The 128,102-nt window shown below is 32.6% G+C and overlaps 2 protein-coding genes across 10 annotated transcripts; both read right to left on the bottom strand.

Moving 5' to 3' along the window:
- Nucleotides 1–34,540: 34,540 nt before the first annotated feature.
- Nucleotides 34,541–83,743, bottom strand: LOC132730345 (zinc finger protein 85-like). 9 transcript variants are annotated; one of them, XM_060716245.1, is made up of 4 exons: nucleotides 68,609–68,731; nucleotides 59,014–59,067; nucleotides 36,671–36,739; nucleotides 34,541–36,437 (listed from the first exon to the last, which is right to left on the bottom strand). In XM_060716245.1, exon 4 carries the CDS (start codon nucleotides 36,410–36,412, stop codon nucleotides 34,901–34,903), a length of 1,512 nt encoding a protein of 503 aa, XP_060572228.1. In that variant the 5' UTR covers nucleotides 36,413–36,437; nucleotides 36,671–36,739; nucleotides 59,014–59,067; nucleotides 68,609–68,731; the 3' UTR covers nucleotides 34,541–34,900. The 9 variants fall into 9 exon arrangements, with proteins under 9 accessions (XP_060572228.1, XP_060572229.1, XP_060572230.1 ...); XM_060716246.1 differs by lacking the exon at nucleotides 68,609–68,731 and adding an exon at nucleotides 83,650–83,743 and having other exon boundaries at nucleotides 34,541–36,739; XM_060716247.1 differs by lacking the exons at nucleotides 59,014–59,067; nucleotides 68,609–68,731 and adding an exon at nucleotides 47,242–47,307 and having other exon boundaries at nucleotides 36,671–36,794.
- Nucleotides 83,744–93,247: 9,504 nt separating this feature from the next.
- Nucleotides 93,248–99,649, bottom strand: LOC132730343 (zinc finger protein 883-like). The gene is made up of 2 exons (XM_060716243.1): nucleotides 99,206–99,649; nucleotides 93,248–97,404 (listed from the first exon to the last, which is right to left on the bottom strand). Exon 2 carries the CDS (start codon nucleotides 97,000–97,002, stop codon nucleotides 95,338–95,340), a length of 1,665 nt encoding a protein of 554 aa, XP_060572226.1. The 5' UTR covers nucleotides 97,003–97,404; nucleotides 99,206–99,649; the 3' UTR covers nucleotides 93,248–95,337.
- Nucleotides 99,650–128,102: the final 28,453 nt, after the last annotated feature.

Raw genomic sequence — 128,102 nt, 5'->3', positions numbered from 1 at the left:
TAAATGTATTGTATGTATGGTATCAGTAATATTGGCATTTTCAAGGTTCAGTCTTGTGTTGTCCCAAGTCCATTCCTACGTTCGCAATAAATATCTCATAAAAAATCAAAATGCAAATTTCCTTATTTGAAATCAATTTTATTGCATTGGGAGGAATCCTCTATGGAGGCATTTTTTTATTTTTTGACATTTTAGGTGCATTAGTCCCTTTTAAAATTTCTAACTAGATATTGGAATTGAGGGACAATCGCTCACACTGAATAATATGAATGATTCTCCATGACAAGGAAACAAGGTTATTATTAATACAAATTGAAAGGCAGATATAAAACAAAATTCTTTAAACTGGATATCACAAAGTCATATTTGGGGATTCTGAAATAGTGCATGGTGGTAACAAGAGGTCATGATGGCCTGAAGTCACTCACCTGTATTACCCCCCCGGGGGTCAATGTAAACCCCAAGGCTTTTTTATTTTATCAAACATGTATAGACATCCATTAGAATATGTTTCATGCTAATATAAGCTCTAGCTCTTTAGTCTTTTTAAGAAGAAGATTTTAAAGTTTTTCACTTCACACATATAGGGAACAAGAGCTGTCACCAGTGGCAATGCTACCGAAAAGCATTATTTTGACTGACAAATCGTCTCTATGTTGTAGACATTTATGACAAGATATTCTTAAATCCTTCAAAGCATGACAAACTTACAGCCGGACACTATTATATGTACCTATTAATTCTAATTGTGATAAATTAAATTTGATACCTTCAAAATGATAGTGTGACCTTTGACCTTTGAGGTAGGGACGTGTTTTCTTGACGCTTCGAAACAATAAATTGATGTGGTAAACAATTGTGGGCCAACTTAATTTACAAATCCCTCAAATGTATTGCACAAAGTTACAGGTCTGAATCAGAATGGGGGACGCAACAGACGGACGGAACGGACGGTCAGACGGATGCGTCGATTTTAATATCGACTGGGGCATAAAACACTGAACGCCCGAGGAGGGTCCAATTTTTTACCAGGAGTTTTTATTTTAACAAATCTTGGTAGACATTCACTCAATTGTGTTGTTCATGCGCAAATACTACTGCAGCTCTTTGGTTTTTTAAAAACAGGGAGATAATTTTTTAATTATTTATTTACAACAAGAGAAATCAATGACTCCCCGCAAAAGACGGGGCCAATTTAAGCCCAAGGGCTTTTTTATTTGGAACGCATTAGAAGATGTTTCATGTTAAATATCTAAGCTGTAGCTGTAGCTCTGCTCGAGAAGAGAGATTTTAAAAGAAGATTGTATTAAGTAATTTACTTATACACATAGAGTTAAAAACAATTGGCACCACTGGGGCAGGCTACTTTGTAGACAACTACAGCTAGTGGAGTACTTAGGGAACTCTAGCTATTTGGGTTTTTAATAAGAAGAATTTTTAAGTTTTTGAACTAAAAATCAATATATGTAAGGATATAGATAGAGGGCTGGGCCCATATTTGAACCCAAGGGCTCTTATTTGAACAAATTTGGTAGATACCCATTAGAAGACACGATTTCATGCTAATATATTGCTCTAGCTCTTTGGTTTCTTTTAAAAGAAGATATTTCAAAGCTTTTACTATATGCCAAGACCCACTGGGCGCTGCCAATTTTGACCCGGCACCGCGCTTGTAATGTGAACAAACTTGGGCAGACACTCTCTAGAAGATTTGTTTTCAATTGCGAAATATTTTCTAAGCTCTAGCTCTTTGAGTTTTTAAAAAGGAAGGTATTTAAAGTTTTTTTTTTTCTTTTGTTGCCATGGCAACAGAGTTCTGCATGGAATTAAATTATATGGTTTGCCAAGAACCAAGTTCGTGCATGGACTTAAATTCTTGAACAAATTTTAGGTGACCACCCAAAGGTCGTCAGGACATTTCATAGTGAAGTTTGGGTAAAATTTGCCTTTAGTGGTGCTAATGAGAACGATGTCATGATTCAAAGGATGGCCGGGGACAGAATCGACAGGCAATAGAATTGTTTGCTTGACGACAACGCTGTCAGCTAAATAACTTGTTTGCTAAGGGCTTCGAGCACAATTCAGATATTAAGACAAGAAGTAGGGCAAAAAGGCCCTAGATCCCTCACTTTGACCCATGCGACGTCATCAAACAATTCGACCTAGACAAGCATTCTGACAAAGTTTTCATGACAGGTAAGTCAAAAATGTGACCACTAAGAGTGTTAACAAAGATTATTCATATTGCCAAGTGTGACTAGTTTTTGACCCGAGGTGCAGCCCAAAATTCGCACACTTGACCTAGAAATATCAAAAATAAACTTTCCAACGCACTATACAAAGGATACTTGGGATAAAATGTTGCCACCGAAGAGTGTTAACATAGATTTTTCTTTTTTATAGACTCCTGTGGGTAGCTCCTTGCATCCCAGATACCCCATATTCGAACTCGTACCGAAGCATTACCATAGACCAAGCATCTGACGCAAGTTTGATGAATGATTGAATCAAAATTACGCACTAGAGTGTTTAACATGTATTTTCTATTTTACTCTAGTTTTTCATGCCGAGATGACCATGTTCAATCATCTCCGCGGCTATTACCATGTGTATAAGCAACCTGAACAAAGTTTGATGAGATTGATGCAAAAAATGTGACCGCTAGAGTGTGTAATAAACAAGCGGTCCTACTAAACACTGCTTAAGGATGCTAAGGACGGCGAAGGGACTGCTAAAGGGACTGCTACGCGCACGCACAAAGAACTACTAGGGAGGCACAAAGGACCTTTAAAATACCTCTAGGGCATTACTATGGAATATATGGGGTAGTGAATGTTTAGTGAAAAAAACATTAGATTTTAAGAAAAAAATATTAATTTTGTGGTGAAATTTAATGAGTTGCCGACGGCTAAGACGACTGCTCAGGATCACAAAAGACGGCTAAGGGAGGCACAAAGGACTTATAATATACATCCCACCTATTGAGAACCAAAAAAATTGTTTTTTCGTTTTAAATATAATGGTAGTAAGTTAATAGACAAAAATGTATTATTGTAAAGAAAAGATATAATTTTTGTGATAGATTTAATGCTTTCGATGAGTTTGCGGACCGTAAGGACTGCTCAGATACACACAAAAGACTGCTAGGGTAGGCACATTTTTTTTTTAAGGACCGTTAAATACCTCTAGGAGCAATTCTTATAAGTACAAGGTAGTATGTTTGTGACAAAAAATGGTTATATTTTATTTTAAGAAAAAATAATAGATTCATTTTAGGTGGTAAATTTATGGTTTTCATAGGGATATACTGAGTTGCCAGACAGAGAGGAAGAGGAGATGCAAAAACAACTGTCTATGGAAGCAGCAAAGAGACTTAAAATCTCGCAGATTCTTTATAAAATATGGTAGTTAAGTTAATGGGACAAAAATGTATTATTGTAAGAAAAAATATAATTTTCGGTGATATAATTAAAAAAAATTTATGCTTTCGCATGAGTTGCATGACTAGACCGCTAAGGACTGGCTCAGGTGTGCAAAGGACTGCTAGGGATGAGCACAAAGACTCTTAAAATATTTTCCTAGGGAGGACAAAGGACTTAAAATACCTGTGAGGGCATTCTAAGTATACATAGGTAGTAGTATATAGATAGACAAAAAAATGTTATAATTTTTAAGGGGAAAATATAATTTGGTGGATAGAATTTATGCTCGAGAGTTGCTGGACCGATAAGGACTGCTCAGGTGCAAGCTAACAACCTGCTAGGGAGGCACAAAGCGACCCTTAAATCCCTCCTAGACATTCTTATAGATATATGGTGTAAGTTAATAGAACAAAAAATGTTTCATTGTAAAGAAAAATTACTCACACTATGTTTGTGATAGAATTTAATTGTCTTTTCGATGAGGTGCAGGTAACCACTAAGGACTGCTTAGGTGCGCAAAGGAACTGCTAAGGGAGGCACACAGACCTTAAAAAAGGTTTCCTAGGGAGGCAAAAATAGGCCTTAAAATAGCTGTGAGGGCATACATGATAATGACATGGTGACGTATGTTTAGTGACAAAAAAATGTATAATTTTAAGAAAAAAAATCTAATTTTGGGGTGATAGAATTTATGCTTTCGGGATGGTTGCTGGACCGCTAAGGACTGCTCAGAGTGCCACTAAACAACTGCTAGGGAGGCACAAGGCCTAAAATCCTCTAGAACATTCTTATATATATTGGTAGTTAAGTTAATAGACAATGTATTATTGTAAGAAAAAATATAATTTTTGGTGATAGCAATTCTTATGCTTTCGATGAGGTGGCAGGACCGCTAAGTGACTGCTCAGGTGCCGCAAAGGACTGGCTAAGGAGGCAACAAAGAACCTTAAAAAATTGTAACCTAGGGAAGGCACAAAGGGCCTTAAAATAGCCTGTGAGGGCATTTTTATAATACATGGTAGTATGTTTAGCTGACAAAAATGGTATAATTTTAAGAAAAATATAATTTTGGGTGACAATAGTTATTGCTTTCGAGAGTTGCCAGCAACGCGCTAAGGTGCTCAGGTGCCACTAACAACTGCTTAGGAGTGGCCGCGCGCACACAAGGACCATTAAAATCCTCCTAGAACATTCTTATTTTAGTGGTAGTAAGTTATAGACCCAAAATGTTATTAATTGGTAAAGAAAAAATTTATAATATTTGTGATAGGAATTATGCTTTTCGATGAGGTGGCAGGACACTAAGGACTGCTCAGAATAGTGCGCAAGGACTGCTAAGAAGAGGCACAAAAGTAACTTAAAAAATTTTCCTAGGGAGGCAAAAAAGGCCTTAAAATATCACTGTGAGGGCATAGCCTATAAATGTGTAATTATGATTATAGTGACAAAAAATTGTATAATTTTAAGAAAAAAATATAATTTTGGTGATAGAATTTATGCTTTCGACTGAGTTGCTGGGAACCGCTAAGCGGATGCTCAAGCGAGTGCACTGTAACGACTGCTAGGGGGACAAAGGACCTTAAAATCACATATAGACTCTTATAATATATGAGGTAGTCCAAGTTAATAGACAAAATGTGAATTAATTGGTAAGAAAAAATATAATTTGTTGTGATAGAATTTATGCTTTCTGGATTAGGTGCACGGACGCTAAGGGACTGCTCAGGATGTGCGCAAAGGACTGGCTAGGGAGCGCACAAAACATTTTAGTTTTCTAGGAGGCACAAAGGGTCTTAAAGATGCATGTAAGGGCTTCTTTATAATACAATGGTAGCTATCGTTTAGGTGACAAAAAATGTATACATTTTAAGAAAAAATATAATTTTTGTGAATAGAATTTTATGCTTTCGAATGAGGTGGCAGGAAACGCCTAAGGACTGCTCAGGATGCGCAAAGTGACTGCTAGGAAGGCAGCAAAAGACCTTAAAATATTTGCCTAGGGAGGCAGCGCTTAAAATACCTCCTAGGGGGCAATTTTTTTATAAATACAATGGTAAAGGGTACTGTTTAGTGACAAAAAAATGTATATGTTAAAGGAAAAAATATAATTTTAAATTGGATACCTTTAGATGTTTTCGAGGAGTTGCCATCACGCTAAGGGAACTGGCTCAGGTGCACTAATGCAACTGCTAGGGAGGAGGCACAAAGGACCTTAAATGCCCTCTAGATACGATTCTTATAATAATATGGTGAGTGAAGTTTAATAGAGCAATGTAGATTAGTGTGAGAAAAAATATCATTTTTTGTGATAGAATTAAAAAACAATTATGCTTTCGATAGTTTGCAAGACCAGCTAAGGACTGCTCAGAGGTGTGCAAAGGACTGCTAGGCGAGGCCACAAAGGCCTTAAAATACTGGGGTGCATTTTATAAATACATGGTAGTTATGTTTAGTGACAAAAATATGTATAATTTTAAGAACAAAATATAATTTTTGTGGGGATAGAAAATTTATGCTTTTCGATGAGGTGCAGGACACTAAGGGAACTGCTCAGGTGCGCAAGGACTGCTAGGCGAGGCAAAGACTTAAAAAATTTCCTAGGGAGGAAAAAAGGGCCTTAAATGACTGTGAGGGCATACCTCATACATACATGGTAGTTATTGTTTAGTGAAAAAATGTATAATTTTAAGAAAAAATATAATTTTGGTGATAGAATTTATGCTTTCGATGAGTTGCTGGACCGCTAAGGACTGCTCAGGTGCACTTTACAACTGCTAGGAGGCAAAAGGGACGCTTAAAATCCCTCCTAGAAACATTCTTATACATATTATGGTAGTTAAGTTTAATAGACAAAAATGTATTATTGTAAGAAAAATATAATTTTTGTGATAGAATTTATGCTTTTCGATGAGGTGGCAGGACCGGCTAAGGACTGCTCAGGTGCGGCAATGGATCTGCTAAGGATGTTTGCACAAAAGACTGCTTAAAAATTTCCTAGGGAGGCACAACGGGCCTTTAAATACCTGTGAGGGATTTTTTAATAATAGCATGGGTAGTATTGTTTAGTTGGACAAAAAAATGTATATTTTAAGAAAAATATAAATTTTGTGGATAGAAATTAAGAAATTTATGCTTTCGATGAGGTTGCAGGACCGCTAAGGACTGCTTCAGGTGCGCAAAGGACTGCTAGGGAGGCACAAAAGACGCTTAAATATTTCCTAGGGAGGTACAAAAGACTTAAAATACGCTCTAGGTGCATTTTATAAATACATGGCTAGTAATGTTTAGTGACAAAAAATTGTATTATGTTAAGGAAAAATATAATTTTAATGAAAATAAATATTTTGTTTTCGAGGAGTTGCCACACCGCTAAGGATGCTTCAGCGTGCACTAACAACTGCATAGGAAGAGGCACAAAGGACCTTTTTAAAATCCCTCAAGAACATTTCTTATAGATATATGGGTAGTAAGTTAATAGACAGAAAATGTATTATTGTAAGAAAAAATATATTTTTTGGATAGAATTAAAAAAAAATTATGCTTTGATGAGTTGCAGGACCGCTAAGGACTGCTCAGGTGTGCAAAGGAACTGCTAGGGAGGACAAAAGGCTTAAAATACCTGTGAGGGCATTTTTTATAATAGCATGTAGTATGTTTTAGTGACAAAAATGTATATTTTAAGACAAAATATAAATTTTTGTTGATAGAATATTAAGAATTCTAATGCCTTTCGATGAGGTGCGGCCACTAAGGAACTGCTAGGTGCGCAAAGGAACTGCTAGGGAGGCACAAAAGACCTTTAAAAAATTTCCTAGGGAGGGCAAAAGGCTTAAAATACCTGTGAGGGCATACCTATATACATTGGTCGTATGTTTATGACAAAAAATGTATAATTTTAAGGTTAAAAATGTAATTTTGGTGATAGAATTTAATGGGGCTTTCGATGAGTTGCTGGACGCTAAGGGACTGCTCAGGTGCACTAAAACTGCTAGGGAGGGCACAAAGGAGCTTAAATCCTTCTAGATACAATTCTTATAATATATGGTAGTAAGTTAATAGACAAAATGTATTATTGTAAGAAAAAATATAATTTTGTGATAGAATTTATGCTTTGATGAGGTGCAGGACCGCTAAGGACTGCTGCAGGTGCGCACAGGACTGCTAGGGAGGCAAAAGACCTAAAAAAATTTCCTAGGGAGGGCACAAGGGCCATTAAATTAACCTGTGAGGGCATTTTTATAATACATGGTAGTATGTTTAGTGAACAAAAAATGTATAATTTTAAGAAAAAATATAATTTTTGTGATAGAATTTATGCTTTCGGATGAGGTGCAGGACCGGCTAAGGACTGTCAGGTGCGCAAAGGACTTGGGCTAGGAGGCACAAAGACACTTTAAAATATTTCCTAGGGAGGCAAAAAGACCTTAAAATACCTCCATAGGGCATTTTTAATTAATACATGTAGTATGTTTTAGTGAAAAAATGTATTTATGTTTAAGCAAATAAATTTTAATGATAAAAATTTTATGTTTTCGAGAGTTGACACCGAGCTAAGGAATGCTCAGGTGCACTAACAATGCTAAGGGAGGCCAAAAGGGACCTTAAATCCGCTCTAGAACATTCTTATAATATATTGTAGTAAGTTAATAGACAAAAATGTATTATTGTAAGAAAAAATATCATTTTTTTGATAGAATTAAAAAAAAATTATGCTTTCGATGAGTTGCAGGACCGCTAAGGACTGCTCAGGTGTGCAAAGGACTGCTTGGGAGGCACAAAAGACATTTATATACCTCCTAGGGCATTCTTATAATATATGTTAGTATGTTTAGTGAGAAAAAATGTATAATTTTAAGAAAAAAATATAATTTTGGTAATAGACTTTATGTTTTTTCGATGAGTTGCCAGACAGCTAAGGACTGCTCAGGTGCGCAGGACTGCTAGGGAGGCACAAAAGACCTTAAATTCCTATGGGAGGCAAAAAGGCCTTAAAATACCTGTGGAAGGGCATACCTATAATCATGTAGTATGTTTAGTGACAAAAATGTATTATGGTTTAAGAAAAAATATAATTTTAAATGATAAAATTTAATGTTTTCGAGGAGTTTTGCGACACCGCTTAAGGACTGCTCAGGTTGGCACTAACAACTGCTAGGAGGACATATTAAAATGCCCTCCTAGAACATTCTTAAAATATATTGTGAGTAAGTTAAATCAGACAAAAATGTATTATTGTAAGAAAAATATCATTTTTTTGATAGAATTAAAAAAAATTAATGCTTTCGATGAGTTGGCAGGAACGGCGCTAAAGGACTGGCTCAGGTTGTGCAAAGGACTGCTTGGGAGGCACAAAAGACATTTATATACCTCCTAGGGCATTCTTATAATATATGTTAGTATGTTTAGTGAGAAAAAATGTATATTTTTAAGAAAAAAATATAATTTTGGTAATAGACTTTATGTTTTTTCGATGAGTTGCCAAGAGCAAGCTAAGGACTGCTCAGGTACCCAAACTACTAGCAGGCACAAAGGACCTTAAATAATTCTAGGGCATTTTTAATATAAAAATGTAGTAAGTTAATAGATAAAAAATGTATTATTGTTAAGAAAAAATATAATTTTCCGTGATAGAATTTATGTTTTTCGATGAAATATAAATTTGGTCAAAAGGACTGCTAGGGAGGCACAAAGGACATTTATATACCTCCTAGGCATTCTATAATATTTGGTAGTATGTTTAGTGAGAAAAATGTAATAATTTTTAAGAAAAAAATAAAAAATTTTTGGGATAGAATTTATGTTTCTTCTATGATAAGGGACTGCCTCAGGGTATTTTTAAATTACTTCCTAGGGCATTTTTTATATTATATTGTAGTAAGTTAATAGATAAAAAGATGTTATTATTTTAAGAAAAAATATAATTTTGGTGAATAGAATTTATGTCTTCGATGAGTTGCAGGACCGCTAAAGATGTTAGGGAGGCTTTACTCGGGGCACCCAAGGACCAACTAAGGAGCACAAGGACCTTAAAATACCTGCCTGATGCTTTCGAAAATTGAGTTGCCCGACCGCTAAGGACTGCTCAGATACACAAAAGACTGCTAGGGAGGCACAAAGGACCTTAAAATACCGCCTAGAACATTCTTATAATATATGGTAGTAAGTTAATGGACAAAAATGTATTATTCTAAGAAAAAATATAATTTTAGTGATAGAATTTATGCTTTCGATGAGTTGCCGCTATGGACCGCTAGGGAGGCACAAAGGGCGTTAAAGAACCTCCAAAGAAATTCTTGTAATATATGGTAGTATGTTTAATGACAAAAAATGTATTACTTTAAGAAAAAATAAAATTTTGGTGATAGAATTTATGTTTTCGATTAGTTGCTGGACCACTTAGGACTGCTAAGGTGCACAAAGAACTGCTAGGGAGGCACAAAAGACCTTAAACTAATAATAATTAGAGTGTAATAATTCTATTTAATTTTGTTTAGTGATCTTTCTTTTTTTTTTATGTATTTGGTGTTGATTATTATGTTTTGGATGAGTAACAGGACTGCATAGGATGTGAAAATTGACTAGGTCTTTAAGTAAATGCTCTTATGTTAAGTGGTAATCAAATGTATAAAGAATATCACTGTAGTGAATGAAATTATATTATGAAGAATTGAAAGACAGAACAATTTTAAGTTCAAAGGAAATCAGATGTAATAAATGATCAAATAAATAAATTTACCATGTTACTGGTGCTTATTGATAGTCTAACTATGAAAATGTTACAAAAATTGCCATTTTCTCCGGCAATTATGTAACAGTTGTCTCTAACATCCGTCCCTATCATCAGTCACGACAAAACCAACATAGTGCGTTTGTGACCAGCATGGATCCAGACCAGTCTGCGTATCCGCGCAGTCTGATCAGGATCCATGCTGTTCGCTATCAATTTCTCTACTTGTAATAGGGTTGGTAAGCGAACAGCATAGATCCTGATCAGACTGCGTGGATGCGCAGGCTGGTCTGCATCCATGCTGGTCGCAAACCCATTATGTTGGTTTTGTCATGACGCGGCTCATATATATTTTTTGTTTTTTGTGTTTTCAAAATAAGGTACTGAAGTGGACAGATGTAACAGAAATGAGCAAATGATTCTTTTTTAATTTTACAATAACACTAAACTTATCTTGTTCTTATGTTGTGTGATATGGAAGTAGTTAGCTTTGCAACTGTATATAGAAATATTTCACACTAAAATCAAAAAGAATAATCTTAACAAAATAATCTCATCAGGATATATATTCACAGAAAACTATTGAAATAGGATATATAGAATGTTGAAGTGACATTGTGGTTAAAATTAGTCAATTGTTAAAACATAGATTCTTTAAGATCATTCTTTTTACTTCATTAATAAACAAATCATCTATCCCAGCCCCTCATAAAACAGTTGGATACAGACCAATTTCAGCCCCTCATAAAACAGTGGGATATGGATCCTAACTATATATATACAGATGGGGCTGGCACATTATTGGAAGTTAACAAGCTGTATATTGGGAGCTGTGTATTGTATATTGGGATGTGTGATATATTACAAACCAGTGGGGGTGCCAATATAGGGTGATATACTTCAAAACAGTGGGAGGGACTTTCTGTTAGAGAATGCCTGTTATTAAGTAAGCTGCAGTAGATCAATTAAGTCTAATTAAGGATCTATTGAACATTATTTTTTTATTGGCCAAATATATAGTCAATGAAAAAAACAACCCAAAAAACAAATATATTTCACCACCCTGAATAAAGTATTTGTCTCCATATTCCAGCACATTGTCATATCACTTGACCAATTTAATTATTATAAGAAATAGAAGAAGATCATAAGAAAAATGATTTTAATATATGGATATGACCTCAGTAATGAAAAAGTGATAATAATCAAAATTTGTTTGTAAACAAAGTCCTAAAAAAATATTTTGAATCTGTAAATTTTAATGAATGATCAGCAGTCCATTTATACTGAAACATTAACATAGAGAACTATCAATACTGAGAAATAATGAACTTATAACACTGAATCATAATAACAGATATTAATACACTTGTTACTATATATAGTAACAAAATTGCCTATGATTTCAACTGATTATATGTGTCACGTGACCAATTATGAGTTTGCGGCCCGGGGCCGAGAACTAGTTATCAGCCCGCAGAACATGTGCACGTGCACAAACTGAAATCATGACGTCATATTTTACGTCATCAAACAGTCAACTGTAAAAGTGAAAGTAGGTTGTCAGCACGAATCGCTAGCTTAAGCGTATTTAGTGCAAACACATTTTTGTTACTAGAAATAATACGACAAATTCATTCCGACAAATGAAAATAAAACTTGCTTCTTTGACCACAAACAGTAAACATCTCTGTACAGAACAGTAGAAGAGTAGGTCTACAAGAATTTCAACAAAAGAACTTCTTGTTTTTTTTTTTTTTTTTTGTTTTTTTTTTTTTTGTTTTTTTTTTACTATTAGATCTACCAAGTGTATTAAAGACATTAATACACGTCAGAGTAGGGCCGGAAGGTGATAATCGGCCCTGAATGAATAATGGCCCTCGGGCTAAAGCCCTCGGGTCCATTATTCATTTTGCGGGCCGAGTATCACCTTCCGGCCCTCTCCTGCCGTGTATTAATCTCTTAATAATGTTACTGACATTTCACATAAATAAACATAAAATTTCATCAATTGGTAGTAATTAATTACAACAATTTAAAAGCAGATCTGTAATTTTTTAAATGAAAATTTTATTTGTTGGTATTTAGTAATTAGAAATTCAAGCTTATGAAAACTTATAATTTACTTCAGTCTGTATAATATCTATTAAAAGAAAAATCTGATTATATCACTATATATTATTTTGTAAATATATATAGAAAGTTACTGTCTGTATGATAATTTTCTTTAACCCAATGGAAATACATTATCTGAAAATAAAGAATCTTCCTTTCATTATCAATGTTCTTATTCAATTCAGAACAGTTCATTCAAATGTCTATGCAACTTTTCATTTTGAAATATAAAAAGAAAGAAACTCCTTGATCAAGGAGCTAAATTCTATATATTTTTCCTGAAATTTGTTCTATTTGTTTACATTAATTGTACATTATGTACTATTTAAAGCATATAAAGCTATTATCATTATATTAAAACAAAAACCCCAGGAACTATGAGATTTGAACATCTAGTGTAACATTCCCCCCAAAAATGTAACAAACGCTGCCCTGCGGCATGTAATATCTGGGTTTTCTAACAAAAAATAATTAGAAAATCATAGAACTTTTGATGTTTTTTTTTTAGGAAATGTGTTTGCATATTTGATTTAAGAATGATTTGGTGTATGTATCTTGTTTTTTTCTTTTCTTCCTATGTTGAAAATTCTGGTTGCTATGGCAACAAATAGCCTGAAATTCAAGATTTCTGATTTAAATTTTTCAGCTTTTTCACTATAAGTTCTTTATTTCTTAAGGTGTTTACTTCAAACTTTAAATATAAGTTTCTGGCCATCAACCACATCATATGTGACAAGGTTTACAACTCTAGCACAAAAATTATCCGTATTACCTCCCTTGAACTTAAAATTTTTATGAAAAAAAAATGTTGTCTTTTTTAAGTAACTTCTTTCTTTCCTAATGCATCTACTTCAAACTTCATATATATGTTTCTTATTATCACTCAACATTTTTGAGAAGGTTAAATACTCTAGCAAGATTATTTCCAGAATTATCTCCTCCTTGAACTTAGATTTTTTTCAAGAAATTGGTATTTTTCACTCCAACTTCTTCATTCCTTATAGGATTTACTTTAAAATTCCACATCATAATAATATGACAAGGTTGTATAAACATAATTTTCTTACTAGGCAGGGAAACTAAACACATTACTGTGATATTGACAAACTTAGAACTCAAAAGATTTAGGCTCATTCATGTCATTCATCCACTGGTAAAATTGAATGGCCAATGGCCCATCAGAATGTTGCTGGGGTTCTAACCGGTAGGGGACTTATGGATTGCTTGCAATACTATGATAATTGCTTGTTAACTTTATTATTTGACATAGATGGTCCATTTACTGTGCAGAAGAGACAATTTGTTCAGCCAATATACACATTTTCAACATACATGTATATCAAAAAATGTGATTCATAATGAGATGTGTTTGTATATATATTCTTTTATATGTGCTTGTACATTTATATGTAAACTTGAATTTGTTTTGTCAGGATCTGTGTTCATGTATATAGATGTTTTGATATGTGTTTAAGACTGGCTTTATTATTGATATGTGCTTTTATATAAATATGTATACTTGCATTTTTGTCAGGGTATGTCTTTGTATATAGATGTTATGATGTGTGTTAGAGACCGGCTTCATAAGTGATATATGCTTAAACATAAATGTGTGTACTTGCATTTATTTTGTAATAATATATGTTTATATATAGATGTTTTGGTATGTGTTTAAAATCATAAAGCATAATTCTATCACCAAAATTATATTTTTTCTTAAAATTATACATTTTTTGTCATTAAACATACTACCATGTATTATGAGAATGACCTAACAGGTATTTTAAGGTCCTTTGTGCCTCCCTAGGAAATATTTTAAGGTCTTTTGTGCCTCCCTAGCAGTCCTTTGCGCACCTGAGCAGTCCTTAGCAGTCCTGCAACTCATCGAAAGCATAAATTCTATCACTAAAATTATATTTTTTCTTACAATAATACATTTTTGTCTATTAACTTACTACCATATATTATGAGAATGTTCTAGGAGGGATTTTAAGGTCCTTTGTGCCTCCCTAGCAGTTGTAAGTGCACCTGAGCAGTCCTTAGCGGTCCGGCAACTCATCGAAAGCATAAATTCTATCACCATAATTATATTTTTTCTTAAAATTATACATTTTTTGCCACTAAACATACTACCATATATTATAGGAATGCCCTAACAGGTATTTTAAGGCCCTTTGTGCATCCCTAGGAAATATTTTAAGTTCTTTTGTGCCTCCCTAGCAGTCCTTTGCGCACCTGAGCAGTCCTTAGCGGTCCTGCAACTCATCGAAAGCATAATTTCTATCACAAAAATTATATTTTTTCTTACAATAATACATTTTTGTCTATTAACTTACTACCATATATTATAAGAATGTTCTAGGAGGGATTTTAAGGTCCTTTGTGCCTCCCTAGCAGTTGTTAGTGCACCTGAGCAGTCCTTAGCAGTCCGGCAACTCATCGAAAGCATAAATTCTATCACCAAAATTATATTTTTTCTTAAAATTATACATTTTTTGCCACTAAACATACTACCATGTATTATAGGAATGCCCTAACAGGTATTTTAAGGCCCTTTGTGCCTCCCTAGGAAATATTTTAAGGTCCTTTGTGCCTCCCTAGCAGTCCTTTGTGCACCTTAGCGGTTTTGCAACTCATCGAAAACATAAATTCTATCACTAAAATTATATTTTTTCTTACAATAATACATTTTTGTCTATTAACTTACTACCATATATTATAAGAATGTTCTAGGAGGGATTTTAAGGTCCTTTGTGCCTCCCTAGCAGTTGTAAGTGCACCTGAGCAGTCCTTAGCGGTCCGGCAACTCATCGAAAGCATAAATTCTATCACCAAAATTATATTTTTTCTTAAAATTATACATTTTTTTTCAACTAAACATACTACCATGTATTATAAGAATGCCCTAACAGGTATTTTAAGGTCCTTTGTGCCTCCCTAGGAAATATTTTAAGGTCTTTTGTGCCTCCTTAGCAGTCCTTTGCGCACCTGAGCAGTCCTTATCATCGAAAGCATAAATTCTATCACTAAAATGATATTTTTTCTTTAAATAATACATTTTTTGTCACTAAACATACTACCTTGTATTATAAGAATGCCCTAGGAGATATTTTAAGATCCTTTGTGCCTCCCTAGCAGTTCTTTGTATATCTGAGCAGTCCTTAGCGGTCCGGCAACTCATAAAATTTGCACCAAAATAATATTTTTTCTTAAAAATATAATTTTTTTTTCACAAAACATACTACCATGTATTATAAGAATGCCCTAGGAGGTATTTTAAGGTCCTTTGTGCCTCCCTAGTAGTCCTTTGTGGCTCCTTAGCAGTCCTTAGCGGTCCTTAGCAGTCCTTAGCAGTGTTTAGTAGGACCCGTTGAACACAGGCCAATTTAGTAATCTTGAGGTTGATTTGTGACTTTCTTATCTTCCAAACATAACCAGCATAGTAACCAGAAAGTAAATGTTAAATCTGATTTAGTCAAACTTAATGGCCTTCCAAACACTTGTAAATCGAAAACTCATCAACTTTCAAGAGGCAGAAAAATTATTCGGTGCTCAGACCGCCATTGTTGTTGTTGTTAATCTTCAACGCATATGGATGTAGGCAAACCTCTGTGTAGTCAACAGAGTGTAACAATAATCCTCTATCGAATATCACTCCACCTATGTACAGCTGCACTTAAATTCACAGTTACTCCTGCACAGTAGCTATATATCATATACAACCTATACTCACCGATTCTGTAAAAATATACTTATGTTTACATTTTTTTATTTACCTCCCCTTTTCCGGACAGACTAATTCCCGTACCTTCCCGGTCTTTGATGCATTTATGCAGTTTAATATGATGAATAAGCAGAGTAGAGTGGGAAAGGGGAGGGGGTGTCAGAGTTTGAATATTGAAAAGGCTTAAGGAAAATGGTAATTCATGTACCAAAATTGGAAACCTGTGTACTGTACAAGAAAGATTTGAAATATAATTTCTTAAACCCTACATCAACAGACCATTAAGCTGGGATTTTTCTTCCTTATTCACTCTACTACATATACCCCTTAGAAATATTCCTTATATCATTTTTATGTAGAACTAATAAAATAAACCCCTAATAGAAAATATTCCTTATATATCTAGATCTATTTTATGTAGAACTAACTAACACATACTGGCAGATATCTTCGTTCAAGTTGTGTAAACAATACCTTCAGTAGTTTTCATTCATCAACTCATTTTTAGTGTTTTACACACATTTTAACAAAACATAGCTTCCAATTTTTATTTAATAAAAAGCGGCATCGCGAAAATAAGTGACAAATAAAAATTTACCTATTCCCTGCGGTAACATTCACAATTCTTGTTGTTTTTTATTTCAATTTTATAAGATTTAATATTTTTTTCTTATTTAAAGATTTTTTTAATCAGTCCTTTCAACAGGCATGATAAAACGAAATGGTTTGGGTACGAGTTGATTTCTGTACATGTACTATGATCAATTGAGGCTGTCTAAACTTTAGGACTAAACAGTATAGAAAAACAAATAGTACAACTGTAAAGCCTATTAAGCTGCAATGAATTATTATAAGTAATATAGCATCAAAAATTAGATTCTTTTACCTTTTTCTGCCTCCGCATTCCTGTACTGTACCACGCAGTAAAAATGTCCGATTCCAAATTTCCTTTTAATGACTTCCGGTAAGTAAGCAGATAACCTTTACAAATTTTACCTGTTTATAAATTCATAGTGGATTTTAAATCTTTCTTAAAGTGTCTACATCTACTTATTAACAGCTTAAATAATATTTCCCATTTTTTTGCATTAATTTCAACCAATAGAAATGCTGTATTCCAGTTTTGTCAAATCTGACCGGCAATTGAGGACGCAATAATTCGCCGAGTGGGAAGTTCAAAAATGGCTACTTTTTTAGGTCGACACACAGCCACGACACACCCATCATATGAGACCTCCAACCGAGGACACAACTTGATTACCATTTTTTTACATGTTTTAGCAAAAAATAAGCATTTTGAGAGTATAAAATATTTTTGTCAATTGAGGATGGGCTCAATTGTCGGTCATGTCCTCACTCGTTGCTGTTATTCCTGACAAATGTCCTCAGTTGCTGGTCCTTACAAGAGCACACACACACGCACCAACACATACACACACACACACACACGCACGCACACACGAAAGCACACACGCAAGCACGCACACACACACACACACACACACACACACACACACAAACAGATGAATCGTTATTTGCCACCGCATCGCAGATGCTGCGGTGGCATATGAATCCCACAAACTAACCATTACCAACTCCACATATAGTAATTTATACATTGTAAACGGCACATACAATCAACGTAAACAATACAAAACTAGGCCAAAGTAGGTGGAAAACCCCATAATGCCTTAGTAAATGCGCAGTCGAAATAATTATGGTGAAAATTACTACAAAAGTAAGTATTATTCGCACATAACATGTAAATCAATTCTTGAATCTTTTTACTTTTCTTAAAATCTTATAGTACCTTTTTCTATCTAATTTGATTTTCTTAAAATTTGGCTCATCTGGATGAATGCAGCTTTCAAGTAAACTAACGTCCTGTCTAGGAAAATAAAAAAACAAAAGCAAGTACATATGTACATGTATAACTTCTATTTTAACAAACGCATTTTATTACACAGAGCATGAGTGTAGGACAAAAGCCCTTCCGGACAAACGCCCTCCAGTGAAGATGATAGAGCGTACAGAAAACCCTCTCATGAAGATGACAGGGCGAACTTGACAAAGAAATCACCAAAACAACCTTCCTGACAAATTTCCAGAATATTTTTCATCAAAACTGCAGCCATTTGAATGTTAACAAGCTTTTTCTATTTTTAGCTCCTGTGACCAAGATTTTGACTCGAGATAACCCATCTTCAAACTCGATCTGTATTTCATTGAGACAAACATTCTGACAAAGTTTGACAATGATCCAATCAAAACTGTGACTGCTAGACTGTTAACAACCAAATTGTTGACGACGAACGACGCACGACGCACGACGGACGCCGGACATAGCCCCATCACTATACCTCACCTTGACCACTTCGTGGTCAGGTGAGCTTAAAACTACAAATATTTATGTAACAATCCTAATATGTTGAGTGCATTGGAAAATAGCAGATATTGAACATACAAATACATGTATATATTTAATTCGGGAGAGCTTTTGTCCATCTTGTTAATTTCAAGGGAGGGCTTTTGTCGTCCCGATCATTTTCACGGGAGGGCTTTTGTCCGCCCTGTCATTTGCATAGGAGGGTTTTTGTCCGTCCTGTCATTATCACGGGAGGGCTTACCTCAGGGACACCTCCAGCTAGAGGAACGCCCACAATACAAGTTGAGGAAGCTGGAGGTTGGTTATATTTCTTAAATTTATACAATGCTAAGATGTGTTGCAATATTATTGTACCTGCTTTATATGATTTTTTTTCAGTTATTTGCTCTATGCTCTTCATTTTTGTTTCCTATGAGAAATCTCTGTTTTTCATAATTATAAGGAACCAGTGATGCTGTCACCTTTTGATATTTTTTTTTTAAATTTGAATCTCTTGTTAAAGTTTTAAACATTGAATTACACTTAAAATATTCACACTTTGCATACTCTAATTTTTTCCGCCTCGTCATATATTTTTGGACGGGAGGGCTATTATCCGTTTCCCCATAGATATAACTATATTTTACGCAACCTCAAAATCTAAAACACAAGACAAACTAAAAATATATTTTGTGTATGTAGGTACATTTCTGTAAGTAATGTACGTTTTTTATGTTTGTGTTTTAATGTGTTTCATAAGGTTACCTTTGTCTACAAATGACCTATCACATGTATCACACTTAAAAGTCTTCTCACCGATGTGAACTGTCATATGTTTTATAAATAACTCATATATGCAAATTACTTATGACATATTTCACAGTTAAAAAATCTTAATATCATATTGCAGTTCTTTCATTTTGATTTATATGATTATTTTTTCTAAAAGTTACATGGTCACATATTTCACATTTTTAAGTCTCATTACCAGAGTGTACTTTTGCCATATGTGCTTTAAGTCTACTAAACATTGCAAATAAAAATCCGTCTTTTCCAAACTCGGTAATTGGCTAGGTTGTCTCCCTTGTGGGTAGGTGTAGTTTACTTCCGGTTTAAGTTTTTACAGCGGTAAAATTAAAAGTGTTGTCATATACTGTCTTAAAACCATACATTGAATTTGTCATCGTGTTTTACTTCCAAGGAGACAACATTGGTAGATATTCTTAACCTGAAAAAGGATGAAATTGTTTCTTATTTACGTAGTCATCAACAAAAAGTCAGTGGAAACAAACATGAAATTGCCGATTTTTTCAAACATAGACTGCAACAACTTTTTTGATGAAAATGTGCATTGTGTCTTGTCAGACACTGGAAATATTCCAATTTTTGAAGATCTTAAGTGTGGTTTGTCAAGTGATAGCTAGTGCATTATTCCCAAAAGTAACTAAATTGTTGACATTGAAAATTATCTCGTTAACAGCAGTCACAGGTCTTCAGATGCTTAAAAATGGAATGTCATAGGCAATATATTTAGGGCTTGAATTTCTACAAGGAAAAGTACATTCATAAAGTCATGATAAACAACATTTCTGAGACATGTAGACATTACTATATTAAATCTAAATGTTTGCCATCAATGAAACAATGTGTATATTTACAATGGATTTTGACTACTAGGGACACTCCATTCAACATTCTACAGGCCAACTGCTCTTGTCCAGCAGGGTATGTCTCATTTTTCTTATATTTACAACTGTTTCCTGTATACTCTGAAAAAAAACCGGAGGGGGGGGGGGGGGGGTTATACAATTGCCAATTGACACTTTTCACGCAAAAAAAAATCCCAACCCTATTGAAGAACTGAAATATATATGATAAATATTACAATACATGTTTATATTATAAAAATTATTATGCAATGATTTAAATTTTTAGCCAGGTTTTTTCCCAGTTACTTTGGGAAGAGGACCCTGGTTAAAATTCTAGCAACTTGTTACGTCATGGGTTTATGAACGACATAAATATATATGTGCTCTAACTACGTTTATTATCTAAACTATATTATATGATACATGTGTTTACATATCAGTGTCCGTGATGGTAGTTTCAATATGATCTAGGGAACTCTCTATTATAAAGGAGCTGTACGCACCTAGAGTATCATGTTACAGTTTACTCATCATGCTTTATCTTCCATCTTTTACAAAATTACTGTTATATTTAAAACATAATTTTATCATAAGTATAACCGCATAGATTATTTGAATAACGCTTAAATAAATTCAAGGAAGAAAAACTTTATATTAGATGATGATTACAGTAACATGTAGTTAATAAATGTTCATTATCATGAGTCGTTTACAACATATACTAATCATGATGTAAATTTCTTCATTACAAACAATCACTGTCTATTTACAAGTCTGTTACAGCACGTGGCTTCACCTTTCTGCCTGCGCGAGTGAAATAATTAGCATTATCCGGAGGATTCAAAACCACAGGCTGTTTATTGCTATCGGTACGCTCTGACCCTACGTTAATCATTCTGTCATTAACTGACATTTCAAGGCCAGAATTCAAAGCACCATGTGTCAATAAAGGCGATTCTTTAGATTTCAACAGATCTTTACGATTTCTGCGATATTGTTGTCCGTTTTCTGTTTCATCAATATAGGACCTATCGCTGTGATTTTCTATTACAACAGCGGGACTCCAGGACTTGTCTAGACGTTGAATTCTAGTGGAATCTCCAACATTTAAGGGAGACAGAGGCTTAGCACTTTTATCATAGTAATGCTTAAATTTGACCTTGGATTCTGCGAATTTTTGTTTGACTACATCAGGGGGGCGGTACTCGTGGTATAAGGTTTTCCCTTACATTGGGAAGGATAGAACGAAGTTGTCGTGATTGGACTAACTGCGCTGGACTGAAATTTCCTATATCAGCGAGAGGAGTAGAACGATATTCTAAAAATTCTATTCTCGGATCAGAATTATCATCTTTTGCCTTTTTAAGTATACGTTTGGCAACTTTAACCATCGCCTCAGCCAAACCATTTGTTTGGTTATGATATGGACTACATTTTACATGTACAAAATCCCATGACTTTGAAAACTCCTCAAATTCTTGACTAGAAAAACATGGACCCCCATCAGTGACTATTTTCTCACATATGCCCCAAGTGACATGATATCGTTCATGTGGGAAATAACAGTTGAACTTTTTATGTTCGAAAGTTCATGAACTATGGGATAGCTAGAATAGTAATCGGACATGACCATGAAATTTTTCTCATTAAGTGAGAATAAGTCACACCCTGCAATTTGAAACGGATAGTCTGGGATTTCAGAGCTGATTAATGGCTCCTTCTGTTGCGATGACCTGTATTCCAGACAAATCTGACATTGATTTACCATTTCAATTATATCATTTGAAATTCCCGGCCAAAACATTATTGACCTTGCTCAATTAAGACATTTTTGCGCACCCAGATGACTGGAATGCAGCACCTTTAACATTTCAGATCTGAGTGACCTGGGCATAACAATTTTTTCTCCTTTCATTATTAAACCATTAACCTCAGATAACTCATCCCTATAGTTCCAAAAGGCAGCAATTAACTGATGACAAGCCTTTTTGTACCTAGGCCAACCAAACTTTATTGTTTGTTGTAATGTACATAATTGTTCATCTTGTTTTGTGTGTAACCTGATTTCCTCAAGTTTTCTATCTGACACGGGTAAAGATGAGATAACCATGCACACGTGTGCCTCAATACCCTCTTTAAGTTCTGGGCCTGTTTCCGGACTGGCGTTTCTGCTAAGTCCATCTGCTAATGGGATTTTCTTACCGGACATTTGATAAAACTGAAACCTATATGGAGTTTATTTCAAAACTAAACGCTGCAACCTAGCAGGTATTGAATGCATAGGCTTTTTCAGCAATCTCGATCTGTATAGGGAGATGGTCATTTTCTACAATGACATCACGGCCATAGCAGTACTGATGAAATTTCGTAAATCCAAAGACAATAGATAATAATTCTTTAGAAATTTGACCCATATTTCTCTGTGATTCAGTTAAGCTACGGGACGCAAATGCTATGGGACGTTTTTCCTGAAGGATTACTGCCCCTAAAGATTTTGAAGAAGAATCAACTTGCAATGTCAAGGATTTGTTTGGGTCATAATAAGCTAAACATGTGTCCTTACAAATGACTTCTTTCATTTTTTCAAAGGAATCACTTTGAGGCTTTTGCCACGTGAATATAGTGTCCCTTATGCCAATAACTCTCTCATAGGAGCGGTAATCTCTTATAAATTGTCAGAGACAATAACGACTGAGATAATAAAACCATGCCTAATTACCACCTGTAGTTCAACTTTTTTGATGTGGGTGGTCTCATATCCTTAATGGCCTCAATTTTGGCGCGGATCGGCCTTTAAGCCCTCTGCAGTTAACACGTGACCAAAATTAACTAAAATCTCGTTGAGACCTACTTCCAACTTTCTTGGAATTGAAACGAATGCCTTTGTTTAAAGCACGTTCAAGGACAGCTACTAAAATTTCGGTCATGACTTTCCCTCGTGGAACCCCATACACAAATATCATCAACAATTGTAGCTACCCCTTCGAGACCTATCAGTGCCTCTTCAAGGGCGCGAACCAAAAAATCACCTGATACGTTTAATCCGTATGGACATCGAAGATACCTGAAGACCCCCAACGGACTGTTAAATGCAGTCAAATATGACGACTCTTCAGATAATTGTATTGACCAGTAAGCACTAGTTAAGTCTAATTTAGTGAAATACTTTGCATTACCAAACTTATGTAATACGTCATCAAGTGTTTTAAGCGGGTAGGGTGTACGCATAATTGCACTATTAAGCGAACGAGGGTCTAAACAAAGACGTATATCGCCATTACTTTTTTCAGTAACAACTAAATTATTACACCATTCAGTGGGTGTTGAAATCTTAGCAATTACTCCAATTTTTTTCCATTCGTGTAAGTTCCTGTTTCACTTTATCTTGTAAAGCAGCTGGAATCCTACGGGGAGGATGAACAACTGGTGTAGCATTTGGGTCAACATGAATGTTACATTCCCCAGGGAGTAACCCTATGTCATCAAAAACCTGGGCATAATCCGTCAAAAGGGACTCTTTAGAAAGAAATGCCTCTTTATTTCTATGATTATAATCATTTTGTACAGAATGAGCAAATTCTATGAGCTTAAAGCCCAAGCACGACTCGCAACCTAATAATGGTGGGGATTTCGTGTCTACGACATGAAACGTGACATTTTTTGCTTGACCTGAAACAGCATGAGAACAAGGGAGAGTGATTTGCCCTTTGCTATGCAAGGAATTACCATTGTAGGCGGTCAATTTAAATGTGGGCTTTTCAAGTGGTGTCTTGATTCCTAAACCTTGAAAGGTATATAATGGCAAAATGTTTACCTGAGAGCCAGTGTCTAACTTCATTTGCACAGCCTTTTTACTATTTCCAATTAATATTTCTGTAAACATCTGTCCATTTTTTACTGTTACACAGTCAAGACTGTCCACATTTTCTACACAGTCAATGTATAATTCAGAACTTAAATTTGAAATTTCATTCACTGTTCTAGATTTACAAACATTGCTCCAGTGGTTCCATTTTTTTACAATTGTTACATTGTGTTCCTTTTGCTGGACAACGCTGCTTGTCAGTATGTTGATTACCACATCTGTTACATTTTGTACTGTGTGAACGTTCCCCAATGCGACCTGGATTGCTTGATGTTTCTGTATATCGACCTGGATTCATCGATGAAGGGTTCCGAAACAAACGACCTTGGATGCCCGATGAACGGCTAGGCATCCGTCCCTTCGGTCTTGATACTGCATTTACCGGAGCACTTTCTTGGACGTTATTGAACATTTTTATTTGAGATGCAGCTTATTCAAATTCCTGGCAAATTTTTGTTGCCTTGTCTAATTTCAGATCTTTCCTTTCTCTTAGTTTCGTGGATGACACACCAAATATATAATTCTATCTCTGATCATGTCTTCTTTCATTGTTCCAAAATCACACTCTGTAGCCTTGTTTTTTACTATTGTGATGAATTGTTCCATTGTTTTTTCGCCTTGTGTGAAATTATTGAATTGATAGCGGCTAAATACTTGGTTAATTATGGGAGCGATGTGTTCTCGGACTTTTTGGAAGATCTTTTTTGTTTCTTTTCTATCAGCATTAGATGAATTGGCGGCTCTATATATTTCTCTTCCCTTCGCACCCATATAAAGCAGTAGCATTGTAACGTGGACACCTTCTTCTTGCTCTTTCAAGGGTCCTTTAAATACTAATTCACAGTGCTCTTGAAATTTTGCGAATTCTTCTACAAGATTGGTTGATGACCAGTCCATTTGAGGTTGCGGGATACCACTTAAATTCATTTTTTTATAATATTCCAGCACTTAAGGAAATGTTAATGTAATAATCCAACAAGAAGGAATTATAGTTAATTTCTGTCCTTTTTTTAAAGAATGTTTATTGCACATTTGTTAATATTCCGTCATTAGGAATGATTTACCTTTTTATATAATATTCTTTCCTTAGAAATTATAATTAAACAATTTAAAATATTCCGTCTTTAAGAATTATTATCTTTCCACTTCTGACACCATGTTACGTCATGGGTTTATGAACGACATAAATATATATGTGCTCTAACTACGTTTATTATCTAAACTATATTATATGATACATGTGTTTACATATCAGTGTCCGTGATTGTAGTATCTATATGATCTAGGGAACTCTCTATTATAAAGGAGCTGTACGCACCTAGAGTATCATGTTACAGTTTACTCATCATGCTACACAACTCACATACTTTCAACACTTTTTTATTTTAGAGAACTGTTTTATAATATTCAAATTTACCGTAACACTATGCCCCCTGAATAGCTCAGTTTCCACAAAATATAATCTCTAAACCGCGGTACAATTGGGAATTGTTTTGGAAATTTTGAAAAACTATGCTTAATTGCATTGGGAGTGAGTATGATATTCGGCCCTGTAACTGTACAGAAAGGCTGAAAAAACCATGTTAGCACATAATAAATAGCGAGGAATTAATAGAATAATTTTTACACTTCCACTATATTATTAGATTACTAGCTCTGTTTAACTTAATAAATTAATTTCAAATGATGTATACATTTCAGGCTGGGAGAAAGATGTAGCCACATTGCCGGAAATTCTGTTTGCCTTAGAGGAAAATCATAGTACCAGTAGTGAGGATCCTGATTCAGAAGTTGCATATACATCCAAACGATGTGTGTGGAATCAACCGAGCAAACGTAGACATAGTCCAAAAAAATTGAAAACATTACATTCAAAAGAATTAAATTACGAGATGAGGAAAAAACCACTTCCAGTAAAACCACAAGTTGTATTGCCCGATGAGCACGACTTAAGTTAATTTAGGGATGAGTTATGCTCCAGGTTAGGTAACCATACAAATGCTGCCAAATTTAGTTTAGTTTATTGCCATCTATTGACTCTACCATACTAACCGAGAGGGACTTAAATGTATCTCTAGAAGAGACAGTTGAAACATCATTATTCATATCTCATCCATAAACATACATGCAAACTGTAAAAGAAAGTATTATGTCTCAGGAAGAAGCTTTATCTTTTCTAAAAGATTGTTAATTATCAAGATGTCATTGATGAAATTGAAGAACGAACAAGAGGACAGAGAGGCAATGATTTATGGTTGACATCCATGAAGGCTCGAATAACAGCATCTGTATTGACATCAGTACACGAAAATCCAATACACTACCTGACAAACTGGTTGAAAGAATTCTTGGAAATTCTGGTAACAATAAATATAATGAGTTTGTGCCATCTTTAAAATGGGGAAAGAAAATGGGTCAAAGACAGAAAAGGCCGGGTTGCATTTGTACACCAAATATCATGAGGCTGTGATGTTACGAAAAAATTTTTCCATTGACCCATTAATGTCGGAAAGGTAAATAGGAATTGGATTAGCAACACACCTAAAATCGAATCCCACAGTATGGGACCATGTGTCAATGCTGTATGCCAAATATCAAGAGGCTGTTATTAGCAGTTTCTGAGAAAAATGTTACGAAAATTTCCTACTATTGACCATTAATGTGAACAGGAAGTGGATGAGCTGCAGACTTGAAATGGAATCCCACAGTATGGGACCATGTGTCAATGCTGCATGCCAAATATCAAGAGGCTGTGATAAGTAGTTGCTGAGAAAACTGTTACGAAAATTTCATACCATTGACCATTAATGTCGAAAAATCTAACTAATATAACTAAGTGGATAAACAGGAAGTGGATGAGCGACAGACCTGAAATCGAATCCCACGGTATGGGACCATGTGTCAATGCTGTATGCCTAATATCAAGAGGCTGTGATAAGTAGTTGCTGAGAAAACTGTTACGAAAAATTCCTACCATTGACCATTAATGTCGAAAAATCTAACTAATATAACTAAGTGGATAAACAGGAAGTGGATGAGCGACAGACCTGAAATCGAATCCCACGGTATGGGACTCTGTGTCAATGCTGTATGCCAAATATCAAGAGGCTGTGATAAGTAGTTGCTGAGAAAACTGTTACGAAAATTTCCTACAATTGACCATTAATGTCGAAAAATCTAACTAATATAACTAAGTGGATAAACAGGCAGTGGATGAGCGACAGACCTGAAATCGAATCCCACGGTATGGGACCATGTGTCAATGTTGTATGCCAAATATCAAGAGGCTGTGATAAGTAGTTGCTGAGAAAACGGTTACGAAAATTTCCTACCATTGACCATTAATGTCGAAAAATCTAAACTAATATAACTAAGTGGATAAACAGGAAGTGGATGAGCGACAGACCTGAAATCGAATCCCACAGTATGGGACCAAGTGTCAAATGCTGTATGCCAAATATCAAGAGGCTGTGATAAGTAGTTTGCTGAGAAAACTGTTACGAAAATTTCCTACCATTGACCATTAATGCCGAAAAAATCTAACTAATATAACTAAGTGGATAAACAGGAAGTGGATGAGCGACCAGACCTGAAATCGAATCCCACGGTATGGGACCATGTGTCAATGCTGTATGCCTAATATCAAGAGGCTGTGATAAGTAGTTGCTGAGAAAACTGTTACGAAAATTTCCTACATTGACCATTAATGTCAAAAAATCTAAACTAATTTAACTAAAGTGGATAAAACAGGAAGTGGATGAGCGACAGACCTGAAATCGAATCCCACAGTATGGGACCATGTGTCAATGCTGTATGCCAAATATCAAGAGGTCGTGATAAGTAGTTGCTGAGAAAACTGTTACGAAAATATTTTCCCCGCCCACCCGCCGCCCGGATGCCCGCCCGCCCGCCGCCCAACCTTCACCATACTATAACCCGGGTTTGCACCAGTGCAACCCGGCCAAAAATGGAAAATGTTGCCAAAGAAGCATTACATCGCAATAAATAAACTTAAATTTAAAAGAAAAATTCAAATCCAAGAAAAAAAGATTGATACTTTATAAGGATTATTCATATTTAGGAGCAAGTCCTGATGGTATTGTTGTTCACAACAGTTCAAAGCAATAATTCTTATCAAGGTTAAATGCCCTTACAAGTAGAGGACAAAATCTAATACTGAAGCCTGTAGAGATTCTGACTGCTTTTGTTTTGTTGATGAGAATAATGACATTCAATTAAAACATTCAAGCAGATATATACTATACCCAAATACAAGGTCAATTGGGAATATGCTGTGCAAAATCTTGTGACTTGTTTTTTTTTATACAACAAAACAAACAAAAATCATATCTGTGTCCTTTGATGAAGTGTTTTGGGAGAATCTTCTTAAGGAATTAATTGCATTTTATAAACTGTTTGTACTTCATAAACTTTCAAATTAAAGTCATGTTTATGACAGATCATACTAAGATGTTATTGGGAATCAGTGTATGGGTTTCAAATTTGTAGAGTTAAAACATTCAATTTAAACATGAATTCTTATTTCAGTATTGCATACTTAATCAGGATTTTTAATGACAATGTTCTGTTAACTGGTTGAAATGATATAAATATGTTTTAAACACTGTTATAAATGTTTGTGTTGTACAATTAATATATAACACAAACATATTCAAGATTATTATGACATAGTATAATGATAAATGATCTTAAGTTTATTTTACATATTTAAACATTCAAGTAACTTATATATTTGGCAATATGTTTTCAGCAAATTTGTTTTGTGTGTCTCTTAACAAGTCTCAAAAATAAAATGCAGTGCTTATTTTTACACATTGGCAATTTAATACTCTGTATCATAATGTATCATGTTAATGTTGAAGATCATTCAGTATTAAATGAAATGCATTGAAAGGTTTAACAGAGACATATTGAAAAAAAATATTTCTTCATATTGAAATTCAATGACATTTTGAGTAAATGGCAACAGATTGTGAAAACAAAAGTGTACATTTGCACTGTTATCAAAGCATGACAAAATATAATATAAGTACTGTTAAAAACAATTTCTAATATTGATTTACATTTTCACAAAGTTGTACAACATTTTCATATTTTTATTCTGGACTATTAGTCATTTGATAATATTATTAAATATAATGTGTAACAATTGTTTTTATATATTTGTAGAAATCAGTATTACTGGAATCTTTAACATGAAAAAGGTCATGTACATATACTAAGTACATTGTTCAAAAATATGCTGAATGTAACCACCAGTACACTCTGTAGTTATAAATGAATTAAATTAAAACAGTTCTTTGTAGTTTTTCAATTCCTTACAACATTTGAACAAGAAAAAAAATTACGACGAAACAAGTGAGTTATAGACTTTGTATGTAGAAAGGCTCATATAATATTTTTCAGTGAATGAAATTTAAATTTAAGATAAGAAAAAGTGGCCGCATTGCTTACATTAATCACTTCAAAAGGTACAAGAAAAGAAAGGTACAAATAAGAAATCTTACTGCTCTAGAAAAAAAGATGAGACAAAAATTATGATGCAGACAAAAATCTGTAAAAGCTGAGATCATTTTGAAAATCAAAGTTAAATATCTTTTCAGGAAAGTACATATGTATTACTCTTGCTCTCAACTCATTTTACTAATTATGGTCAATCACATTACATATTGTTTATTAATTAAAACATTTTTTTTTGCAATAATCTCAGAAATCACCTAGTTGTGAGCTTGTTCACAATAAAAAATGGACATTAAATTTGAATCCCATTAAAGTAGAAATTTCCATAAAACATGAAAGTAAGAATAACAGTTATATATGTGGTGTTGTCCACATCTCAAAAAACTGAATGATATCTATGTATCAATAAAGTTTCAAGTTTATATCTCTAAATTACTCTGCAGGTATACTCCAGACAAAATAATGTACATGTATGAATACAAAATGTATAAGAGCTATGGAATTTTACATCTGAAGAGTTTTTTTACCTACATACTGCCAAAGTATTCTTGCATATCAGACTTGCGTTTCCATTAGTTTTAAAATGAGAATTTTAAACATATGACTGCATGGCAAAATTGTAACAGGATAAATAGAATGATAGGTAAGAGTCACAGAATTGGAGACAATTTATCTGGCTCGGCTGCGGATGTTATCTAGTTTGCCTTCTGCTCACTAGATAAATTCCTACGCCTTAATTGCCTCAAACTTGCTCCATCCACAGCAATAACCCATTATTCTCTATATTATTGCAGACAAAGCTGCAACTATAAGTTTGTCATTCAGGGATCACATTAAAGCAATTAAATTAATTTCAGTAATGGTGGTATTAAATTAGTTAAAGCGCTGCAAACAAAAAATATTTCATTTGAGACCTTAATTGTTGATAGCAAGTAGCAACACGCCCTGGAGAATTCTAAAATTTTTAATTTGCTCCATCTTCCTCTCAACATGAATTCTTGCAGATGCAATATGCGCCTTGTCAAATCAACCTCTAGCTTCCTTTGAAAATTGAGATTTTGTTTTAAAGGATGGACAATACATCTTGACACCAAGTTTTTTAAGGTCTGATTTCAAATGAATGAACCCTTTATCTACCATTACAGCATCTCCCTTCTCCAACATCTGTAGCAAACTGCTTTCTCTTGTGATCTCTACATCAGAGGCAAAGCCTCCCCAAAGTTTAGACACAAAGACAGTAGCTCCAGTCATGCTGACTGACCAACTAACACTTTGAATGTATTATGAGATTTACAATTTGTATAAGTTCCAATGAAGATGGTACGTGTTTGAATAAAACTTTCAGTACATTATCAAGAATTATCCTAGTGTCTCTAAAGTGTGTAAAACAAGATGGAATTGATTTCTGCAATACTTCTAATTTGGGCAAATACACTAATGATTGAAGATACTTGTACATAAAAACTATCCAAGAATTGAATATTTTTGAAACAGAACTACCAGATATTTTAAATCTATATTCTAGGTCTTTCACAAGTAAGCCAAGTCTAAGTCTCATCATCACTGAAAGAAATTCTTCAAGACCTCAACTTCCATTTTTTTCCAGTGTCATTTTTAAAGGTGTTCGGTTTTGCTGAACATAACTTATCTACACCAAATTCAATAAGGGTTAAAAATAGAAAGTTAAAAATGAGAAATGATGGTAAACCGGTGTAAAACATTATTTTTTCATCACTGTCTTGTATATCTTCAATTGTAATATCCGGTCTTTTTGTGTGTGTTGAAATATACTGTGTCCTGCTTTGGCCAGTTGAAGGTCTCCTATTGACATGATCGATATTTTTTTCTAAAGTCTTATTCCTCTTTCTGTATTTTCATAGAAAAAGTGGCAATATTTTTCATTCTCGCAAGGAACGTGTCGCGCTATATGTATAACGTTGAATTTGTCTCATGCTTATACTTTCTCATATTTAAATCCTGGTGCGAAATCAAAATGTAAAAATCTTCGCGATGAATCAAGCAGCACACCTCCAGATTCATGCTAATTTTCACGAAAATTTTGAAAATGTATTTGAATGTTTAATATAAAGGAAGCAAATAACACATTATCAATGGCACTTACAGCTCACGTAAATTACCAAAAAGTGGTCAAAATATGCAAAAATATGCCTTACTGCGTTAGTAACGCAATATAAATATAGTTAAAAATACTGAAAAATCTGTCCTTAACCGCACATAACTTGTAAAACATGTATTACTTGAATCTTGCATCATTTTACTTTTCCTTATATTATAGTACACATTTCTGATGTTTGATTTTATTGAAATATTTTGACTAATCTTTAGACAAGCAGCTTTAACCTTAATTTTCGCATGTTTCTTTCGAGAACTTTAACTTATTACCAGTGTCAATAGTGAAAAGTCTTAATTCGGACGAGAATGTTAAATCTCCCTAACTTATCTATTAACAAGAGCCAGTGCGTTTGACTATAGTCTCAGTGCTTGATAGTAAAACAAAAAGCCCCAGAATAATGAAGAATTTTTTATCTTCAAAAATTGCCGTAGTTCTGTCAAAATTCACAATTACAATAGCTCTTCCTATTTTGTGAGTAGTCGAGCTTAAACAAGAGATTTAATCAATTTTAAATCGTAGCAGGCGATATTTTAACTGCCTCAAACAGGACACCATAGAAACTGACGGAAAATTGTAGCAAACCAGATAGCGCAACCCATGGGTAAATTCAGAATCAAATAAATTGGATGGCCATTTCCAGGAACATTGTAACTGTTGAGTTAAGCATTGACGAAACTAACATATACTGTCCCAGCACCCCCCCCCCCTCACACACACAGACACACACAAATCATCGGCCATATACAGCTGATTATTGCGTTAAGCTAAGCATGTGAATAAGGAAACTTACCGCATTTGGGGTCCAAAACGTTATCTATATATCATTGACGCAAAAGAGACGGTTTCAATGTTGAATGACATAAAAGATCTCTCTGATAATGCAGCCATTTTAACAGTGTTTATCATGAATGAAAGTGAATTATGTGCGATTCAAATAAGCGCACGAAAATTCCGTGCGAATACAATTTGCTTACAAAAGCTAAAAGGCCATGCAAATATTTTCTCTAGTTTTATATTTTCAACCTGAACATACATTTAATTTCAATTAGATTTATTCATAATTAAATGTGTTTATTAATTGATCTGTTCTTTTTACTTAAACGTCGTGTAAGTCGGATACAGTTAGTCGTTTTTTCTTCAAAAGTATCTTCTTACAGAAGAAGACAGTTCGCTAGGACAAACAACAATTTATCCTCGGCTTCGCCTCAGACAATTTGTTGTTTATCCTAGCAAACTGTCTTCTTATGTCTGTAAGAAGACACTTTTGAAGAAAAACTCGTACTGTATCCATTACTTAGCGAAGCATAAGACAAAACAATACAAATTTAAAAGATGAGAAAAGCATGATAATAACAATTTCATATTTTGAATTCTAGTAAAACCACGATAATAACAATTAATTACATATTTAGGACACGAGTAAACCGTGAAAATAAAGATTTATATTTTGGAGACAAGTAAAACCATGATAATAACAATTACATATTTTGGACCCCAGTAAATCCATGATAATGAATGTTACATATTTTGGACACGTGTAAACCATGATAATTATAATATATTACAATTATAAATAGAAAAGATGTGGAAAAACAGGTAATTGTATAGGTACTGTCTTTGGTATACAAATCATAATTGTATAGGAACTGTCTTTGGTTTACAAATTATACTTCCGTGGCCGAGTGGTTAAGGTCGTTGACTTCAAACCTCTTGCCACTCACCGCTGTGGGTTCGAATCCCGACAGGGACTTTGGATTCTTTAATGTGAGGAAGCTATCCAGCTAGCTTACGGAACGTCGGTGGTTCTACCCAGGTGCCCGTTCGTGCCTGAAACAATGCACGGAAGGTCACCTGAGGTCTTCGGCCACCAGTAAAGCTGGAACGTCGTGATATGACCTATACTGTGTCGATGTGACCTAATCAAACAAACAAAATAAGAACTGTCTGAGGACAGTAACGCTCGACTATTCGAAAAGTTATCACAAGGGTGTTTCATTGAGTATAACAATGCTTACCTATATGAATACATAAAATTGTCCGAAAAGGTACAAACCCTTCAGTAGTTATGGAGATGCCAGCTTACAAGCAAAAATTTACCTAGAATTTCTAAGTCGAAAATGGGGCATAATTATGCAAAAAAGCAAATCAAAGTTATGGGACTTGTGCCAATCATCTTAAATAATCACAGAGAACAAGTGTGTGAAGTTTCAGTCCATTCCCTTCAGTAGTTATGGAGATACCAGCTTACATGAAAACACCTAACCAAGAATTTCTAAGTCGAAAAAAGGGCATAATTGTGTAAAAAAGCAAATCAGAGTTATGGGACTTGTGCCAATCACCTGAGATAATCACAGAGATCAAGTGTGTGAAGTTTAAATCCATTCCCTTCAGTAGTTATGGAGATACCAGCTTACACGCAAAAACTTAACCAATAATTTCTAAGTTGGAAAAGGGGCATAAATATGTAAAAAAGCAAATCAGAGTTATGGGACTTGTGCCAATCATCTTAGATAATCATAGAGAACAAATGTGTGAAGTTCAATCCATTCCCTTCGTTAGTTATGGAGATACCAGCTTACACGCAAAAACTTAACCAAGAATTTCTAAGTTGGAAAAGGGGCATAATGATGTAAAAAAGCAAATCAGAGTTATGGGACTTGTGCCAATCATCTAAGATAATCATAGAGAACAAATGTGTGAAGTTTCAATCCATTCCTTTCATTAGTTATGGAGATACCAGCTTACACGCAAAAACTTAACCAAGAATTTGTAAGTCGAAAAAGGGGCATAATTATGTAAAAAAGCAAATCAAAGTTATGGGACTTGTGCCAATCATCTTAGATAATCACAGAGAACAAGTGTGTGAAGTTTCAATCCATTCCCTTCAGTAGTTATGGAGATACCAGCTTACATGCAAAACTTAACCGCAGGGACGCCGACGCCGACAAATGGGTGACTGCATTAGCTCGATTATTCTGTGAATAGTCGAGCTTAAAAAAACATACTAATACAAATGGAAAGACGTGGAAATTTTTGACATAATAACAGAGGTTAAAGAAAAGTATACATAGTATATATGAAGTAATATTTACATTTTTATGCAAGAAATTGCCCCTTATTATCTATATGGTAAATCTTCAAACCTAACACAAAACAGAAGAATGTTAAATTCAAATTCAACAGTTTTTAGTACTGTAAATAATTTGTGTAATCTGTTTTTTTTCTCTTCTTTTTCTTGCCGTGTCATTATGTCTTTCGGTCTCAGCAGTATACCAGAGTTAATAGCATTTCATACGATATGCATGATAGATATAGTGCTAAAATGGTTTGCATGCACTTTTGTCTACTTAAATGTGCATCTCAACGTGCGATTCAAGATTTTTTTTCCCTTAAAAATGATTTATCACATGTATCACATTTATAATTTCTCTTTTTTGTGCCTTCTCGTATGTTTTTTCATCTCACAACTGTTGGAGCACTGGAAAATGCAATATTTGCATTCATATGTAATTTTGTTAGTATGGATATTCATATGCCTATATCGGCTTTGAAGACCCTTAAAAGATCGATTCTTCACGTCAATGTGTATTGTCATATGTCTTTCAAGATGGTGGCTCTGAGAAAATGAACGATGGCATATTTCACATTCATGATTCTTCTCACCAGTGTGTATTGTCATATGTCTTTTAAGACTTCCACTTCGAGAAAATAAATTTTGACATATTTCACATCTATGATTCTTCTCACCAGTGTGTATTGTCATATGTCTTTCAAGATCTCCACTTTGAGAAAATGAACGGTGACATATTTCACATTTATGATTCTTTTCACCAGTGTGTATTGTCATATGTTGTTTAAGATTACTGCTGTGAGAAAATGAACTATGACATATTTCACATTTATGATTCTTCTCACAAGTGTGTATTGTCATATGTTGTTTAAGATTACTGCTCTGAGAAAATAAACGATGGCATATTTCACATCTAAGACTACGATTCTTCTCACCAGTGTGTATTGTCATATGTCTTTTAAGCTCTCCACTTCCAGAAAATGAATTATGACATATTTCACATCTATGATTCTTCTCACCAGTGTGTATTATCATATGCTTTTTAAGATTACTGCTTTGAGAAAATGAACGTAGACATATTTCACATTTATGATTCTTCTTGCCAGTGTGTACTGTCATATGTCTTTCAAGATCTCCACTTCGAGAAAATGAACTATGACATACCTCACATTTATGATTCTTCTTGCCAGTGTGTATTGTCATATGTCTTTTAAGATTACTGCTAGCAGAAAATGAACGATGGCATATTTCACATTCGTAATTCTTCTCACCAGTGTGTATTGTCATATGTCTTTTAAGACTTCCACTTCGAGAAAATAAATTTTGACATATTTCACATTTATGATTTTTTTCACCAGTGTGTATTGTCATGTGTTGTTTAAGATTACTGCTTTGAGAAAATGAACGTAGACATATTTCACATTTATGATTCTTCTTGCCAGTATGTACTGTCATATGTCTTTCAAGATCTCCACTTTGAGAAAATGAACTATGACATACGTCACATTTATGATTCTTCTCGCCAGTGTGTATTGTCATATGTGATTTAAGATGACCACTTAGAGTAAATGAACGGTGACATATTGCACATTGATAATTTCTCTCACCAGTGTGTACTCTTATATGTTGCTTAAGATTACTGATATTAGAAAATGATCTATGACATACTTCGCATATATGATTCTTCTCACCAGTATGCATTATCATGTGCGTTTTAAGATTACTGCTGTGCAAAGTTGAATATTCACAAATTTCACATTCATGATTCTTTTCACCAGTGTCGGTTGTTTTAAGACTACTGCTATTGGCAGGTAAGCAATCATATATTTTGCATCTGAAATTTTCCTCAGCAGTTGACATTGTTATATATACTTGAAGATCACATCTACAAGGAAATGATTTAAAACACACTATATTGACTAGTGTATTTTGAGGTTACTAATTTTCTACAATGACTGATAAAATAATTCCTTCATAATTGTGAGTTCGCATTTTCCAATATAGGAATATTCACAAACTAAAGTTAGTCACTGGTTTGTAAAAATGATGTTTCAGTACAATAAGAAAATCACAAAGGAAAATAAATTATCACATGTTCCAAAGCAATAGTTTTCTTACAAGAGTGGTTTCGCATATGCTTCTACAAATCACAACATATTTCTTCACACACACATATTGTATCTGTACCTCTGCTCAATAGTGTTTTTGTTGTTGCTTTTCTGCTAATGCCACATGGTTGTCACTGTTTAAAAAAGAAAGAAAAGAACAAGCAACTGTTAGTAAAAGTAAACATTTGTAAAAATCCTTTCAATACCTTATATAAGTGCATATAATAAATTTCATAAAAACAGAAATAGCGACATTTTATTATTAATTGGTTTTCATATTAACTCTAGATCTTATTTTGGTGTCAACACAACCAAAGCATAAAAACCTGAAACCTCATTGTGGTTAAATCGGAAGAACAATGTATGTTTGCATGAGAAACTCTGTCTTCTGATCACCCATACATTAATGTTAAAACAACAAACATGGCTATTATTAGGAAGCAATCATAATTAAACAGTATAAATATGCACTGTAACGGATGTTTTAATAGCAATTTAATCTTTTTATGAGATATTTACTAATGCACCGTGAAGCTTAAACAGTTAGTATTTTTGCACAAAAAAAATCTCATACATTTGTATTTGCTGTGTAATAATAAATAGTAACAATCCTTACCAAATAATGGTGATAAGTCAAATAAAGAGTTATCTCTCTTTTATATCATTCATAATAAATATACATATCGAGGGCTTAACGCAATAAGGGCGTAACTACGTTTTTTTCCAAAAATGGTTTTATATCATTTTTGACATTATTTTAGTCTTACCCATGAACTCTGAAAGTTTGAACAAAGTATATTATTTATTTATATCTACTTTTTGATAATACTATAAGGGCCTATCAAAGTGACTTATTTTTTATGCAATAAGGGAGTAACTTGACTTACGTCCTTATTGCATATATATAAAGAATCTAAGAGTTTAAATTCTTTTCTGCAACATAGGCAAAAGTATATTAAATAAATCTCAGTGATGTCATAAAAGTGCAGAAAGATAGCACTGTCTCTTTCTAACAATATCAGACCTACTTTAAATATAAAATAATGTCCATGAAACAAGACTTGCTAATAATTGAAGTCAAATCAATATTAAATGCATTTTCTCTTCTATTTTATTTTTAGAAAATGCACAGTCATGCAAGAACAAACTGCATCATTTAAACCTTTTTTATTTCTTTAACTGATACCATTATCTGTTGCTAAGAATTTTTCAGAATAACTGAATTACCGGTATATTATTACTATTTACAGAAGTCACGGTAACCAATTGACAGGACAAAAGTTATAGAAAACTTTAAAGATTTTTCTATACCAATGTATAAGAATTACATCACATATATTTTACATATTATATACTAAACTTTTGTACAGTGTTTTAAAGACATTGATTTGCACATAAAATAAAATCTGTTTAAGTATTTAAAAACAATCAAGTTTATCAATTAAATGAAGATATTCAATTAAATATCACATTGTCAATTATTCTTTTAATATTTATGTTTTATTGTAGAAGATCATTTACAGAGTACACCACATGTCTGATGTTTCTGAAGTCATTCTCCAAGTGAAACAAGTAACTGATAACGTTCTTATGTACCTGAACCATTTTAAATGAAGGCTTTTAATTAAAGGAACAAACTCCACTGAGGTCCAAAAGACAAAAATATGAATTTCTTAAAACAGGCAAAAGATTTGCAAACAACGATTAAAAATATACCCACACATATATTGAAAATCATATTTTTGTGTTATTCTTAGCCTAATTTAGTTGAATACTTTTCAATATTGGGTCATTTTTCATGATTAGAATTATTATTCTGGAAAAACAGACTTAGGGATTGAAATGAAATTTTTTACACCTGTTTTTGTTCTAGACCTACATCAAATGGAACATAAATGTTGAAAAATAATATCTAGTCCTGTCTAGGCAAAAAACCTCAGTTGAGTCCCTTTAAAGACACATTTTGCCCCAGAAAGGAATAATTATTGCCTTCATTAGAATGAGCAAACAAGAGTTTCATAATGTGTAAATAATGGTTTTAGAGCATGTAAGATACTTTTAACATGAAAAAAGAAGCACTGAATGTGAAATTATTTGTCATAAAAGTAGCAAAATGTAAACAAAGCAGTATTTTAACATTTTAACTGCTATAAAAATCACTGTACTGTACTGTGCTAAATGCCAAAATTGAAAAGAAACAAATGATGGCTCAGATGTATCTCAAATGTGTAACTTTTTGGAAACTAATAGAACACCAAACAAAAATAGCTTTCGAAGCATTTCTGGCGCGTAATGGGCCTTTAAATAAGACCAAAATGTATTTAGCTAATAGCCTAATAACTGCAGTATATTGATTGAGGCAAGCAACTTTCAAATCCTGTATAACACTGCCTACTGTGCTTTAATTCTCTTTTAAAAAATATTCTTGAATAATTTTACAAAAACTTTCTGCAAACTCATTGCCCCTTAAAGTTAATGTAACTTCAGAATTTAAATTACATACATTTTATTGGTGCTACAAGTATAGAAAAATCCCTTGTTATTGTAAGTAAATTTCAAATTTGAGGGAGTTTATCTTCTGACCTCAAACCAATTTTTACAATTTGGTAATTGAAACCCAATAATCTATTATTATTGTGGGTAGGAATAAGAAAACAATCTAGAAAAGGGATGATCTGGTAGAAGTTTACTAGCAGATGGCACTTTTCATTTAAAGTTGTTTAAAAATGGTGAAATCATTATCTACACCATACCAGAGAGACTTTTTAGACATTATTTTCATGGTTTACAAAAAATCTGATTTGAATTATTTAATAATACAAGCCACTATATTATTTGAGAGATTGTCATGTACAATTATTATGATCATAAGGAACAACACAGAAAAACTATTTTGCTTTATGATATTAGCAAGTCTTGCTAGCTTCTTTTGAAAAGTAAACTAACTAAAAAAAAGTGTTTGAGTCTTCTATAATCCTACTAATGTCCACTGTCAAAAGTGTTGTGGGTAATAGCATGGGAATTGGGAGAAGTCTTAACCTGCCAGTTGTCCATATACTACTGAGTCAATTCAATTATTTTATTTTAGCAACAAATATTTGGATATAGCCGCTTACTTACATTATGTAGAAGAATTGTTGTGGATCACACCATTGGATATTTCATTAGGTCTTCAAGTGGTTGTCCACAAATCAAAGTCCCCATTATTTTCCATGTGAGTGGGGCAGATAAAACATAATGACAAGTGCATAAGGAATCAAAGTACTTAAGGGTATTAATGGATGGCAAGTTTTTAATTTTAAAAAATCGTCGTTAATATTTATTTTTCACCAACAAAAAGTGATCTTAATAGTTATGCAATAAAGCTAATTTTTTTATTCGAGCCCAATCCCTTATGCTAACAATGTAAAAAATAAAAAACTATTACTTTATTACCCTTCCAAATTTTTTCCACCTTTTTGATTGGATATTGATCCGCCGAAAGAAATTTATATTACAGAGCCACTAAATTTTCCCTTTGCCAAAGTTTGGGTATCCCACGTTGCAAACTACATGCGTTGTGGCGATGCGCGTACGGTTCGATTTTAAGCAGTGTAAATTCCAGTATACAAGCACTTTTTAAGTGTCAAATAAAAAATATTTACCAAAATAAAGTAATGATAAATATTCTCATCAGTATTGAAAACAAAAATGGCCTCGCGGCCTCGCCAATGCTTACAAAAAGTGTCTTCTACAGACTACTCCTTTTCTCTTGTTTGCGTTCATTAAGAACGAAAGCAAATACGTCATTTATTTATGTGATGTCATATTGTGGTGAAAGCATACTCTAAGTGAATCTTATTTCAACGTTTCAATTGAAACAGCAATAATTTATTTCAAAATCATCTTACTCGGCATGGGAAGGGTAATAAAATTATTATTTTGGTTTTGGAGTGATATATGTGGATATATTACCTGCCAAGATAAAATATCACCCTCGCCTAACGGCTCGGGTGATATAAAATCTTGCCAGGTAATATATCCACATAATATATCACTCCCAAACCAAAATAACATATAATATTAAGAGACGATGGACATAACCCCACATCCGGGATGTCAAAACCCCACACCTCAAAGTTTTTGTCCTACATTCTATATTACATATTAATAAGGGGAATTACTTGCTGCATACAATTTAATTTCTTTATATAAAAAGGATTTGTAAGCATTTGAAATAATTAGTGTATTACAAATATTTAAAATGTGCACACATTTGAATACAAAAATACGTTACACATATTTTTGATAATCAAACCCTACTGTTATGTGAAAGCATAAATATTGTAGTTATTGTGCCTATTCAGCTAGAAATGATGGCATAGAAAGGTACAATCATCTTTCAAAAATGAAAGAAACAGAATGGTAATAATCACAAATACTTCATTTTTCATTTTCATGATAGCTGTTTTACTTGTTTAATGTAATAACAAAAGGACTCCTAATGTTTACACAAAAACTAGTGTCCGCAGCTTGTACAATTTCATTAGTTAAAAATATTTTTGTCAAGTTCTTGAATACATTAAGCACTTAATTAATTTAATGGTATGCTAAACTAATTCCAATAAGAATTTAAATCAATATATTTCAATATATTGAATAAAAATAAGTGAGGCATGGACTATATAATAAAGGTCAATATTAAAGTCAGGAGGTATAAAATTCGCTGTCACATTGTAGAATTGCAAAAAAAATTAGTGTAGACTTTTAAGTATTTCTTGGAAAATCTTTGAGAAAGTTAAATATCCTATTTTAATTGACTTATATGTAGACATGGTACCATATTGCATAACAAAATATAGCCATGTTTAATGTAAATCTTACTGCAATATGGGCGTAAGTATACTTATACCCTTATTGCATATAATATTGTCATCAAATAATATGTAAAAGTTATGCAACAAGGGCATAAGTAATAAAATTGCAAATAAAGTGTTTTTTACATAATTTATTTTGATGTTAGTTTTTTTCCTCTACTGTAAAATTTTCAAAAATGTAGTTACGCCCTTATTGTGTTAAGCCATCGATATATGAGTTTATTTGTCAGATAATACCCTGTTCCAAATAAACTCATCATGATTCAAATACATCTATAGCTCTTTATACATCTCCCATCATAAATATCACAAATGGTATTTCTTATAAGTCAAATAAAGAGTTATCTCTCTTTTATATCATTCATAAGAAATATAAATATATGAGTTTATTTGACATGTTATATCCTGTTCCAGATAAACTCATCATGATTCAAATACTGTATAAGTACTTTTTTCTGTGAGAACTTTATTTCTGGTATTTCTGCGGTTCATAACAACACCGCAGATTTAAAAAACACATAAAATTAAGTCTTTCCCTATGTACATGTTGGAATGTTTCAACTATCGGTATTGTTTACTTACTTTACCCTATCTCCTTACGAATAACGGTTTTGGAATTTTTTCTTTATAAAATCTTTATTTATTATTTGTCGTGAATAAAATTTTCTCTGCACATGCACTTTATACTGTTGTTTATACGACTGTTTTAACTTTCTCATTTTAAAATATATTAAACGATATCATTATCAAAGACTTGATGCATTGATGTCAAATAAAAGTAAAAAATATATGTTTAATCTAGCAAAGTATATAAAAGAAGCATTATGTTTACATCAAAATACCCTTGAAAGTTTACCTGTCTTCTGATCGTACATATGTATATTGTACAGCATTATTTGTCTATGTTTTTTTATGTATATAATAGTCTTTGTTTTTTGTTTGTTTGTAAATGGCCAAAGGCAAATGTATTGCTGACTGCCAATAAATAAATGAATGAAATAAATGACTGAATGATAAACAATGACACATGTTTGTTAGTACCATAAAAACCTGCAATAAACATACTATTTTGTACTTGTACAAATCCTTGTGTCTATGTGCGATTTTGTCATTGTTTATTTTTCACATTTACCTGCATTTGTCGACTTATTAATATGAGAGACATTCTCTTATTCAAATTGTGTTTGAATGTAACTGTTGTTGTCTTTTGTTTATTAACTTGTAGTTGTACATGTTTCTACCCATATACATGAAGATTATGACGAGACACATTATAAGTTGTCAGAAGTAACGAAACATCTATAAATCTTGTAATGTTGTCTGTTTTATTGGTTGATTTTGTATAAATATCTAAATTAAAATGCAGAAATAAATCGCACCAATGCGAAAATGTTAACACCACAGAAATAAGATACGCAACAAGAGGGCCATGATGGCCCTGAGGTCGCTCACCTGTATAAAGCCCCCCCCCCCCCACACACACACCCATAAGAAGATGTTTCATGCTAAACATCTAAGCTCTAGCTCATTGGGCTTTATAAAAGAATATTTTTTAAAGTTTTTACTATACACATATAGTTAAAAACAATGACACCCCTGGGGCAGGGCCAGTTTTGACCCCAGGGCTTTTATTTGAACAAACTTTGGAGACACTTACTAGAAGATGTTTCATGCTTAATATCTAAACTCTAAGTATTTGGTTTTTTTCAAAGATTTTAAGTATTTGCTATACACATATAAGGAAAATCAATGACCCCCGGGGCGGGGCCAATTTTGACCCCAGGGCTTATATTTAAACAAACTTTGTAGACACTCACTAGAAGATGTTTCATGCTTAATATCTAAACTCTAGCTTTTTGGTTTTTTTCAAAGAAGATTTTTTAAGTTTTTGCTATATACATATATAAGGAAAATCAATGACCCCCAGGGCGGGGCCAATTTTGACCCCAGGGCTTTTATTTGAACAAACTTGGTAGACACCCATAAGAAGATGTTTCATGCTAAACATCTAAGCTCTAGCTCATTGGGCTTTTTAAAAGAAGATTTTTTTAAAGTTTTTACTATACACATACATGTATAGTTAAAAACAATGACACCCCTGGGGCGGGGCCAGTTTTGACCCCAGGGCTTTTATTTCAACAAACTTTGTAGACACTTACTAGAAGATGTTTCATGCTTAATAACTAAACTCTAGCTATTTGGGTTTTTTCAAAGAAGATTTAAAGTTTTTGCTATAAACATATAAGGAAAATCAATGACCCCCGGGGCGGGGCCAATTTTGACCCCAGGTCTTTTATTTGAACAAACTTTGTAGACACTCACTAGAAGATGTTTCATGCTTAATATCTAAATTCAAGCTATTTGGGTTTTATCAAAGAAAATTTTTAAGTTTTTGCTATACACATATAAGGAAAATCAATGACCCCTGGGGCGGGGCCAATTTTGACCCCAGGGCTTTTATTTGAACAAACTTGGTAGACACCTATTAGAACATGTTTGATGCTAAATTTCTTAGCTCTAGCTCTTTGGGTTCTTTAAAAGAAGATTTTTTAAGTTTTTACTATATGCATATAGGGAAAATCAATGACCCCTTGGGGCGGGGCCAATTTTGACCCCAGGGCTTTTATTTGAACAAACTTGGTAGACACTCACTAGAAGATGTTTCATGCCAAATATCTAAGCTCTAGCTCTAAGGGTTTTTTAAAAGAAGATATTTAAAGTTTTTCTTTCGGTTGCCATGGCAACCAGAGTTCTGCATGGAATTAAATTCTTTGAACAATTTTTAAAGGTGACCACCAAAGGAACATTCCTGTGAAGTTTGGATGAAATTGGCCTAGTGGTTTATGAGGAGATGTCATTTAAAGTAAAAGTTTCGGACGACGGACGCCGGACGGACGCCGATCGTACGCTGGACGAAAAGCGATCACAAAAGCTCACCCTGTCACTTTGTGACAGGTGAGCTAAAAAATTAAAACCCATTATTTTAACAACAAGAGCGATCAGTAATCACATGTGTCGCCTTATAATGCCAATTTCATGTTGGGACAAATTTTGTGACAGACGCACAGACAGACAGTGCACAACTAGAATTGGTACTGATCATTCCTGAAAAGTTTGGATAAAATTGCACCAGTAGTTAATGAGGAGTAGTCCGGACAAGCTTTTGTGTATCTGGCAACACACAGAAAAAAACACCTTTTTATCAAGGGCCATCACTCGGCCAAAAATCATTCAACCAGAAAACCAATATGCGCAAGGACTTGAGCTACAAGTCCGCAGAAATAAGTACTTATATGGTACATCTATAGCTCACTATTAATATGCCTGGTCTGAAAATGGCCATCATCAATTGTCAAAATGTCAACAACAAGACTAAGAGCAAACTTCAAGTTTTATCTTCTTTTTTTATGTCTATGTCATATATTATGCCCAATAAACAAACTAACTTTAAAAGAAATAGAATAATTATTTTTCTAGAAATATGATTTTTATGTCATAAGCCTGATCGGGCATTTTCACCAGCCTGTTTAAAGAACCGGAAAGATCATACTTAAACATATACATCATGACTCACTGCAGTGATTCAGATTGGATCTTTAGATAATTTATTCTATCTCTAGATAAGAAATGTAAACGATGGACTGGTATTCTGATACCCTTTCAGGGTATCGAGCTTATGGCTGAATGACAAGGATAATACACTGAGAGTTCAATACAGTTCATTTATGTAATTCGATTGCATTGTTTGCATTCATGTGAAAACAAAAAAGATAAAAATTCAGGAATTCGAAAATCTAGCTAAACGCCATTTTCCGGTACTTTCTGTATACGTACAACTCTGGGGAATCCATGGCATCTATAGGGCATGTACATGTAGTAACAATCTGTATGTTTTGGGTATTTTTTTTTATTAAACTAAAGTGTAATAAAACAATTATTTCTGAGTAAGAAAATAATTAAATATCACTGTATGAATAATTCAATACAAACAATAAAATAAATACAAAAGTTTCTGCAGAAAAAATCTCTATCTATTATGGCAGATTTATGCAACAACGAATGTTTTAATTCTACAAAATTTTATCATGGATGTGGCTAGCCGTACGGGCCCGTACGGCTAGCCAAAAGTTCTAGCCGTACGTCAGTCACGTACGACTAGCCAGGACACACTGTATTGTGTAGCCGTACGGAACTTTTCAAATTTATATACATATGTTATTTCATGACTTTAAGCGTGGATTTAAACCAAGAAATAGTAATTGTCTTCGTATATTTACTTTAAATAGAGATTAATCGCCTTGTTGGCTACAGTAAAAAAAGTACGAATATCGATCTTTATCATCTCAAGACATCGAGAAAAAAATAGCGTTAGGTCGCAGTTAAATAACATCAATTAAAATAGTTTACAAAATTTTGATAATAATCCTTTTTTGTTTCATAATGTTTAATTTTTGACACCTTTAAAATGAAAAAAAAAGAAAATAATTATTTTTAGGAACAGAACAGAACATTGTTTTATTTCAACTTGTACATAGTACATAATCATAATCATACATAGTGTGATACATGTAATACATTGCAATACATTACAATACATTTTCAATACTAATTTCCAATGCATTAAAACAAACTTTAAAGACAATGTCACGTTACTTTAGTTATTATTCTAGAATGTTATTTCAAATTAACAAAAATTGGTATTATAGTATTGAGGATAAACTGTTTTAAACATATTTAAATATACATGTTTACATAGCAGACATATCTTCAGAAAAAATCTATACATAAAAATGTTGAATGGAATTTTTTTAATAAGACATATATATTCATAAATCAAATTTATCTGACAGAATTAACAATAGTATTTCTGTAATTTAATGACTCTTTTATACATTTTGCCAGATTAAAAAATATATTCTTTTTATTGCTACATACTTAACCACTTAGGCTCTCATATTTGCGTCAATTACCGACGGTATAGAAGTTTGTACATCATTAAGGAAAGTTTGCATGTTCCGTGAAACGCATTTTAAAATTCTATTATCAGTCCCTGAGTAGGCTTTATATAAGGCTTATTGATTGATTTTGATTTTATGTTCGATATTTATCTACTGTATTTGAAAATTATACAATTATTTTTGCTTTTCACCGTTTTTTTTTCAATGTTCTTTTCATTTATTTATTTATCCCAATCCGATCATTATTTATTCGATCCATGTGCTTAATTAATAAAAAATCATCTTTCAGTCAAATAAAACAACAAATCATAATCATGAGACACAAAATAAGATATGTATGGTCGACTTCTATATAATTTTGAAAAGTGCCGTACGGCTAGACAATACAGCGAGTCCTGGCTAGTCGTACGTGACTCACGTACGGCTAGAACTTTTGGCTAGCTGTACGGGTCCGTACGGCTAGCCACTTCCTTTTATCATACTACTGTCTGAGTGTAGAAAATGTGCGATAGATAGTACAGGAACATCAATAAATTTCAAACTCATCAAGAAAAATGGAAATATCACAGAATAGTGTTATGTACTTCACCACAACTGTAACGTACCGAAAAATGGTGTTTAGCTAGGTTTTCGAAATGTCATTTTGTTCAATCGTATTTTGAGACCTAAATATCAAACAAATTGGTTAAAAAAAGCAGCAATACAATACTTCAAAGACAAATGTTATCAAAAGACAATAAAATAGACAACAATTCTGTATTACAAACCTATTTCGCCAATTCTTAAGACTAATAAACTCTTCTTCCCAACAATCGTTACAAATGGTGCAAAATTTTCAAAGGGAGTCAATCATGTCTAAACTAAATATGATTCATACATAATCGATTCGTACCGAAACCACCACAACGGCATCAACAGAGACTATAAACTGATGGAAGACAGGGGTGAGAGTGGTTTCATCGAACTACCGGGTTATATTTGGTACTTTGTATAGACAATAGTCCATAATATTCTAATGACATCTAAGTCATTGTATAAACAACTAACACAATTGTGTGTCTTGACTGTTTAATTTATTAATACCAAGTGCGCTGGAGCTGCATACATTTAGGCGGGAATGCATGTTACAGAGAAACATTGGAAGTACATGTATAGACTTGCTATAGTGATAAAATAAATGAATTATAAGTACACAATTATACATCTCCTTTGTTTTGAAATTAAAAAATAGTGAATTAATTATTATATGTACGCTTAAAATTTTTCTTAACTTATAAAGTTAGATAAATCATAACAACAAAATGAAATTATTAAGCCAATATTAGCCACAACCTCGATAGCCTGGTCTATCAGCTGGCGGGATCTTCTCACTGGGAAGAAAAGGCGAGGATATCATTTCATATTTAATTCTACATTAAATATTTATTACATGCATGCAGTTCCTTTATACTTGATTGTTAGGCTCCGCCTACTTAGTATACTGACCAATTACTTTCATATTATTTGACAGTCTTAGAAATAAACTCAAAGTATTAACATCTCGTATTCTCTGCATCCACAACAAATAAACAAACATAAAACAGAGATATTCATGTTTGTCCTGATTTTCTTGATATGACATGGCAATACCTTCTGCCTTGAACGTCCGATACAGCTTCTGGTTTTACAGGAAGACACAATTATAACCTTTCACCAGAACTAGGGCGGACCGTATGTCTGGACCATGCATATTTTCAAATTCAACATTTCCTTTTCATTTTTTTTTCAATCTTTTGATATGAGTATAAACATCATAAACATGTCGTATATTTAACTTTTTCCCTCAAAAAGACGTGTTTTGACGGCCTTTTGTCCCACCCCTCATTTAGAGGCCTCAAACATTGAAAAAAGCTCTATTTAAACCTCAAACACTGTTTTTCGTTAGAGAAATGTTGTTTAAAAATGTGATCACGTTTTCGGCGCCCCCATCAAAATAATACACCAATGGGTTGACAGAAGGGGCATGTGCACCCCTTCTGTTTTGGGGGTTTGAAGGAGGGCGGCAGTCCTCCTCATCGCCAAGAAAATTGTGGACATGTGGCAGCTCAGATCGATCTAAAGGTTAAGTGTAACCAACGCTGAAAAGCCTTTTACTCTATCTCAATGCAGAGAAGTTGCAGCACTTTAAATAAACAGTTATGATGGGAAAAAATAGTGAGTGATTTTTCGCAATTTTGAGACGTCCCTCCGTTGCCATGGTAGCAGAAAATTTAAGATTGAACATGCTGTTACAAAGGCTATTGTTCAGCCAAGTTTTATCAGTATTGAAACATTTTTTCATAGTTCCATAGCCGTTTGAACTTGTAACAGGAGGCTTTTCAATGAAAACTGCCATTTTTCACAATATGCTCATGTGGTAAAAGGTTAAGGATTTCCATATCGGACAGATTTATATTTAAAAATTTAAACATCGACCTCGTTGAATATGTATTAATTAAACATGTGCACACGAAATAATATTGATTGTGGATTAATATGCTATATTAATTATTATCTACATTGACTCATTCAATAATAAGTATAATATAGGTAGCGTATACTAGTGGGAATAGATTGAGGAAATCTCATATGTAAAACATATTTTCATTTTGTGCTGATGCTATTATAAACTTGAAACAATTACTTTAATTGTAATATTTTATATATATCATAATATCATATAGATGTATTGAGGAATATTGATAATTTACATTAGTTAATTAGAATATGAAAACAAAGGAATAGCTAATAAACAATTAATGTATACATGTATATTAATTTGCTAAAGAGACACCATCTCAATTGAGACATAGCACAAAACCATTTCTGATATTAACTAACTCGTTAAAGAATCAAAATTGAGGAGCATTTGACAACGCAAGTCAACCAGGAGCGTGCAGTCATAATTGAAGAATTACTCTTAATCTAAACAATCAGAAGGGTTATATTTATATTATTATGTATTAAGGTATTTTATGGTAGAAGGAAATATCTTTATTGACATTTTTTTCTATAATCAATTTAAAACTATCCCAATTAATATAAACTAGAAACAATAACTTTAATTGTGATATATTATATATACCGAACATAACAGAAGGGTTATTTTTGTATTATTATGTATTAAGGTATTCTAAGGTAGAAAGAAATATCCTAATTGACACTTTTTCTATAATCAATTTTACACTATCCGAAATAATATAAGCTTGAAACAATTACTTTAATTGTGATATATTATATAAATATATATACCAAACATAATATGTTAGATACTATATATATATATATAACAAATCTCACATTTATAATTCTTCTCACCGCTGTATAAAGTCCTGTGTGTTTTTAAACTACAACTACGCGTAAGAGAACAACTGGATTATCAGTGGTCTCAATAGTGGGGTTAGATAAAGAATAAAACAATGAATTGAAACTGAAACTATAGTGCTGCAAATTTGTTAAGCTTAGGAACACCTAACTGGTCCCCGATCATAAACAGGGGGTTTTATATACCAAAATGTTCGGTTGAGTCCTTAGATTACGAAATAGAATTTCATTTTCCCCGAAAGTGCTGGCGGACTAAGAAATCCAAGATGGCGTCGAAGATGGCCACCAAAAATATGAAAATTATAATTTACTTTATATTACTTGTATTTTGGCAGTTAAAACTTAGCAATATATTCTTTTTTTCATTCTTGTATCAATTGTGTTCCTAAAATGCAGTTTTAATATGTATTTAAAGGTAATTATATTTTTTGATTATAAAAACAGAAAATAATTACGAAAAATATCCGAAAAAATGTGTTGTTAAAAATACTTGAGACAATTTCTTATTTTTTTCTCTCTTTTTAATAAAAATTTGATTTTAATAACTGATTTTAAAGAAAACAACTTGTTAAGCTGGACTTAAAAAAATAATAATAAAAAAATTAGATAAAATAAAAAAAATAATTAAAAAAACGAGGTATTGTTACATTCATGTTTGTGTTGACGTCGTCGTCAGCAAACTTTAACTGTGATCATTACATGTACTTTAAAACTTCTTTATGTATTGTTTTTGGGGAGGCTATGCCTCCCCAATGTTAATACCATCGGTCAAATCTTACTGCCGCGGTAATCAGGTCAAAAAGTAATACCTTGATTTTTTCTAAGCTGACTGATCACTCATCAAAGACATTTACAATATGAAAATATTTTCATTCTTTTATTTCATATCTGCAATTTGTAAAGATAATAATTCTCTGAAAAATTCTTGATTTTTGTTTGTTATTTTTTCAAAATCACTACTCCGTTATGTCATACTGCCACGGTAATCAGGTTTAGGCATACGTACGTTTGTAATAAATAGTTCTGGTATGAAAACCCTTCTATATAATAACTTTATCAATATTTTTTTAAACAAAAAGCATAAATTAAAATTTATAGGTAAATGCTTTAATTAGGTGGCAAATATTCTTTATTATTTTTGATAACAATTTCCAATTACTACGCAGCGACCAACTGTTTATGACGGGTCATTATAAATAGAACGTTGCAACACCGAAGTTTCAATATCATGCATGTTCTTTTGTTGTTATAAACCATTAATAGTCCTTAATATTTTTTTAAAGACAAATAATGGTAAACTGTCGCTTACATCAGAGACATAGATCATGCTTGCGTGATAAGTAAGGAAAACTAACTTATTAGTACACCTTAGGAGGCTGTACGCGGAAAACGCTCCTAAACCGCTATATCATATAGCTGTTAGTAAATATTTTGCATACATTTAACTAAAAATTCACTAATGGTGATGAACATATAGTTTGAAAACATTATATTCTTAAACCATGTTTCGCCGAAAAAAAACTATTTAACTACAAAATCCGTATGGACCCTCCGACAAAATTTCACCACAAGATTACATTTAATATTAGCAAAATAAAAAAAAGCAATACTTATATTTCCATCTTACATAATTCATTAATCAAACTTTTAAAATAAAAGTATCTTTTAAAAATATGTCTGGCAATTGACAGATCCCTACTCTGATCTTTTATTTGTAAAGGAATAAATTTAAACATGTGCTCTTAATTATTTTGTTTAGGAATATTTTGTAGTGAAATTCTTAATGTATCCACTGATCTCATAATTAGAATAAGACAGGTCAGGGATTTATACAACCAGTTGTTTAGTTATCTACGCTCATTTTAATGCCAATAAAATCATTCAAATATTTGGGGTAAGAAACATGACCAAAGTACCTAGTAGTCGTTTACCCGGTGGTGATCCCATTAAACTGATTATAGATTCGAATAGAAAACACAAATAGAAACATGTGTTTCAGTACAACAAAAATCGGAAGTAAAATGAACAGTTAAATGACAGAAATATGTGGTCAAATATGTTTTAACAAGGAAATAATTATTTCAGAGAAAGACGCAAAGATCAGTCTTCAATCAAATTAATGACCCCGTATTGTGTAATTAGAAAGTTTATTCAATTCTAGGGCAACGAATCAAAATTTGATAGTCCATGTGTAATAAAATTTTCAATACAGATTATGAGATACATAAAAATATTAAAGAATAAGAAGCTTTAAAAAAAACAACAACAAAAACAAACAAACAAAAAACGCATATATATATATACGAATGACTTACAGTCAAGCATCGGAAATTCATCAACATATCTTACGAAATTTTAATTTGAAAACGATATTTGCGCGCGCTGAAGTGATAATTAGCAAAGATCGCATTTTAAAAAAGTGAGGATCCTTTCATAAAGAAAAGGAAAAGTTGATTTAAAGTTTCTTCTTTTGTATATAACTTCAGGCTACGAGAAAGTGTGAGAAAATTTTTATATTCAAATATGACTATGACAAATTGATTCAAAAATGATAAAATAAAAAACTTATAGGCGGAGAAAAGTTGATTTAAGCGAAGTTAATGTACACCAAACGATTTTTATTATTATCTCAATTTGTCTTGATATGTCGATTAGGTTTTTGTTACGTAAGGCAACGCTCCTATTTTTATATTTACAGACTAATGCGCGTGTAGTCTGTGACCTACATCCACGTGACATACCCAGTCTGAACACAAATGAGCCGCGTCACGACAAAACCAACACAATGGGCCCGCGACCAGCATGGATCCAGACCAGCCCGCACACCCGCGCAGTCCGATCAGGATCCACGCTGCTCGCTAACAGTTTCTCTACTTGTAATAGGGTTTGTAAGCGCAGGCCGGTCCGGATCCATGCCGGCCGCAAACCCACCACGTTGGCCCCGTCGCGACACGGCTAAAATGATCTATATTAAGTAACGCGGAATCGGAATCTTTCGCTTGAGTAATTTTAATTGTAAACGTTGTAAAACGGTATGTTTACATAAGGCGAGACGGAATTTTTTTCTCTTTTTTTTTTTGAAATTAAGTTTCAAAAAGCTGTGGCACCAGTATCTCTTTACTTTTTGAAAAGGCGCTAGTAAGGTTTGACTATCGAATAAGATTAAAGTAATTTAAATAAGTTGGTTGAGTAAAGAAGATATAACTTCCAGATCAATTTTCACTTAGTTTGATTCAATTTTGAATAAGCTTTGCAGATATGTATTTTTTCAAGAAATATTTAGCTTTAATATTATCCGAAGCCGTCAAAGTCAGCGACGAGTAATGAAATGGGAATAATTTTCTGAAACGTGATTTTATTCGAGATTGGCTTCGGGAGAAAACAACTTTCTGTCCGTAGAGCATGAATATTAATACTCATCAAAGACAGTATCTTATTGATCTCAATTATGGTACATGTAAATATGTATAATTTTTATTTTCAATTAAAATGTTGCTTAACTTGCAGTTGTTATTATCATTCAATGATATTAAAATGACAAAGTATTTATGATGAACAGTCCTAGAATATTTTGATAAGGAACCGTCAGTTGTAAAATGGTATTATGATCTTATAATGAACAGTCGTCATACCTGCTGGTATGTTATTTATAAATGGTTTTTAGGTTTTTCAAAATTTGCATGATTAACAATCCGAAGGTAGACCTCAATGAAATGTTCTGGAATATTAACAAAATGAATAGTCAACCATATTAACCATATATATGAATGGCTGAACGATAAATGGCGCAATGTGCATATCTTCTTATTTAACAGCACATTTTAAGCAAAAAGAAAAGAAACTATAAGTCTGAAACATTCTGTCATAGCCTCCCCATCAGTACATTCAGTGCTTTGATTATACTTAGCCACAACAACCTAGGGGCAAAACCTTTTAGTAGACAAGACTAACCTTCACCTTCATTTATAAATGACCTTGACCTTCAATGTCAAATGTCTAAATTTTGCTTCGTTTTTTTTGCTGATGTTTGCTATTAGATAACTTTGTTATTTTCTCATGGATTGTCTTCTAGTTTACCAGACAGACCTTGATCTTCACTCATAAATGACATTGACCTTGAAGGTCAAATTATAGAAATTCTCATTTCTTATTCATTTTTTTTTTGGGGGGGGGGGTTGGGGGGGTGGGATGGCTGTGATTTGCTATAACTTTGTTGATAATAAAAGGATTAACTTCATATTATAACACAACATTCTTTAGGATAAGACTTTCATATATATTTATTTAAATAGACCTTTACTTGGCTTTTTATGATATTGACCTTGAAGGTAAAATTATTGAATTTCCACTGATTTTTGCTACAATTGACTGTAACTTAGTAATTAATTTATGGATAATCTTCATACATTGACAAAACAACATTTTGGACAAGATCTTATAAAAGATGGAACTGACTTTGACCTTGAATATTATATAACCTTGACTGTGAAAGTAAAATTATTTAAATTTTTGTTAAATTGTCATAATCTTGTTATCTATGTACGCTTTTGATTTATACACAACTTTTAACCAATATACATATTTAATGATTAAGATGTGACCTTTACCTTCAGTTGACCATGACTGTCAATGTCAAATAAATGAAATTCTCTTGTTTCATTTTCGGTTTTGTAACTGGCTATAACTTTGTTATTTATAAATTGATAACCTTTATTTCAAGACATTTAAGGTCAGGACCTTTATGTATATTAAACTAAAATTGACTTTAACTAATGAATGACATTGACCTTGAAGAAAAATTATTGAATATTTACAGATTATCAAATAATCGGCTGTAACTTGGTAGTTAATCAATGAATTATTTCATACTTGGACAAAACAACCTTTTGGACAAGACCTTCTAAAAGGTTGAACTTACCTTGACCTTTAAATGACCTTAACCAAAGTATAGAATTTTGGCGGTGGCTCTTGTTAAATTCAAAATCTAACATTAAAAAAATTCATTTAATTACATTTTTTGAGATAAAGTGTATTTTAAGTGGGTGGGGGAATGATTAATTTATTCAAATTTCAAAATACTGCAAGTAACTAAATATAACCTTATTTTTGACTACTTAAAAGACTTACATCTATTTATCCTAAATTTCAGAGTCATTGCTGTATAGTCAATGCACTAATTGTGAAATATGAGAATATAAGTATAATTCAATTTTAAAATGCTTAAAATTTAAATAGCAAATCTGTTTACACTTTCTCTATTTCTTTTCTCTTCTTCATGAATTTTTAGACATATCTTTCTAGCATATAAAGCTAGTAAATATTAGACGCAATATTAAGTTTGTTTGTTTGATTGGGTTTTACCTCGCACCGACACAGTATAGGTCATATGGCGATGTCCAACTTTACTGTAAGATGAAGACCTCAGGTGCCCTTCCGTGCATTATTTCAGGCACAAACGGGCACCTGAGTAGAACCACCCACGTTGCGTATGCTTATATATCAGTATTTGTTACTGAATGAGTGGGATAGAAAATACTATATTTTAAGATGTTGCAAATTGATAAGTTTCGAAAATGCAATAAAATCAAAATTTTAATATGTTGAAATGATTATATTTTTTTGCATCTTTTAATCAAATGCAAATGTATTTTTCTTGCATATCAGACGATTGTATGTGTTGGTTTGATCCATGCTAGAGGTTGAGCAAGATTTGTTACTTGCTGAAAAGAACATCATTTAGGCAGGTTTTAGAATAAAAGCAAATCAAAGTTATGGGACTTGTGCCAATCATCTTAGATAATCACAGAGAACAAGTGTGTGAAGTTTCAATCCATTCCCTTCGGTAGTTATGGAGATACCAGCTTACACGCAAAAACTTAACCAAGAATTTTTAAGTCGAAAAAGGGGCATTATTATGTTAAAAAGCAAATCAGAGTTATGGGACTTGTGCCAATCACCTGAGATAATCATAGAGAACAAGTGTGTGAAGTTTAAATCCATTCCCTTCATTAGTTATGGAGATACCAGCTTACACGTAAAAACTTAACCAAGAATTTCTAAGTTGGAAAAGGGGCATAATTATGTAAAAAAGCAAATCAGAGTTAAGGGACTTACACGTAAAAACTTAACCAATAATTTCTAAGTTGGAAAAGGGGCATAATTATGTAAAAAAGCAAATCAGAGTTAAGGGACTTGTGCCAATCACCTGAGATAATCACAGAGATCAAGTGTGTGAAGTTTAAATCCATTCCCTTCAGTAGTTATGGAGATACCAGCTTACACGTAAAAACTTAACCAAGAATTTCTAAGTTGGAAAAGGGGCATAATTATGTAAACTAGAAATGTGTCCATAGGACACGGATGCCCCCACACGCCACTGTTCTGTCAATCTTATGACTCTACGTCAATTATTTTTTGGACTACATGTGCCACAAGTTGAAAACTAAAAATCAAGAAAGGGCCATAATTCTCTGTCAAATTTGGTTGCAGCAAAAATTCCTTCCTTTACTGCCATCTACACATTAAGGTTGTTCATCCCTGGAAGTTTAAGCAAAATCTGCCAACCGGTTTAAGAGGAGTTGCATTCACAAAATTTCTACAAAGTATATTGTGAAAAAATCAATAAAGGGCCATAATTCTGTAAAATTTGGTCGCAGCGAAAATTCCTTCCTTTACTACCATCTACACCTTAAGGTTGTTCATCCCTGGAAGTTTAAGCAAAATCTGCCATCCGGTTTAAGAGGAGTTGTGTTCACAAAATTTCTACATAGTATATAGTGAAAAAATCAACAAAGGGCCATAATTCTGTTAAATTTGGTCGCAGCAAAAATTCCTTCCTTTACTACCATCTACACATTAAGGTTGTTCATCCCTGTAAGTTTAAGCAAAATCTGCCATCCGGTTGCGTTCACAAGATTTCGGGACGTACGGACGGACGGACTTACAGCTTGACGGACGGACAAGTGCAACGCTATATGCTCTCACATTGTGGGGGCATAAAAAGCAAATCAGAGTTATGGGACTTGTGCTAATCATCTTAGATAATCATAGAGAACAAATGTGTGAAGTTTCAATCCATTCCCTTCATTAGTTATGGAGATACCAGCTTACACGCAAAACTTAACCAAGAATTTGTAAGTCGAAAAAGGGGCATAATTATGTAAAAAAGCAAATCAAAGTTATGGGACTTGTGCCAATCATCTTAGATAATCACAGAGAACAAGTGTGTGAAGTTTCAATCCATTCCTTTCAGTAGTTATGGAGATACCAGCTTACAAAAACTTAACCGCAGGGACGCCGACGCCGACAAATGGGTGACTGCATTAGCTCAATTATTCTGTGAATAGTCGAGCTAAAAAACATACTAATACAAATGGAAAGACGTGGAAATTTTTGACATAATAACAGAGGTTAAAGAAAAGTCTACATAGTATATATGAAGTAATATTTACATTTGTATGCAAGAAATTGCCCCTAATTATCTATATGGTAAATCTTCAAACCTAACACAAAACAGAAGAATGTTAAATTCAAATTCAACAGTTTGTAGTACTGTACATAATTTGTGTAATTTGTTTTTTTTTCTTCTTTTTTTTGCCGTGTCATTATGTCTTCCGGTCTCAGCAGTATACCAGAGTTAATAGCATTTCATACGATATGCATGATAGATATAGTGCTTAAACGGTTTGCATGCACTTTTGTCTACTTAAATGTGCATTTCAACGTGCGATTCAAGATTTTTTTTCCTTAAAAATGATTTATCACATGTATCACATTTATAAAGTTTCTCTTTTTTGTGCCTTCTCGTATGTTTTTTCATCTCACAACTGTTGGAGCACTGGAAGATACAATATTTGCATTCATATGTAATTTTGTTAGTATGGATATTCATATGCCTATATCGTTTTTGAAGACCCTTAAAAGATCGATTCTTCACGTCAATGTGTATTGTCATATGTCTTTTAAGATGGTGTCTCTGAGAAAATGAACGATGGCATATTTCACATTTATGATTCTTCTCACCAGTGTGTATTGTCATATGTTTTTTAAGATTACTGCTCTGAGAAAATGAACGATGGCATATTTCACATTCATGATTCTTCTCACCAGTGTATTGTCATATGTTTTGTAAGACTTCCACTTCGAGAAAATAAATTTTGACATATTTCACATTTATGATTCTTCTCACCAGTGTGTATTGTCATATGTTGTTTAAGATTACTTCTCTGAGAAAATAAACGATGGCATATTTCACATTCATGATTCTTCTCACCAGTGTGTATTGTCATATGTTGTTTAAGATTACTGCTCTGAGAAAATGACCTATGACATATTTCACATCTAAGACTATGATTCTTCTCACCAGTGTGTATCGTCATATGTCTTTTAAGCTCTCCACTTCGAGAAAATGAATTATGACATATTTCACATCTATGATTCTTCTCACCAGTGTGTATTATCATATGATTTTTAAGATTACTGCTACGAGAAAATGAACGTCGACATATTTCACATTTATGATTCTTCTCGCCAGTGTGTATTGTCATATGTCTTTCAAGATCTACACTTTGAGAAAATGAACTATGACATACCTCACATTTATGATTCTTCTCACCAGTGTGCATTGTCATATGTCTTTTAAGATCCCCACTTCGAGAAAATGAACTATGACATACTTCGCATATATGATTCTTCTCACCAGTATGCATTATCATGTGCGTTTTAAGATTACTGCTGTGCAAAGTTGAATATTCACAAATTTCACATTCATGATTCTTTTCACCAGTGTCGGTTGTTTTAAGACTACTGCTATTGGCAGGTAAGCAATCATATATTTTGCATCTGAAATTTTCCTCAGCAGTTGACATTGTTATATATACTTGAAGATCACATCTACAAGGAAATGATTTAAAACACACTATATTGACTAGTGTATTTTGAGGTTACTAATTTTCTACAATGACTGATAAAATAATTCCTTCATAATTGTGAGTTCGCACTTTCCAGTATAGGAATATTCACAAACTAAAGTTTATATAGTCACTGGTTTGTAAAAATGATGTTTCAGTACAATAAGAAAATTACGAAGGAAAATAAATGATCACATGTTGCAAAGCAATAGTTTTCTTACAAGAGTGGTTTCGCATATGCTTTTACAAATAAAAACATATTTCTTCACACACATATTGTATCTGTACCTTTGCTTTACATTGTTTTGTTGTTGCTTTTCTGCTAGTGCCACATTGTTGTCACTGTTTAAAAAGAAAGAAAGGAACAAGCAACTGTTAGTAAAAGTAAACATTTGTAAAAATCCTTTCAATACCTTAAAAAAGTGCATTTAATAAATTTCATAAAAACAGAAATACATGTGTAGCGACATTTTATAATTAATTGGTTTGGTGTCAACACAAAGCATAAAAACCTGAAACCTCATTGTGGCTAAATCGGAAGAACAATTTCTGTTTGCATGAGAAACTCCGTCTTCTGATCACCCATACATTAATGTTAAAACAACAAACTTGGCTATTATAAGAAGCAATCATAATTAAACGGTATAAATCTGCATTGTAACTGATGTTTTAATAGAAATTTAATCTTTTTTATGAGATGATTACTAATACACTGTGAAGCTTAAACAGTTAGTGTATTTTCACAAAAAATCTCATACATTTGTAATTCCTGTGTAATAATAAATAGCAACAATCCTTACCAAATAATGGTGATAAGTCAAATAAAGACTCAATAAAGAGTTATCTCTCTTTTATATCATTCATAATAAATATAAATATATGAGTTTATTTGACATGTAATATCCTGTTCCAAATAAGCACATCATGATTCAAATACATCTATAGCTCTTTATATATCTCCCATCATAAATATCACAAATTTTAACAAACTGTTTCTTTTAATTAAACCGTGCCGTAAGATATCGTAAATACTGTATTGTTATGGGCTATGATTACCAGTATTATGCCTGGTCTGAAAATGGCCACCATCAATTGTCAAAATGTCAACAACAAGATCATTTTTCTTTCTGTTAACGTCATATATTATGCCCAATAAACAAACTAACTTTAAAAGAAATAGCATAATTATTTTTCTAGAAATATGATTTTTATGTCATAAGCCTGATCGGGCATTTTCACCAGCCTGTTTAAAGAACGGGAAAGATCATATTAAAACATATACATCATGACTCACTGCAGTGATTCAGATTGGATCTTTAGATAATTTATTTTATCTCTAAATAAGAAATGTAAACGGTGGACTGGTATGCACCGATACCCTTTTAGGGTATCAAGCTTATTGCTGAATGACAAATATAATACACTGAGAGTTCAATACAGTTCATTTATGTAATTCGATTGCATTGTTTGCATTCACGTGAAAACTAAAAAGATAAAAATTCAGGAATTCGAAAAAATCTAGCTAAACGCCATTTTCCGGTAATTTCTGTATACGTACAACTCTGGGGAATCCATCTAAAGGGCATGTACATGTAGTAACAATCTGTATGTTTCTGGTATTTATTTTGGATTTAACTAAAGTGTAATAAAACAATTATTTCTGAGTAAGAAAATAATAAAATATCACTGTATGAATAATTCAATACAAACAAAAAAATAAATACAAAAGTTTCTGCAGAAAATATCTCTATCTAGTATGGCACATCTACATGTATGTAACAACGACTCTTTTAATTCTACAGAATTTTATCATACTACTGTCTGAGTATAGGAAACTTTTTTTGGAAAATGTGCGATAGATAGTACAGGAACATCAATAAATTTCAAACACATCAAGAACAAGAGCCACCGCCGGGCGGGGCAACGCTCGACTTTTTACTTTTTCAAAACGTCAAAACGCAAACATAGAAAGGTTTAAACATATCTTAACGTTTCCTTTTTATAAATTTAGTTGGTCTGTCTTATCACATTAGTTTTGTTTATCTATTATATATATATATGAATAGAAACACGCAATTCTATAAATAGAAAGACGCAATTCAATAAATAGAAAGACGCAATTCTCTAAATAGAAAGACGCATTTCTATAAATAGAAACATGCAATTCTATAAATAGTAACAAGCAATTATATAAATAGTAACACGCAATTCTGTAAATAGTAACACGCAATTCTATAAATAGAAACACGCAATTCTAAAAATAGTAACAGGCAATTCTAAAAATAGAAACACGCAATTATAAAAATGAAACACGCAATTCTTAAAATAGAAACACGCAAATTCTAAAAATAGAAACACGCAATTCTAAAAATAGTAACACGCAATTCTAAAAATAGTAACACGCAACTTCTAAAAATAGTAACACGTAATTCTAAAAATATTAACACGCAATTCTAAAAATAGTAACACGCAATTCTAAAAAAATAGTAACACGCAATTCTAAAAATAGTAACACACAATTTCTAAAAAAAGTAACACGCAATTCTATAAATAGTAAAACGCAATTCTAAAAATAGTAACACGCAATTCTAAAAATAGTAACACGCAATTTCTATAAATAGTAACCCGCAATTCTAAAAATAGTAACACGCAATTCTAAAAATAGAAACACGCAATTCTATAAATAGTAACACGCAATTCTAAAAATAGAAACAAGCAATTCTAAAGATAGAAACAAGCAATTTCTATAAATAGTAACACGCAATTTCTAAAAATAGAAACACGCAATTTCTAAAAATAGAAACACCTTATTTTATAAATAGTAACACGCAATTCTAAAAATAGAAACACGCAATTTTAAAAGTAGAAACACGCAATTCTATAAATAGAAACACGCAATTCTATAAATAGAAACCCGCAATTCTAAAAATAGAAACCCGCAATTCTATAAATAAAAACCCGCAATCCTATAAATAGAAACCCGCAATTCTATAAATAGTAACCCGCAATTCTAAAAATAGAAACACACAATTCTATAAATAGTAACACGCAATTCTAAAAATAGTAAGACGCAATTTCTATAAATAGTAACCCGCAATTCTAAAATTAGTAATACGCAATTCTAAAAATAGTAATACGCAATTCTAAAAATAGAAACAAGCAATACTAAAAATAGAAACAAGCAATTTCTATAAATAGTAACACGCTATTTCTAAAAAAAGAAACACGCAATATACGTTGTCGTTGTCGATGATGATGATGATCATCATAGATATGTGTATATATATATATATATATATATACACACACACACACACACATAATAATATATAATTATGGTCATTTAATGCACAAATCTGAGAAAATTCAGTAATTGAACCTGCAAGGTCAAGGTCATTAAAGAGCCCGAGCAAATTTGGGTTTGAAAAACAAAAAGTTCTGTTATAATATGAAGGTGATCTCTTCAATAATAGCAAAGTTACAAAAAAAACTGCCAAAACAATGAAAATTTCAATAATTTGACCTTCAAAGACAATGTCATTAATGAGTGAAGGTCAACGTCTTTCGGTATATTTTTAACAGTTATCTTTGAAGATTATTATGTTCAAGTTTCAAGACAATCCATTCAAAAATAACAAAGTTACAGCCAATAATAGACAAAAAAATGAAAATTTCAATAATTTGACCTTCAAAGTCAAGGTCATTTATGAGTGAAGGTCAAGGTCTGGCTGGTTATTTTAAAGGGATATCCTTGAAGATTATTATGTTAAAGTTTGAAGACAATCTATTCAAAAATAACAAAGTTACAGCCAATAACAGCATTAACAAGCAAAAATTGGACTTTTAACCTTGAAGGTGAAGGTCATTTATGGATGAAGGTCAAGGTTAGTGTGGTCTACTGAAAGGTCTTGTCCCAAGGGTTGTTGTGGCCAAGTATGAAGACAATACACCAAGAAATAAAAAAGTTATGATCCAGGTACAAGTTTGCGGACGGCAACGGGAACGGCAACGGCAACGCCGACCCGACTATAACAATACCTCTACTTTTTTTTCAAAAAAAAAAAAGTCGAGCTAAAATAAAAATCTGGATAAAGATCACTTTCACGAATAGTGTTAATGTATACTTTACCACAGAAGCTAAATCCGTTACTGTAACGTACACGATAAAAGTGTGTGTTTAGCTAGGTTTTCGAAAGTCATCTTGTAGTTAATTCGAGATTTTGAGACGTTAAAATATCGAAACAATTGTTGAGTTAATCACACAAAAAAGCACGTGCAATACAAACTTCTCAAGAAAATGTTTAATCAAAGACTCTCAACATAAAATAGAACTCAACACGCTCGTCTCTACCAAGCGTATTTCGTCACATTTTTAAAGATTAAATTAACAATACTCCCTTCTTGCCCAGATCAATACGTGTCCAAAAATTGTTCCAAAAATTTCAAAGGGAGTAATATGTCTAAACTAAATTGACTCATACAATAATCACGATTCGTACCGAAACCACCACAACGGCATCAACTAGAGACTATAAAGTTATGGAAGACAGGGGTGAGAGTGGTTTCATCGAACTACCGTATAATATTTGGTACTTTGTATAGACAATAGTCCATAATATTATAATGACATCTAAGTCATTGTATAAACAACTAACACAATTAGAGCTGTGTCTTGACTGTTTAATTTACTAATACCAAGTGCGCTGGAGCTGCATACATTTAGGAAGGAATGCCTGTTACAGAGAATCATGGGAAGTATAGACTTGCTATAGTGATAACATAAATGAATTATAAGTACATAATTTTACATCTCCTTTGTTTTGAAAATAAAAAAATAGTGAATTATTATATGTACCCTTAAAATTTTCTTAATTTATAAAGTTAGATAAATCATAACAACCAGATAATGAAAATTTTAAGCAATATAGATGCGAAAAACTACAGATCTAGCACTAGGTCATATCATATGCTGGGTGGGTATCTTGTCTCAAACTGGTAGAAATAAGTATATTCCAATTTCCTCGAGCGGCTTCATTTCATATTTTAATTCTCACTATACCAATCAAAATTATTAACTTTGAGTTTCATATTTTTGAATTTCTACATTAAAAATTTGTATTTACATAGCAGTGTCCTTTACGGTGTACGTTGGACGTTAGGCTCCGGCGGCCCTACTTTAGGTGTTACTACCTCAATTTTACTTGTCATTTTATTTGACAGTTCTTTTAGAAATAGAACTGAAACTATCAAACTATCCGGATTCTTGTGTCATCCATACAAATATATTAAAACAATTTTAAAACAGAAAGAAGTACTTCACAGTTTTTCGTCCATGCTATTCTATGAGTTCTATGAATGCATTGGGCAATTAACCTTCTTGCCTTTGATCGTCCGATACAGCTTCTGGTTTTAGTGGAAGACACAATTATAACCTTTCACCAGAACTAGGGCGGACCGTATGTCTGGACCATGCATATTTTCAAATTCAACATTGCCTTTTCATTTTTTCCAATCTTTTGATATGAATATCAGCATAAACATGTCGTATATTTAATTTTTTTCCATCATAGAGACGTGTTTTGACGGCCTTTTGTCCCACCCCTCATTTTGAGGCCTCAAACATTGAAAAAAGCTCTATTTAGACCTCAAACACTGTTTTTCGTTTGAGAAATGTTTCAAAATGTGATCACGTTTTTGGCGCCCCATCAAAATAATACACCAATGGGTTGACAGAAGGGGGATGTGCACCCCTTCTGTTTTGGGGGTTTGAAGGAGGGCGGCAGTCATACTCATCGCCAAGAAAATTGTGGACATGTGACAGCTCAGATCGATCTAAAGGTTAAGTATAACCAAGCTGAAAAGCCTTTTACTCTATCTCCATGCATTGCGAAGTTGCAGCACTTTAAAGAAAATAGTTATGATGGGAATAAAACAATGGAAGATAGTGAGTGATTTTTCGCAATTTTGAGACGTCCCTCCGTTGCCATGGTAACAGAAAATTTAAGATTGAACATGCTGTTACAAAGGCTATAGTCCAGCCAAGTTTTATCAGTATTGAAGCATTTTTCATAGTTCCATAGCCGTTTGAACTTGTAACAGGAGGCTTTTCAATGAAAACGGCCATTTTTTCACAATATGCTCATGTGGTGAAAGGTTAAAAATTTCCAAATCAGACAGATTTATATTTAAAAATTCATACATCGACCTCGTTGAATATGTATGAATTAAACATGTGCACACGAAATAATATTGATTGTGGATTAATATGCTATATTTATTATTATCTACATTGACTCATTCAATAATAAGTATAAAATAGGTAGCGTATACTATTGCATGGGAATAGATTGAGGAAATCTCATATGTAAAACATATTTTCATTTTGTGCTGATGCTATTATAAACTTGAAACAATTACTTTAATTGTAATATTTTATATATAACTTAATATCATATAGATGTATTGAGGAATATTGATAATTTACATTAGTTAATTAGAATATGAAAACAAAGGAATACCTAATAAACAATTAATGTATACATGTATATTAATTTGCTAAAGAGACATCATCTCAATTGAGACATAGCACAAAACCATTTCTGATATTAACTAACTCGTTAAAGAATCAAAATTGAGGAGCATTTGACAACGCGCAAGTCAACCAGGAGCGTGCTGTCAAAATTGAAGTATTACTCTTAATCTAAACAATCAGAAGGGTTATATTTATATTATTATGTATTAAGGTATTTTATGGAAGAAGGAAATATCTTTATTGACATTTTTTCTATAATCAATTTTACACTATCCCAATTAATATAAACTAGAAACAATAACTTTAATTGTGATATATTATATATACCGAACATAACAGAAGGGTTATTTTTGTATTATTATGTATTAAGGTATTCTAAGGTAGAAAGAAATATCCTAATTGACACTTTTCTATAATCAATTTTACACTATCCGAAATAATATAAGCTTGAAACAATTACTTTAATTGTGATATATTATATATATATAGTGCTAGGCGCTGTGCAGGGGAAAGTATAACTGTATTGAATTTAATTATCTCCCTTTATATATACTTTATCTGTCTAAATTCATTGTTATATATTATATATATATATATATATATATATATATATATATATATATATATATATATATATAAATATATATATATATATATATATATATATATATATATATATATATATATATATATATATAACACACACACACACACACACACACACACACACACCAATAAATATATAATTATGGTCATTTAATGCACAAATCTGAGAAAATTCAGTAATTTAACCTGCAAGGTCAAGGTCATTAAAGAGCCCGAGCAAATTTGGGTTTGAAAAACAACAAGTTCTGTTATAATATGAAGTTGATCCCTTCAATAATAGCAAAGTTACAAAAAAACCCGCCAAAACAATGAAAATTTCAATAATTTGACCTTCAAAGACAATGTCATTAATGAGTGAAGGTCAAGGTCTTTCGGTATATTTTTAACAGTTATCTTTGAAGATTATTATGTTCAAGTTTCAAGACAGTGTTTTTTTTCAGTTTTGGGGGAAGGGGGTCAGTGCCCATTGGGTGGGGAAAAATAGCGCGTAAATGCCAAAAAAGGGGAATTTTCAGTGTTATTAATATTCAATAAAAAGACTAAAAATACATGATTTTTTAACAATCCTATAAAATAAATTAGTTGAACACTTTCTTCGCTTACTGTGTTTTCAAAATTGAAGTAATGCTATTGATATTTTTTTGTTTCTTATATTTTTCAGATTTTTTTTCAATAACAACAAAATAATGTTAACTCCACCAGCATATCATTAGCCATTATTCACACAGATTTATTTGTTATGAAATTTTGCATATATAATCGCAGTTTCTATAATCATAATTTATCATTTCTTTGCACTGGCAGACAAGTTATTTAGTGAATTGATTGGAAATATTTATATCATGTATTATTACTAAATAAAATACGCTGAGAAAAAAATACCGAGCGTACCTCGGCTGACTTGCATTGGTCTGGTTTTTGATATTTTTCCTTTGAACCTAGCACAGAAAGTGCCTGCTGTTTAAAAAGAACATCAATACGTTTGTTCTTCGAGGAGCATTTTTTATTTATTATCTTTCGATAACATCGACTGTTGTGTGACATTTTTGCAGTAAATGCGATAGTCGTAAAAGCCGTAAAGATACAGCGACAATTCGACACATCGGCAGTTCGGTAACTTGAGGATTTTCATCTTGTTACTGTAGCGTATTTTTCTTTCACTTTATAATATTCTGTTTATTTTATACTTACCAAGTAGGCGAGTGTTTAATTATAAATATTTGCATGTATTATTTCATTAAAGCCAACAGTAAATAACAAACTCAATAACGATTGTCACGCCGGTATGCCTAAAATACGAAAGTGAGACTTTTGACGAAAGAGAGCGAAAGTGGGCGAAAGTGACTTTTAAAATTTGAATTGTACCGTTTTAATAGAATTTCACAGTTTGTAGACGTATATTATTAGCAACTAATAATATTTCTTTTAAAAAAATAATCCCTATGATGATTTAATTACCATTTGTTTGAATAATTTCTGTGCACAAGTTCTGAGATCTTCCTTGCGCTCACATTGAAGAATACGAAAGTGACTTGTAAAATATGAAATAAAGCATTGAATTGAAAGTTATACATAAATTGCATTTTTCAGGCGTATAATATCCAAAATTAATACTGTTTATTTTCAAAAATAATCATTATGATGATTTTTACCCCATTTTTTCTACATAATTTCTATATAAACAAGTTCAACAATCTTCCTTTCGCTCACAAAGAAAATACGAAAGTGACCTCTAAAATATCAAATATAGAGTTTAACTGAAATATAGTGTTGAATATCAAATTATTTATTTCTGAAAATATTGAAAATATACGTTTACGAACGACCTATGTCGCAAAGCAAGCGTAAAGTAAACATCCCTGATAATAATGATTGAGTTCATGAATTTGATATGTGAAAATAAATTGGCATATTTTACTTATGGTTTGTGTGTCTTCTTTTCTGTTTTTGGGTATATTTTTTGACGGTGGGGAATTTTCGTAATTTCATGGGGAAAAATATATATTCCGAGAGGTGGGGAAAGGGGCCGAATATCGCCGAATATTTTGACCAAAAAAACACTGCAAGACAATCCATTCAAAAATAACAAAGTTACAGCCAATAATAGACAAAAAAATGAAAATTTCAATAATTTGACCTTCAAAGTCAAGGTCATTTATGAGTGAAGGTCAAGGTCTGGCTGGTTATTTTTAAGTGATATCCTTGAAGATTATTATGTTAAAGTTTGAAGACAATCCATTCAAAAATAACAAAGTTACAGCCAATAACAGCATTAACTTTTAACCTTGAAGGTGAAGGTCATTTATGGATGAAGGTCAAGGTTAGTGTGGTTTACTGAAAGGTCTTGTCCCAAGGGTTATTGTGGCCAAGTGTGAAGACAATACACCAAGAAATAAAAAAGTTATGATCCAGGTACAAGTTTGCGGACGGCAACGGGAACGGCAACGGCAACGCCGACCCGACTATAACAATACCTCTACTTTTTTTTCAAAAAAAAAAAAAAAAAAGTCGAGCTAAAAAATGAAAATATCACTTAATAGTGTTATGTACTTTACCACAGAGCTAAATCCGTACTGTAACGTACCGAAAAATGGTGTTTAGCTAGGTTTTCGAAAGGTCATTTTGTTCAATCGAATTTTGAGACCTAAAATATCAAACAAATTGGTTAAAAAGCAGCAATACAATACTTCAAAGACAAATGTTATCAAAAGACAATAAAATAGACAACAATTCTGTATTACAAACCTATTTCGCCAATTTTTAAGATTAATAAACTCTTCTTCCAAAACAATCGTTCCAAATGGTGCAAAATTTTCAAAGGGAGTCAATCATGTCTAAACTAAATATGACTCATACATAATCGATTTGTACCGAAACCACCACAACGGCATCAACAGAGACTATAAAGTTATGGAAGACAGGGGTGAGAGTGGTTTCATCGAACTACCGTATAATATTTAGTACTTTGTATAGACAATAGTCCATAATATTCTAATGACATCTAAGTCATTGTATAAACAACTAACACAATTAGAACTGTGTCTTGACTGTTTAATTTACTAATACCAAGTGCGCTGGAGCTGCATACATTTAGGAAGGAATGCCTGTTACAGAGAATCATGGGAAGTATAGACTTGCTATAGTGATAACATAAATGAATTATAAGTATTTCGGTAAGTCGAAGTTGAAGGGACTTGCGTAAAAACTTCGACACATCGGGACTTCGACTCATGAATCGCTCTCAATTCCATAACAAAATTTCGACCTGTAACTAGTCCTAATTATAAGATCTATTACGAAACCTATTTCATGTTTTCCATCATTAATCTGATATTTACATTTTACAATGATATAATACCATGTTAAATAATTATTAGCTAATTATTTGGACTACCCGTTGACGTATACAATAGAGTTATAAAAGGCGTAACAATACGAAAGGGCGATAACTAAACCAGCTTATATAAAATATTTCGCGTGTTATTCTCACGCGACACCGGGTCAAGGATGTTTTCAAATGAAAGTAGTTCCATATACCACTACGGCAATTAAATTAGTAACGATTAAAGCATTTTATCACACATTTTATCGCAAACAAAGACGGTTTGAACACACGGCTGTGTAATTAACACCTGCCACACAAGTTGATATGAAATCGTCTTCGCAGCCAGATAAGGTGTGAAAAATGTCTCGAGATGGAAGGTGTCAAAATAATCGAACGAATTCGACTTATTTGTGGTAAATTGCACTAGATTTACTTTATACGGACCACGAAAAACTTCGACACATCGAAAAATTCGACACATAAAATCTCGACTCATAAACAGGTTTTTATAAGGAATAAATAGGGGAAAAATTCGGGACTTTCATTTTCTTCGACACATCGAGAAAATCGACTAATCGAAGTTCGACTCATAGAAGTTCTACTGCTAGCTTCTGGTTTTATGATGGGAAAAAACAATGGAAAATAGTGAGTGATTTTACGCAATTTTGAGACGTCCCACCGTTGCCATGGTAACAGAAAATTTTAGATTGAACATGCTGTTACAAAAGCTATTGTCCAGCCAAGTTTTATCAGTATTGAAGCATTTTTCATAGTTCCATAGCCGTTTGAACTTGTAACAGGAGGCTTTTCAATGAAAACGGCCATTTTTCACAATATGCTCATGTGGTAAAAGGTTAAGGCTTTCCATATCGGACAGATTTATATTTAAAAATTCAAACATCGACCTCGTTGAATATGTATGAATTACACATGTCCACACGAAATGATATTGATTGTGGATTAATATGCTATATTTATTATTATCTACATTGACTCATTCAATAATAAGTATAAAATAGCTAGCGTATACTAAAGGGAATAGATTGAGAAAATCTCATATGTAAACATATTTTCATTCTGTACTGATGCAATTATAAACTTGAAACAATTACTTTAATTGTAATAGTTTATATATATCATAATATCATATAGATGTATTGAGCATTGAGGAATATTGATAATTTACATAAGTTAATTAGAATATGAAAACAAAGGAATAGCTAATAAACAATTAATGTATACATGTATTCTAATTTGCTAAAGAGACACCATCTCAATGGAGACATAGCACAAAACCATTTCTGATATTAACTAACTCGTTAAAGAATCAAAATTGAGGAGCATTTGACAACGCGCAAGTCAACCAGGAGCGTGCAGTCAAAATTGAAGAATTATTTTTAACTTAAACAATCAGAAGGGTTATATTTATATTATTGTTATGTATTAAGGTATTTTATGTTATAAGGAAATATCTTTATTGACATTTTTTTTCTATAATCAATTTTACACTATCTCAACTCTGTGCTGAGTCCCTGTGATCATGTCCACCAGCAGCTCGAGCTATAGCATATCTCATACCTCATGTACGGTTTTGACGAAACGAAACATCAAATCTTATAAATGAATGTAAATCCAAGTCTTCAAGTCAAGATTAAAGTGACCTTGACCTTTCATGACCAACCTCACAATTTAAATGACTTTGGTCAAAAAGTTATCTACATGTATTAATTGGTTGGACAATTTTTTGTTTAAAGTTTAAAGTTACACTGGCCTTGACCTTTGGCCATCTAATATCAAGTGTATATATATATATATATATATATATATATATATATATATATATATATATATATATATATATATATATATATATATATATATATATATATATATATATTATTATATAGATATCATTCACTAATCATGACTTTCATGTATGGAAGTTATCCAGCAAGGTTTGTTTTACTCGGGTGCTTTTCTTGCATGAAAAAAAGAATAAAGGGGCACCTCAGGTCTTCCTTCTTCACCTTCAAAGCTCAAAGTCACCGAAAGAACTATGGTGCGACGTTTAACCTATCCGAAACAAGATTGCATTTGAGAAAAATGCTATGCCACCGCATTAAAACAACACTAAATAGTAGTGTATGAACAGATTTTTGTTGTTTCTATACAATTTTGAAGATTGTCATAATGCATAGATCCCTGACCTATCTATAATTCTTATTATCAAATTAGTGGTTAAATATGTTGTTAACTCAATAAAAGATCAGAGTAGGAATATATATCAGTGCAATCAAATCTATTGAATTTGGTGGTAAAGGTCATATTTCACACAGCCTAAATTTCATGACTACATCAAGAGACAACACAATAAGACCCTTTGTCAAAATCTAGGTCAGCTGATATCAAAGTTCATTTTACATCTAAATCTGTGCACATGGTTCAAATTTCATAGCTGTACAACAAAGGAAAAGAAAGTAAGTCACATCATCGAAATCTAGGTCACCTGATATCAAAGTTAAATTTAAAACTAAAACTGTGCACATGGTCAAAATTTCATCAAAGGACAAGAAAGTAGGTCACTGTCCCCTTGGGCAAGGCAAAATTTTGGACCCAAGGTGTTAATTAAAAAAATCTTGATACATGCCCACCAAACAACATTTCAAGTCAAATATCTAAGCTGTAACTTTCTTCCATTCAGAAAGCATTTGTTTTATTTTCTGTTTTTACTATGTGTAAATAATGAGAATCACAAATTTTGACACCAGAGGGAAATTTTGAACAACTTTGGTAGAGGACCTATAGATGATATTATATAGCAAAAATCAAAGTTCTATGCCTTGTACCGTCAGACAAAAACAATTTTTATTTTTTGACTATATGTACATAATGAAAATCAATTACCCCGGGGCGGAACAAATTTTGACCCCAGGGCTATAATTTGAACAATCTTGGTAAAGGTTCACTTCGCAAAGTCTCATGCCACATATCTAACCACTAGCCTTTGTAAATTTAGAAAAGAAGATTTTTCAATTCAGAGAAAAAGATATTTCAAGTTTTTACTTTATACAGGTAAGGAAAACTATCGCCTCTGGGGCAGGGCAATTTTAACAATAGGGGCATAATTAAAAGAACGTTAGTAGAGGACCCATAAATGATATTATATACCAAATATCAAAGCTCTAAGCCTTGTACCTTTAGACAAGAAGATTTTTATTTTTTTACTATATGTACACAGTGAAAATCAATGACCCCTGGGGGTGGGGCCAATTTTGACCCCAGGGCTATAATTTGTATAATCTTGCTAGAGGTTCACTACATAATGTTTCATGCAGAATATCTAAACTCTAGCCTTTGTAAATTTAGAGAAGATGATTTTTTAAGTTTTTATTATATATAAGGAAAACCTATGGCCCTCGGGGCGGGGCTAATTTTGACACTAGAGGCAAAATTTGAACAACTTTGGTAGAGTACTTATAGGTGTTATTATTTAACAAATATTAAAGCTCTAAGCCTTGTACCTTCACACAACAAGCAATTATCATAGTATTGCAAGCAATCCATAAGTCCCCTACCGGTTAGAACCCCAGCAACATTCTGAAGGGCCATTGGCAATTCACTTATGTTTTTATTTTAAGTAAATTTGTTGAAAAAGTTCTTTAAAAGTGATCACAGGAAACAGTTTTTATGTACAGACAGACGGACTGAAGCACACTCTACAGTTATTTTTTAAACATCCCTGTTATCAAAATATAACATTTTTAAAGCAAAATTTTAAAAAAGGAGATAACTCTTGAAATAAAGATGCAAGATGTCATACATGATGTGAGTGTAACAAAGAACAATAAGTGAAGTATAAATAATGAATGTTTATTTTGAATTTGAAGTAAATGAAAGTTAAAAGAACGAATAAGAAAAATTAAAAGTTTAAGGAGGAGATAATTCTGGAAATATGGATGCTAGATTTATAAACCTTGTCATATTATTATGATGTGGGAGTTTGAAGAAAATCCTATAAGTAATGATCGAAGCAGTTGGAGTAAAAATAACCAATTTCTCTAGAAAAAGTCTAAGTTCAAAAGGGGCATAATTCTGGAAATAGTCTTGCTAGAGTATTGAACTTTCTCACAAATGTTGAGTGATAATAAGAAAAATATATATGAAGTTTGAAGTAGATACATTCAGAAAAAAAGAAGTTATTAAAAATTTTTTTTTTCATGAAAATTTTAAGTTCAAGGGAGCTAATTCTGATAAATTTTGTGCTAGAGTTGTAAACTTTGTCACATATGATGTGGTTGATGACTAGCAACTTATATTTAAAGTTTGAAGAAAATACCTTAAGAAATAAAGAACTTATAGTGAAAAAAACTTAAAAACTAGAATCAGAAATCTTGAAATTCAGTCTATTTGTTGCCATAGCAACCAGAATTTTCAACATAGGAAGATAAGAGAAGTATGTGCATAATTTCCATACTGCCATCTACCCATATGTCAAGTTTCATAAAAAATATTTTCAGTACTTTTTGCATTATCACTGGATCCAGGTTATGTGTAAAATTTGCCATATTTTCAGTCTATTTGTTGCCATAGCAACCAGAATTTTCAACATAGGAAAAAAAGAAAAAGACGTGCATAATTCCCATACTGCCATCTATCCATATATCAAGTTTCATAAAAATATTTTCAGTACATTTTGCGTTATCGCGGGATCCAGGTTATGTGTAAAATTTGGCATATTTTCAGTCTATTTGTTGCCATAGCAACCAGAAGTTTCAACATAGGAAGAAAAGAAAAAGACGTGCATAATCTCCATACTGCCATCTATCCATATATCAAGTTTCATAAAAATATTTTTAGTACTTTTTGCGTTATCTCGGGATCCAGTTTTGTGGACGGACGGACTGACGGACGGACAGACGGACGGAGTGTAAACCTAAAGTCCCCTCCGGAAATTGGTAGGGGGGGACTAATAAAAATTTTTACTGTATGTATATATTGAAAATCAATGACCCCCGGGGCGGGGGAAATTTTGATCCCAGGGCTATAATTTGAACAATCTTGCTAGAAGTTCACTTCACAATGTTTTATGCAAAATATCTAACATCTAGCATTTGTCAATTGCTAGAAGATTTTTTAAAAGTTTTTACTATAAGTTTATACTATATACATATAAGGAAAACCAATGACCCCGGGGCGGGGTATATATCTCATATTTAAATCCTGGTGCGAAATCAAAATGTAAAAATCTTCGCGATGATTAAAGCAGCACACCTCCAGATTCATGCTAATTTTCATGAAAATTTTGAAAATGTATTTGAATGTTTAACATAAAGGAAGCAAATTACACATTATCAATGGCACTTACAGCTCACGTAAATTACCAAAAAGTGGTCAAAATATGCAAAAATATGCCTTACTGCGTTAGTAACGCAATATAAATATAGTTGTGAATACTGAAAAATCTGTCCTTAACCGCACATAACTTGTATAACATGTACATTGTATTACTTGAATCTTGCATCATTTTACTTTTCCTTATATTATAGTACACATTTCTGATGTTTGATTTTATTGAAATATTTTGACTAATCTTTAGACAAGCAGCTTTAACCTTAATTTTCGCATGTTTCTTTCGAGAACTTTAACTTATTACCAGTGTCAATAGTGAAAAGTCTTCGGACGAGAATGTTAAATCTCCCTAACTTATCTATTAACAAGAGCCAGTGCGTTTGACTATAGTCTCAGTGCTTGATAGTAAAACAAAGAGCCTCAGAATAATGAAGAATTTTTTATCTTCAAAAATTGCCGTAGTTCTGTCAAAATTCACAATTACAATAGCTCTTCCTATTTTGTGAGTAGTCGAGCTTAAACAAGAGATTTAGTCAATTTTAAATCGTAGCAGGCGATATTTTAACTGCCTCAAACAGGACACCATAGAAACTGACGGAAAATTGTAGCAAACCAGATAGCGCAACCCATGGGTAAATTCAGAATCAAATAAATTGGATGGCCATTTCCAGGAACATTGTAACTGTTGAGTTTAGCATTGACGAAACTAACATATACTGTCCCAGCACACCCCCCCCCCTCTCACACACACACACACAAATCATCGGCCATATACAGCTGATTATTGCGTTAAGCTAAGCATGTGAATAAGGAAACTTACCGCATTTGGGGTCCAAAACGTTATCTATATATCATTGACGCAAAAGAGACGGTTTCAATGTTGAATGACATAATAGATCTCTCTGATAATGCAGCCATTTTAACAGTGTTTATCATGAATGAAAGTGAATTCTGTGCGATTCAAATAAGCGCACAAAATTTCGTGCGGATACAATTTGCTTACAAAAGCTAAAAGGCCATGCAAATATTTTCTCTAGTTTTATATTTTCAACCTGAACATACATTTAATTTCAATTAAATTTATTTATAATTAAATGTGTTTATTAATTGATCTGTTCTTTTTACTTTAACGTCGTGTAAGTCGGATACAGTTAGTCGTTTTTTCTTCAAAAGTATCTTCTTACAGAAGAAGACAGTTCGCTAGGACAAACAACAATTTATCCTCGGCTTCGCCTCGGACAATTTGTTGTTTATCCTAGCAAACTGTCCTCATATGTCTGTAAGAAGACACTTTTGAAGAAAAACTCGTACTGTATCCATTACTTAGCGAAGCATAAGACAAAACAATACAAATTTAAAAGATGAGAAAAGCATGATAATAACAATTTCATATTTCGTATTCTAGTAAAACCACGATAATAACAATTAATTACACATTTAGGACACGAGTAAACCGTGAAAATAAAGATTTATATTTTGGAGACAAGTAAAACCATGATAATAACAATTACATATTTTGGACCCCAGTAAATCCATGATAATGAATGTTACATATTTTGGACACGTGTTAACCATGATAATTATAATATATTACAATTATAAATAGAAAAGATGTGGAAAAACAGGTAATTGTATAGGTACTGTCTTTGGTATACAAATCATAATTGTATAGGAACTGTCTTTGGTTTACAAATTATACTTCCGTGGCCGAGTGGTTAAGGTCGTTGACTTCAAACCACTTGCCACTCACCGCTGTGGGTTCGAATCCCGACAGAGACTTTGGATTCTTTAATGTGAGGAAGCTATCCAGCTAGCTTACGGAACGTCGGTGGTTCTACCCAGGTGCCCGTTCGTGCCTGAAATAATGCACGGAAGGTCACCTGAGGTCTTCGGCCACCAGTAAAGCTGGAACGTCGTGATATGACCTATACTGTGTCGATGTGACCTAATCAAACAAACAAAATAAGAACTGTCTGAGGACAGTAACGCTCGACTATTCGAAAAGTTATCACAAGGGTGTTTCATTGAGTATAATAATGCTTACCTATATGAATACATAAAATTGTCCGAAAAGGTACAAACCCTTCAGTAGTTATGGAGATGCCAGCTTACAAGCAAAACTTTACCTAGAATTTCTAAGTCGAAAATGGGGCATAATTATGCAAAAAAGCAAATCAAAGTTATGGGACCTGTGCCAATCATCTTAAATAATCACAGAGAACAAGTGTGTGAAGTTTCAGTCCATTCCCTTCAGTAGTTATGGAGATACCAGCTTACATGAAAAAACTTAACCAAGAATTTCTAAGTCGAAAAAAGGGCATAATTATGTAAAAAAGCAAATCAGAGTTATGGGACTTGTGCCAATCACCTGAGATAATCATAGAGATCAAGTGTATGAAGTTTAAATCCATTCCCTTCAGTAGCAGTAGTTATGGAGATACCAGCTTACACGCAAAAACTTAACCAAGAATTTCTAAGTTGGAAAAGGGCCATAATTATGTAAAAAAGCAAATCAGAGTTATGGGACTTGTGCCAATCATCTTAGATAATCATAGAGAACAAATGTGTGAAGTTTCAATCCATTCCCTTCATTAGTTATGGAGATACCAGCTTACACGCAAAAACTTAACCAAGAATTTGTAAGTCGAAAAAGGGGCATAATTATGTAAAAAGAAAATCAAAGTTATGGGACTTGTGCCAATCATCTTAGATAATCACAGAGAACAAGTGTGTGAAGTTTCAATCCATTCCCTTTGGTAGTTATGGAGATACCAGCTTACACGCAAAAACTTAACCAATAATTTCTAAGTCGAAAAAGGGGCATAATTATGTTAAAAAGCAAATCAGAGTTATGGGACTTGTGCCAATCACCTGAGATAATCACAGAGATCAGGTGTGTGAAGTTTAAATCTATTCCCTTCAGTAGTTATGGAGATACCAGCTTACATGCAAAAACTTAACCAAGAATTTCTAAGTTGGCAAAGGGGCATAATTATGTAAAAAAGCAAATCAGAGTTATGGGACTTGTGCCAATCATCTAAGATAATCATAGAGAACAAATGTGTGAAGTTTCAATCCATTCCTTTCATTAGTTATGGAGATACCAGCTTACACGCAAAAACTTAACCAAGAATTTGTAAGTCGAAAAAGGGGCATAATTATGTAAAAAAGCAAATCAAAGTTATGGGACTTGTGCCAATCATCTTAGATAATCACAGAGAACAAGTGTGTGAAGTTTCAATCCATTCCCTTCAGTAGTTATAGAGATACCAGCTTACATGCAAAAACTTAACCGCAGGGACGCCGACGCCGACAAATGGGTGACTGCATTAGCTCGATTATTCTGTGAATAGTGGAGCTTAAAAAAACATACTAATACAAACGGAAACACGTGGAAATTTTTGACATAATAACAGAGGTTAAGGAAAAGTATACATAGTATATATGAAGTAATATTTACATTTGTATGCAAGAAATTGCCCCTTATTATCTATATGGTAAATCTTCAAACCTAACACAAAACAGAAGAATGTTAAATTCAAATTCAACAGTTTTTAGTACTGTACATAATTTGTGTAATCTGTTTTTTTTCTTCTTTTTCTTGCCGTGTCATTATGTCTTTCGGTCTCAGCAGTATACCAGAGTTAATAGCATTTCATACGATATGCATGATAGATATAGTGCTAAAATGGTTTGCATGCACTTTTGTCTACTTAAATGTGCATCTCAACGTGCGATTCAAGATTTTTTTTCCTTAAAAATGATTTATCACATGTATCACATTTATAAAGTTTCTCTTTTTTGTGCCTTCGCGTATGTTTTTTCATCTCACAACTGTTGGAGCACTGGAAAATGCAATATTTGCATTCATATGTAATTTTGTTAGTATGGATATTCATATGCCTATCTCGGCTTTGAAGACCCTTAAAAGATCGATTCTTCACGTCAATGTGTATTGTCATATGTCTTTCAAGATGGTGGCTCTGAGAAAATGAACGATGGCATATTTCACATTCATGATTCTTCTCACCAGTGTGTATTGTCATATGTCTTTTAAGATTTCCACTTCGAGAAAATAAATTTTGACATATTTCACATCTATGATTCTTCTTGCCAGTGTGTACTGTCATATGTCTTTCAAGATTACTGCTAGCAGAAAATGAACGATGGCATATTTCACATTCATGATTCTTCTCACCAGTGTGTATTGTCATATGTCTTTTAAGACTTCCACTTCGAGAAAATAAATTTTGACATATTTCACATTTATGATTCTTTTCACCAGTGTGTATTGTCATGTGTTGTTTAAGATTACTGCTATGAGAAAATGAACGTAGACATATTTCACATTTATGATTCTTCTTGCCAGTGTGTACTGTCATATGTCTTTCAAGATCTCCACTTTGAGAAAATGAACTATGACATACGTCACATTTATGATTCTTCTCGCCAGTGTGTATTGTCATATGTGATTTAAGATGACCACTTAGAGTAAATGAACGGTGACATATTGCACATTGATAATTTCTCTCACCAGTGTGTACTCTCATATGTTGCTTAAGATTACTGATATTAGAAAATGAACGATGACATACTTCGCATATATTATTCTTCTCACCAGTATGCATTATCATGTGCGTTTTAAGATTACTGCTGTGCAAAGTTGAATACACACAAATTTCACATTCATGATTCTTTTCACCAGTGTCGGTTGTTTTAAGACTACTGCTATTGGCAGGTAATGATTAATCAATCATATATTTTGCATCTGAAATTTTCCTCAGCAGTTGACATTGTTATATATACTTGAAGATCACATCTACAAGGAAATGATTTAAAACACACTATATTGACTAGTGTATTTTGAGGTTACTAATTTTCTACAATGACTGATAAAATAATTCCTTCATAATTGTGAGTTCGCATTTTCCAGTATAGGAATATTCACAAACTAAAGTTTATATAGTCACTGGTTTGTAAAAATGATGTTTCAGTACAATAAGAAAATTACGAAGGAAAATAAATGATCACATGTTGCAAAGCAATAGTTTTCTTACAAGAGTGGTTTCGCATATGCTTCTACAAATCACAACATATTTCTTCACACACACATATTGTATCTGTACCTCTGCTCAATAGTGTTTTTGTTGTTGCTTTTCTGCTAATGCCACATGGTTGTCACTGTTTAAAAAGAAAGAAAGGAACAAGCAACTGTTAGTAAAAGTAAACATTTGTAAAAATCCTTTCAATACCTTATAAAAGTGCATTTAATAAATTTCATAAAAACAGAAATACATGTGTAGCGACATTTTATAATTAATTGGTTTTCATATCAACTTTGGTGTCAACACAAAGCATAAAAACCTGAAACCTCATTGTGGCTAAATCGGAAGAACAATTTCTGTTTGCATGAGAAACTCCGTCTTCTGATCACCCATACATTAATGTTAAAACAACAAACTTGGCTATTATAAGAAGCAATCATAATTAAACGGTATAAATCTGCATTGTAACTGATGTTTTAATAGAAATTTAATCTTTTTTATGAGATGATTACTAATACACTGTGAAGCTTAAACAGTTAGTGTGTTTTCACAAAAAATCTCATACATTTGTAATTCCTGTGTAATAATAAATAGCAACAATCCTTACCAAATAATGGTGATAAGTCAAATAAAGACTCAATAAAGAGTTATCTCTCTTTTATATCATTCATAATAAATATAAATATATGAGTTTATTTGACATGTAATATCCTGTTCCAGATAAGCACATCATGATTCAAATACATCTATAGCTCTTTATACATCTCCCATTATAAATATCACAAATTTTAACAAACTGTTTCTTTTAATTAAACCGTGTCGTAAGATATCGTAAATACTGTATTGTTATGGGCTATGATTACCAGTATTATGCCTGGTCTGAAAATGGCCACCATCAATTGTCAAAATGTCAACAACAAGATCATTTTTCTTTCTGTTTACGTCATATATTATGCCCAATAAACAAACTAACTTTAAAAGAAATAGCATAATTATTTTTCTAGAAATATGATTTTTATGTCATAAGCCTGATCGGGCATTTTCACCAGCCTGTTTAAAGAACGGGAACGATCATATTAAAACATATACATCATGACTCACTGCAGTGATTCAGATTGGATCTTTAGATAATTTATTTTATCTCTAAATAAGAAATGTAAACGGTGGACTGGTATGCACCGGTACCCTTTTAGGGTATCAAGCTTATTGCTGAATGACAAATATAATACACTGAGAGTTCAATACAGTTCATTTATGTAATTCGATTGCATTGTCTCAAGATAAAAATTCAGGAATTCGAAAAAATCTAGCTAAACGCCATTTTCCGGTACTTTCTGTATACGTTCAACTCTGGGGAATCCATCTAAAGGGCATGTACATGTAGTAACAATCTGTATGTTTTTGGTATTTATTTTGGATTAAACTAAAGTGTAATAAAACAATTATTTCTGAGTAAGAAAATAATAAAATATCACTGTATGAATAATTCAATACAAACAAAAAAATAAATACAAAAGTTTCTGCAGAAAATATCTCTATCTATTATGGCACATCTACATGTATGTAGCAACGACTCTTTTAATTCTACAGAATTTTATCATACTACTGTCTGAGTATAGGAAACTTTTTTTTGGAAAATGTGCGATAGATAGTACAGGAACATCAATAAATTTCAAACACATCAAGAACAAGAGCCACCGCCGGGCGGGGGCAACGCTCGACTTTTTACTTTTTCAAAACGTCAAAACGCAAACATAGAAAGGTTTGAACATATCTTAACGTTTCCTTTTTATAAATTTAGTTGGTCTGTCTTGTCACATTAGTTTTGTTTATCTATTTTATATATATATATGAATAGAAACACGCAATTCTATAAATAGAAACACGCAATTCAATAAATAGAAAGACGCAATTCTCTAAATAGAAAGACGCAATTCTATAAATAGAAACATGCAATTCTATAAATAGTAACAAGCAATTATATAAATAGTAACACGCAATTCTGTAAATAGTAACACACAATTCTATAAATAGAAACACGCAATTCTTAAAATAGTAACAGGCAATTCTAAAAATAGAAACACGCAATTATAAAAATAGAAACACGCAATTCTTAAAATAGTAACACGCAATTCTAAAAATAGAAACACGCAATTCTAAAAATAGAAACACGCAATTCTAAAAATAGTAACACGCAATTTCTAAAAATAGTAACACGTAATTCTAAAAATATTAACACGCAATTCTAAAAATAGTAACACGCAATTCTAAAAATAGAAACACGCAATTCTAAAAATAGTAATTCTAAAAATAGTAACACACAATTTCTAAAAAAAGTAACACGCAATTCTAAAAATAGTAACACGCAATTCTAAAAATAGTAACACGCAATTCTAAAAATAGTAACACGCAATTTCTATAAATAGTAACCCGCAATTCTAAAAATAGTAACACGCAATTCTAAAAATAGAAACACGCAATTCTATAAATAGTAACACGCAATTCTAAAAATAGAAACAAGCAATTCTAAAGATAGAAACAAGCAATTTCTAAAAATAGAAACACGCAATTTCTAAAAATAGAAACACCTAATTTTATAAATAGTAACACGCAATTCTAAAAATAGAAACACGCAATTTTACAAATAGAAACACGCAATTCTATAAATAGAAACACGCAATTCTATAAATAGAAACCCGCAATTCTAAAAATAGAAACCCGCAATTCTATAAATAAAAACCCGCAATCCTATAAATAGAAACCCGCAATCCTATAAATAGTAACCGGCAATTCTAAAAATAGAAACACACAATTCTATAAATAGTAACACGCAATTCTAAAAATAGTAAGATGCAATTTCTATAAATAGTAACCCGCAATTCTAAAAATAGTTATACGCAATTCTAAAAATAGAAACAAGCAATTTCTATAAATAGTAATACGCAATTTCTAAAAATAGAAACAAGCAATTTCTAAAAATAGAAACACGCAATATACGTTGTCGTTGTCGATGATGATGATGATGATCATAGATATATATATATATATATACACACACACACACACACACCAATAAATATATAATTATGGTCATTTAATGCACAAATCTGAGAAAATTCAGTAATTTAACCTGCAAGGTCAGGGTCATTAAAGAGCCCGAGCAAATTTGGGTTTGAAAAACAACAAGTTCTGTTATAATATGAAGTTGATCTCTTCAATAATAGCAAAGTTACAAAAAAAAAAACGCCAAAACAATGAAAATTTCAATAATTTGACCTTCAAAGACAATGTCATTAATGAGTGAAGGTCAAGGTCTTTCGGTATATTTTTAACAGTTATCTTTGAAGATTATTATGTTCAAGTTTCAAGACAATCCATTCAAAAATAACAAAGTTACAGCCAATAATAGACAAAAAAATGAAAATTTCAATAATTTGACCTTCAAAGTCAAGGTCATTTATGAGTGAAGGTCAAGGTCTGGCTGGTCATTTTTAAGGGATATCCTTGAAGATTATTATGTTAAAGTTTGAAGACAATCCATTCAAAAATAACAAAGTTACAGCCAATAACAGCATTAACAAGCAAAAATTGGACTTTTAACCTTGAAGGTGAAGGTCATTTATGGATGAAGGTCAAGGTTAGTGTGGTCTACTGAAAGGTCTTGTCCCAAGGGTTGTTGTGGCCAAGTATGAAGACATACACCAAGAAATAAAAAAAGTTATGATCCAGGTACAAATTTGCGGACGGCAACGGGAACGGCAACGGCAACGGCAACGCCGACCCGACTCTAACAATACCTCTACTTTCTTTTCAAAAAAAAAAAAAAAAAGTCGAGCTAAAAAATGAAAACATCACTTAATAGTGTTATGTACTTTACCACAGAGCTAAATTCGTACTGTAACGTACCGAAAAATGGTGTTTAGCTAGGTTTTCGAAAGGTCATTTTGTTCAATCGAATTTTGAGACCTAAAATATCAAACAAATTGGTTAAAAAGCAGCAATACAATACTTCAAAGACAAATGTTATCAAAAGACAATAAAATAGACAACAATTCTGTATTACAAACCTATTTCGCCAATTTTTAAGATTAATAAACTCTTCTTCCCAACAATCGTTCCAAATGGTGCAAAATTTTCAAAGGGAGTCAATCATGTCTAAACTACGAGGTATGTTCAAAAAGTTCGTGGACTTTTGCTGTCATTTTTTACTTGGTTCATAAAAACACCCTAAGTGGATATGAATCGAAAGAATGTCTTTATTTCTACAAGTAAGATTTACTTTTATTGTAAACTTATATTTCCTTAACGAGTTATGTGCACTTTAATAACCATGGCAACGCAACATCGGCGCACGCCAAAATTTTCGTATAATGTTAGAATATAAACAAATGGTGAAACAACCTGAATGATTGTTTTATGAAGTAAAATACTAGTAATCATCTACTAATATTTAAATGACATAAATCTGAAATATGACATCGTTTGGACGTTGAATAGCTGAACAGACAGGTTTTGAGTTGCAGTAGACAGACGGGCTAGTTGGGAAGTATAAAGCCCGTTTAAAAACTAGAAATTCGCTCTTTCTGAAATTTTTACCAATAAATGTGGGATAATCCTTCATATTTTTATGAGGTGATTAAATTAACAAAGAACAATGATTTGGTGAGCAAGTCTATGAGTTTCAGGTCGCGCAAGCGATTCAAATACGGCAAATACATGCTCACAGACAGAAAGGGCGACGGATAATTTTTAGCGGCAAATTGTTGGGACGTTTGTAACGTCAATTGCAAAAGATCTACAGAAGTCCAGAAGTATGAAAGGTTTGCGAGATGTCCGACATTTTTTAATTTCTGCATCGGGTCTATGGATTCAATTCTGACAAAAAATTTAATTTAATTAAAATAATATTTTATTTCATTCATCAGGATATATGCGTATCTACAACCAATGATTTTTATTTGTATTACGTGTGTTTACCCTGGTCTGTTTTATAATTAATGCTAGCCGGTGTTCAGTAGATTTACCGCATTTACCGCATAGAATAATTGTCAGTTGGTAAAATATTTTTCTTTATCTTTGATAATTATATTGTTTAAAGATCGGACGAGGGTGGTTTCAAGTTGATACTTTAAATCAACAATTGAATTGTCCGTTAAGTATCTAAATTACTCAAAAATCCCGATAAAGAGCGGAAAGTATGCGGCACTCGGACCCTTATACGGAGAATGGAGCAAAAAGATTACCACTTTATATCTTGGGTCATCATCACAAACAGAAAAATGGTTTTGATATATGTACCGCAGATATTGAACACTAAAAAGAGTACTTTCAGAAACAATGACGCTGGTAAAATGTTTCATTTATATTGCGACGTCACGAACGTCATTTTGTTTCATCATCAGCGTGCGCCGGATTGTGCACCCCTTGTGATTTGTAACTGTCACAGAATTGTTATCTGTAAACATATTGTATTGATTTTTTCAGTGTTTGTTAAGGACATATTATCATATATGTCTCTTGTAAAATCATATACGCAAATTAAAAGATGTGAACAGTAGAGCCGCAGTCCACGAACTTTTTGAACAGCCCTCGTAAATATGACTCATACATAATCGATTCGTACCGAAACCACCACAACGGCATCAACAGAGACTATAAAGTTATGGAAGACAGGGGTGACAGTGGCTTCATCGAACTACCGTATAATATTTGGTACTTTGTATAGACAATAGTCCATAATATTCTAAAGACATCTAAGTCATTGTATAAACAACTAACACAATTAGAACTGTGTCTTGACTGTTTAATTTACTAATACCAAGTGCGCTGGAGCTGCATACATTTAGGTGGGAATGCCTGTTACAGAGAATCATGGGAAGTATAGACTTGCTATAGTGATAACATAAATGAATTATAAGTACATAATTTTACATCTCCTTTGTTTTGAAAATAAAAAATAGTGAATTATTATATGTACCCTTAAAATTTTCTTAACTTATAAAGTTAGATAAATCATAACAACAAAATGAAATTATTAAGCCAATATTAGTCCATCAACCTCGATAGCCTGGTCTATCAGCTGGGGGGATCTTCTCACTGGGAAGAAAAGGCGAGGGCTTCATTTCATATTTAATTCTATATAAAATAAATATAATTGTGTCATATTTAATTCTACATTAAATATTTATTACATGCAGTTCCTTTATACTTGATTGTTAGGCTCCGCCTACTTAGTGTACTGACCAATTACTTTCATTTTATTTGACAGTCTTAGAAATAAACTCAAAGTATAAACATCTCGTATTCTCTGCATCCACAACAAATAAACAAACATAAAACAGAGATATTCATGTTTGTCCTGCTTATCTTGATATGACATGGCAATACCTTCTGCCTTGATCGTTCGATACAGCTTCTGGTTCTACAGGAAGACACAATTATAACCTTTCACCAGAACTAGGGCGACCGTATGTCTGGACCATGCACATTTTCAAATTCAACATTTCCTTTTCATTTTTTTTCAATCTTTTGATATGAATATCATCATAAACATGTCGTATATTTAACTTTTTCCCTCATAAAGACGTCTTTTGGCGGCCTTTTGTCCCACCCCTCATTTTGAGGCCTCAAACATTAAAAAAAGCTCTATTTAGACCTCATGCAAACACTGTTTTTCGTTTGAGAAATATTGTTTAAAAATGTGATCACGTTTTCAGCGCCCCCATCAAAATAATACACCAAATGGCCCGGGTTGACAGAAAGGGGATGTGCACCCTTTCTGTTTTGGGGGTTTAAATGGAGGGCGGCAGTCCTCCTCATCGCCAAGAAAATTGTGGACATGTGACAGCTCAGATCGATCTTAAGGTTTAAGTGTAACCGACGCTGAAAAGCCTTTTACTCTATCTCAATGCATTGAGAGTTGCAGCACTTTAAAAAACAGTTATGATGGGAAAAAACAATGGAAAATAGTGAGTGATTTTACGCAATTTTGAGACGTCCCACCGTTGCCATGGTAACAGACAATTTTAGATTGATCATGCTGTTACTAAAGCTATTGTCCAGCCAAGTTTTATCAGTATTGAAGCATTTTTCATAGTTCCATAGCCGTTTGAACTTGTAACAGGAGGCTTTTCAATGAAAACGGCCATTTTTCACAATATGCTCATGTGGTAAAAGGTTAAGGATTTCCATATCGGACAGATTTATATTTAAAAATTCAAACATCGACCTCGTTGAATATGTATGAATTACACATGTCCACACGAAATGATATTGATTGAGGATTAATATGCTATATTTATTATTATCTACATTGACTCATTCAATAATAAGTATAAAATAGCTAGCGTATACTAAAGGGAATAGATTGAGAAAATCTCATATGTAAAACATATTTTCATTCTGTGCTGATGCAATTATAAACTTGAAACAATTACTTTAATTGTAATAGTTTATATATAACTTAATATCATATAGATGTATTGAGGAATATTGATAATTTACATTAGTTAATTAGAATATGAAAACAAAGGAATAGCTAATAAACAATTAATGTATACATGTATTTTAATTTGCTAAAGAGACAGCATCTCAATAGAGACATAGCACAAAACCATTTCTGATATAAACTAACTCGTTAAAGAATCAAAATTGAGGAGCATTTGACAACGCAAGTCAACCAGAAGCGTGCAGTCAAAATTGAAGAATTATTTTTAACTTAAACAATCAGAAGGGTTATATTTATATTATTGTTATGTATTAAGGTATTTTATGGTATAAGGAAATATCTTTATTGACATTTTTTTTCTATAATCAATTTTACACTATCTCAACTCTGTGCTGAGTCCCTGTGATCATGTCCACCAGCAGCTCTATACCATATCGTAACGCTGCATGTAAGTCTAAGCATTCTTTAATTATAGGCAAACAAGCATATTTGTGTTATAACCATATTGACCTTGACCTTTTACTATGTCATCACCATATAAAAAAGCCTCATGTACGATTATGACGAAACGCAACATCAAATCTTATAAATGAATGTAGATCCAAGTCTTCAAGTCAAGATTAAAGTGACCTTGACCTTTCATGACCAACCTCACAATTTAAATGAATTTGGTCAAAGAGGTATTTACATGTATTAATTGGTTGGACAATTTTTTGTTTAAAGTCACACTGGCCTCGACCTTTGACCATCTAATATACATGAATATATATATAGATCTAATTAACTAATCATGACTTTCATGTATGGAAGTTATCCAGCCAGGTTTGTTTTACTCGGGTCCTTTTCTTGCATAAAAAAGAATAAAAGGGCACCTTCTTCACCTTCAAAGCTCAAAGTCACCGTAGGAACTATGGTGCGACGTTTAACCTATCCGAAACAAGATTGCATTTGAGAAAAATGCTATGCCACCGCATTAAAACAACACTAAATAGTAGTGTATGAACATATTTTTGTTGTTTCTATACAATTTTGAAGATTGTTATAATGCATAGATCCCTGACCTATCTATAATTCTTATTATCAAATTAGTGCTTAAATATGTTGTTAACTCAATAAAAGATCAGAGTAGGAATATAGGAATATATCAGTGCAATCGAATCTATTGAATTTGGTGGTAAAGGTCATATTTCACACAGCCTAAATTTCATGACTACATCAAAAGACAACACAATAAGACCCTTTGTCAAAAACTAGGTCAGCTGATATCAAAGTTCATTTTACATCTCAATATGTGCACATGGTTCAAATTTCATAGCTGTACAACTAAGGAAAAGAAAGTAAGTCACATCATCAAAATCTAGGTCACCTGATATCAAAGTTCAATTTTACAACTAAAACTGTGCACATGGTCAAAATTTTATCAAAGGACAAGAAAGTAGGTCACTGTCCCCTTGGGCATGGAAAAATTTTGGACCCAAGGTTTTAATTCAAAAAATCTTGATACAGGTCCACCAAACAACATTTCAAGTCAAATATCTAAGCTGTAGCTTTCTTCCATTCAGAAAACATTTGTTTTATTTTCTGTTTTTACTATGTGTAAATAATGAGAATCACAAATTTTGACACCAGGGGGAAATTTTGAACAACTTTGGTAGAGGACCTATAGATGATACCATATAGCAAAAATCAAAGTTCTATGTCTTGTACCGTCAGACAAAAACAATTTTTATTTTTTGACTATATGTACATAATGAAAATGATTTACCCCGGGGCGGAACAAATTTTGACCCCAGGGCTATAATTTGAACAATCTGGGTAAAGGTTCACTTCGCAAAGTCTCATGCCACATATCTAACCACAAGCCTTTGTCAATTCAGAAAAGAAGATTTTTCAATTCAGAGAAAAAGATATTTCAAGTTTTCACTTTATACATGTAAGGAAAACTATCGCCTCTGGGGCAGGGCAATTTTAACAATAGGGGCATAATTAAAACAACTTTAGTAGAGGACTCATAAATGATATTATATACCAAATATCAAAGCTCTAAGCCTTGTACCTTAATTTAGACAAGAATATTTTTTATTTTTTACTATATGTACACAGTGAAAATCAATGACCCCTGGGGGTGGGGCCAATTTTGACCCCAGGGCTATAATTTGTATAATCTTGCTAGAGGTTCACTACATAATGTTTCATACAAAATATCTAAACTCTAGCCTTTGTAAATTTAGAGAAGATGATTGTTTTTAAATTTTACTACATATAAGGAAAACCTATGGCCCTCGGGGCGGGGCTAATTTTGACACTAGAGGCAAAATTTGAACAACTTATAGGTATTATAATTTATCAAATATTAAAGGTCTAATCCTTGTACCTTCAGACAATAAGAACTTCTGATTTTTTACTGTATTTTTATATTGAAAATCAATGACCCCCGGGGCAGGGCTAATTTTGACCACAGGGCTATAATTTGAACAATCTTGCTAGAAGTTCACTTCACAATGTTTTATGCAAAATATCTAACATCTAGCATTTGTCAATTGCTAGAAGATTTTTTAAAGGTTTTTACTATAAGTTTTTACTATAAACATATAAGGAAAACCAATGACCCCGGGACGGGGCCGACTGTGACCAAAGGGCTATAATTTGAACAATCTGGGTAGAGGTTACCAGACAATGACTTATGCAAAATGTCTAAGCTCTAGACCTTTTGAGGTCTTTACAAGAAAGTATTTTAAGTTTTTACTATATGTACATAAAGTGAAATCAATGACCCCCGGGGCAGGGCTGATTTTGACCACATGGCTATAATTTGAAAAAATCTTGGTAAGGGTCTACCAGACAATGCCTATGTAAAATATCTAAGCTTTAGCTAGGCCTTTTGTGTCTTTACAAGAAGGTATTTTAAGTTTTTACTATATGTACATATAGTGAAAATCAATGATCCCCGGGGCGGGGCTGATTTTGACCCCAGGGCTATAATTTAAACAATCTTGGTAGAAATCTACCAGACAATGCCTTATGCAAAATATCTAAGCTCTAGCCCTTTTTTGTCTTTACAAGAAGATTTATTTTTAATTTATTCTAATTATTCCTTGTGGTTGCCATGATTTCTGCATGGAATGGAATTTTTTGAACAACTTTGGAAGCCCTTCACCCAAGGATCAATCCTGCTAAGTTTGGTTGAAATTGGACAAGTGGTTTTTCACAAGAGGATTTTTGAAGTTTACTATACAATCTATATAACACACACACACGCACGCACGCAAGCACGCACACACCCACACAGGTGAATCGCTATTTGCAGCGGTGGCATATAAATCCCACAAACTAACCATTACCAACTCCACATAAAATAATTTACACATTGTAAACGGCACTTACAATCAGCGTAAGCAATACAAAACTAGGCCAAAGTAGGGAGAAAAAACCTTTACTGCCTTAGTAAATACGTAGTCGAAATAATTATGGTGATAAATACTACGAAAGTATAAGTATTATTCGCACAAAACATGTAAATCAATTCTTGAATCTTTTTAACTTTTCTTAAAACCTTAGTACCCTTTTCTATCTAGTTTGATTTTCTTAAATTTTGGCTCATCTGGATGAATGCAGCTTTCAAGTAAACTAACGTCCTGTCTAGGAAAATAAAACCACAAAAGCAAGTACATATGTACATGTATAACTTCTATTTTTACAAACACATTTTATTACACAAAGCAAAAGCCCTTCCGGACAAACGCCCTCCAGTGAAGATGATAGAGCGGACAAAAAAGCCCTCTCATGAAAATTACAGGGCGGACAAAAGCCCTCCCGTGAAAGTCATCGGCGGACAAAAGCTATCTCGTAAAAATAATACGGCGGACAAAAGTCCTCCCGCGGCAATACATAAGTACGTTGAATGAATATCTGGATTAAAACTGCAGCCACTAGAGTGTTAACAAACTTTTTCTATTTTTTAGCTTCTGTGACCTTGTTTTTGACCGGTTCGAACTTGACCTAGAAATCATCAAAACAACCTTCCTGACAAATTTCCAGAATATTTTGATCAACACTGCAGCCACTAGAATGTTAACAAGCTTTTACTATTTTTAGCTCCTGTGACCTAGTTTTAGACTCGGGATAGCCCATCTTCAAACTCGATCTGTATTTCATCAAGACAAACATTCTGACAAAGTTTTACAATGATCCAATCAAAACTGTGACTGCTAGACTGTTAACAACGCAATTGTTGACAACGAACGACGCACTTCGTGGTCAGGTGAGCTAAAAACTACAAATATTTATGTAACAATCCTAATATGTTGAGTGCATTGGAAAATAGGGCTAGCCGAAAATAGCAGATATTGAACATACATATACATGTAAATATTTAATTCGGGGAGCTTTTGTCCATCTTGTTCATTTCAAGGGAGGGCTTTTGTCAGCCCGAACATTTTCACTGGAGGGCTTTTGCCCGCCCTGTCATTTTCATAGGAGGGCTTTTGTTCGTTCGTTCTTTCATTGTCACAGAAGGCTTTTGTCCGCCTTGTCATTTTTGGACGGGAGGGCTTATGTCCGTTTCCCCATAGATATAACTATATTTTATGCAACCTTAAAATCTAAAACACAAGACAAACTATAATTATTCAGATATTGTGTATGTAGGTACATTTCTGTAAGTAATGTTTTTATATGTGTGTGTTTTAATGTGTTTTATAAGGTTATCTTTGTCTACAAATGACCTATCACATGTATCACACTTAAAAGTCTTCTCACCAGTGTGAACTGCCATATGTTTTTTTTAAATAACTCCTATATGCAAATTACTAACGACATATTTCACAGTTAAAAATCTTCTTATCATAGTGCAGTTCTTTCATTTTGCTTTATATGATTATTTTTTCTAAAAATTACATGGTCACATATTTCACATTTGCAAGTTTCATAACCAGAGTGTACTTTTGCGATATGTGCTTTAAGTCTACTAAACAGTGCAAATAAAAAACCACTTATATCACACTTATGATTCCTCTCACCAATGTGTATACTCATATGTCCTTTCAGACTGTTTATCCATGCAAATGCATGATCACAAATCTCACATTTATAATTCTTTTCACCGCTGGGTAAAGCCCTATGTCTTTTTAGACTACAACAACCGGATTATCAGTGGTTTCAAATGTTGGGTTAGATAAAGAATAAAACAATCAATTAGAACAGAAACTGGTAGTCTTAAAAGTAGATAAGAGCCATGTTAACATGGCCATCCCCCGCCGAATGTGTTTGCTCATTGGAAGAATATATATGAAGTAGAGCAGAATAATTCAATTTTAAGAGGTCTTTTGGTAATGAAAACTGATGGCTGAAGTGAAAATAGATTTGAAAACTATGAGAATATTGATGGCTGAAAATAACAAAGGGCAATAACTGAAAAATAATGCAGGGTAGGCAATCATTCTTGTGTGCTGCGATCCTCCTTAATGAGATCTATCCACCTATGAAGTTTCTAGTTGATACCTCTTACACATTTTAAGATAAGCTCGAACAAAAAGTATGAAAAATAACGATACGACATAATAACTATGATGGGTAGGGTTATCACTCTTGTGCACTGCACACCTCCTGCATGAGTGAGAAATATACACCTATGAAGTTTCATGTTGATATCTCAAAGGCTTTTTGAGTTATGCTCTGGACAAAAATTAAGTTTGAAAACATAACAAAGGGCACTAACTGAAAAATTATGCATGGTAGCGTTATCATTCTTGTGCGATGCACTCTTCCTTAATGAGATCTATCCGACTGTGAAGTTTCAAGTTGATACCTCTACCACTTTTTGAGATAAGCTCCGGACAAAAAGTATGAAAACTAACAAAGGGCAATAACTGAAAACATATGCATGGTAGTGTTATCATTCTTGTGCACTGCACTCGTCCTCAATATGATCTTTCCACCTATGAATTTTCAAGTTGATACCTCAAGTACTTCTTGAGATATGCTCCAGACAAAAATCTCGGACGGAAGGACGGAAAGACGGACGGAGACTATTTCTATATCTATTTCTATAAAAGTGGGGTGGTTTTAAATGTAGATCACGTTACCATTAAATTAAAGAACAGAAAATTCAGTTCTTAAAAAAATTGGTCTTAATAGAGGGGTGGTCTTAAAAATCCAGGGATGTCTTAGGTATGAATTCTACAATTATCTAATTTTGAATAGAAGGAATTAATACAATCTTTAAATTATATAAATATTATTATCAGAACATGATAATACATTTATTTTTAAAGTTTACAGTTATAGTGAAAAATTCAAGGGTTATTTCATAGACATGGATACTAATATGTTGTTTATATAATTATCTTTATGTGTAAATAACACACATATACAACTTATATATTCAACTCAATGTTTTTTTGGCTTTAACAAATAACATACATACAATGTTCATCCTCAATACATGTAGTATTAGCGCAGCATAAGACAAAATAATGCATATTTAAAACATGAGAAAAGCATGATAATAACAATTACATATTTTGAATTCTAGTAAAACCATGATAAAAACAATTAATTACATATTTAGGACACGAGTAAACCGTGAGAATAAAGATTTATATTTTGGAGACAAGTAAAACGATGATTATAAAAATTACATATTTTGGACCCCAATAAATCCATGATAATAAATATTACATATTTTGAACATGTGTTAACCATGATAAATACAATTATAGATACAGTTACTGTCCATGGTGTTCATATTGGTGTTGATAATTGAATAGGTACTATCTTTGGTATACAAATCACACTGTATAGGTACTCATCTTTGGTTTACAAATTATACTTCCGTGGTTAAGGTCGTTAACTTCAAACCACTTGCCCCTCACCGCTGTGGGTTCGAATCCCAACAGGGACTTTGGATACTTTAATGTGAGGAAGCTATCAAGCTAGCTTACGGGACGTCGGTGGTTCGACTCGGGTGTCCGTTCGTGCCTGAAATAATGCACGGAAGGGCACCTGAGGTCTTCCTTAATCACATAGGAACTCGAGACCGGGACCGCAGATTGCGGCGCACATTTTCGATCGTGTAACGGTTTTTTAAACGTTTCTGCTACATCTTAATATCTTAAAGTATTATCCGAGTATATGGCCTCAAAAAATATATTATCAATTGAATCCAATTCGTCTCTTTCAAAACTGGTCAATTTTTACGGTATTATAAAAAAGACAAGGAGTGCCATCCGCCATTCGCCGCAACGTTTTCGGCATGAGTTTTTCCCCTTTGGCTACAATTGATTACTATTTTTTTTCAGAATTTTGTTCCCGTTATTTTTGTCAACTATCAGGTATCAGCCGGATATAACGTTCACGGTTTATTGATTACACGTGTTGACATGTATAGGCGGCATTATAACGGGCGTATTCGTGTTTTGATTTGTAAACATGGAGAAAACAGACACTTCAGTAATATGGTCCAACTGATTTTGCCTAACTGAAAAAATGAATATTAAAACATGATCCATAGATAAATATTTTAGGCACTCATCTGGTATTCGTTACTAGAAAATGTGAAAGTTTTCCATGTATTGAGTGACATAAAGAGAGTAATAGAAAAATTAAAACAAAAAATCAAGCATATCAAGGGGGATAACTTACGCCGAACGTTGCGGTAAATGGCGGATGTCACTCCTTTTCTTTTTTCAATATACCGTAAAATTGACTGATTTTTAAATTAGCAGATTATATTAAATTGAGATTAGATAATTAAAGACCACCCGCCTGCATAATATGAAAATATATTCAAAGGTCGGACAAACAATATGTAAAACCGGTAAGGATTCGGATTTATGCACCGCAATATGTGGTCCTGTTCTAGAGTTCCTATGCCTTAATCAGTAAAGCTGGAACATCGCGATATGACCTATGCTGTGTTGGTGTGACGTAAACCCCAATCAAATAAACAAAAAAAACAATTCATACTATTAACTAATACAAATGGAAAAACCAGGAAATTGTGACACAATAAGAGAGGTTAAAAAAGTATACACAGTATATAAAGTAATATTTACATTTGTATGCAAGAAATCGCCACTTAATATCTATATGGTAAATCTTCAAACCAAACACAAAACAGAAGAATGTTAAATTCAAATTCAACAGTTTTTAGTACTGTACATAATTTGTGTAACCTGTTTTTTCCTTCTTTTTTTTGCTGTGTCATTATATGTCTTCCGGTCTCAGCAGTATACCAGAGTTAATAGCATTTCATACGATATGCATGATAAATAAAGTGCTAAAATGGTTTGCATTCATTTTTGTCTACTTAAATGTGCATCTCAACGTGCGATTCAAGATCTTTTTTCTTTAAAAATGATTTATCACATGTATCACAATTATAAAGTTTCTCTTTTTTGTGCCTTCTCGTATGTTGTTTCATCTCACAACTGTTGGAGCACTTGAAGATGCAATATTTGCATTTATATATAATTTTATTAGTATGGATATTCATATGCCTATATCGGCTTTGATGACCCTTAAAAGATCGATCGTTAACGTCAGTGTGTATAGTCATATGTCTTTTAAGATTACTGCTCCGAGAAAATGAACTATGACAGATTTCACATTCATGATTCTTCTCACCAGTGTGAATTGTCATATGTTTTTTAAGATCTCCACTTCGAGAAAATGAATTATGGCATATTTCACATTTATGATTCTTCTCACCAGTGTGTATTGTCATATGATTTTTAAGAGAACTGCTATGAGAAAATGAACGGTGACATATTTCACATTTATGATTCTTCTCACCAGTGTGTATTTTCATATGTTGTTTAAGATTACTGCTATTAGAAAATGAATTATGACATATTTCACATTTATGATTCTTCTCACCAGTGTGAATTGTCATATGTTGTTTAAGAGAAGCCCTCTGAGAAAATAAACGATGGCATATTTCACATTCATGATTCTTCTCACCAGTATGTATTGTCATATGTTTTTTAAGATTACTGCTCTGAGAAAATGAACGGTGACATATTACACATCTAAGACTATGATTCTTCTCACCAGTGTGTATTGTCATATGTCTTTTAAGATCTCCACTTCGAGAAAATGAATTATGACATATTTCACATTTATGATTCTTCTCACCAGTGTGTATTGTCATATGTTTTTTAAGATCTCCACTTCGAGAAAATGAACTATGACAGATTTCACATTCATGATTCTTCTCACCAGTGTGTATTGTCATATGTTGTTTAAGATTACTGCTATTAGAAAATGAATTATGACATAATTCACATTTATGTTTCTTCTCACCAGTGTGAATTGTCATATGTTGTTTAAGAGAAGCCCTCTGAGAAAATAAACGATGGCATATTTCACATTCATGATTCTTCTCACCAGTGTGTATTGTCATATGTTGTTTAAGAGAAGCCCTCTGAGAAAATGAACGCTGGCATATTTTACATTCATGATTCTTCTCACCAGTATGTATTGTCATATGTGTTTTAAGATGACTACTTCGAGTAAATGAACGGTGACATATTGCACATTGATAATTTCTCTCACCAGTGTGTATTGTCATATGTGTTTTAAGATTACAACTTTGTGAAAATGAACGGTGACAAAGTTCACATTTATAATTCTTCTCAACAGTATGTATTTGCATGTGCGTTTTAAGACTTCTTCTGTGCAAAGTGGAATATTCACACATTTCACATTCACAATTCTTTTCACCAGTGTATTTTTTCATGTGATTTTTAAGATGACATTTGTGTACACATATTTCACATTCATGATTCATATCTTCAGTGTGTATTGTTCTTTGTGTTTTAGGATGACTACTTTGCGAAAACGAACGGTGGCATATTGCATTTTCATAATTCCTTTTACCAGTGTGAATTGTCATATGTGTTTTCAGACTACTGCTATCCGCAAGTAAGCAATCACATATTTTGCATCTGAAATTTTCCTCAGTAGTCAACATTGTTATATATACTTAAAGATTGAATCTAAAAGAAAATGATTTAAAACACACTGACACACACTATTGACAAGTGTATTTTGAGGTTACTAATTTTCTACAATGATTGATAAAATAATATCTTCATAACTGTGAGTTCGCATTTTCCAATACAGGAATATTCACAAACCAAACTTAAAGTCACTGGTTTGTAAAAATGATGTTTCAGTACAATAAGAAAATTACGAAGGAAAATAAATGATCACATAATTTGCAAAGCAATAGTTTTCTTTCAAGAGTGGTTTCACACATGCTTCTACAAATCACAACATATTTCTCCACACAAACATATTGTATCTGTACCTCTGTTCAACAGTGTTTTTGTTGTTGTTGTTGTTGCTTTCTCCTGGTACCACTAGCTTGTAACTATTTAGATAAAAAGAAAGGAACAAGCAACTGTTAGTAAACATTTGTAAAAATATATATTTACTTAGTGGAAATTATGTTAATCCTTTAATAATAAAGGTGCATTTATTCAATTTCATTAAAAACAGAAATAGCGACATTTTATAAATAAATAAATTGGTTTTCATATCAACTCTAGATCTTACTTGGTGTCAAGACAACCAAAGCATAAAAATCTGAAACCTTATTGTGGAAGTTCAATTTCCGTTTGCATGAGAAACTCCGCCCTCTGATCATCCATACATCAATATTAAAACAACAAATATGGCTATCTGCATTGTAAGGGATGGTTTAATACAAATTTAATCTTTTTATGAGATTATTACTAGTAAATGCACTGTAAAGTTTAAACAGTCAGTGTGTTAAAAAACTGTTTGCACAAAAAGTCTCATACATTTGTATTTGCTGTGTAATAATAAACAGTAACAATCCTTACCAAATAATGGTGATAAGTCAAATAAAGAGTTATCTCTCTTTTATATCATTCATAATAAATATACATATATGAGTTTATTTGACAGATAATACCCTGTTCCAAATAAACACATCATGATTCAAATACATGCAAAGATTTTTATACATCTCCCATCATAAATATCACAAATTTTAACAAACTGTTTCTTTTTAATAACTTTTGCCGTAATATATCTTGAATACTGTATTGTTATTGGCTCTGATTACCAGTATTCTGCCTGGTCTGAAAATGGCAACCATCAATCGTCAAAATGTCAACAACAATACTAAGAGCAAACTTTTAGTTTTATCATTTTTCTTTCTGTTTATGTCATCTATTATACACAATAAACAAACTAACTTTAAAAGAAATAGCATTATTATTTTTTTAGAAATATGATTTTTATGTCATAAGCCTGGTCAGGCATTTTCACCAGCCTGTTTAAAGAACGGGAAAGATTATATTAAAACATATACATCATGACCTACTGCAGTGATTCAGATTGGATCTTCAGACAATTTCTTTTATCTCTAGATAAGAAATATATACGGTGGACTGGTATTCTGATTCCCTTTCAGGGTATCGAGCTTATGGCTGAATGACAAAGATAATACACTGAGAGTTCAATACAGTTCATTTATGTAATTCGATTGTATTGTTTGCATTGCTCACGTGAAATCTTAAAAGATAAAATTTACGAATTCGAAAATCTAACTAAACACCGTTTTCCGGTACTTTCTGTACACATACAACTCTGGAGAATCCACCTAGAGAGCATGTAGTAACGACTTGAATGTTTTTGGTATTTTTTTGGATAAAATTAAAGTGTAACAAAACAATTATTTCTTTGTAAGAAAATAATTAAATATCACTGTATCAATAATTCAATACAAAATAATAAAGTAAATACAAAATTTTCTGCAGAAAATATCTCAATCTATTATGGCAGATGCAACAAAGACTGTTTTAATTCTACAGATTTTTATTATTTTTTGGAAAATTTGCGATAGATAGTACAGGAACATTAATAAATTTCAAACACATCAAGTTTTTTTCCACCGTAAACGGTAAAATAATGGTAGAAAAATGGAAACATCACATAATAGTGTTATGTACTTAATTGGGTGCAATTCCCCAGAGCTAAATCCGTAACGTACTGGAAAACGGTGTTTAGCTCGATCGAATTATACGATCGAATTCTAAGACCTAAAATATCAAACAAATTGGTTCAAAAAGCAGCAATACAATACTTCACAGACAAATGTCATCAAAAGACAATAAAATAGACAACAATTCTGCATTACAAACCTCTTTGCCAAATTTTGAGACCAAAAAACTCTTCTTTCCAAAAAACGTTGAACAATCGTTACAAATGGTGCAAATTTTCAAAGGGAGTGAATTATGGATAAACTAGATATGATTCATACATAACCGCTTCGTACCGAAACCACCACAACGGCATCAACAGCGACTATAAAGTTCTAGAAGCCATGGTTGAGAGTGATTTCGTCGAACTATCGTTGAATAAGTTGAATTGTAAACAAATATGTTATCTTGTGTTGAGATATATAGATTAATCTTTTATAAATAAGTAATAAGTACATAAAAATTAAATGATTAGATTTAACAACTTATCTGTAGCAATTATTTGATATAACGGGCATATTTTTGTTATTTGTAAAATATCAGGGCAATTCGTACCGAAAATCATTCGTACTCAATGTCATTCATACCAATATTCGACCCATTATCAATATCTCTTGGATGCTTGATTTCTTCAACTTCAGTAAACGACCATTAAATATAACTACGTTATTGGGTATAAATAGAGCTCAAAGCTGCGGACAGTCAGTCTCTGTCCAGCTGCCGAAGTGTCAACACCACAGAATTAATTAATTAATATTTTAGTTTAATTACTTGGGTTCTTGCACTATTTACGAAGTATTTCAATTGCATCAATTTAACATTGCGTTAGGTGTAATTGTTATTACTAAAGTATTGAAAATTTCTATATCCAAGTGTTTTTTCTATATATATTAAATAGCCTAAAAAGTGTCACCCCAATTTTATATCCAGTTCAAGGACCACTTATTATCTTTCAAGCACATTACTGTTATAACATTAGTTAATTAAACTTGATTCCAAAGTTTGAACAAATTATTGTATAATCATTTGTAACCAATCAACTGGCAAAGTAGCCATAAGAAAAATTATATATAACAGCTAGCCCGTGCACGTTACAAAGTCTTGTCAAGGGATTCTGAGAAATGTTGATCAGCATGTGTAGTTGTGCACCTGGGTATTTTCGTCTGGATAGTTTTAGTAGTTTAAGACTTATTGCCCTTGACTTAGTAAAATTTTGCAATTTTGAACTTGTGTCGCATGTAACTCAAAAAGGATTTGACATAGTCATTAAACCTTACTGGAAGGTTGCTCAGCATATTTAGTTTTGCACCTGAGGTTTTGCTTGTGGATTTATCCAGTATTTGTAGTTATTACCCTTGACTTAGTAAAAACCGTTTCATTATGTTGTTATTTGTTCCTAATGTGTGCTTGAGTTAGAATCAACCAACTTTACAGGAATAACGATCAACATCACTAAATTACTGGAATAATGATTCACATCACTGTGAAGCTATATATGCACCTGGGACTTTGCATGTGGATTTTTTTTCAGTTTTGTTGCCCTTAACTTACAGTAGTATAAATTTGCAATTTTCAACTTGTTCATGCATAGCTCAAAAGGTATTTCATTTGTAGGCCTGAAAGTTTACAAGAATGTTGGTCAGCATGTGTACTTATGCACCTTGGGGTTTGCTTGTGGATTTATGTTAAGTTCTTGCCCTTTACTTAGTAAAAGATTTTTATTTTTCAAAATTTTTTTGACCTAGAGTCATAAGATTGACAGAACAGTGGCGCGGTGGGGGCACCCGTGTCCTATGGACACATTTCTTGTTCTATTTCTAAGTCACACTGGCCTTGACCTTTGACCATCTAATATACAAAAAAATATATATAGATCTCATTCACTAATTATGACTTTCATGTATGGAAGTTATCCAGCCAGGTTTGTTTTACTCGGGTGCTTTTCTTGCATAAAAAAGAATAAAGGGGCACCTCTGGTCTTCCTTATTCACTTTCAGAGTCACCGTAAGAACTATGGTGCGACGTTTAACCTATTCGAAACAATATTGCATTTGAGAAAAATGCTATGCCACCGCATTAATACAACACTAAATAGTAGTGTATGAACAGATTTTTTTTGTTTCTATACAATTTTGAAGACTGTCATAATGCATAGATCCCTGACCTATCTATAATTCTTATTATCAAATTGGTGGTTAAATCTGCTGTTAACTCAATAAAAGATCAGAGTAGGAATATATCAGTGCACTCGAGTTTATTGAATTTGGTGGTAAAGGTCATATTTCACACAGCCTAAATTTCATGACTACATCAAGGGACAACACAGTCAGACACTTTGTCAAAAATCTAGGTCAGCTGATATCAAAGTTCACTTTACATCTAAATCTGTGCACATGGTACAAATTTCATAGCTGTACAACAAAGGAAAAGAAAGTAAGTCACATCTTCAAAATCTAGGTCACCTGATATCAAAGTTCAATTTGACAACTAAAACTGTGCACATGGTCAAAATTTCATCAAAGGACAAGAAAGTAGGTCACTGTCCCCTTTGGCAAGACAAAATTTTAAACCCAAGGTTTTTATTCAAAACAAGCTTAATACAGGTCCAAAAAACAACATTTCAATTCAAATATCTAAGCTGTAGCTTTCTCCCATTCAGAAAACACTTGTTTTATTTTCTGTTTTTACTATGTGTACATAATGAGAATCACAAATTTTGACACCAGAGGGAAAATTTGAACAACTTTGGTAGAGGACCTATTGATGATATTATATAGCAAACTATCAGAGTTCTATACCTTGTACCTTCAGACAATTTTTTTTAAAATTTTTTGACTATATGTACATTATGAAAATCAATTACCCCGGGGCGGAACAAATTTTGACCCCAGGGCTATAATTTTAACAATCTTGGTAAAGGTTCACTTCGCAAAGTCTCATGCCATATATCTAACCACTAGCCTTTGTCAATTCAGAAAAGAAGATATTTCAATTCAGAGAAAAAGATTTTTTCAAGTTTTTACTTTATAAATGTAAGGAAAACTATCGCCTCTGGGGCAGGGCAATTTTAACACTAGGGGCATAATTAAAACAACTTTAGTAGAGGATATTATATACCAAATATCAAAGTTCTAAGCCTTGTACCTTCAGACAAGAGGATTTTTAATTTTTTACTATATGTACATAGTGAAAATCAATAACCCCTTGGGGTGGGGCCAATTTTGACCTCAGGGCATTAATTTGTACAATCTTGCTAGAGGTTCACTACATAATGTTTCATGCAAAATATCTTAACTCTAGCCTTTGTAAATTTAGAGAAGATGATTTGTTTAAGTTTTTACTATATACACATGTATAAGGAAAACCTATGGCCTTCGGGGCGGGGCTAATTTTGACACTAGAGGCAAAATTTAAACAATTTTGGTAGAGTACCTATAGATGTTATCATTTAACAAATATTTAAGCTCTAAGCCTTGTACCTTCAGACAATAAGAATTTTTGATTTTTTACTATATGTATACATTGAAAATCAATGACCCCCCGAGGCGGGGGCAATTTTGACCCCAGGGCTATAATTTGAACAATCTTGCTAGAAGTTCACTTCACAATGTTTTATGCAAAATATCTAACATCTAGCATTTGTCAATTGCTAAAAGATTTTTTTTAAAGTTTTTACTATAAGTTTATAATATATACATATAAGGAAAACCAATGACCCCGGGGCGGGCCGATTGTGACCCAAGGGCAATAATTTAATTTGAACAATCTGGGTAGAGGTTTACCAGACAATGACTTATGCAAAATGTCTAAGCTCTAGACCTTTTGGGTCTTTACAAGAAGGTATTTTAAGTTTTTACTATATGTACATATAGTGAAAATCAATGATCCCCGGGGCGCAGGGCTATTTTTGACCTCAGGGCTATAATTTGAACAATCTTGGTAAGGGTCCACCAGACAATGCCTATGCAAAATATCTAAGCTCTAGGCCTTTTGGGTCTTTACAAGAAGATCTTTTAAATTTATTCTTATTATTCCTTTTGGTTGCCATGGCAACCAGATTTCTGCATGAAATGAACAACTTTGAAAGCCCTTCACCAAAGGATCAATCCTGCTAAGTTTGGTTGAAATTGGACGAGTGGTTTTTCACAAGAAGATTTTTAAGTTTACTATATCATCTGTATAAAACAAACACACACGCACGCACACACGCACGCACGCACACACACGCACGCACGCACACACACACACACACACACACACACAAACACACACAGGTGAATCGCTATTTGCCACCTCATCGCATATGCTACGGCGGCATATAAATCCCACAAACTAACCATTACCAACTGCACATAAAATAATTTACACATTGTAAACGGCACTTGCAATCAAAGTAAGCAATACAAAACTAGGCCAAAGTAGGGAGAAAAAAACCTTACTGCCTCAGTTAATACGCAGTCGAAAATAATTATGGTGATAAATACTACTATTTTTAGCCCTTTGTGACCTTGTTTTTGATCTTCGAACTTGACCTAGAAATCATCAAAACAACCTTCCTGACAAATTTCCAGAATATTTTGATCAAACTGCAGCCACTAGAATGTTAACAAGAGCCATGTCAACATGGCCATCCCCCGCCGAATGTGTTTGCTCATTGGAAGAATGTATATGTAGTAGAGCAGAATAATTCCATTTTAAGAGGTCTTTTGATAATGAAAACTGATGGCTATAGTGATTACAGATTTGAAACCTATGTGAATACTCATGGCTGAAAATAACAAAGGGCAATAACTGAAAAATAATGCAGGGTAGGTTATCATTCTTGTGTGCTGCGTACCTCCTCAGTAAAATCTATCCACCTATGAAGTTTAAAGTTGATACCTCAAATACTTTTTGAGAAAAAAATTGAATTGAAAAATTAAGTATGAAAATAACAAAGGGCAATAACTCAAAAATTATGAAAGGTAGAGTTATCATTCTTGTGCACTGCACACCTCCTGAATTAGATCTATGTACCTATGAAGTTTCATAATGATATCTCAATGGCCTTTTGAGTTATGCTCTGGACAAAAATTAATTTTGAAAAATAAAAAAAGGGCAATAACTAAACAATTATGCAGGGTGGAGTTATCGTTCTTATGCACTGCACTCCTCCTTAAAGAGATCCATCCAGCTATGAAGTTTCAAGTTGATACCTCAAATACTTTTTGAGATAAACTCTGGACAAAATAGTATGAAAAAGAACAAAGGGCAATAACTCAAAAATTGTACAGGGAAGAGTAATCATTCTTGTGCACAGCAATCCTCCTCAATAAAATCTATTCACCTATGACATTTCATGTAGACATCTCAAACACTTTTGAGTTATGCTCTACTCGGGTGAAAAATTAGGTATGAAAAATAACAAAGGGCAATAACTCAAAAATTATGAAAGATAGAGTTACCATTCTTGTGCACTGCACACCTCCTGAGTGAGATCTATGCACCTATGAAGTTTCATTTTTATATCTCAAAGGCTTTTTGAGATATGCTCTGGACAAAAATTAATTTTGAAAAATAACAAAGGGCAATAACTCAAAAATTATGCAGGGTAGAGTTATCATTCTTGTGCACTGCACTCCTCCTCAATGAGATCCATCCACCTATGAAGTTTCAAGTTGATACCTCAAATACTTTTTCAGATAAGCTCTGGACAAAATGGCATGAAAAATAACAAAGGGCAATAACTCAAAAATTGTATAGGGAAGAGTTTTCATTCTTGCGCACAACATTCCTCCTCAATAAGATCTGTCCACCTATGACATTTCATGTTGATATCTCAAACACTTTTTGAGTTATGCTTCACTTAGGTGAAAAATTAGGTAAGAAAAATAACAAAGGGCAATAACTTAAAAATCATGAAAGGTAGAGTTATCATTCTTGTGCACTGCACACCTCCTGAGTGAGATCTATGCACCAATGAAGTTTCATGATGATATCTCATAGGCTTTTGGAGTTATGCTTTGGACAAAAATCAATTTTGAAAAATAACAAAGGGCAATAACTCAAAATATATGCAGGGTAGAGTTATCGTTCTTGTGCACTGCACTCCTCCTGAATGAGGTCTATCCACCTATGAAGTTTCAAGTTGATAACTCAAATACTTTTAGAGATATGCTCGGGACAAAAATGTCGGACGGAAGGACGGAAGGTCGGACGGACGAGACTATTTCTATATCCCCCGCCGCCTTTTCGGCGGGGGATAACAAGATTTTACTATTTTACTATTTTTAGCTCCTGTGACCTAGTTTTTGACTCCAGATAACCCATCTTCAAACTCGATCTGTATTTTATTGAAACAAACATTCTGACAAAGTTTGACAATGATCCAATCAAAACTGTGACTGCTAGACTGTTAACAACCCCATTGTTGACAACGAACGACGCAGAACGACGGACGCCGGACATAGTCCCATCACTATACCTTACCTTGACCACTTCGTGGCCAGGTGAGCTAAAAACTACAAATATTTATGTAACAATCCTAATATGTTGAGTGCATTGGAAAATAGCAGATATTGAACATACATATACATGTCTATATTTAATTCAGGAGAGCTTTTGTCCATCTTGTAAATTTCAAGGGAGGGCTTTTGTCGGCCCGAACATTTTCACGGGATGGCTTTTGTCCGCCCTGTCATTTTCATAGGAGGGCTTTTGTCCGTTCTATTATTGTCACGGGAGGGCTTTTGTCCGCCTTGTCATTTTTGGACGGGAGGGCTTATGTCCGTTTCCCCATAGATATAACTATATTTTACACAACCTTAAAATCTAAAACACAAGACAAACTATAATTATTCAGATTTTGTGTATGTAGGTACATTTCTGTTAGTAATGTACGTTTTTTATGTGTGTGTTTTAATGTGTTTTATAAGGTTACCTGTGTCTGCAAATGACCAATCACATGTATCACACGTAAATCTTCTCACCGGTGTGAACTGCCATATGTTTTTTTTTTAAATAACTCCTATAAGCAAATTACTTATGACATATTTCACAGTTAAAAATCTTCTTATTATATAGTGCAGTTCTTTTATTTTGCTTAATATGATTATTTTTTCTAAAAGTTACATGGTCACATATTTCACATTTGTAAATCTCATAACCAGAGTGTACTTTTGCCATATGTGCTTTAAGTCTACTAAACAGTGCAAATAAAAAACCACTTATATCACACTTATGATTCCTCTCACCGATGTGTATACTCATATGTCCTTTCAGACTGTTTTTCCATGCAAATGCATGATCACAAATTTCACATTTATAATTCTTTTCACCGCTGTGTAAAGTCCTATGTCTTTTTAGACTACAACAACTTGATTATCAGTGGTCTCAAATTTGGGGTTAGATAAAGAATAAAACAATGAATTGGAACAGAAACTGGTAGTCTTAAAAGTAGATAAGAGCCATGTTAACATGGCCATCTCCCGCCGAATGTGTTTGCTCATTGGAAGAATATATATGAAGTAGAGCAGAATAATTCAATTTTAAGAGGTCATTTGGTAATGAAAACTGATGGCTGAAGTGAAAATAGATTTGAAAACTATGAGAATATTGATGGCTGAAAATAACAAAGGGCAATAACTGAAAAATAAAGCAGGGTAGGCTATCATTCTTGTGTGCTCCACTCCTCCTCAATGAGATCTATCCACCTATGAAGTTTCAAGTTGATACCTCTAACACCTTTTAAGATAAGCTCGAACAAAAAGTATGAAAAATAACAATATGAAATAATTATTATGATGGGTAGGGTAATCACTGTTGTGCACTGCACACCTCCTGCATGAGTGAGATATATCCACCTATGAAGTTTCATGTTGATATCTCAAAGGCTTTTTGAGTTATGCTCTGGACAAAAATTAAGTTTGAAAACATAACAAAGGGCAATAACTGAAAAATTATGCATGGTAGCGTTATCATTCTTGTGTGATGCACTCTTCCTTAATGAGATCTATCCGACTGTGAAGTTTCAAGTTGATACATCTAACACTTTTTGAGATAAGCTCCGGACAAAAGGTATGAAAACTAACAAAGGGCAATAACTGAAAACATATGCATGGTAGTGTTATCATTCTTGTGCACTGCACTCCTCCCCAATATGATCTATCCACCTACGAAGTTTCAAGTTGATACATCAAGTACTTTTTGAGATATGCTCCAGACAAAAATCTCGGACGGTAGGACGGAAAGACGGAGGGAGACTATTTCTATATCTATTTCTATAAAAGTGGGGTGGTTTTAAATGTAGATCATGTTACCATTTAAATAAAGAACAGAAAATTCAGTTCTTTAAAAATGGTCTTAATAGAGGGGTGGTCTTAAAAATCCAGGGATGTCTTAGGTATGAATTCTACTATTATCTAATTTTGAATAGAAGGAATTAATACACTCTTTAAATTATATAAATATTATTATCAGAACATGATAATACATTTATTTTTAAACTTTACAGTTATAGTGAAAAATTCAAGGGTTATTTCACAGACATGGATACTAATATGTTGTTTATATAATTATCTTTATGTGTAAATAACACACATATACAACTTAATATATCAACTCAATGTTTTTTTGGCTTTAACACATTAATATACATACAATGTTCATCCTCAATACATGTAGTATTAGCGCAGCGTAAGACAAAATAATGCATATTTAAAACATGAGAAAAGCATGATAACAACAATTACTTATTTTGAATTCTAGTAAAACCATGATAAAAACAATTAATTACATATTTAGGACAAGAGTAAACCGTGAGAATAAAGATTTATATTTTGGAGACAAGTAAAACCATGATTATAAAAATTACATATTTTGGACCCCAGTAAATGCATGATAATGAATATTACATATTTTGAGCATGTGTTAACCATGATAATTACAATTATAGATACAGTTACTGTCCATGGTGTTCATATGAATAGATGTGGAAAAACAGATAATTGAATAGGTACTATCTTTAGTATACAAATCACACTGTATAGGTACTCATCTTTGGTTTACAAATTATACTTCCGTGGTTAAGGTCGTTAACTTCAAACCACTTGCCCCTTACTGCTGTGGGTTCGAATCCCAACAGGGACTTTGGATTCTTTCATGTGAGGAAGCTATCAAGCTACCTTACGGAACGTCGGTGGTTCGACTCGGGTGCACGTTCGTGCCTGAAATAATGTACGGAAGGGCATCTGAGGTCTTCCTTAATCACATAGGAACTCGAGACCGGGAACGGGTTTTTAAAAACGTTTCTGCTACATCTAAATATCTTAAAGTATTATCCAAGTATATGGCCTCAAAAATATATATTATCAATTGAATCCAATTCGTCTCTTTTAAAACTGGTCAATTTTTACGGTATTATAAAAAAGACAAGGAGTGCCATCCGCCATTCGCCGCAACGTTTTCGGCACGAGTTTTTCCCCTTTGGCTACAATTGATTACTATTTTTTCAGAATTTTGTTCCCGTTATTTTTGTCAACTATCAGGTATCAGCCGGATATAACGTTCAAGGTTTATTGATTACACGAGTTGACATGTATAGGCGGCATTATAACTGGCGTATTCGTGTTTTGATTTGTAAACATGGAGAAAACAGACACTTCAGTAATATGGTCCAACTGATTTTGACTAACTGAAAAAATGAATATTAAAACATGATCCATAGATAAATATTTTAGCAACTCATCTGGTATTCGTTACTAGAAAATGTGAAAGTTTTCCATGTATTGAGTGACATAAAGAGAGTAATGGAAAAATTAAAACAAAAAATCAAGCATATCAAGGGATCCAACTTAAGCCGAACGTTGCGGTAAATGGCGGATGTCACTCCTTTTCTTTTTTCAATATACCGTAAAATTGACTGATTTTTAAATCAGCAGATTATATTAAATTGAGATTAGATAATTAAAGACCACCCGCCTGCATAATATGAAAATATATTCAAAGGTCGGACAAACAATATGTAAAGCCGGTAAGGATTCGGATTTATGCACCGCAATATGTGGTCCTGTTCCAGAGTTCCTATGCCTTAAAAGCTGGAACATTGCGATATGACCTATACTGTGTTGGTGTGACGTAAAACCCAATCAAACAAACAAAAAAACAAGTCATACTATTAACTAATACAAATGGAAAAACCAGGAAATTGTGACACAATAAGAGAGGTTAAAAAAAGTACAAATGTATACACAGTATATAAAGTAATATTTACATTTGTATGCAAGAAATCGCCACTAAATATCTATAAATCTTCAAACCAAACACAAAACAGAAGAATGTTAAATTCAAATTCAACAGTTTTAAGTACTGTACATAATTTGTGTAACCTGTTTTTTTCCTTCTTTTTATTTGCTGTGTCATTATGTCTTCCGGTCTCAGCAGTATACCAGAGTTAATAGCATTTCATACGATATGCATGATAGATAAAGTGCTAAAATGGTTTGCATACATTTTTGTCTACTTAAATGTGTATCTCAACGTGCGATTCAAGATCTTTTTTCTTTAAAAATGATTTATCACATGTATCACAATTATAAAGTTTCTCTTTTTTGTGCCTTCTCGTATGTTGTTTCATCTCACAACTGTTGGAGCACTTGAAGATGCAATATTTGCATTTATATATAATTTTATTAGTATGGATATTCATATGCCTATATCGGCTTTGACGGACCCTTAAAAGAGATCGATCCTTCACGTCAGTGTGTATAGTCATATGTCTTTTAAGATTACTGCTCCGAGAAAATGAACTATGACAGATTTCACATTCATGATTCTTCTCACCAGTGTGTATTGTCATATGTTTTTTAAGATCTCCACTACGAGAAAATGAATTATGGCATATTTCACATTTATGATTCTTCTCACCAGTGTGTATTGTCATATGTTTTTTAAGAATCTCCACTTCGAGCAAAAATGAATTATGGCATATTTCACATTTATTGATTCTTCTCACCAGTGTGTATTGTCATATGATTTTTAAGAGAACTGCTATGAGAAAATGAACGGTGACACATTTCACATTTATGATTCTTCTCACCAGTGTGTAATTGTCATATGTTGTTTAAGATTTACTGCTATTAGAAAATGAATTTATGACATATTTCACATTTATGATTCTTCTCACCAGTGTGTATTGTCATATGTTGTTTAAGATTACTGCTCTGAGAAAATGAACTATGACAGATTTCACATTCATGATTCTTCTCACCAGTGTGTATTGTCATATGTTTTTTAAGATCTCCACTTCGAGCAAATTGAATTATGGCATATTTCCATATGATTTCTCTCACCCTGTGCTGTATTGTCATATGATTTTTTAAGAGAACTGCTATGAGAAAATGAACGGTGGACACATTTCACATTTATTGATTCTTCTCACGTGCAACTGTTAGTATTGTCATCATGTTGTTTAAGATTACTGCTATTAGAAAATAATGTATGAATATTTCACATTTATGATTCTTTCTCACCAGGTGTGAATTGTCATATGTTGTTTAAGAGAAGCCCTCATGAGAAAATAACGATGGCATAATTTCACATTCATGATATCTTCTCTACCAGTATGTATTGTCAATATGTTTTTTAAGATTACTTGCTCTGAGAAAATGAACGGTGACATATTACACATATAAGATATGATTCTTCTCACCAGTGTGTATTTCATATGTCTTTTAAGCTCTCACTTCGGCAAAATGAATTATGACATATTTTCACATTTATGATGTCTTCTCACCAGTGTGTATTGTCATATGTTTTTTTAAGATCTTCCACTTCGAGAAAATGAAACTATGACAGATTTCACATTTCATGATTCTTCTCAACCAGTGTGTATTGTCATGATGTTGTTTAAAGATTACTGCTATTATTGAAAATGAATTTATGACAATAATTCAACATTTATGTTTCTTCTCACCAGTGTGAATTCGTCATATGTTGTTTAAGAGAAAGCCCTCTGAGAGAAATAAAAACGATGGCATATTTCACATTCATGATTCTTCTCACCAGTGTGTATTGTCATATGTTGTTTAAGAGAAGCCCTCTTGAGAAAATGAACGCTGGCCATATTTTACATTCATGATCTTCTCACCAGTATGTATTGTCATATGTGTTTTAAGTGACTACTTCGATTTAAATGAACGGTGACATATTGCACATTGATATTTCTCTCACCAGTGATGTATTGTCATATGTGTTTTAAGATTACAACTTTGTGGAAAAATGAACTGAGTGACAAAGTTCAACATTTATAATTCTTCTCAACAGTATGTATTTTGCATGTGCGTTTTAAAGACTTCTTCTGTGCAAAGTGGAATATTCACACGATTTCACATTCACAATTCTTTTTGGCACCAGTGTATTTTTTTCATGTGATTTTTAGATGACATTTGTGTACACATATTTCACATTCATGATTCAATATCTTCAGTGTGTATTGTTCTTTTGTGTTTTAGGATGACTACTTTGCGAAAACGAACGGTGGCATATTTGCATTTTTCATAATTTCCTTTTACCAGTGTGAATGTCAATATTTCATGTGTTTTCAGACTATACTATCCGCAAGTAAGCAACACATATTTATGCATCTGAAATTTTCCTCAGTAGTCAACATTGTATATATATACTTAAAGATTGAATCTAAAAGAAAATGATTTAAAACACACTGACACACAGTTTTGACAAGTGTATTTTGAGGTTACTAATTTTTCTACAATGATTGATAAATAATATCTTCATAACTCATTAACTGTGAGTTCGCAAAGTTTTCAATACAGGAATATTCCACAAAACCAAACTTTAACTCACTGGTATGTAAAAATGATGTTTCCAGTACACTAAGAAAATCACGAAGGAAAATAAATGATCACATGTTGCAAAGCAAATAGTTTTCTTTCAAGACTGGTTTCACACATGCTTCTACAAATCACAACTATTTCTCCACACACACATATTGTATCTGTACCTCTGTTCAAGAGATGTTTTGTTGTTGGCTTTTCTTTGCTTGTACCACGTGCCTTTGTCAAACTAGTGTTAAAAAGAAAGAAAGGAATTCAAGCAACTGTTAGTAAAAGTAAACATTTGTAATAAAATCCTTTTCAATACCTTTATAAAAAAGTGCATTTAATAAATCTCATAAAAACAGAAATAAAGCGACATTTTTATTATTTAATGCGTTTCCATATTCAACTCTAAGATCTTAATTTTGGTGTCAAAACGACAACCAAAGCATAAAAACCTGAAACCTCATTGTGGCTAAATCGAAGAACAATTTATTGTTTGCATGAGAAACTCTGTCTTCTGATCACCCATACATTAATGTTAAACAAACAAACATGGGCATATTAGGAAAGCAATATAATTAAACAGTATAAATCTCGCATTGGTAACCGGATGTTTTAATTAGAAATTTATCTTTTTTTATGAGATATTTACTAATGCACCGTGTTGAAGCTTAAAAACTAGTTAGTGTGTTTTGCACAAAAAGTCTTCATTTACATTTTGTATTTTTGCTTGTTGTATAATAAAAGCAAACAATCCTAAACCAAATAATGGTGATAAGTCAAATAAAGAGTATATCTCTCTTTTATATCATTCATAATAAATATAAATATATGAGTTTATTTGAATGTTAATATCCTGTTCCAGATAAACTCATCATTGAATTCAAATACTGTATAAGTACTTTTTCTGTGAGAACTTTATTTCTGGTATTTCTGCGGTTCATAACAACACCGCAGATTTAAAAACAGCAGAAAATTAAGCCTTTCCCTATGTACATGTCGGAATGTTTCAACTATCGGTATTGTTTACTTACTTTACCCTATCTCCTTACGAATAACGGTATTGCGATTTTTTCTTTATTAAATCTTTATTTATTATTTGTCGTGAATAAAAGATTAGAAGATATCATTTTCTCTGCACATGCACTTTATACCGTTGTTTATACGACTGTTTTAACTTTCTCATTTTAAAATATATAATAACGATATATATTATATATTAAACGATATCATTATCAAAGACTTGATGCATTGATGTCAAATAAAAGTAAAAAATATATGTTTAATCTAGCAAAGTATATAAAAGAAGCATTGTGTTTAACATCAAAATACCCTTGAAAGTTTACCTGTCTTCTGATCGTATATATGTTCAGCATTATTTGTCATATTTTTTATGTATATAATAGGTCTTTTTTTTTGTTTGTTTGTAAAATGGCCAAAGGCAAATGTATTTTTGTTTGTTTTTTGTTTTGTTTTGGGTTTTACGTCACATCGACACAGTAGAGGTCATATCGCGACGTTCCAGCTTTACTGGGGAGGAAGACCTCAGGTGCCCTTCCGTGCATTATTTCAGGCACGAACAAAGGCAAATGTATTGCTGACTGCCAATAAATAAATGAATGAAATAAATGACTGAATGATAAAACAATGACACATGTTTGTTAGTACCATAAAAAACTGCAATAAACATACTCTTTTGTACTTGTACAAATCCTGTGTCTATGTGCGATTTTGTCATTGTTTATTTTTTCACACTCTACCTGTACTTTGTCGACTTAAAAAAAAATGAGAGACATTCTCTTATTCAAATTGTGTTTGAATGTAAACTGTTGTTGTCTTATGTTTATTTAACTTGTAGTTGTACATGTTTCTACCCAAACATGAACATTATGTGACGAGACACATTATAAGTTTGTCAGAAGTAATGGAACGTCAACCAAATCTTGAAATGTTGCCTGTTTTATTGGTTGATTTTGTATAAATATCCAAATTAAAATGCACAGAATTAAATAGCACAATGCGAAAAATGTTAACACCACAGAAATAAGATACACAAAAAATTTAAAACCCATATTTAACAAAATCACAGAATATTAAGTCCGCAGGAATAAGTTACTTTATATGTACATCCATAGCTCACTATTAATATGCCTGGTCTGAAAAATGGCCACCATCAATATTGTCAAAATGTCAACAACAAGACTATAAGAGCAAACTTCTAGATTTATCTTTAATCTTTTTGTTTATGGCATATAATAAACAATCTAAAGAAAAATAGCATCATTATTTTTCTAGAATATGGATTTTTAATGTCATAAGTTTCACAGCCTGTTTAAAGAACTGGGGAAAGATCTTATTAATACATATACATCATGACTCACTGCAGTGATTCAGATAGGATCTTTAGATAATTTTTATTCTATCTCTAGATAAGAAATGTAAAACGGTGGACTGGTATTCTGTTATCCTTTTCAGGGTATCAAGCGTATTGCTGAATGACAAAGATAATACACTGAGAGTTCAATACAGTTCATTTATGTAATTCGATTGCATTGTTTGCATTCACGTGAAACTAAAAAGATAAAAATTCATGAATTTGAAAATCTAGCTAATTGCCATTTTCCCGGTAACTTTCTGTATACGTACAACTCTGGGGAATCCATCTAAAGGGCATGTACATGTAGTAACAATCTGTATGTTTTTTTGGTATTTTTTTTTGGATTAAACTAAAGTGTAATAAAACAATATTTCTGGAGTAAGAAAATAATAAAATATTCACTGTATGAATAATTCAATACAAAACAAAAAATAAATACAAAAAGTTTCTGCCAGAAATATCTCTATCTTTTATGGCACATCTACATGTATGTAACAACGACTCTTTTTAATTCTACAGAATTTTTTATCATACTACTGTTCTGAGTATAGAAAACTTTTTTTTGGAAAATGTGCGATAGATAGTTACAGGAACATCAATAAATTTCAAACACATCAAGAAAAAAATGAAAATATCACTTAAATAGTGTTATGTACTTCACCACAGAGCTAAATCCGTACTTGTAACGTACCGAAAAATGGTGTTTAGCTAGGTTTTCGAAAGGTCATTTGTTCAATCGAATTTTGAGACTTAAAATATCAAACAAATTGGTTAAAAAAAAACAGCAATACACTACTTCACAGACAAATGTTATCAAAAGACAATAAAATAGACAACAATTCTGTATTACAAAAACCTATTTCGCCAATTTTTAAGACTAAAAAAACTCTTTTTCCCAACAATCGTTTACAAATGGTGCAAAATTTTCAAAGGAGACAATCACGTCCAAACTAAATTTTTTATGACTCATACATTATCGATTCGTAACCGAAAACCACCACAACGGCATCAACAGAGACTATAATTTTAAAGTTATGGAAGATGGGGTGAGAGTGATTTTCTTCGAACTACCGTGTAATATTCGTTACTTTGTATAGACAATAGTCCATAATATTCTAATGACATCTAAGCCATTGTATAAACAACTAACCACAATGTGTGTCTTGACTGTTTAATCACAGGAACTTGAAATTCTATCAATATTAATGATAATATCCGAAATATACCCCCTATAGAGTATAAATATTTATGTTTTATAGGGGGCTATATTTTGGATATTATCATCTAATATCACTGATTTATATTACAAGGATCGGACACTTTCGTTTAGCTTAAAGTCCCGTTGAGCGCATGCGCGGAATCGGATAAAGGTTTAAGACAGAATGAGATGGCGGAACGTGCGGAGTACGAAATATGACAGATTTTCACCGGAGTATGTGGTGTTATTGGCAGCTTTGTGAAAAATTATACACATAGGAATGTATTGATACAGTATTATTTTGTGTCGCTGAAATATTTTTATATGAAAATATGCTGATAGAAACGCTGCAACGCTTAGTTAAAAAGTACCGAATTAAAAAAATATTTCGCCTATTGTTAAGGCATACTCTCTACACTTCGCCGCCCTTTTACTTCAAGCACGAATTATTACCGCGATTCAGAATAAGATAAGTAATAGAAAGAGCACCCGAAACACGAGGTTATCTGATTTGTACGAGGGGCGTAGCCCCCGAGTATTAATCAGGATACCGAGTGTTTTGGTGTTCTTTCTCTTTTGTATCAGAGTCAAACATAAAAACACGTTTTCCCTGTTGTCACAATATGAAACCCCGGCAAAAATGAACCAATGAACGAACATCTGAATATGATATTTCTGTCGCTTTCCGTTTCTCTGCCGTCACAATATGTATACGTAAAACCCCAGCAAAAATAAGCAAATCAATGGGCATGCTCTGGAGTGCGGGTAACTAATACCCGCACTCCAGTTAACGCACTGTGCATGTATATGTATACGATTTAACCCCGACACATTTTAAACAGAAAGGTCTCCAAACTATGATACAATTATTTTTTACATGGTTTAATGATGGCATTGCAAAAAAAATGTTTCTTGATTGCCCTAAAAAACCTTTAAAAAATTTCATGTTTGAAATGTGTCTTCATTTCTGTGAATTATTTCCAAATTATTTGTACATTTTTTATTTGATTACCTGTATATTAGTATAAATATAGTAAAATAATATCTACTAATAAGTGTATTAAATATATTTTCAGATCATTCTAGACAAGCATTCATATATAGATGAATTAATTAGATTGGCAAGGAAGAAACTTTTATTGGCATAGAGAACAGCTGTTTTATAATATTATTTTTGAAACATAATTTTTTCATAGATAGATAGTTTTATTCTGGTAAAAAATACATGTCAAAAAACAACTACAAATTCAATGCCAACATCAAGAGATCCATGTAAACATGAAAGTGCATGTGTTTTGATGCCATATATTCAATACCAAGGATGACACAAAAAAGAAGGCATAAGCCGACTTATTTCCATTGTGGTCCTTGTATTGTTTTGCATTGCTCACGTGAAATCTTAAAAGATAAAATTCACGAATTCGAAAATCTTACTAAACACTGTTTTCCGGTACTTTCTGTACACATACAACTCTGGAGAATCCACCTACAGAGGCATGTAGTAACAATCTGTATGTTTTTTGTATTTTTTGGGATAAAATTAAAGTGTAACAAAAACAATTATTTCTGAGTAAGAAAATAATTAAATATCACTGTATGAATAATTCAATACAAAATAATAAAGTAAATACAAAATTTTCTGCAGAAAATATCTCAATCTATTATGGCAGATGCAACAAAGACTGTTTTAATTCTACAGATTTTATTATTTCTTGGAAAATTTGCGATAGATAGTACAGGAACATTAATAAATTTCAAACACATCAAGTTTTTTTTCCACCGTAAACGGTAAAATAATGATAGGAAAATGGAAACATCACATAATAGTTTTATGTACTTCATAGAACATTTAATTCATGCAATCATTTAACAGATAAGAAGTACATGAGTGTAAGACAAACATAAATTAATATTTGCATTGTTCTACGTTCTAACGAATAAGTTGTTATTATGACCTTCTCCTGTAAAGTCATAATTATATTGTGATAATGTTTTTATTTTAACATATACACTGTTCGTTATCTTGTAAATATGCTGTATTATGTCATCATGGGCTTATAATCCTTTCTGATTGAAATAAAATGTCTGTCTGTCTGTCTTCATTGGGTGTAATTCTCAAGAGCTAAATCCGTAACGTACCGGAAAACGGTGTTTAGCTAGGTTTTGGAAAATGTCAATACGATCGAATTCTAAGACCTAAACTATCAAACAAATTGGTTCAAAAAGCAGCAATACAATACTTCACCAAAAAAAAATCATCAAAAGACAACAAAATAGACAACAATTATGCATAACAAACCTCCTTGCCAAAATTTGAGACTAAAATACTCTTCTTTCCATCGTTACAAATGGTGCAAAATTTTCAAAGGGAGTGAATCCTGGATAAACTAAATATGATTCATACATAACCGATTCGTACCGAAACCACCACAACGGCATCAACAGCGACTATAAAGTTCTGGAAGCCATGGTTGAGAGTGATTTCGTCGAACTACCGGTTCGGCAAACTAATTTTATATATTACACATTAAGTGAAACCTGTAAAATATGAAAGCATTTTTTTTATTTATTTATTATGTCAAACTACCCTGTAAACATGCAGTGGTTGGGCCAACCGCGGAAAATCGCCAAAGGAAAATCGTTGTTGGGCCACGATTGGCCCAACAATAATTAACATGTACTATAAATGCAGTTGTTGGCCCAACGTCGAACCAACCATTAGTTAACGCCAGCGACATTTCTGCATTGGCCCAATAACGATAAATATGTACTTTAAAACAGATGTTGGGCCAACGTTTGACCAACGATACATTTTCGTCAAATATATTACTGCACCTGACCCAAATTTTTTTTTAAACACATATATGCATGTAGATATTTTATACAATTATCTAATTTTGAATAGAAGGAATTAATACAATCTTTAAATTATATAAATATTATTATCAGAACATGATAATACATTTATTTTTAAAGTTTACAGTTATAGTGAAAAATTCAAGGGTTATTTCATAGACATGGATACTAATATGTTGTTCATATAATTATCTTTATGTGTAAATAACACACATATATAATTATACAACTTATAAATTCAATTCAATGTTTTTTTGGCTTTAACAAATAACATACATACAATGTTCATCCTCAATACATGTAGTATTAGCGCAGCATAAGACAAAATAATGCATATTTAAAACATGAGAAAAGCATGATAATAACAATTACATATTTTGAATTCTAGTAAAACCATGATAAAAACAATTAATTACATATTTAGGACACGAGTAAACCGTGAGAATAAAGATTTATATTTTGGAGACAAGTAAAACCATGATAATAACAATTACATATTTTGGACCCCAATAAATCCATGATAATAAATATTACATATTTTGAACATGTGTTAACCATGATAATTACAATTATAGATACAGTTACTGTCCATGGTGTTCATATTGGTGTTGATAATTGAATAGGTACTATCTTTGGTATACAAATCACACTGTATAGGTACTCATCTTTGGTTTACAAATTATACTTCCGTGGTTAAGGTCGTTAACTTCAAACTACTTGCCCCTCACCGCTGTGGGTTCGAATCCCAACAGGGACTTTGGATACTTTAATGTGAGGAAGCTATCAAGCTAGCTTACGGGACGTCGGTGGTTCGACTCGGGTGCCCGTTCGTGCCTGAAATAATGCACGGAAAGGCACCTGAGGTCTTCCTTAATCACATAGGAACTCGAGACCGGGACCGCAGATTGCGGCGCACATTTTCGATCGTGTAACGGTTTTTAAAAACGTTTCTGCTACATCTAAATATCTTAAAGTATTATCCGAGTATATGGCCTCAAAAAATATATTATCAATTGAATCCAATTCGTCTCTTTTAAAACTGGTCAATTTTTACGGTATTATAAACAAGAGCTGTCCGTAAGACAGCGCGCTCGACTTTTTTAGTGCTTGCCTATAATACAAAACATTGACAGTTAAGGGCCATAATTCAAATAAAATCTTTGACAGAATTACCTTCTCCTGGACATGTTTGGGAATCATGATTGTAAACAAGTATTTCAACTTTCAAATTAATATCTCAAACAGTTCAGTCAAAAAGTGGACTGGTACTAAAAACTTAACCAAGATTCTAAGTCGAATAAAAGGGCCTTAATTTTTAAAACAAATCCTTGACAGAGTTACCTTCTCTTGCGTACAGATGGGGGTAATGATGTGAAATAGCATTAAAAAGTTTCAAAGCAATATCTCAAAGGGTTAAGGCAATAAGTGGATTTTACCCATATTCAATGTATTTTCTAAGTCAAAAAGGGGCATAATTCTGTCAAAAAACCTTGACAGAGTTATGTCCTCTTGTCTGTTGATGAAGGTCGTGATGGTAAACAAGTATGGTCAGTTTCAAAGCAATACCTCCAATGGTTTTTGAAATAAAGTGAGGTGGTACAAAAAACTTAACCAAGCTCAATACACTTTCTAAGTCAAAAAAGGGCCATAATTCTGTCAAAAACCTTGACAGAGTTATGTACTCTTGTCTGTAGATGGAGGTTATGATGGTGAACAAGTATGGTAAGTTTCAAAGCCATACTTGTAATACTTCTGAAATAAAGTGGGGTGGTACGAAAAACTTAACCAAGGTGTGACGCCAACGCTAACGCCGACGCCGACGCCGGGGCGAGTAGGATAGCTCCCCTTTTCATAGAAAAGTCGAGCTAAAAAGACAAGGAGTGTCATCCGTCATTCGCCGCAACGTTTTCGGCATGAGTTTTTCCCCTTTGGCTACAATTGATTACTTTTTTTTCAGAATTTTGTTCCCGTTATTTTTGTCAACTATCAGGTATCAGCCGGATATAACGTTCACGGTATATTGATTACACGTGTTGACATGTATAAGCGGCATTATAACGGGCGTATTCGTGTTTTGATTTGTAAACATGGAGAAAACAGACACTTCAGTAATATGGTCCAACTGATTTTGCCTAACTGAAAAAATGAATATTAAAACATGATCCATAGATAAATATTTTAGGCACTCATCTGGTATTCGTTACTAGAAAATGTGAAAGTTTTCCATGTATTGAGTGACATAAAGAGAGTAATATAAAAATTAAAACAAAAAATCAAGCATATCAAGGGGGATAACTTACGCCGAACGTTGCGGTAAATGGCGGATGTCACTCCTTTTCTTTTTTCAATATACCGTAAAATTGACTGATTTTTAAATTAGCAGATTATATTAAATTGAGATTAGATAATTAAAGACCACCCGCCTGCATAATATGAAAATATATTCAAAGGTCGGACAAACAATATGTTAAACCGGTAAGGATTCGGATTTATGCACCGCAATATGTGGTCCTGTTCTAGAGTTCCTATGTCTTAATCAGTAAAGCTGGAACATCGCGATATGACCTATACTGTGTTGGTGTGACGTAAAACCCAATCAAATGAACAAAAAAACAATTCATACTATTAACTAATACAAATGGAAAAACCAGGAAATTGTGACACAATAAGAGAGGTTAAAAAAAGTATACACAGTATATAAAGTAATATTTACATTTGTATGCAAGAAATCGCCACTAAATATCTATATGGTAAATCTTCAAACCAAACACAAAACAGAAGAATGTTAAATTCAAATTCAACAGTTTTTAGTACTGTACATAATTTGTGTAACCTGTTTTTTCCTTCTTTTTTTGCTGTGTCATTATATGTCTTCCGGTCTCAGCAGTATACCAGAGTTAATAGCATTTCATACAATATGCATGATAAATAAAGTGCTAAAATGGTTTGCATACATTTTTGTCTACTTAAATGTGCATCTCAACGTGCGATTCAAGATCTTTTTTCTTTAAAAATGATTTATAACATGTATCACATTTATAAAGTTTCCCTTTTTTGTGCCTTCTCGTATGTTGTTTCATCTCACAACTGTTGGAGCACTTGAAGATGCAATATTTGCATTTATATATAATTTTATTAGTATGGATATTCATATGCCTATATCGGCTTTGACGACCCTTAAAAGATCGATCGTTAACGTCAGTGTGTATAGTCATATGTCTTTTAAGATTACTGCTCTGAGAAAATGAACTATGACAGATTTCACATTTATGATTCTTCTCACCAGTGTGTATTGTCATATGTTTTTTAAGATCTCCACTTCGAGCAAATGAATTATGGCATATTTCACATTTATGATTCTTCTCACCAGTGTGTATTGTCATATGATTTTTAAGAGAACTGCTATGAGAAAATGAACGGTGACATATTTCACATTTATGATTCTTCTCACCAGTGTGTATTTTCATATGTTGTTTAAGATTACTGCTATAAGAAAATGAATTATGACATATTTCACATTTATGATTCTTCTCACCATTGTGAATTGTCATATGTTGTTTAAGAGAAGCCCTCTGAGAAAATAAACGATGGCATATTTCACATTCATGATTCTTCTCACCAGTATGTATTGTCATATGCTTTTTAAGATTACTGCTATGAGAAAATGAACGTCGACATATTTCACATTTATGATTCTTCTCACCAGTGTGTATTGTCATATGTCTTTTAAGCTCTCCACTTCGAGAAAATGAATTATGACATATTTCACATTTATGATTCTTCTCACCAGTGTGTATTGTCATGTTTTTTAAGATCTCCACTTCGAGAAAATGAACGTAGACATATTTCACACTTATGATTCTTCTCACCAGTGTGTATTGTCAGATGTTGTTTAAGATTACTGCTATTAGAAAATGAATTATGACATATTTCACATTTATGATTCTTCTCACCAGTATGAATTGTCATATGTTGTTTAAGAGAAGCCCTCTGAGAAAATAAACGATGGCATATTTCACATTCATGATTCTTCTCACCAGTGTGTATTGTCATATGTTGTTTAAGAGAAGCCCTCTGAGAAAATGAACGCTGGCATATTTTACATTCATGATTCTTCTCACCAGTATGTATTGTCATATGTGTTTTAAGATGACTACTTCGAGTAAATGAACGGTGACATATTGCACATTGATAATTTCTCTCACCAGTGTGTATTGTCATATGTGTTTTAAGATTACAACTTTGTGAAAATGAACGGTGACAAAGTTCACATTTATAATTCTTCTCAACAGTATGTATTTGCATGTGCGTTTTAAGACTACTTCTGTCCAAAGTGAAATATTCACACATTTCACTTTCACAATTCTTTTCACCCGTGTTTTTTTTTTCATGTGATTTTTAAGATGACATTTGTGTACACATATTTCACATTCATGATTCATATCTTCAGTGTGTATTGTTCTTTGTGCTTTAAGATGACTACTTTGCGAAAATGAACGGTGCATTTTCATAATTCCTTTTACCAGTGTGAATTGTCATATGTGTTTTCAGACTACTACTATCCGCAAGTAAGCAATCACATATTTTGCATCTGAAATTTTCCTCAGTAGTCAACATTGTTATATATACTTAAAGATTGAATCTAAAAGAAAATGATTTAAAACACACTGACACACAGTATTGACAAGTGTATTTTGAGGTTACTAATTTTCTACAATGATTGATAAAATAATATCTTCATAACTGTGAGTTCGCATTTTCCAATACAGGAATATTCACAAACAAAACTTTAACTCACTGGTTTGTAAAAAAAATGATGATTCAGCTCACGAAGGAAAATAAATGATCACATGTTGCAAAGCAATAGTTTTCTTTCAAGAGTGGTTTCACACATGCTTCTACAAATCACAACATATTTCTTCACACACACATATTGTATCTGTACCTCTGTTCAACAGTGTTTTTGTTGTTGTTGTTGTTGCTTTCTACTGGTACTTCTTGCTTGTAACTATTTAGATAAAAAGAAAGGAACAAGCAACTGTTAGTAAACATTTGTAAAAGTATATATTTACTGGATGGTTTAATACAAATTTAATCTTTTTTATGAGATTATTACTAGTAAATGCACTGTAAAGTTTAAACAGTTAGTGTGTTTGCACAAAAAATCTCATACATTTGTATTTGCTGTGTAATAATAAACAGTAACAATCCTTACAAAATAATGGTGATAAGTCAAATAAAGAGTTATCTCTCTTTTATATCATTCATAATAAATATACATATAGGTCAGGGTATCGTATTGTAACACGGCCAGCGATTGGCTGAAAAAAAGTGCAGGGAAAACCGTATGATTCAGTTTATACATGAGGCGATTGGATGAAAGTGGGGTATTTTTAAGTATAAAAACTAATTTAAAAAGTAACACTACAATGTTTTCTGAAGAAAATGAAATATTTCATGAGTCTCTGTGATAATTTTGACTTGGATATTTGCATTTATAAAAAGTGTATGTCAGTCCTGTGATCAGCAGAAAATTTCAATGAAATGGGGGGTAATCCTCTTTGAAGTCATTTTGCAAAAAATTTGGTTGGCTACCCCTATATAACTGGAACATTTTTATGTGTCAGGCATTTCATTCTGCTAGAAAAAATACCTCTTTAGCATGAAAACTGAATTTTAAGGTAGGATAAGGGACCATTTCTTATAATGTAAATCTATGGAAATATCAATGTGAGTGTCTGACCTAAAGAGTTGGAAATTGGAACTGTCATAATTCACAGTAGTACTTTGTCTTCATTGATTACATCATGAAAAGCTGATATTTTGGAAGAATGGATGTATACAGCCTGTCTAGGTATGAAATTTCATTATTTCAGTGCAACTGTTGGTGTTTACAGCAGATAATGTGCCAAAGGGGTCAATCTACAAGCATTGTTTACATATGAACAAGAGTATTAGTGTTACATAAGAGTTAATAATGGTTTATATTTTCTTTGAACAGTGAATTTGAGTGATAATCAATTGGTGATATGTTGATGATGAATAATGTAGACCTTGGTCATTAAAAATATTTTTTCAGATTTCAAAGAAATGCTGTACATTGGCTATACACATGCCAGGTTTGAAGACTTGATAACTTGACAAGACCTGATGTAAGCACATTGGCCACTTTTGATGGGTGTTGCAGGTATATCATTACAAATGCATATTGTCGGGTTCAAAACTGATATATAATAATTAAAAAAGTTTGAGTGCTGTTTCGATTAACTTTTCCACTTTATTTAGGGGCGGAAGTTTCTTCGCTCGGCACTAATTTTTACCATTTTGCTCAAATATTTAAATAGAATGTCACAAATAAATTGCTTCTTTGTCTGTTTCCTATATAAGAATGTTTTGTGTTTCATTTCCAGGCATAGATAGCATTAAAGCTTCAAATAAATAGCATTTTAAGGCTTCTGTCTTAAAATTTACTTGGTTTGAGGGCATGAATATAAACACATACTTAGAAATTGAAATCCATTGAACAATGTAGCATAATTCAGTTAGGTTGCCTCTGAATAGCCTCTTATTATGTGGTTAAGATGCAAAATAGTGATAAGAATTTATTGTTTTCTATTTGGTAATACATATTTACACACTCACAATTGTATAATGCCATAGTTTTTAGACTTTATGTCTGTTTAATGCATAATTGAATGTGCATCATAATGGCCAAGGGTAGAATTATTTTGTAGAAAAGTTTTATTGATAAGTAAAAGTTGATCTACTTTTTCACAATCATATCAGGCACAATTATAACACAACTTTAGTGTCTGTGATGTGTCTATAAACAGAAAAGGCACTTATTCTGGTAGAGAAATGTATAAAAAGGGTGTGATTATGCATAACTTCAGTGAATTACCTCCCTTTATTTATTGAGAAACTTAGATAAGTGCATAAATTCTAGTTTCTGGCTACCTAAATGAGAAAAAAATACACATTACTGTCCATTCCAAGTACATTTTGGTCTGAAGAGGTGATTTACATGTTAAAACACCTGAAAAAAGGTTTCAATTGTCATATTTGACTCCAAATGAATGCAAAAATGACCAAAAAATGGGTGTAGAAGTCAAATTTTAGGCTTTTACTGTGCTGTTAAATCCAGAGGAACTTGGTTTTTCCATATATTGCATTTCTTTATATCCATGTAAGAGAGAGACAAAAAATATAAAAAGAATTTTGGCATTTTATTGACATTTAGGCTTGTATTTCAGACTATATATGCAAATATTTGGAGTAGAAAAATATAGCAGGGCAGTTTTGAAATACCTAGTTACACCCAAAATGTTGCTATGTGTGTACAAATAATGTGTAATCCATAATCAGGTCATTATACAGTAGTTATTAAGTATGTTTGCTAAGCTAAATCTTCATTCAGGAAGTCTATTGGTAATAAAATGTTGAAATTTGGGTGAAAAGTCACTTATTTTGATATGGGTGGGGTGATAAAATTGCTCCCTGCTGCATCCTTTTGCTACAAAATTAGTATTTTGAAGCACTTCTGTAATTAGAACAGTGTAGTTTTGCTATCTGTGTGATTTTATGGAAGTTGTTACAAAATTGGCTTCAGAATAATGAGTTAAGTATAAAAATCACATGCTAAAATTCATTTTCAGAATATCCGGAATACGGCGTAACGGCGCTTGTTGCAAAAAAGGGAACTTCAAAGTTTTAAATGACTTAAGGGTGGTGAAAATGCATCCACATTATTGGTAAATGTATATGCAACTTCATTTATTATTAGATTTTAGAATGCTAAACATTTAATATTCCCTTTAGGTCAGGGTACCGTATTGTAACAGGGCCAGCGATTGGCTGAAAAAAAGTGCAGGGAAAACCGTATGATTCAGTTTATACATGAGGCGATTGGATGAAAGTGGGGTATTTTTAAGTATAAAAACAAATTTAAAAAGTAACACTACAATGTTTTCTGAAGAAAATGAAATATTTCATGAGTCTCTGTGATAATTTTGACTTGGATATTTGCATTTATAAAAAGTGTATGTCAGTCCTGTGATCAGCAGAAAATTTCAATGAAATGGGGGGTAATCCTCTTTGAAGTCATTTTGCAAAAAATTTGGTTGGCTACCCCTATATAACAGGAACATTTTTATGTGTCAGGCATTTCATTCTGCTAGAAAAAATACCTCTTTAGCATGAAAACTGAATTTTAAGGTAGGATAAGGGACCATTTCTTATAATGTAAGTCTATGGAAATATCAATGTGAGTGTCTGACCTATATGAGTTTATTTGACAGATTATACCCTGTACCAAATAAACACGTCATGATTCAAATACATGCAAAGATCTTTATACATCTCCCATCATAAATATCACAAATTTTAACAAATTGTTTGTTTTTAATAACTTGTGCCGTAAGATATCTTGAATACTGTATTGTTATTGGCTCTGATTACCAGTATTATGCCTGGTCTGAAAATGGCAACCATCAATCGTCAAAATGTCAACAACAAGACTAAGAGCAAATTTTTAGTTTTATCATTTTTCTTTCTGTTTATGTCATATATTATGCCCAATAAACAAACTAACTTTAAAAGAAATAGCATTATTATTTTTCTAGAAATATGATTTTTATGTCATAAGCCTGATCAGGCATTTTCACAAGCCTGTTTAAAGAACGGGAAAGATGATATTCAATAATATACATCATGACTCACTGCAGTGATTCAGATTGGATCTTCAGACAATTTCTTTTATCTCTAGATTGGAAATGTATACGGTGGACTGGTATTCTGATTCCCTTTCAGGGTATCGAGCTTATGGCTGAATGACAAAGATAATACAATGAGAGTTCAATACAGCTCATTTATGTAATTCGATTGTATTGTTTGCATTGCTCACGTGAAATCTTAAAAGATAAAATTAACGAATTCGAAAATCTAGCTAAACACTGTTTTCCGGTACTTTCTGTACACATACAACTCTGGAGAATCCACCTACAGAGCATGTAGTAACGATCTGTATGTTTTTGGTATTTTTTGGGGATACAATTAAAGTGTAACAAAACAATTATTTCTTTGTAAGAAAATAATTAAATATCACTGTCAGAATAATTCAATACAAAATAATAAAGTAAATACAAAATTTTCTACAGAAAATATCTCTATCTATTATGGCAGATGCAACAAAGACTGTTTCAATTCTACAGATTGTTATCATTTTTGGAAAATTTGCAATAGATAGTACAGGAACATTTATAAATTTCAAACACATCATGTTTTTTCATAGAAAACGGTAAAAAAAATGATAGAAAAAATGGAAACATCACATAATAGTGTTATGTAATTCTACAGATTTTTATTATTTTTTGGAAAAGTTGCGATAGATAGTACAGGAACATTAAAAAATTTCAAACACATCAAGTTTTTTTCCACCGTAAACGGTAAAATAATGATAGAAAAATGGAAACATCACATAATAGTGTTATGTACTTCATTGGGTGTAATTCTCCAGAGCTAAATCCGTAACGTACCGGAAAACGGTGTTTAGCTATGTTTTCGAAAAGGTCAATTGATACGATCGAATTCTAAGACCTAAAATATCAAACAAATTGGTTCAAAAAGGAGCAATACAATATTTCACAAAAATGTCATCAAAAGAAAATAAAATAGACAACAATTCTGCATTACAAACCTCTTGGTCAAAAATTGAGACTAAAAAACTCTTCTTTCCACAAAACGTTGAAACAAACGTTACAAATGGTGCAAAATTTTCAAGGGAGTGAATCATGATAAACTAAATATGATTCATAA

Source organism: Ruditapes philippinarum, unplaced genomic scaffold, assembly GCF_026571515.1.
Source record: "Ruditapes philippinarum isolate M1 unplaced genomic scaffold, ASM2657151v2 ctg5333_1_1_1_1, whole genome shotgun sequence".
NCBI classification, from domain to species: Eukaryota; Metazoa; Mollusca; class Bivalvia; order Venerida; family Veneridae; genus Ruditapes; species Ruditapes philippinarum.
Note: the sequence above shows the minus strand (reverse complement) of the source record. Positions and strands in the feature narration are given on the sequence as shown.

What these genes read in the sequence shown, in the direction of transcription:
- LOC132730345 (XM_060716246.1), bottom strand. Translation starts at nt 36,412, where the DNA reads ATGTCAACTGCTGAGGAAAATTTCAGATGCAAAATATATGATTGCTTA.
- LOC132730343 (XM_060716243.1), bottom strand. Translation starts at nt 97,002, where the DNA reads ATGTTGACTACTGAGGAAAATTTCAGATGCAAAATATGTGATTGCTTA.